Source organism: Pezoporus flaviventris, unplaced genomic scaffold (assembly GCF_033815535.1).
Source record: "Pezoporus flaviventris isolate CSIRO_AGI_PZ_B2104156 unplaced genomic scaffold, CSIRO_AGI_Pfla_v1 ptg000015l, whole genome shotgun sequence".
In the NCBI taxonomy this organism is placed as follows: domain Eukaryota; kingdom Metazoa; phylum Chordata; class Aves; order Psittaciformes; family Psittacidae; genus Pezoporus; species Pezoporus flaviventris.
In genome coordinates this window covers 17,152,364-17,296,542 of record NW_026892563.1, presented here as the reverse complement: position 1 = coordinate 17,296,542, position 144,179 = coordinate 17,152,364, and the positions used below count along the sequence as shown (strand labels likewise).

Genomic DNA, 144,179 nt, shown 5'->3' with positions numbered 1-144,179 from the left:
CATCAAAGGCTGCCTGCCTGCAAGACTGTTTCCAGTCTATCCAAAGGCTCTTGAGATGGCTGTCACAGAGCAGAGAATGTAAATAGTTTCTTCTGATTTAAGGGTATCTTGGAAAACAAAGATACACAGCACGAGTGATTATCCTTCTTCATTAATCTCTTTTTTTTTCCTGGGCTTCATCATATTTGTTGGTTTTGCTCTCCAATGCCTCAGCTTCTAACAGTGGCACTTTCCTAGTCCTGTGGCTCTTTGGACTTACTGTGACTCATAGTCCTCTGGCTTAAACTCAGGCTAATTTCCTGGCTTAGTGTTTCTTATTGATTTGAGGAGGCTTAGAGCTAGCCAACAGGAAATGTCAGACACTGACACTTAAGTGCTGTTTAAGTCATATAAATGAATATAGCCCTAACATGTATTTGTTTTCAGAAACAGTTTTCTTAGTTTGCATTTCCTACATAGAACATCATTCCCTTTTGTCTTCTTTCCTCTGTGCATGTCTCTCCATATCTCCTCTGCATAGTCACTGCAGAAGGAAACATCAAGGAACAAGTTCACAGAGGCTGGGTTTTGAGCAGTCTTGGTTACCTTTCCACTACCTACCCACCCAGCCTTCTCCCACCACTCAGGCATGGCACAAAATAGGCCCCACTCTGCCTGCTCAGTCAACAGAAGCTCAAACCTTGTGTCCTATCATTGTATCCCTGGCTTAGGCCTCTGTGACCCAACTGCATTTGTCCTGTCTACACCCTGGACTGCAGCATGCTATTAGGACAGAGGGCTTGAAAATAGGGACAAAAATGTGTTGAGCCAATCAGTGCAGGCTTCCTTCATGAGCTGGAGGAAAAGAAATGCTTTTTTCCCTTGAAGATGAGGCTTGGAAAAGCATTTAGAAGTAATTAGTCAATGAGACATCATGAAAATTCAGGTGATTTGCATTCCAGCTAGCTCGGAGCAGAGGGACATCTGTTATAGCTTCTTCATCAACATATGCATTTGCATCTTCCTCTCCTTTTTATGCAAAAATACTTTAATCATTTTATTCTAGTGGTGTATTTCAGGCACACAGGGAGAGTCCTTTGTTCCCCAGTAGGAACAAAGAGATTTGCTTTGACATCCTGCAGTGGTCAAGTGTACAAGAGCAAACCTGATAAAATAATAAGTACTTAAAACCCTATCAAGAAGATATTAGACTCATGCATGTTATTTCAAGTGCTCTTGAATAAGGTGCATGCTATTTGGTAACATCCTCCTATTAGCTTGTTTAGTCATATGTTAAAGGAATTGCTTGTCATCCTAAATTACCAGTTGAGTCAGAACCGTATGAGCCACAATATTTTTCTTCGGTGCAAAGGATTACAGCGTTTTATAGAAAACATGGGTTGTAATTACGCTTTGCAGCAGCAAAGGGGGAGGGAGGAAGAAAGAAGAGGACTCATCTCAGAGGATTTTTTATAAAATACCAAAGTTCATTTGATTTCAGATGAACTTGGTTCCTTATAGTGCCTAGGGGTTTCCAAACACATTAACTAGAGCTGGGTAGAAAAGTTTCACCAGCCCCCAACCTCCCACTTGGAGGCTGGGAAGAGTGAAGGTGTTTAGTGAGGCTTTCCCATACCGTTGCAGGAAAAGGATGCTTTCCCCTTGGTCTCTAGGAGGTGTGGCACCAAACACTTCCTCTTTCCTCATGCTTGTTTCCATGAAACCTTCATGGAGGCTTCATCCTTGTTTTACCCAAGAATACAATCCAGAAAAGAATGATAAATCCCTGTGACACAAACAATTTCCTTTTGATACTTCCTTATTGCTAAGATGGATGAAAAGCAGGTGATTCTGTACCTGGTCCCATGGACTCCACTGTGAATTAGGGTTGGCAGAAGACAGCCTACCAATGAAGAAGTGTTGCAATGCAGCTATGAATCTGCAGCTGTGTAAGCCATGACAGCAGAGACTGGTAAGGCTGACTTGCAGTGAGGCCTTACTGGGACTGGGACTATGCTCCCTTGAGCTTTGGTCTCATTCTTCTTCATGTGAATCCAGAACACAGCAATGAAGCCATCAGGTTTGTGCTGATTTTGACTATAGCATGCTGTTACTTCAATTAGTACACTGACAATTAGCATAGTGCAGTGTCGTGGGGTGAAGGTAAACAGTCATTGGGAAAATGGGGTGTGCATCATTTATTTCTTAAGAAAACCAAGCTACAGTGCAATTACTGCCTACCTGGTGGTAAAGAGGCACCGGGCCTGTTTCTTTCCTCATGCTGATTTCATACCACTTCATATTCATTGATATTTAGTCAACCAATTGCTGCTTCAAGCCAATGTGAAATTCTCTTCAGGCTCATGGTGTCAGAACAATAAAAACAAAGTCTCCCCCCTTTCCCCTTTCTTCTTTCCCCCGTGCATTTGAAGCAACTAATTTTCCATTCTCTGCTGCATCCAGAGTTGTGAAAAATGAGCAGATGTCTTTGCTGATGAATATGAAGTGAATATGATTATTTTTCTCTGCATATTTACATCTCAGCTCTAGAGAGTTACATGTGTGGATTTTTCTGAAGGTAGACGAGACTCCCTATTTTAGATATCTCTCTACCACTCCTCATCACAATGCTTGTTCTGTTGGTTTCCACACACAGGAATAAAAACTGCACAGATTTGCCTCACTGTATTGAAATGTTTTAGTGAAACTGTGAATCATAACTTTTTATGATCTTAGTTCTCTTAGAAGTACACAATAAACCCATACCCAGTAATGAGCAACACAGAGATTGCAAACTGGGATCCACTTTTGAAAGACCAAATTGTTCAATGAACTTGAAAAAACTGCTGTTAAGAAATACTTCTTTTCATTGCTCATAACTAAAGTTTTGAACTCAGATCCGTGAGAAATCATTGCATCTCAGTAAACACTGTCATGGATAAAAAAAATCTCCAATGATGAGTGCCATATTTTATCCTGTGAGACTGAGCTCTTCAAGCTTTAAAGCCTGAACCAACTACTAACTGTTAGGCTTCAAAAGGAACTCCCCTTTTAGGAAAATATATTTTACCTGTCACTGAAATGTTTCTTGCAGGCCATTGTTGCAAGCAAGGTACTCAGTGTAATGAAATACTGAGCTGATATCAGATGTTAATGCATATACGATAGGAAAGTCATATTAAATTCTTCAGACTTCTTTAGGCTGTGAATTCTGGTGCCAGTGATGGTCCAGCATATTCCCTGCTCAGGAGCCGATCTCCCATTGGCATCAAAGACAGGCTTGACCTACAGAATTGACTTTGCAGCCCAGGCTTTCTCAAAATTGAGGGCATTTGCATCTGAGGTATGGTCTTATGACTCCCATAAAAGAGAAATTTGTGCAGAAGGCTGGCTAAACTAGATCTGAGGCATGCTTTGGCCCATTTTTTTGATAAGGGAAATTAACTGTCCCTTCACAGCCCAAACATAGCACATATCAACCTAGTCATGGAATACTCCTAAAATGAAACATCTGCATTTAAATCTTTTATTAGTGCTATTGACATGTGGTCTGTTAGGTTTTTACACTCTTTGAAGGAAAGAGGTTGGCAGGGCTGGAGCAGGATAGCTCATTCAACGCTAATCAAAACACATCTGAAGCCTGACTGCAGGAAGAACCATTTAAGAAAGTGTACCAAGGCAGTAGTTCTCCCATCTCTTCACTCTGTTAAACGCCGCGTTCCATTTGTCTGGGGTCATGTTCTCTAGTCCTTTAACAATCAAATCACTCAGGAGGATACACCTATAGGAGGGGGTCCTCTCAATAGACCTCAGAGAAAAGTTATTCCTGTTGTTCATAATAAACCACTTCAAAGAAGACCAGGCACAAGAAGCTCATGGCCATTGGCTCTAGCAGCTTCAGGGCGACACTTAATGCTGACTATGTGGATTGCTGGTAGGGCTGGTGGCAGAGTTTCCATCTCCGTCTCCTTGCCATCTTTTGCCCCCACACGCCTCAGCTGTGTTTTATCCCTCGTCACAATTACACACTTTCCATGGGATGTAGTCAGAGACTCACACAACTCCTGAAAAGCCCCATTCTGCTGATGGGTGGGCAGATCACCTCTTAATAGAAGTTTGTACTGCCAGAGCACCCACCCTTGGCAGCTGCCAGTGTGAACAAGTGTCCATATCGGCCAACGCAGGTCGGCTTCCTCAGATGATTTTTCTCCTGTTATAAGACTCTCTGGAATACCTGTTTCCCCTAGAAAACCAGCGTTGAAGCCATTGAACTGCAGTGTCCTCAGAGATCTTAAATACTTCAGGCACTGCTGCTTTTGAGCAGCATCAGAACAGCTCCTGGGAAGTACATGCCGGAGGAGCGGATTTGCGAAGCGCTGCATGCCTCTATGCTGGTGTCTCAAGGCTAATGCAGGATGCTTGCAGAGGTCACAATGTGCCCGTTGTCCCGGTGCTATTCCACAGTGTAACAGCTAACCTGCAGCAGCATCACAGGGGCTTTCAGGTGGCTGATTTAAAGGTATCTTGGAAAACAAAGCCTAAGCTTTGAGACCAGTGGTAGAAATCATTTGCTCCTCCCTGGTAAGTGTGTGCCCTCGTGGAGGATGTGGCCTTGAAATCCCCCAGGCAGAGGTGGGGGATGAATCCCGGGTGTCTTATTATTGGGGAAGGAGGACTTCTGGACCCCCATACGCACCTCTCTGATGGGCAGGCCTAATCTCAGCAGCATTGTGAGGTGCTGCATGGTGCCTGGCACCTGCCAGCACAGCAACCTGTGCGAGGTCCACCCTGCTCAGCCTACCCAGCTCTAGGCCTTGGAGAGAGAAGAAATAAGTGATACCTCAGACGTTGCTTCGGGGTGCTTTAGGAGTAATTTGTTTCTGGAGTCCTCTTAGGTTCCCACTTTGTTCTCCCAATTCTCCATTTTGTGCTGGCCCTAGCTATGAACCTCTGAAGGACCTGCGTTGTGTCTGACACCATCACCCTGTCTAAGGGTGAGCAGCACCTTCAGAGAAATGGAGGAGATTATGAGGGTAAAAGAGAACTGGTCGTGTGGCATTGTGTGAACACACAGGCTGAAGTGAAGGTCAGAGCAGAGGGTGGACAGGTACCACCCTGCTGCCATGGCAAGTTGCACAGGGATACAGAAACATGTGGCACAGTCAGGGCTGCAGCCAGCCTGTGGAGATGGAACAGCCAGGGGAAGATGCTTACATGTGTGTGTGCAGGCACACTGAGAGCAGGAAGTGTCCATCTGGGGAAGGTTATGAAGCAGCAGAAAGTGAAGACTATTTTGACCCATCTGATTTCTTACCTGTCCCTCCTTCTGCGTGCAGATGCATATACAGAATTTTACTGCGGGACCAATCCTGTCAGTACAAGACTTGAATTGCTTACACTTAGCTGTACCTATGAGGCTGGGAGTGAAAGCTGGTAGCATTGTCAGTCTTCTAGATGGGGCTGAGCAACACAAATGTGTCAGTCTCTGTTGATGGCACGCATTTCCTTGCCCACCTCTGAAACTGAGATACCCGACAGCCCACATCATTGCCTCTGGAACAGGCTTCCTTCTTTCCAATGCAGTGTGAAACTGTGAATCAAAAAATGTCTGAAAATGAACATGGCCAGTGGGGTCTAGCTCAGCTGTCTGGATGCTCTCTCTCCTTGCTGAGGCAGATGAGTGATGGGGCACATTATGTTAGCAGCATCACATGGAGAACAGAAGTCTAAAATTTAATATAAGAAGAAGTGTTTATCCCCAGAAAGAAGCCTATGTGGTTTGTTAGCCAGATGCATAACGATGGCAGATTTGGACTGCACACATATGAGGAAAAATATGTAGTACATATTCACATGAGAATACAACATAAAATAATATTGACTCATCTGTATTGGGTGATACACTTTTCTCTTTTACTGTTAGTTTTTGTCCTTAATAGATGTATACCAGGAGAATAATCTGACATGAGTAGTCCTACTGGAGTTATTGGGTTATTAGTTCTGAAAAGCACATGTTTAGAGGCCTAATTAGGGCCTGAGGTCCCCCAGAATGTGGATTTACGGACCTCACTTTTCAAGAACTGGATGTAAAGTGTCAAAAGAACTACCTGTAAAGAACTCTTATTCCCTAATTCTTCTTGGTGCCTGTGACACCCACTGGAACCACAAATCATATTCCCTGTTACCTAAATTGAAGGTGTCATTTCCTTGTCTCCTCCCAAAGAGGATTTACTTAATTATGCATGAGTTGGAGCATGCCATCTTTGAGACAGACACAAAAAGGACACCTTGCTTTTGTTACTCTTGCTTTTTAGCTACCTTCTGAATGTGAATGGACACCAGTAAGAAGCAAGTCAGGGGAGCAGCTGTGGTAGCATCCTTCTGAATGTGAATAGATATATGAATGTGAATAGACATCTGAATGTGAATAGACATCAACAGGAAGCAAGTCAAGGAAGCAACTGTGGTAGCATCCAAGCAGTGTGCCCAGATATGAAAGTGGAGTAAGGCTTCCCCATCCTCTCCTCCCTCTTGTCCCTGAGACCTCCTGGCCATGGCTGGCTAAGGAGAGCTCTAACACTGTCTGTCCTGTTTCTCTGAGATCTAACCCTGTCACCAGCACCAGGCAACAGCTTTGTGCTGCTGTCAATGCAGGCTGATAGCCAGATCCTAGTGCCCAGTTTATTTGTGTGCTCTGAGACTACTTCATGAGGCAATCTGAAACACACCAGAAGTGGTCAAAAGCACAGTCCTCTTCTGAACTGGACCACACATGCAGGTACCACCGGGGCTGCTCGGGAAGATTAGGCTTGATGTTCCTCAGTTTGGACTCCCTATAGCAAACCATTGCTCTGTCACTCCAGGCTTTTGTGGTTTTGCAGCATCAGGGCAAATGCTGAGTGACAAAGCCTGCTGTGTAGGCTGAGTGCTTGTCTGTAATTTCATGTGCCAATGAAGGGACTTGGCAAGGGAGGTGCAAACCAGCTTTTCTACCTGTGAGGCCTTAGGCATGGGCAAGGTTTGTGTCACTGTGTTGTGGTTCTATCCCGGAAGGACGTGGTGATGCTCTTTTGTCAGGTGTCATCGCTGTGCCTGTGTCTTTGGCTGGCCCTGGCTTCTTCAGCCCCCATGAATTGGTTTAAGCCTAACTGGTTATGGAAATACCAATGATAATGCAGCTGATATTAGTGACATGGGAGGGATGGACTACTTTCATGTCTTTTTTGAAGTAACTATTTAAGAAGTGGGTTCTCATTTGTCTCATTCATATACTTATATGACATAAACCCACCTGTTAACCTGCTTTGAAAACCATTTTTCATGGTCCCAGCATCTCACCATCATTTAAAGAACTTGGCAGCAGACATAAAGCACTAGACCAAGACCCCAGAATACATATTTTATATCCTGTGCTACCTTTAGTCTGCTGAGGTACTTTTTGCCTGTTTTCCCTTCCACTCTGGGTCTACATGTCTACTCAGTGAGCACCTGGGGTGAGGGACTTTTCCTTCTTTTGCAGTTTTAAACTTCTGCCATTCCCTAGCAAGGCCAAACAGTGCAAAATCATTGGCACAGCCAGAGTGTATTTGGGATTTGGGAAAGGGCACTTGTGATTGCTCTTATCCTTCAGACACTGCACTGGAGTCTCCTGCTCTCGCCCTGCTGCCCTGCCATCAAGACCTGCCTCTGGCAGTAAGGCAGTGCCCTGAATGTTGGGAGTCTGGGCATCAGCACTCAGCAGGGTCAGCAGCCTCCTGCTCCCCCTGGGAAGGAGGTGGGAAGCCTGGCCCTTGCCTTATCCTCCATCACTGCCTGGGTACAAAAGTTGGGGCTGAACAGTGACACACACACACCTCTCCTCCCTCCAATGCACTTTTTTGATGCTTCACCAAATTCTATTGTGCCACTGAGCTAAATAACAGATTTACCAATTACCCACGAACAAAGTCCCTATTAATGTAGCAATTAGGCTACAAATTATCAGTTACATACCAATTACCCATTTCAGTAGTAATTATGTGATTAGGTTACGAGTCACCACATTCTATACACAAGCTAAAAATCAGCACAAACCCTTTATTTTAAAATGCCAAATAAAAAGATAATGAAATACAGAACATAATGAAATACACATAAACAGCAGGCATGATGTTAGGCAAACAGTGGAGGATTTTACTGCTGTATTATCTTGCATGCAGCAACTAAAATCAAGTTGCTAACTTTGAAATTCAACATTTTATTTTTACCCAAATAAAATGTTTTGTAAGTTAGGTTTTTTTTCTTTTTTTTTTTTTTGCCAAACCCAACACTTTATTCTACAGGGAATTTGGTTCTCTTCTAGTCTTATATGGAGTGAAAAAAATCAGGATTCTTTTTCTAACAAATACCATATCCAATTTAAATAATCCGTTTTCCCTCCTATTTGTCTGATGAAGTCCTGAACACTACCTAAAGTCAGTCCCATGTCAGGGTAGCATTACTGGTGTCAAATAATGAGGCTTTCAAAAAGTGTGTAATTTTAGCTCTTAGTGCCTTGTGGGGAACCAATAAGAGAAGCAGGTGCCAAAAATCAAAGGTGGCCTCAGGATGGAAACAGAAAAAAGATGAAAACTTCAGAAAATAAATGAAGCCCCTACCTAAAGTGAGAGCCCTAAACTCCTCAGAACAGAGCTAGAACAACTGCTGGTGGTTTCCCACAAGGACCAGCACGACACCTCGTGAGGAATGGTGAAATTTGTATTCCAGCATTAGGGACTATGCCAAGGTTGACCTTATCAGCCTTCCCGTTGATGGCATCACAGCCATAGGTTTCTTGGCACTGTTGCATGGTTGGAAAAGTTGATAAACTGGAGGACTGATAGACAGGAGAAACTGTCGCTACTGCTAGAAGCCATGATGAAGTCTCCTCTCGGTGCTGGCACCAGGCAGAAATAGATCCTTCTCCAAAATGGACAGGGATACTTGCTACCTTCTCAGAACACTTCCACATAGGTAGAAGGAACAAACCTAGAACTGCAAATATGTTTTTTGTGCTTTCAAAGCACCTCTCATTTTTCAGGTCTGAATAGCTGAGCTGCTGTAATTGGAGCATGGCTACTGAGTGCAGTCAAAAGCAGTGAGCATAAATAGCAGATCCTGGCTCAAACCGAGCAGTTGTTAAACCAGACGTGGTAATGAAGCCAAAGGCAATGGGGTCCAAAACTAACTCAACTGCTTAACTGGCTTCTGCTGGAGACAGTGTCGGCGGAATATGCACCTGTCCAAAAAAGGAGATGTCTGTGTTGGAAAGCCGAATCTCTGGAATTCAAAGAAGTGTGGAAAGCCAAGAGAGCGGTGTGGATTTCATCTTGGCTATCAGCTGGAATTATCAGCCTTGGAACATGTCTTACAAGATCAGGCTCTGGAAACTCCCTATAAGGAAATGGCCCACATGTAGTAAATCATTTCCAGGCAGTTGGCTTGGCCCAAACAGTGGCAAAACCCCATAATAATAACACTATATCGTGGCAGATGAAGACAGACACATTAAAAAGAAAAAAAGAGAGCGAAATCACAGTAGCAAAATGTGAAGCTACAGAGAGAGTAAAAACCTGCTTAAGAAATGTTAGGAAATAATGTTTCCTAGGGTACAAAATAGTTAAGATTTCTTTTCCTGTCAGTAGCAAAAAGCAAACACACAAAGCTACATCAAGGAGGCTGAGTGGAACCAGCAACACCCACCCCACGGACACACAATTTTATGGGATTTTTGCTTCTGTAACGAAATGCCCTAAAGTTCTTGGAGTACCTGCACCACCAGTCTCCAGTCATTTTGATTTGCAGACTCCAGACCTTTTTCCAATGAATGTGTGGACCAAAAATCAGAAGCTGAAGGTTGCTGCCAACATTTGCCTCTCCACAGCTGCCTGCCCTGGACCCCTGTATGTCAGGGCTCCACAGGACATGGACTGAACACCTCCAAGTGTGTGATGTGGTGGACAAACTCCCCCTTTCTTATGTCTTGCTGGCCTAAAGAAGACATCCTAAAACCATCATGGCACTCCTCTGCTTACTGTCTACCCCCTGAGGATGAAGCAAGGGCTGCAGACTCAGGGGAATCTCAGTATGAGTGGCTTAGCACTAAACACTGAAGGAATTTCTTGGGGGCTACTTGAGACAATGGTAGCACAACCCTGAGGGCTACAGCTGTGGTTTGTCAGCCCCAGTGCTGTCCATGTGGGCTTGGGGAGGGACTCTGGAGAAACATCAGGACGTCTTGGTCCTCCTCAGTGTCTTAGGGTTTATTTAGTATAGGGCAGGCATGCAGGGAGAGAGCTGCTGAGAAATGCATGACCACTGTCAAAAACCCTTTGCAGACAGAGCCTGCCAAGCAAGTAAACAAGTTCAAGTCTGACACATGCTTCCAAACCCTTGGAATAACCCTCCTTCCATAAAGATCAGACATGGGCCAGCTTGCCTCCACCTCCAGGTGCTTGCTGTGATGGTGAGGGTGCACCCCATGGCCAAACTGGCTGCTCTGACCCACCAGATAAATAAGTGAATGAGTAATAACAGCAAACAGACACACCAACAGTGCCCCAGCTGGAAATGTACTGGCCCTGCTCGAAGCAACAGCATGCAAAGGAAGGCCTTCCACTGTCCTGAGAGACAAGCCATAAAAACAGATGATAGAAACAGCCACGAAAGAGCTGGGCCATCAAGGACTTGATTTCCAGCTTCTTCTCCAACAGCCTGGGGCTCTAATAACACAGGTTGTACTTGGGTACCTTCGCAGCTGCACGTGGGAAGCTTGCGCAAGACCGGTTGGTGTTTGTCCTGGCACAGCTCCTCATTTTCTTGATTTCATGAACAAAAAATATCCATGTTTAGGCTCTGTACACACAACGGAAAGTTAATAAAAAGAAGACATTTTCATACATTTTTCAGGGCTGCATCTGTGCTTGGAAGCTCAGACCCAGGGTTGTTCTTGCCATCCTGCCTTTGCAGCTCCAGTAAGGCAGCACTGTTGATAATAATGAAAGTGTCTTTGCTGTCCTTTCCTGGAAGCTTCACCTGGCTTTTCTGAGGGTTAAACTTCCCAGAATAGAGATAGTCCATGTAGTTTTCAGGCTTGCTGGAAACAATATTGCTGAGCATCATGACAAAGAGAAGAAAGCCGAAAAACCCAATGATTATGAGGATATAGAATGAGGCCATTAACTCCTCTTGCATCTCCAAGGCTGGGTTGCTGAAATTATTGAACCGAAGAGTCTTCTTTTGTTCTACAAACATGTGGAGTAAATTTGGCATGACCGAACTGCTGTTCGTGTGGTTGCTGAAAGCCATCTTAAGCTTTCACTCTGGCTGCAAGAGCTAAGCAAAACAAAAGAACCAACTTAGCAGGTTAATGCACACCTGTACCTTCTACTCAGGTCCCGCACACCGTTTCCTCTCCTCTGCTGTGTAGCTATCTGCACTTGGCTATATCCTTTAGCTGCTTGTCTTGCATGCAGAGAGCCATGGTGAAAGTCAGTGGCAAGTTAGCACAAGAATTCAAAGAAACAGCTTTCTGCATGAAAGATGTATGTACATGCACAGGCACATACTACTCCCTGAGACTGTTTTGCTGGTGATGTACTGTCAAAATCAGGACATGGTAATAACACTGCCAATTCCAATGACTATCTCAGTGGAAATAAGATGAGTCGTTCTAAGGTACCGGTATAATTCAAACAGTAACACCACAAAGGTGAGAGAGAACAGTACTGCTGTTATAGCTCTGGCTCCTGAATGGAGCTAAATCATCCACAGTAAAACCTGCTGACTTGAAAAAGAGCTGTGGAAAGGAACTAAACGAATCCAAACCGATGCAAGTTTGTTATCTTGTTGAGAAGGAAACTTGAGAAATTATTTTCTGCCAAATTATGTTTCTTGAGGTTGTCTTTTTTTTTTAATGAGTTTTTTTTAAGTCATTTTTAGCACAAGAAGAGCTTCAATCATTGCCTCTAAGTAAACCATGAAATCTTTCCATTCTGAAAAATCCCAAGATAAAAATTTTTTGACTCCATCTCCCAATCCCACATCCAAAAAATAAACTTTTGGCAACAGCGATTTTCCAATTTTGATATAAATCTATGTATAACTTTTGGCTCTCTGAAACCCCTTTCTTTGGGAAGCATCTGATAATCTTAGAAAACCTTTGTGTAAATCTGGTCCTGCCCAGTTGTAAAAAGCAGCCAAGAGTTTCATTCCAAATCTGCAACTTCTGCTAATTTAAAGTCATTCACTTTCCTTGTTGCAGTTTTCCTTGCTTTTCAGCCAGCACTGATAAACCTGTGTAGCTCTGATGTTGCAAAGAGTCTGTATGAATTTGAGTCTGCACCCCATGTATTGCAGCAAGAGCCCTGGTGGTTTACAGGACCTGCAGATTTGACCACTCCCTTAAATCTCATAGAAGAGACCATTTAAAGAGCTAAATAAGAGTAACAGAATAAAAAGCTCTGAAAAATTTCTGATGGGGACTAGGGAAAGCTCCCTCAGGGCAGCTCTGCATGACAGTCACTCCAAAGATGTTCGGCAGGCAGCCTCCTTCCCTTTCTCATCCTGCTTGCAAGCACTGATGGCAAGAGATGTTATGTCTTCTCTCCTTGTGCCTCACACTGGGATGTTCACTACTCCTGACTCAGGGAAGTCAGGCATTTCCTCTCTGGTCCAGCTCAAATAAGCCCATCACCAGACCACTGAAGTGCTGATTGGGTGTCTGAAATTGCCTGAACATCCTGGATGATTAAGGTTGTCTATTCCTGGTTAGGTTTCCTCCTTCTTGCAACGATTACCTTTTAATGAATGTGTTTACTCTGCTGGCTGGGTTGTGACTGGTCTGCCTGGAATCTATTAATGGCCAAATAACCACGATGGGAGCTGTGTGAGTTAAGTGCAGAGCTTACATGGGACCCATTCACAGAGGTGTGCAGAGATTTACAACTGCAGAATGGGAGCTGGAGCTGTACCTGGGGGAATATAATGAATTGCAGGAACAGTGGGTGTGTGGGACCACACAGTTCAGGTAGAGTATGGCCTTTAGCTAACCAGGATGTTTTGGTTGATACAGAAAAATGGAAAAAGCAAGATTCCTTCCAGATTCTAAGCCAGATAGAAGTAAACTTGCGCTTACATCTTCTCTACTCTGCCCAAGGTCAATCTGACTACATCTACTTTGGCTGCAGGAGAAATCCATAATCACAGCACTTTGTAGAAGTGAAATTTGTCTTGGCGTTCCCATTTTCAGAGGGCACAATGTGAAAAAAAGTGATTTATACCTTGGCTGAAAACTAGGTGATAGTTTTATCCTGAGAAATATTAACTGAAAGTGAATTGACTTTCTGATAACAAGATTTTCTCTGTTGCTTCCCAAACCCACATTTCCCTTCTCTGCCTTCTCCAGCCTGTTCTGCTGAACTGGCTGCCCTGGGTTTTTTGGCTAATGCCATGATAAGCTACCCACATTGCAGAGGACCAAAGTTCAGAAATATACCAGAACTCTTCTTGATAGATGAATTTCCTAACTTTCTGCAATCCCGCTGCAAAAAACCCCAAACAACCCACCCTCTATACTTCCCTAAACTATCTTGTACTCATTTGCTATCCTGTAAAAGTGAGACTAAGCTTCAATCGCTCTTATCCGTGTATATTACTCCCAGTGCCTACCACTGCCTGCGTTTTGTTGAGGGACTTCTTCTACACTCATTATATTGCTTTATGGGTCACCTCAAGCTCTTCTGCAGAGCCCTGGAGACAGGACAGTGGCTAGATGGGCTGTCCCTCTAATGTTCAGGAAGATGATATCCAGTAGGGAGCTGCAGCTCCACGTTGCCATTTGGAATCTCTTGGCATGGGTTGCCCGACTCCTGCTGCCACTGGAGTGGGACTGGTCCTTTAGCTATGTGAACAAGTTGTTAAATTGAATACAAAAGTACAGTGTTTTGACATGCAGTTCCTCAGACACTGTGTTCTAAGGAATACAGGATTTTCTGCTCTGAAAGAGTGAAACTGGTTATATGTTGAGCTGGCATTCAAAATATCTGCCAGTGTGGGTATCGCTGAGCCATGTGCCACTTCACTGCATGAGCATCCTGTCCAGACAGAAAACATTTTTTGGGGGGGGGGAATATGCATTTATGCTTTTCTAACAGTTTTTCCCTCCCACACAAAATACAGCAGAAAACAAGCTCGGCAGGGGCCAATCTCCAGAAAACAATAATGAGAGGCTTGAGGCAAATGGCATAATGAGCCGAAAGGCCAGGGTATTGCCCATTAACTTAAACAGACGCCTAATTTTCCTTAGGCCAGGCACACAGGACATTGGGCATTTTTAACAGGCAGGTTGTGCAACACTATGGGAAGGCAGAACCTGAGTATGAACCTCAAAATGAGAAAGAAGTCTAGAGTAGCATTTGCCTTTAGCGGTAACTAGGGGAAGGATTAGCAACTGCAGTTGTACCACACCAGGCCCCTCTGAGAAAGAAAACAGGCTTCAGATGGTTTTGTACAAATAAGTCTGTATGTCATCTGTCTGTGTATATGTGCACATTCACACCCCGACACTCACCCAGACACAGACAGTGCTGGAAAGATACTGGGATGCCACATCAGTACTCCACCAGGCTTCAATGCATCTGTATTGCTGCTTTTTCCCCATCATCATATTGGATACACAGGTTAGAAATCAGCCTCTTTTTCCATGATGGGACTCATCCCCTTTCTACCAGCTCCTCTTTCCAGTGCTTTTCCACAACCTAAGGACTGTTTTTCCATTTTGACCATTTTCTCTGTATGTTCAAGAGCGTGTCTCACACACATCAATTAGAGATAGGCATCACCATCATCTGTCTCGTGAGTAGTCATAAACCCATGCACACAGATTTGTGTGCATAGACTTCTCCCCTCCCAACGCACACAAATACACACTAAAACAGAAAAAAACCCACAGAGCTAAATGTATAATGCCATATCTAGCTATTTATTTTTTTAAAGAAAGGACTGGTATCTTAAGTGTTAAACAGAGCTGATTTTCAGAGAACAGCAATTCAGGAAAAAAAGATCCACTAAATATATCCAAAATAAAGGAAAAATTGAAATGAAAATTTAAACCAGTACCTACTTATCACTATGATCAAGAAGTCGCAGACAACCCAGGCACCATAACAACAGCTATGAAAGGTTGTACCTATCAAACAGCTTACTTACATTCAGATCTGGCTCTGTCCTGGGAGCAGCACCTCTTTTAGCTGTCAGGCTTGCTCCCAGCTGACCAATGCTTTTAACTATTTAAGGAGCATAGGAGAGGAGTGGCCTCTGCTTCTCGCCTCTAGCAAGTAATCACAGGCACATTATGCATGAGGGAGTGTCAACAAAGCAATGTGGTAACAGGATACTATGGGTCTGTGAGGCTCCTACTACATGGGGGATCCAGGCAAATGGTCATCTATATTCCCTTACCATTCAGGGGATGAGGACTCAGTTGCCTCAATACTGGGCAAAACAAACCATAAAGGCTGCTCTGTGAGTGTACTTGCTGCTGGACAGAGCCCATGTAAGAGCAGATTGTGGGCCTGGGGTGATGTTTGGTTATTCACCACAGATCTGACATTCTGAAGTCAGTGACTCTCAGAAGTGGGAAAGAAAATAGCTGTATCCGTAGTGTCCTCCAGGTGTGTTTGGCTGATGCCACCTCATCCCACCAGAAGAAAGAGGCAGCGCAGTTGTGCTGCCTTGTTCAGTGCACACCTACGTCCCTGCTTGTCCTGCTTTACCCTTCTGGTGAAAGCATGGGGAAAGAAAGTAGCCAGGAATAGGAAAGAGGATGCTGGATGAAGCAACCTTGCTATCATTCATCTTGCATCCTCCTGCCTCAGCCTTATATCCTGTTCTGCCAGCTGGGCATGGGTGTTTTATTCCATTAATACACCCTCTCTCTGGCAAAATAGCATGAGTTACAGCCAAGTCCCCTTTCAAGATCAACACATAACACCATCCATGGCTTGCAACATCTCCAATTTAACTCAGACTTCGCCACTGGAGCCAAAGATGACTGCTGGCATGGTCTTACTTTGTGTAACCAGAACAAGTGAAGGCAGCTGAGTGATAAGGAGAGCTCAAGCTAAAGATAAACCAGCTGGTTTTCCTTCTGTGGAAAGCAGGAGGGAGGAAGACAGCTAAAAGTGAGGGTAAGTAGGGCCCCATGACAGCAGGGTATGTCTGCATCAGCTACTGCTATTAAACTGCAGTCAGACAGATTCATAAATCTTGCCGTGGGTCTCAGTTCAAACCACTCATTTTTTCATGTCTAATCTTTGCTGGATAACACACAGTGCTTTGAAAGCATCAGCAGATCATTGGGTGAGCTGCACCTTTGGCTAACAAATGCTGACGCAGAAAGACAATCAGAACCGGGGAGCTACTGGTTTGGAGGAAAGGAGACCCGGGGGCTCCCAGACAGCAAGGGTAGTAGGGCATAACCCTCAGTGTGGCCAACCTGCCAATCTGTTTTACAGCCAACCCCACCTCTTGGAGCAAAATATGGTGTGAACAGTATTACTGGTTTGAAGCCACCATCCCCCTGAGAGCCAAAACCCAGCAGAGAGCACAAAACACCAGCAGGCTGCTCTGTCTGGTCTGGCACTGGGCAGAGCTGGAGACCCAAGCTGGATGTGGATGGGCCCTCAGGACACAACAGAGCTGGGTGGAGATGCTGGCTAGGGCCCTTGAGCATCATAGCTTGGTTAGTGTGGCCCTACACTATGGCTCATTAGCCAGCTTCTCTGCAGGGCTTGTCAGATTAAACCCAGCGCTACACTGAGGTTCCTGTTTTATTTCCAGGAAGGTGGAAGAATCTTGGTCAGGGCGAGGGGAAGGTGAGAGGCACACCTTGTCTTCTTGCCCCATCAAGCGTGGCTCCTTTGCAGCTCCTGTCCCACACCTCTACCTAGCTGGAGCATGGAGATGGAAAACCCACCTGTTTCCATACCTCTTCCAAAGTTTGATGGTCTTTTTTCTTAAAATCAAAATCAAATGCGAATGTAAAAGCGTAAACACTGTTAACAAGCTCTGTGGTGAAGATGACTACCTGATCACCTGCACAACATGAGGATCTGTGTATGAGTGACACAGGCTCAAGCATACACCAAAGGTGGGATTTGTTTCACTGCCTGGGATTCTACTGAGAGCTTCCCTACTCAATGAGAAGAGTCAGATAGGCTGGAAGAGTGATGAATCCATCTCTCAGCACAACGTGCCCTCAAGAAGAGCTTGCTTTCTAATGACTGTGATTAGTGTCAGCCTCTAACCTGACGACAGTAAAAGTACTGTGAGATAGACTCCCCCCTCAGCCATACCAAGGCAAAGGATGCAAGATTCTTACTTGTCCTTCCTAAGCCAGGACAGCAAGATTCCCACATCACTCAGAGGAAGCATCCAGACACCATTCCCAATATCAAGAACAAAGGAGCTGGGGTAATGTAAGATGTCCAGGTGAGGGGAAGGGCAGAAATTAGGAGAGTGTGTCACAAGGCTGGACCCCACTGCAGTGTGGATGGAGAGAGGCATGCAGCCGCAACCATGTCGCTTGACCAGGAACAAGCACTCAGCACCTGCCTGATGGTGATAGTCTCCTTCCTCCACCCACAGCCCTGGAAGTCTGTGCTGGTGCCAGGGGTCACCTTTCCTTAAAAAGGAAGGAGGGAAGGAAGGAAGAGGTTTGGAGCATGAGTGTAACAGCTGGGCTGGAAGTAATTCTGACAATCTTTCAGTGAAGGCATATAGACCCCAGAATAAGCTGGGAATTTTCCATCAGCTTTACAGGAGGTAAGCCAGGGCACATGAGCTGAGGATCTGATTCTCTTGTGATTGAAGTTTCTTTGATATAAAAGATAACGTAATGAAAAAATACACACCAGCAACGCTATTTTGTACAAATGTTAGATGTTAGAGTATTGCCTACTCTATAGTGAGAATCACACACCCACCCCCCCCACCCCCCACCCCCCCAAGAAGAGGTTTAGGAGCTGGTGGAAATTGAGCTAATCTCCATGCTTCCCCTCTTCTAGGACCAAGGACACCTGGAAGCACATGCAGGATATGACCAAGATGGGCAGACATGTCTTTAAAATCTAGTGGGTTGAAATGAGCCAGGAACAGAAGATTCATCATGCTATTGAAGCACCTGGACAAGCCCAGATGAGCTTCAGACTAGAAGCATTTCCCCCGCACACTTTCCTCTGCAGTGTGCTAGCTTGTTTTCCATGCTCTCACCCCCATGGGATACAAAGTGGATCATGTCTTCAAGTGATATTTCCTGTTGAGCCAGGACAACCTGCCTGCCTCAGAGGAAGTGGGATGAAGGAATGTCTGGATCTAAAATGAGTGATGGAGCATTCCTCACATGGCCAAGTTCTTCAAACAGACCACGCTGGTCACTGAGGACAGTGGGTTACTGAGGACCTCAGCCCCATGTGGCTGTGACTTCCTCAAAATCAATCTAGGTCATGCCCTGACAGGCATTAACTCTAGGAATAAACCATCCTCAAGGCAGAAATGCTGAGGGGTGCCCCTCCCCCAGCAATTCTCCCAGGGTTGCTGTTGGCTAGAGGACCCCAAGGTGTCCCAGAGGCAAGCCTGGCTTGCCACGAGGCAAGGGCACAATGCCCATGGCATGGTGCTGCAGTGCTGATAGGAGACCTGTTCCATGGGGAATGGGGGAGCTAGCGCTGGAGGAGAAATATGTTGAGTTTGCAGAGAGCTGGCAAGAGCTGGGGAGCATTTGTTAGAGTACTGAGGTACTATATGTAGAAAACCCCCTCCTAGGACCCTGGTAGGGCAGGGTGATGATCTGCCATGTCCTTCTCCCAGCTTCCTCTCATTGATGGCTGAGTCATCCTGGCTTTCTAGAAGAGGCTGGGAAGGGGCACTCACTCGTGGTGGCTGCAGGTGAGCGCTGCAGGTGATGGCCGCAGTGCAAGGCAGTGCACATTTCCTCTCTCGCAGGTCAGACTGTGTGTGTCATGAGTCGCGTTGCCCAAGTTTCTGTGTCTGAGGACGAGCCAGAGCTTTCATTTTGCTGTTGCAATAACAGGCCTTGGGCTAGTCCTGGTTGTCTGGTGACCTCTTCCTCTCCCTCCATGCTTAAGTGTAGGTGTGAGAAAAAGCTCATCTGAATCCCTGAGTATTTATGCAAAGCACCATTGCAGCCTGATCTTACACTGGGGCTAAGGGGAAGCAGCATGGTCCTGGCATATCAGCGCATTTGCTCAGGAGTCTTTGCTATGTGCCCATGCAGTGCACCTCAGTCATGGGGCTCACTTCTTCTTAGCCTTTTTTTCCTACAGGACCTTTAGATATTCCCAATAATCCTCCTCAGCAATAGGGGTGAGCCCTGAATAACTACTTGGACACTGAATACATCAGATGAAAGAAGACAGCTTCTGCCTTCTGCAAGACATGCAGTGTGAGTGTGTGAATCAGCAAAAATGACGTTATTAGGTATTTTGTTATGAAGGATTCTGATGATAAAAGCATCAGGCAGTTAAGTTTAGGCTCTTTGTTTCTTTTTTCTAGCTTTATCAACATTTGTTGGCTGATCCTTACAGATGCCTTTAGCTTTCTCTGTATTCCAGTGTATCAGACCTCTACAGCTTTTGCTGCTTTCCCACCGTTCTCAGACTCTCCCTCTGCAGAAGTGCTGCTGTGACCCCACATCACCAGGAGGCAGCTGTAGCAGCCAGCGCTGCCGGGACCTGTCCTCTTGCAGCAGAGTGTGCACTTCAAAGGCATTGTCAAGCACTGCGAACTCCTCCGTGCTTCATCACTCAATTCATTTCACGTGCAGGCTCTACATGTATGTAACTGCTTCAGGAGTTGATTGTCTCAGAGTTTTGCTGCTTGTGACTCACCTACAGACAGTAAAACTCTGGATATTGCCCTTAAATTGTACCCATGAAGCAAAAAAGACCCACATTTGCTGTGGTCCAGTGTTCACATTTTTGGCTCCTATCCAAACACATGGTAATACGATTTGAGTAGTATCACCCCCAGGACAGCAATAGGAGGGATTGCCACTCCCATCCTGTGCTTCATATCCTGTTTCCACACCAGGCTACACATTAAGGAGCTGTTGCAGAGGACAACATCACGCTGGGACAACCTGAGCCATCCCGCGGCTGTGGCCTCTGGCTGCTGGTGACACCAGAGGGCAAGCTGTGCCTTCCCCACAGGAGGAGGTGAGCTGAAGCCGGAAAACCAAGTGCAGCGAACACTGAGTAGTGGCATAATCTGTGATGAATGCTGAAACTATCCTCAGAACTTCACAAGGGCCTTTTTTCCTCCCATGTTTCACTCCTGATTGCAGTCAGCCATCACAGTAGGTGGAAGAGGGTACAGAGAGGGCTAACAGCATTGGAAGAGAAGTCATGTTTGCTGCCCTGTGATTTAGCCTCTGGCAGAGATGCAGCTGTAGCTGGGTGGTTACCCCCCAGGGCATTATTTCTGGACAATCACTGCGATGAGCTTCTCAGATCCACCTTCAGCTTCTAAGACCATAGGCTGGGCAGCTGGGAACAGCTGTCTGGGATATGCCCATAAGGCCCCCAGAATGGAAGAAGGAGGTGTCACAGAGGAGGAGTATTTGTGTAGGGCCATGATCTAGGATACGGCCGCACATGATGGCAGGGAGGCAGGCAGTTTGACTGGTTGCCCCATGTTGTCCATTGTAATTGCCTGCTTCCTCTCCCCCCTCCCCTGAAGATTTCCAGATAAAATGTGTCAGCCTGAACCACCTGCGATGGGATTTAACCTCGTAGGTGCCGGCTTGACCCGCTCCTTGAATGGAAACTAATGTGGAATAAAGCCACAAGCACATCTGATAAACAAATCAACATCCCTTTTCTGCTTTTCTAAAATTTCACAGACTGCTTAATCCTCTTTGACTCCCCAAAAGGGCCAATGGCTCCTGTGGGTAAATAAAGAGGAGAACCTGGATGCAGGGTAGTGCACCACCTGTTTGTTTCCCACTGAAGGAAGCTTGGGAGGGAAAAGGAAAGTTATCTGGAGCTGGAGGAAGGAAGGAGAAGCTGGTGCCACCAGTGCGGCTGTCCTGGGTGTCTTAGTGGGAGAGCTGGGAAGCAGGTCTGGAGTTTTGACATGGCTCCTGGCCCCGTGGAGCAGCTTCTGGATGGATTCATTGCCATTTATCTTGCCCAACAGTTATCTCTGCTGTTATTGCAGTTATGCCTTGGCCTCCACATGCTGTTGCCACAGAATATCAAACACACACCATGGCAATGTGGTTTTGTTTGGCCAGGGTTTTTTGGAGTTTTGTTTTTTTTTTTACACTACCACAGAACCAGAGAATGGTTTGTGTTGGGAGGGACCTTAAGATTCATCCAGTTCCAACCCCCTGCCATGGGCAAGGACACCTTCCACTAGACCAGGTTGCTCCAAGCCCCAGCCAACCTGGCCTTGAACACTGCCAGGGATGAAGCATTCACATCTTACCTGGGCAACCTGTGCTGGTGTCTCCCCACCCTCAGTGAAAATTTTTTTCCTAATGCCTAACTGAAATCTGCCCTCTACCAACTTAAAGCCATTCCTGTCCTGTCACTACACGTCCTTGTAAAAAGCACCGCTCCAGATTTCTTGTAGGCCCCCTTTAGGGAAGGCTGCTATGAGGTTTCCCCAGAGCCTTCTGTTCTCCAAGCTGAACAAGACCCACCCCCTCAGCCTGTCTTCATAGGAGAGGTCCTCCAGCCCTCTGATCATCTTCTTGGCCTCCTCTGGACTTGCTTGATCACAGGGTGTTAGTTTACGTCATATAACACTGTTCTTCAGACCAGGCCAGATCATTTCCTTCACAGGGCACATGCTGGGATGTGGTGATACCCTATATTGTAAGGTAATGCCATTTTCTTTGATGCTGGTGAGTCTAAATCAGGGTGAGATCCTTTTCTGCTGCTGTCAATGGCAGCACTGCCATCAGCAGAGACATTACCATTGCCCGTACTCCTGCCCAAGCCTAGCCAGGGTGGTCTCCAGGGAGAAGAGCTGCCCCACGTAGCCAGGGTGGACACAGTCGTGCTCCCCTGGAGGGACATGGGAAATGAGAGAAAAACGGGTCAGAAATCTGGCCGAGGGTAGTGTGCCCTGGAGATACCTGGTGGTAGCTCCAAAGGGTCTGTCAATTTCTGTATTTTGGTGACTCATATGGGCAGAAATAAGGAGCAACATGCACATAAAGAAATCCAGCAGTGACTGTTTAATATGAACATGTTGGATTAAAGAATTTGTTGAACAAAGAAGACCATGTCTCTATCGCCTGTATTCCACAGTTAGTTAGCCAACACCACTGGGAATTTGGATTCGCATGAACCAGTATGTTTTTCTTCTGCTTACTTTTATTCAAATTGCATTTTATTCTGCTACAATGCCTCTCCCAAGGTCAGGCTTTGGATGAAAAGACTATTGGGCTGTTGCTGTTAAAGATGTCCCTCTTTTTTTGAGGGAAAGCCCAGCAGAGGGTTAATTCTAGGTATCAGTCCTGTCGCAGGCTGCCTGAGAGTAAATCTCTGTGGCTTCTTGGTTGGCAGAGAGTGCCTGACTGATGAGTGTGCTGGTTTGTCTGTTCCTGCACTGTAACTCTGGCGTATTCAGATGAAAACTAAATAAAAGTATGCGGAGGATTTGATAGTTTATTCCATGCCCTCTGCATGCAGCTATGGGCCAGAGCCACCCCTGAGTGCCTGGGAGCTGGGCTGCTGGGGGTGAAGCTGCTGAGGCACCTGCAGGGTGAGCTCAGCTCAATCAGCCTGGAGAAGGGATCTTGCCTGCAGGTGCAGAGGTGGCATGAGATTGTTGTTTGCACTCTTTTCCCGGATTTGTTTTGTGTTGTTAGGGAGAAAGCTGATATAAAGGCTTGAGAAAATATTGTCAGGGCAAAAAGTCCCATCAGATTGGAGGTCTCTAAGCCTGCTGTTGCCATGGGTCTGAGTAAAGACCACAGGCTTGAGTCATGTGTGAAGGACAGTGAACCAGAACAGCTGCTGAATCAACTGTTCCCCTGACAGGTTATCCTGCCACTCGAAGCTGGAGGTCACAAGGAAAAAGGAAATTGGAGCTCAGTCTTTGGGAACAATGGGCTAGATCCTCCACTGATATGGCCCCTTTCAGCTGGGGCCGAAGGGTTATGCTCCTTTCTGTCAAGCGAGGACCTGTGGACTGCTGGGGAGGGAGGTCTGAAGGCCAGAGGTTGTGGTTTGAGGGGAAAGCTGGAGAAGGGGGGGATACTGTATACTGCTGATGGGGCTGTATCAGGTAAGCATTACCTCCCCAACAGGTAAGTATGCTGTGCTGAACAGCAGCTGCCAGTCAATCCCTGATCCTCACGGTTAAATCAGAATGAATGCTCACATCTGGGCTAACAAGCTATGCTTGTATAAGCATACAAAAGCTACCACATCTGGAAACAAAATCAGAACTATTATATACTAAGAATCCATTTACCAGACATCAGTCAAAATCACAGTGTATTTCTGTGAAGGTAGGCTGTGGTCATGTGGCATACGTATTGTAAAACTGCTATCACACTCATCGAACCAATACTGAACTAACCATTTTTTAGAGCAAGTGCTCTCATGTTAAAGTATCCAATGTTATTTTGCTTGGCTTTTATTCTTGGAAGGTTGGTGGCCCCTAATCCAGTGTGTGAATTTTGTGGACTAAGCAGAGATATTATTTTGGCAAGCTTGCTTGCCCTCTGAAAACAATGTGCTGTAGCCCTACCAGAAGCTCTGGGCCTGGCTGGAGAAAGTATTGCATTGGAGTCTTTGGCCTTTCTTCTGCTAGATCAAATCAGACAGTCACAATGTTTACTAGTATCCATGCATCTTCCATCAATACTTACGTATATCTTCCCTTTTCTTTGATCTGAAGGACACTTGTGGGTGCGGTAGAAAGCTGGCTTTAGAAACAGCCCTCCTTGCAAGCCCTGCCCTAGAAGTACCAAGAATTCGATAGCTTTCCTGCATATTTTGGCATGGTATGGACTTTGCTTCTTGTCATTTGAAGGTGATTGACTGGGACCATTTCTCTGCTTGAACATATCCATGGCTGTGTGTGGACAGCTCTGGTGTCTGGGAGCAGCCTCCTGCCCACTGCACTGGTGGAATGCAGGGTGACCTTCCGCAGCCTCCTCTGCCCAGCAGTCACATTGGTGCTGGTCCCTTGAGCAATGTCTTGAGAAAGGCTTTGTGGAGGTTTCACATGCGTAGATGGTGGCTGCAGCTGGATGAGGAGATTAGGGAGTGAATCTGGCATAATGATAACAACGTGCAAAAATGAAACAGGATGCCATAGAAATATTGTATAAGATAATTCCAGTTCTTGGCTGTAAAGAATGTTCTGCTTGCTTCTGATTGCTCATATCTTCTATTTTTATCTGTTTCCTTCACTTGTCTTTCTTTGTGCATGTTTCCCAGTGTGGCAGGTCTGACCCAGCCAACTGCAAATAAAGATAACACTGATAACTATAAGGGGGGGGGTGGGGGGGGTGGAACTCACTTCACACTCATTGCATGCTTGGGCTGCTTTTTGCTAAAGTATTTTCCAGATGGACTACTTAATTCTAGAGGTTTCATAGAATCAACTAGTTTGGAAAAGACCTTTAAGATCATCAAGTCCAACCATTACCCCGGGACTGCCAAGACCACCACTAAAGCATATCACTGACCGCCTTATCTTGGCAGTTTTTGAACACTTGTATCTGCACCTATGTGGATTTTTGCTGGGCATGATGAAAAGCCAGCTGCTGCAGATGCACGTTCTCCATGAGACAGGAAATAAGAACCAGGGTCTGAAGTTCTACAGGTTGATGAGAGGGGAGGGAAGGTTTTGCAGTGAAGGCAAAGGATAAACTCTGTTTGGTCTTCCTACGAGAAGGCTATGTATCAGGCTACAGAGCTGCTACAGATCAGCACAGACTTGCTTTCCTGAGCTCTGTGCTGCCTGGATGTAAACCACTTCTCATCATTGCTTAGGGCATATTGGCCTCCATCTCAGCACTGCACCCGTGCTTTCTTACAGCTGGAGCTGGCATCTGGCCATCTTAAAGCTGAGCTGAGGCCACCCATACACTCTCCGTGTGAGCCCATGCAGATGTATCCTCTGGTAAGCATACTCACACTTCGGCAAATGACTGCGTGCTGTCAGAGAAGGGTATGCCGCATGCACCAGCTTTGCAGGCATGGCCCGAGTACATATGCTCTAAGTTTTCAGGGGGTGCAACAGTCACAGTGTTGCCCAGAGTCTGGGCAACCCAGACAGGTTTCTGGGGCAGGCAGGAAAGGGTAGAAGAGGGAGAGCTCATCCTCCTGTGAGTCCGTAGCTTCATAACATAGTGACAAACTGCCCTGGAGCTTCTTCCACCAAGGCACGAGGACTGACTTTCTCCTCCAAGAGGTACAACACAGCATCTTGCCCACATTTGTGCTGTACCACATACATTCATCAATATTTTATTCTTGTGGCTTTGTACCACACAACTTCCATGTTAGTCTGCAACTGCACAAAGCAGAACTTCTCAAAATATACACAGGAGAGAACCTGATATATTGGACTTTGATTTTGCTTGAGAACTTTTTGCTTTACCACCACATTGCTGTTAACAATGTAGGGCTTAAATTCAATATGCCAATTCTGTATAATTCTGGCATTTCTATGTAATGCAATTTCTATTACAAAAAAACATAGGTAGCCAGAGAGAAATACCTCGAGGTATGCTCATTAGGCCAACAGGCAGCAAGGCTATCGACTAGAGTAAGCCATAGCTGATGAAGCCAGGGACTTTAGCTATTGGGGCCTGGAGAAAAATAAACATCTGACAGCCTCCCTGGCTATTTTATGTCTCCTGAGCACAAGCTTTTGAAGTTTGGGCAAAGAAAGTATAACACTTGCGTAATGAGTTGAAGATTCTTCGGTCTCCCCAGCAAGCAGGAGCTCTGTGTGACAGTAATTACGTGATAGGTTTGCTGATGGCCTTTGGTCTATGGCAAAGATGATGAGCAAATCAAACATTTTTAGGCTCTCCTTGGCCAGTGAATGGTCTTTCTCCTATTACATGAAGTCAGAGATGGGTCCCATGTCAGCCGTCCTGCCTGAGTCAGTGGTAATGAGAGAGGAAGTGGGAGCTGGGTTTACAAGCCCTGTAGGATGCTTGGCAATGCAGGCTGCAACTTGGCTCACACTTTACATCTCCAAAACTCTTTGTACATAATCCAGAGCTATATAGAAAGGGATTTCAGAGCCTTTTTCTAGGAGTACGTGCAGAAAAACCTGGCTGACCCAAACCACTAAGATCTCTTGATATACTCCTGCCTCTCCTGTGATCGGAGTGGTTCTCTCTAGCCTTAAAAACAATCTGCATCAACAAACCATCCCATGAGGGCTAACTGCCCAACTGATGGCTTGTGCAGAGCTCCTGGGAATCAGGTAAGCAAAAGACCTTCCTCCCTTGCTGGGGAGAATACTACCCTACAGCTATTTCTCCCCTTTGCCAGGCTCATTTCTGGCAGGCGGTGCAACAAAACCCAGGCTTGCCTGGTGCTGCAGGGGCTGCAGTGGAAAACTGCCCAAAGGCTGCAGCCAGGATCACTGCACCGAACGCCAGAGACAAGCTTGCCCAGGGTATTGCAAACCCTCGAGGTGAGGAATCTCTTCTTGACATTTTGATATTTCTCCAGGTCTGGGTGTAGCAGGAAATATCCCAGCACCCAGGCCCGGCTCTGGTTAATAGGGTGTAGAAAGGGGACAGATGGGTGGGTGCGCATCAGGTCGTGTCAGCGCTCTTTCTGTGAGGTTGTGAAACAGGTTAGGAGAAAAGTAAATCTGAGGCCACAAGCTTGGTTTGCAATTCACATTTTATTGTTTGTACAGGTGAAGAAAATAGGGAAAAAAGAACTACAGGGTAACGTGAAAGCCTGTGGTGGGAGTTCCCAGCTGCCACTGAAGGGTGGTTTGTAGCCTGGTGGCTCAGGAAAGTGTTATGAGAAAGGCATGACGGTCCCCCTCTTTTTTAAAATACATAACATTGCAGAGCTGAAAAAAAATGTTGAAGCCAGCTAATGCTGCCAATCACCCTTGTCACAAATGACTGCACTGGAGCTAATAAAATAAAGTGACCAGCAAGTGCCTAGACCCAAAACAGCTGAAAACACCTGGGATGGAGGGGGAGCTGCAGGAGGGAGACCTTTTGACAAGCTTTATGTTCAAAGTTTTATTGTGTTTTAAAGCCATTTTTGATGCAAGTTTAAGCATTGTCAGCGATGCTGCATGGGCCTGCCTATGGAGAACTATAAAGCAAGAGCATTTGAACTCTCACAAGTGAAGGGAAATTAAGTAATAAACAGACTGCATGGTGAGATCCCAAAAGAGCAGTTGCCCAAGCTGAGAAGGCAACATTTTTCCAAAGCTTGGCTTTAGTTTATATTCCCTTAGAGGAAAAACTGACTCGGATAATTAAGCTGGTGGTGATTTTCCAAGCTGTTCAAGATACTGAAAATGTGTATCTTATCCTCAGCTTAATGGGAGGCACCACCTAAATACCTTTCTTAAAAAATACCCTGCAGTTTTAATTGTCCGAAGTATTTTGGGAACACAATTATGGCTGGGATATTACTCTAGTGAAAGTGCAGTGCTAAAGAAGTACCTATGCATGGAAAAGGGATATGCTGTGACTGGTATCACTTGCCCATCCAAATACTTGGCCAGCTGTCTACCCTTGCATTGCCTTTGAAGTGGCTGCTCTGCACAACTTTCTTTCAAGCCTTTCCCACTTCTCTTTCCTCTCCAGTACCTAAAAATGGGATGTGTATCTGCAGAGCAGAAATAAAAAGCCCCTTCTGCCCAGGCCATTGCTTTGATTCCAAATGCGAAAACAGGCATAAAATTGGCAGGGTTGTTATTTTGAGTAACACGACGTCCAGGGGAGCCGTATTTCTCTCTTTCAACAGAGACAGATGAGAGCTGCTGCTGCAGAAGCTGAGTTCAGCTGCCACCATGCCTCCATGGCTCAGCAGACGCGGCCTGCCAAAGGAGGGAGTAAGGAGGCCAAGGGCAAGAAAACCTTGCTGGCACGATCTCCAGTTGGATACTGCAATAGATAAAGAGCTATAGCGAGGGAGGCTGCTCCTGGGAGCTGGAGGAGCTGCTCATGGTCTTTAAGACAAGCACAGGCATAGGCTGTGTCAGTGATTAAATATCAAACACTTTGCGGAGCTGCTTTTCACAGAGCGGAAATTCACTTTCCAACCCAGGGCTAGCACTTAGGTCTCGTGCAATAATTACAGGTGACTGAAACTCTCAGAACATTACACACTTGCACGGCGTAGACCCTATGGGCTGCTGAATCTTTGTACAAAGGTAAATATTGCTGCCAGGATCAACCCCCATCCATGAGGAAGAAAACCAAAAGTAGCTGGCAAGACCAATCTGGGGTACCTATTGGGAATTAGGGGCAGGGACTAAAAAGTATCCCTCCAAAGCCAGCATTTTTCCACAGAAATGGTTTTCAGAAAAAAAAGTGATTTTTTTTCTAAAATTTTATCTCAAAGGGTTGCACAATTCCAAAAGAAACAGGTAATCCACAGCACTGTACAATTTACAGAGTCATTATTCTATGCTGGACAAAAATGCAAATCAAATATTTTAGCTACTTCAGGTCTTACTTGAAAAGTGTTGCTTAAACGAAACTTGGCAGTTAAGGCCTCTAGCTTGCATTTGATCCAATTTGGTTTTAATTACATGGACTACTGCAAGCGCTCACACTGGCAACCCCAGGATTTGCTTTTTTCATTAGGTGAATCTGATGAGTCCATGATACTCCCTATGTGTGTGTCCCATCCTCAACCTTACGTTGATTGCAATAAGGTTCTGGCGGCTGGGCACTTCTGCAGCACCAGGGCCATCACAGATGCACCAGCTTCACCATCGGTCCATGGTTATTCAACCTGACTGAGGCCAGTGCCTGTGGCTCTGCAGGTGGGCAAGCAGCGAGCCTTGTTTGTGGCAGATATCGTTCGGAATGTCCCTGTGCAGAGTACAATCTTTTCTCCCATTTTCCTAGGAAGACTTTGCCTCAGGAATCTGCGTGCTTGGCTGCTCCACGGCCAGCTGGTTTTCAAAGACACAGCACAGCTTGTAATTTTCTATGAGCTTGGCTTGAAAATACTCCCTGTCCTTCTTGTGCCAAATGTCTGTGGCAATGTAGGTGTTGTAGGGGTCACGGGAGTTCTCCAGCCTCCTGGCACGGATGTTGGTCAGCATGACTCCCACTGTGAAGAAGCCAAAGAGGCCAATTATCAGCAGCACATAGATGATTTCCAGGTTGTTGCTGGCACTTACGGCCTGGGAAGGTGCAGAGCTATTTGTCTGCTCCAGGTAGTCTTGAAGCAGCTTGGAGAGAAGTGAATTCAGGGCTGTGTCATTAGACAGCACCAACATCTTGTTTTTCTGTCCTTCACGCTTCTTTCTTCCTTAATGGTTAGTTTAGCTAGAAAAGAATAAAATTAAGGGATGTGCCATCAGATGAAGACATGATTCCGTCTGTCTCCCTTTACGGGCTCCCCTCCTCAGCAAGAAAGCTACCTCAGGGCCTGTGCAGGGACAGGGTGGCTGGACTGGAATGGAGGGACCCCTTCACCTCCTTTGTCCAAGCCCGGCTAGCTGTGCTGAGTCCATTCCCTATAAACACTTGCCTCACAAGCTCCTCGGTCCTCATAGTTGGTCTGTGGTGGTGCCCAGCTGCCCTGGCTGTTGGCCACTCACCCAGATACCTCCCATGCTGCTATTTGAAGCCTGTGACTTTCATCCTGAGCCCCCACAGGCATGAGGAGTGTCTCACTCCCACTCTACAGCAACTGCTCTGGCTTTGAAGTTTGTGATCATGGCTTCCTTCAGTCCTCTCTCCTCTGCTTTTAGCTTAAGGATTGAATTTGGAAACAAAACTTCACTGAATGGAAATCACTCAGTACCTGCAGCAAGCTCCTCCTGTCCACCCCTGTTGAGGAGTCCTGCTTTTCTTCTGCAGCTCTCATAATGATCTATACCATGCAAAACTGAGCAATCAAACCTCTGACAGAAATGTATCCCACACTGATTTAATGCAAACTCCCAGCTGGCATTTGCCGAGGTTGTGGAAACAGAGGGAGTCTACAGTTAATTGCATACCCAGCAATGGAAAGAAAAAGCACATCCCTTCATCCTCTCTCTTACAGGCTAGCAGTTCTTCCCCAGGGACTTCATTGTTTCCCCCCTCCAAACTAAATTGCTATGCAACCAGTGTCTCATTGTCTGGTTAGGAGGACTCCCATCAGCATCACTGCAGGTCAGGAGCAAGGCAGAAGATGGTAACACCAAGAAGCACCTGGACACCCAAAGCCACTGCACTCTGCATTTACAGTCTCACACAACAAGCTGAAGAATCCTTTTCCCCTTTCCAATGTCAGCTGTAAACCAGTTAAGAGTGATCCTATCAGCACTAAAGTCCCAGATCCTCAACAGCAAGGCAACATGACTGACAATATCTCACTACAATGCCTAATTTAAATGTCTCTATAAAATTGAGACAACAGTATCCCTCTGGTTGTGCCCCTAGCACAGCTGAATGAGGTACTGTTATTCAAGGTGACTTCCATAACAGCAATCTTGTAGTCACATAAGATGGCTGTCAGTGCTTTCTACAGTTTTAAATCTGTGAGAGCAGGCCAACATATTAGCAAAACTTCTCTAGCATACTTACCTTTTGTTCTTTTGGTTTTTTTTTTGAGAGGTACTGTATTACAATCATTTATAATACATCAAGAATGAAATGCACCCTTGCGCAGAAAGCCATCAAAAGGCCTAGGCAGCAATTACATCCCACTGTGACAGCGACATTAATGATGTATAGATGTTGTGCTGGACCTCTGCATGGGAGACAGTTTAGCTGTGCACATAGCCTGCAGCTGCCGGTAATGACACTGCAGTAGATGAGATGTATCTGGAGGCTTCTTCAAGTTGTCTGTGCCTCGCTGTGGCATAAATGCTGTAAAAGCAGATGCTGAGACAGAGGAAGCAATGAGAGGACACTGATCTTCTGACCTGCCACCCCTCATATGAAGAATAGTTATTTACCCGGTGTGTTCTGGGCTAGTGGGTGCTGTTGGCAGCCAGGTGAAATACACAATGAATGCAGACACGAGTATGATCAAACACACTTCACAGTGTTTAATTAAGAAATTAATTGCTAATGGAACTGTATGTGGTGGTTTCAGTGTGAACCCTTTGCTAGACTTCTCTGCTGTGCAGTCATGGATCTGGGGACAGGTCTCACTGAAAGCCAAATGCTCAGCCCAGGATGACGAATTCTGTGGACAAAGCCCTGTTCTTTCCATTATACAACCCCGGGGCACATGAGTGGCACCAGCCCACACCAGATGACAACAGGGTGCTTCCCCTGGTGAGTGGGTGACCACTGGGAGCCAGGTCAGGCTCATGGGGGTGCAGACTCACCCTGCTCCAAGCAAGCAGTTCCTGCGATGCAGTGCCTCGCAAGCAGGAAGAATAAGCAAACGGACAGTATGCTTTGGTGTATCGGCTTTAAATAGAGCAGAGCCTGGGGGTGGCAGAGTGAGACAAAAATCAACGTTAGAAAACAATATTCTGCTCCAATTTATTTGTTCAGTTGCATGAGTCAAAGCTACAGGAAATAACATCTTGGCAGTATGGGCTTAATAGTTAAAATCTATTCACATTTCACAGCTGTTTTCAGATCCTTTAGAAAGGAAAGGAAGAGAAAAAGAAGTTTAAACCTTTATCTGAGATTACTCCTCCAAAGCATGTAGAGTGTGTCAACACTGTAAACTGTTAAAACTGCTAACAAGTCATGGCAATAATAACTTTAAGATAAAACAAAGAGGAATTTCGCTGGATCTCTCAACTTCTTCTGGAAGGACAGGGGAATCACTTCTCATAATAATTTTCAGTAGCACTGAAGACACTTCAGATGCTGATGAAATGATATTTTGAGGCTGGATATCCTCAACTACCTCTCTATATTCTTTTGGGAGGTTTCCGAGGATTGCAAGGTACTGCCTACTTATGGATTCCTGAGCTAGAACCCAGCAGGGAGCTGAATGGCCCCATCTCCATAGCCACATCAGTCAGCAATAACATGAGAGGTTAAGGGAGGGAAGGGGCATTCTCCTGCTCCCCAGGAAGTCTCCCCTGAAATCTCAGCAGCCTAACTGCCTCACCCACCATTGCAGAAGCCCTGTGCAACTCCACTGAAATCCGTACTGGGACCAGTTTAGAGCCACCTGTGTCATTGGTTTGCTCCATGGCAGATGGTCACATCTCACTGTCCCCAAAGCTCTCTGTTTTGACCATAACCAGGGTGGCTTTCTGCTTCCCACTATTCCCCCCAGCTGACTGCTTATGAACTGCAAATCATGGTCAATGCCCTCATGAGACTCCCCTGAGGAGCTCTGAGTAAAATCGTACCCAGCCCAAAATTAGCATCCTAGTTTACCCAGGCTTCATCCTGGTAAACCAGGACCTCACCTGGGGTGGTGGCTCCCATCCCACAGCAGGCTTCGGTGCATGCCCGGAGGATCACTTGGGAGGAGCAAGCGCTGAGCAGTGAATTACTTGTTAGAAATGACCTGGGGCAAAACTGAACAGTTCAGCAACTTTTGCACTGGCCAGTGACTCGGAGGGAATTCCCTAAGGTTGGCAGCAACGTGGGACACATCCTGCTCTTGCATGCATTGCTGCCTCTCCATCCATTACAGCAAATACAGGTGACAGACCTCCAAAGCAAAAGTAATGGACTCAGTGCAGACTGCTTTCCAACACACAGGTTTCCCAGCAGTGCAGGTGTATTGATGGCATAGCCCAAACTCATCTTCCATCAGGTGTCAACAACGACCTGAGTAACTGCCTGTGGTCCATGGTGCCAGGCAGCACCACTGGAGATGGCCCTTGCTCACTGAGCCTTGTCCCTTTCCTCACTGTCATCTGCTGCTTGCCCTTTCATTCTCATGCCATGGATTTCTTGTTGGAGGTGGAGAGGGACCTCCTCTGAGTGATATCTTCATGGAGAGCATGTGATTAGCAGTCAAGATGCCACAGGCAGGTTTCTGGAGTTGGGAATTGAGTCTAGATCTGTCTCTAGGAAACAGATCTACACCATAAATGTCTCTGTGTGGTCAGATGGGTACAGCCCAAAGGCCCCTGAGTAGATGAAAATGGGTCCTAGTCTGCTTATTTCCAAGCACACCAGAGTCTGTTCACACTGCTCAACTGGCGCAGCACCAACTCTGAGAGCCACCTCCTGAAGGAAAAATTGAGGCATCCCTGGCAAAGGGCATCTGTCAAGACTGCATTTTGACAGGTAAGAAGGGGAATTAGGAAAGAAATCTTCAAGCCACTAAGGTCCCTTGGTTTAAAAAGGCTGTGTGTAACGAAGAGCTGTGACATACAAGCTCAAGGAAGACCCGGTTACTGCTAGAGCTATGGGACTGGAGGATGGAGATGCATGGGCAAGCATGGATAGGCTTCATGCACCTGGTGTCTACCTGCAATCTCAGAAACCATCACTGAGGCCATGTCTCTCCAGTACACCCATGCTATGAGAGATCTAATACTAATCTCTTGAACACCCAAACGTTCACAGCTATGGAGTGCTAGAGCTGCCAAATGCAAGTCCATGAGGCTGCCTGCATGATGCAGAGTCTGACCCCAGCTGGGTCTGAAGGGAGGTGAAGCTAAGGTCCTGGAGAGCATGCTGTGGCTGTCTGGGTGCTGAGGCAGTCATGCCCACTGCTGCTGGGGAGGTAGGACTGTGACAGGGATACCATTACAGAGCTGTAAATTGACATTTGAGTTCAAATAGAGCAATTTGCAGCTGCAGCGCATCTGGCATTTAATATAACTTCCGTCTATATTACAAATGTCAGAACTGACTTAGACCTGGCTGATTCCCAACAAAGGCAAAGCAGAATAGGCATCTCTGATAAAAAGCAGGCTGATGGCATCTCTGTGAGCTTGGGTGCTGCTGCCAGTGGAGTGCACCCAAACCAGCTGGAACTGCTGGCTCCATCACGGTCCTTACTGCCCCTGTCTGAATTGACCTCCTTTCCAGCAAACGAGCTTCAGTGAAGCACATGCTGTGAGATGCTGCTGGGTCCTGGTCGACCACTGGGGCAGGCAATTTAAAAGGAAAAGAGACAATTTTCTGTCATGTAATGTACCTAGTTAATGTGATATTCGGCTTTGGAGCTCAGAGGGAATTTTGTCCTCAAGCATTAGGTGGGCAAACTGATTCGCTTTGGCTGGATGTACTTTTCTTCCCTACTGAGGTTAAAATGTAGTATTTATGATGTAAGCAGAGGTGGATGTTAAATGACAGATGTTCATCTCCTAAGCAATTTTCTCAGCTCTCACAAATCAAAGGACCTGCATTCTAATTTATACTGAGTAAACACCTCCAGCAATCTCTCCCTCATATTACTGCCAAAAGCATCAGTAACCAAGCACCAGAAACCAAGGGAGTCTAGAGGAATACATACATACCTTTAGAAAATACAGTACTCCAGCAGCTTCTCATGAGCTGTTAACACACAAAACCACGGTGCACTACGCTAGTAACGAAAGATAGCACAGCACGTCACCTACCTCCCTGCATTTTCTGCCAACACCACACTTCACCACCATAAAGCAGTGGATCTGCTGACCTCTCTGGCTCATTTCCCTGGCTGTTCGTTACAGAGATGAGCAGGATCAGACAACTTTCTGGAGGCCAGAGCATTGCACAAGACAGACCCATTTCCTCCCTCCAGCTCCTGGAAATTTTGCACCAGTGCAGCATCCAGGATGCTGTGATCCTACCACAGATGGGCCAACACTGCAGCCCAGAAGCAAGCAGGGCTGTATGGATAGGTCTGCAGTTATACACAAGACATGCACACCTTCTGCAGTCCCTACCTTTCTCTAGCAGATCTGTATCCTCTTCCAACCAGTCCTAGGGCCACCCATCCCTACCCACCCGAGCAACGCTTCAGGTCCTCGTTTCATTTTAAAAAGCAGCACTCATGCCGTAGCATACACTTGTTTCTTCCCAAAAGCACCATTATATCTGACCACAAGGCAGAAACTTAGCCCTCTTACACATACTGTATATGCATCATTTTGAAGCAGAAACCCCAGCAACCTTCCTCAAACAATATACAACCAAGTCTATCCTCCCAGACAAATGCAGATGCCTTGGGCTTGCACAAGAACAGGCAAACTGGCACGGCTGTAGCAGCAAACAAAACCTGTCAGACAGAGCCCTGGCTCCCTCTTCTCCATCAGTTCAGCTCTGCTGCTCCGCAGCTCCGTGGCTCTTGCAGCCTCCCAGTTCTCCACCACCACCCGCTCTCACCACCAGCCCCTCCTGAGTGTCGGTACAGACCTGGCAACGAAGCACGGCCGGGTGCAGGGCTCCAGCCCCTCCAGGGGAATGAGAATAAGGAGGATGTGAGCCCTGGAAAGCCCGCGGGTGTGACAGCCTGGGTGTGAGCGGGCTCCTGCAGGGGCAGCAGCCTGGGTGTCAGTGTCCCCTGTCCCAGGATCAGAGCAGAAGGTGAGAGGCAAACAGGGAAACACGCGGGCTCACCCGGCTGGGGGAGGGCAGGAGCCCGTGGCGTGGGTGCTGTCAGACGGCCTCCCGCTGCAGGTGCCGGCTCCACATGGGAGGTTCTGGGGGGGTACCAGGGCAGCTCCCATGCTGCAGCCCATGGGTGCCGGCAGGGCAGTGCAATGGGAGCAGAAAGAGGATGCTGGGGTGTTGGGACATCCCAAGTATTGCTGCCCTTGGCACCACACAAGCTGCTCATGCACGCTGACACTCACCTCCCCACTCCACTGCACAGGGCACAGACACACCATGCCTCAGGTCTAGACAAGGGACTAAATCTGTGGATAGGCGCACAGGGAGGTGTTTTTAGAAACAGCAAAATCCCCTAGGATTAGGAGCTATGGCAGTGTAAGGTGAGGTCCATCTTCTGGTGATATTACAGCCTTTGGGGTGTGAGAAGGAAGGGGGGAACCATTTCCAGGGCTGCCCCTCAAAACCAACACAAACAGCTCACTGCATGGGGGACTGGCTACCTCCTGTCCATCACCTAAAAAGAACAACAAACAAACAAAGAAGACCTATTTTCCATTTGAGAAGAAAGTGTCTGTTAGTCAAAGCGAGGGTTCATTGCTGCTCACCTGGAACCTACAATGAATTTATTGTCTTTGCAAGGCAGCTGCATGTAAGCTCATTGAGATGATACTGCTGATGTGGGATAACATGCTCTCAGCATCCCTGGGGTTCTGGAAAATCCATATTTGGTGTGTCCTGTGGTCCCTGGAAGTTCCCTGCCCTGAGACCTGCAACAGCCCACAGCAAATGAGGACTAGGATGGCCCCTCCTCGGCTGATGCTCCTCAGCTTTACCATGTGCTGTTGCTAGGGTGGGTGCTAGAGACGAGAATTTAGACGGTGATTGAGGTATGGAAATGAATGGATGAAAACAACGTCTTCATATTTTCTTGCAACATCACCCAAAGCATTCTGAGACAAGAAAAACAAGGTTTCCCTGGGGAAGGTGGGAGCATGTGACGGGGAGGAGCAGCTGGTGAGTGATGAGTCCCCTGCCACTTCCCAGGGCAGGTGAAGGGTGGGTGTCATCCCACCATCCCAAATGCAGCAGGGAGGTAACCAACACAATAAGGAGTGAGATAGGTGCCTGGCACGGAGTGAACCCCTTCTTCAGGGGCACAATACATCAACCCCACAGCAACACCACTGTGCCTCTGGGGTTTGCTTTATTCTTATATCGCAAAAAATTGATATTCAGTCACATTGCTAAAACCAGGAAGAGATCTGTGAACAGGATCCCACTAGCTAACATCCTGTGATGGGGAAAGAAATGTGAATACAGTGACTAACCCCTGCTTTCCCTCACACCACAGCCACTGAGCATCACTGAGCCATGGGGTACCCCCAGCAAAATTTCTCCAGCTGATGCAGCTGCTCCATAGGGCTGGGCAAACCAAAGCAAGGATTATTTCTTGGAGCTCTCAGGGCCTGTGTGGGATCTTGCCTCCCCCGCCATCACACCAGCATGGTTCCATTGCAGCTCAGAGGAGGATTATGTCTTCATTAAGTGAGAGCAGACTCATTTTGTTTAGAAGCACCTGTGTAACTCTCATTTGACTTTGGTGGGACCCGAGAAAGTGTCTGACAGGGAGAAGATTATTTTCCTACAGCAATGGCAGTATACAAAGGCTAGCTTCAGTGCTACAAAACCAAGAAGTTTCTTTGCCCTCCCAGATCTGTCAGTAGCTGAAGGTTTCATTTTCTTTAGTGCAATGACGACATGTGGAGTGATGGGATCCCTCAGAAAGCAAATACAGGCTTTCTCTGGAAGGTGATAAAGGACATTTTGCAAGCACAGAGGTCTGCAGACCTCTTGATACCATATTTCTGTGGAGGTCTTCTGGCTTTGAATTGGTTTTACTGTTGTTTTGTGGAAAGAAATACTTCATGGAAGTAGGTATGGGGCATAAAGAATACAGTTTTGGTGAATCATGCTTTTTCTTAGAAAGGTTACTGCTGTGGCCCTTCCACATAAACAGATGAAGTCCAACATGTTTCTGCCCAGATCACTATCGCTGGCACTTTCCCATACATATCACGTTAGTCTCTCAAAATGAGGGGAAATCACATGAAAGATATGACAGCTCGCTCTTGCAGAGTTTTGCTGGGCTCCCATGCATGAAGTGAAATGGCTGGTCAGGGCAGCCCAGGGGAGGCAGAAAATCTCACAAGGTGCCCTTGGTCTCCTTTGGTCCCACAGTGACATTGAGCTCAGCTCAGCTCATGGCTGCAGCTGCCCGCTCGCCTCTGCTTCCTTATGGAGGAACAAAGGGGACAGGAGGATGGCTGGGGCTTCAAACATCTCCAGTGCTGGAAAACAGCACTGTCTCCCATCCTGAGAACGTCTCCCCATCAAACAGCTCTATAGCTAAAGTCTCGGCTGGCCCCTTTGGGATGTGACCTCTAATTCATCCCAAAGGCTACAGAAGTGACTTTGGATTGGGGGCTATCCAAGTCATCTTACAAAGGACTTTCAGGAAAACCACAGCACTGACTTTCAGCAAATGAGGTTTGAGTCTCATAGCCAAAAATGAAAGCCATTGGAATGCACATCATGTTTAGCAAACCCAGCCAGGAGGGTGATAATAATTCACTTGCTGATATCCCAGCGCTAATGCAAGCACATCTGGTTCTTAAAAGCCAGGGCGTGGACCACCTGCTCCCCTGTGTTTGCACAACCTCTGCTATTAAAATACCACAAAATAAAGGTTCACTTGGCTGCAGCAGCAGGGGCAATGCTACAGGTCAGAGATGCAGCTGGCACAAGTCTGCGAGGCTGCAGCAGAATCAACAGAGCTGTGTGAGTTTACACCAGCTGGGGAAACTGGCCTGCGATTTGCAGCCCATCTTTGAAATACAATTTAGAGTGAAAAACCTCCACAATGTTAAATTATAACTGCATTGACACCTGCAGCATTTTTTGAGAGACAGTGCATAGAGATGCTTCCCACCCCCATAACAAGGTTAAAAGCAATTCTGTCACTGAAGAGTAATTCATAGATGGCGGCAGATGCACGAAAGGCTGGAGTGCTATATTTTATAATGGTGATGATTCAGATGAGTCATCCCCAATCAGCAAGCACTCACTCCGTTAATGACCAGACTGGGGAAATTTGGTTTAGTGGTGACTGATGCTGCAGTTCATTCTTCTGACTGTTCACCAGGTGTTGTGGGAAGGCAACAACATTAGCTACACATTCACATCCACCCCGGACTCCATCTCCTGTGAGCAAGCCGCGGTTGTCAGCTCCCACAGTACCATTGGCCTGGACACAAACCTCCAGGATTTAGGCAGGTGAGGAAGGTGAGACTCTGGGTTGTTTGCATCACCTGGCCCACTCCAGTGCTCTGTGCAGCAGATCTCCCTGGGAAGCCACTGAGCAAGGTAAGGTAGCTCCAGGTAGCCAGGCAGAACTCACTTGGATCACCACTTTGGCTGAATGCACTAGAAGGCTTCATTCTCCTCCACTGCTACAGAGGATGAGCATCGTGGAGGTCTGCACAGTTTGTGCACAGCCAGAAGGAGCAATCAGCTCAAAAGCCTCTGCACACTTTTCCACCAGGTTGTCTAAGGAGGATTATGTACTTGTCTGTTACAAAGGTTTACGCAAAGGTGGAGCTACACGCACCTTTTAAAAGAAAGGATTATCTTGAGCAAAGTACAGCTAAAATAGCACCTCAGACACATTTTGAAGCATGCTGTCTGAACAGCTCACTTAACTCAAGTGGAATTACAAAAGCTATATGCTCATAAAAATAAAACACTATGAGAAAAGAGTTACAAGAACAGTGCAGTGGAAAAGAATCACAGAGCCCTCCATACTTTGATGCTGGGGTCATGCTAACACTTACTGGTGAATGGAAAATACTGGAAACTTTCTCCTCCTTTGCAGTACACAGAAGTTGAAATCTGCGTCAGATTCCATTAGGAAATCCAGATGGCATTTTTCCAGAGCACACACAGAGGTACAGGTTTCAGGATGTACCAAGTATGGAATGAGAGCCTATGACTGAGCAGGATTCATTGTCACTTTTTCCACCCAACCACATAAGGAACAAGAGAGCAAAAGAAAACCTCCAAACCCCAAACCTAACCCACCAAAAACTATTCCGTGCTTAGATACAAGTTTCTATCTGCAATTCACTGTGCAGACTCTGCTGCTGCTGCAGAGGTAAGCCAGAGATCGTCAGATGTCAAGCAATGCCCATCACGTCTGAAGCTCAGCACCCAAAAGGATGCAGCACATCTGTGCTGCAGGAGAGTGGTCAGTGGTTTGTGCCCCCTTTCTCTACAGCACGGCAGCACCCGTCGTTGAGCAACGGGTTTCCAGATGATGCACCCCTTCACTAATCCATCCCTATGAAGTGCCCAACTCCCCACCTCCCTCACCTTGGAGGAGGGAAGAGAAATGTGGGCCTGACAAACCACAATCCAGACTCAATCAGACTCAAAGGTTATACTCACAAAGCACATCCAATCAAACATGATCCCCAGTCTTGTGAAGAGCCCACAGCTCTTAAATGATAGCCTTCCCCAAAAAAATTCCAATGCCCCAAAACCTGCATGGGCAGCATAGGGTTCGTACTGACAGTGACCCACGAAGAGCTGTGGCATCAGGCAGGAAGGGCTTTTGGAAGCCACCACAGCATCACTACATTGTTGGAGATTTATTCATCCTCTCAATATCTAGAGTATTGGAAAATGACTAACAAGTTTGCATTGTTCTCCTTTGGCAGTATGTTGATTAAGCAAAAATAATACTGAATCTCTGGCTTTTCCTCCACCGAATAGAACAACCTCAGAGAGCATTTTATATCCACACTTTTACCAGCAGATCTCCCAATACACAAGAAGTAGCGATGTTTTATGCTCAGAAGCTTATTTTGCTGGCAGCGTTGCCAGAAGAAAGACAGCTCAAAGATCCTCTAATGGTGCAGGAAGAGAGAGCTGTCCAAACGTCCTCTCTATTCTTCCAGGCATTTGCACTAAATTGCTAGGTAAGGTTGGAAAAGAAGGGTCCTCCATGCACCAGGAGGGACGCTCTCAAAAACGCACCCGTTCAGGTGGATACACAGCTCATGGGGGAAGGGAAGCCTTGTATCCTGAAAAGCAAAAGAGAAAAATACATTTCCATAAATTTAGCTAAAATAATGAAACCCATGTGCTCACTCTGTCACCCATGCAACCCACAGCTTCCTGTGCTTGCGCATCACATAAGGTCCAACCTTGCCTGTGTTATCAGGGAAGTTATACAGAGGCAGCACTAGTCCTGGTGTTTCTTCTCTTTTCTTAAGCAGCTGTGCGTTTTACAGTGCAAGGCACAGATAAGCTTCTCTCTAGCAGCAGCCACGTGCATTTTCCTGCTGTGCTGGTTTTCCCCTTGAGCAAACACCAGATATGAGCAGAATGAGCAAATTGCCACCCTTCAGAAACCTCTGAGATCCTTTGACCTACAGCAGAGCAAGAAGGCCAGGACTGCCCCCAGGACGCAGGACGCGCTTTCTCTGGACATGCAGCTATGCCCATGCTGACCTCACTGGAGCACTGGCATGAATTTGCACTGTCCTTACCCCAGTTTTGCATGGATTTAGACATGTTGACATGAGTAAATTTTCTCCCAGTTCAGTGTAAGGTAAGTCAGAATTCACACATCATCTTGAGAGCACAAGTCAGAGCTTTTGCAGTTGGTCCCAAAATACCTTCTCCTGCCACAGCAGAGGCCGATCAGTACAGTACTGATGAGGCACTGAAGCAGGTCTCTTCATTACCCAACCACAGCATCAAAACCTGGCTGCTGTCATCCCAACAAGGGTCTACACAACAGAAATACATAGCCCCTTCTCTCCAGCATCTCTCCTGCTCTCCTCTGTCTTGAGTGAGTGCTGGGCACAGCCCAACCCTCTGGCCATCCTGGCACCCCATGTGCCATCAGTACCTCTCACACCCTGGGTTCCTTGTCCCTGCAGTTTGGAAGTGGTGAGCAAACAAACTGCCTACTGCTCAATCCTTCTGTGAGTCAAGGAGGAAAGGCTCTCTGCATCTGTAAACTAAACCAGACATGAAAGGCAAGCATGAGCCACATCACTTCAATAGAAGTGATCCCACGGGGCCCTGAATATTAGATACCTGCTCAGGATATATAACAACTTCTTTGTAGCTTTATAGGCTGAAGGGCAAGATCATCCCTTGGTAAGTACATAAGGCTAGTACACATAGGTTATCTTTCTTCTCTGATCACAACCAAGCAGAAGGAAATTGAATCCTGCAGCTTAGGAACAGAAGGTACAGAAAAGCCAGCCTAAGAGTGTTTTTACTGCACCTGGAGCCAGGGTTTTCTGTGAGGTTCCTCTTTGCTTTAACACACATGTTTCACAGGAGAAAAAGCAAAAGGGCTGACTCAGAAGATGTGAATATCACATAGGGCACTCAGCATCTGAAACACCTTGAAGCAAAGGTAGAAGCTGTGATGCATTTATTCCAGGAAACGTTGACTAGCTTCTACATGCAAAGAGCCATAGCTGCTTGATTCCATTTAACCCAATATCTTGAGTGGCCAGAGCATCTGTTTAGGACGAACTGGTATGAAATCAGTGCCAAGGTAGGCAGCCTTTGGCACAGCCTCTCCATACCAGCAGCTGCAGCCACAGGCACCACTTGCACGTCACCAGTTGTTAGACAATTCCCTATGCCCTGCTGAAATTACAGACAACAGTGACTTACGTGAATTAAGAACATTAAAACAGTTGAGGCATTTTCCTAACTAAAACTACACACAGACAAAACCAGAGGTAGCACCGAATAAGCATAACTCCATATGGAAATTTCTGCTTTGCTGTGGCACTGAGCCTGCTCATTCAGAATCACACACAGTACCTCTGGACTCCGCAGGGACTGGAAAGGAGAAGACCTTGACCACAGATTTTTCTACTACTATTGCAGCTGGTGCTGAGTTCAAACCCATCCCACAGAGCATGTCACCCCATGTCTGTCCCTGCCGCACCTGAGGACCATCTGCTGCTGTGATAACATGGCTGCTGCCCAGTTTGTTCTCTGATTTGGAGGAGAAACACGAGCTGCAGAGGCTTGAGCAGCAAGTGTCTGCTCAACTGGTGGACAAGAAACCCCACTTTTACCAAACATCATTAATTCTCTTCCCTTTCAAATAAAATCAGATCTTGTTTAATACCTACCTGGAGTTAGCGCCCCAAGTCCCTTGCAGACTGTGGTGCATTGGGGTTAGGAGCTCGCTGTGCTGGCCTGGGGAAAACAGCCTGCCTGCACACATGAGGCTTAACCAGACTTTCCGTGGGCTGAGGTTATGCAAATTCATTTAATCAGCATTTAAATCCTTACCTCAGATCAGGGCCTGCACCATGGAGGTGAGGAGGAGAGCCTCGAAACAAAGCTTAACACACAGGGTCTACTACTGGGCTGCTCCATTCTTCCAGGTGGGTCCTCCTCTTCTTTACCTGTATTAGCATCATGTGTTAATTGTAACTTCCTCTCAGTAGACATCTTGTGTCTCACTTACCTAGGAAACCTCTCACAGAGTTTAGGTGTGATGTGTTTAGAGGCAGTGATGGTGATACTTGATTGATTTTGAAGTTACATCTGTCTTCAGTGGGTTTAAAGAACGACAGAGACAGAGCCTCCCAGAAGTGCCAGAGGCTGTAGCTCCGCCTAATGACATTACTATAAGCAAACCTCAAACACATGCTGGATGTTAATTGTGGTAGATGGGCTGTCACCACTCCAGTCAAACTTTTATTGTCAGTCATCTGGAGACATGAGCCCAAGGCTACTGAAAAAGGCAAAACTGGAGAACTTACCAGCTAATGGCTCAAGTGGTTAGTAGTCAAAAGCAGCGACGGGGAGAGTAATATCGAAGTATAGCCCAAGAGTTTCATACCAGTCTGCTGAGATTAATGCCTGTATGCTTCACGATACCTTTATTGCCAGCCTTAAAATGCAGCCCCTCAGCATATTGTCCTCTTTTTCTGTGCAGACACAAACGAAAGAAAGGGAGGCAGGTTTATCAGTCATGCAAGTTCAGCAGAGAGCTCGGGAGAAGGAACCAGCTCTCTGAAGTTCAGGAGACTGGCTGACAGTTGTGGTTGTGAAAGGCAAACCTACACAATCCAGTGGCTTTCTGAGAGGCACAAAACCTTTTCATTTTATACCATTGGCTCGCCAGAAACCCAGAATGTTCTTGTACTGCCACCTCTGAAGAGGGGAATTGATGGACAATAAAAACTCTGTTCTGCTGTCACCGTCTATAAGATTTACACCTGTAAGAAATTCTGGTAAACCAAAGTCAAACAGGTGTGTGCAGGAAGGGACCTCGCACCTCCACAGTGCCCACCGGCAGTGCATGGATGCCATGGGTCAGTGGGTAAGGAGCACTTCACACTGCGCTTGCTCACCAGGGCTGCTGCTCACTCAGGTCCATCACTCTGCGCTCCTCCTCTTCGCCTGGGTTTGTATATGCATGTTTATACACACAGGCTCTAAATATGCACACATGGACATTTTCTCCACACACCAAGTATTTTCGTTACTTTAGGCATTTTATTTCCTCCTAGGCAAACAAGTCTTCCCAGTTTTATGAATTCCCTCTCACTCAGAACAATAAGCTAAACACAGAGTGAAACTGTCCCTCCTTAAACCAGGCTGCCATGCATTCCTCCTGCTTTAAATAAGGCACTACTGCTAAACTCATAGTTTCCATTCTTTCTTGGTCAACAAGCAAGGCTGAAGCCCACACTGGTTCTCAGTCAGAGCTGAAAAGCAACCTCTGTTGCTCCTACTTTGCTTGTTGCTTGTAGTAAGCCACGCTCTAGTGCAGTCCAGGGGTAGCACCACCACAAGCAAATGGTGAAGTGACCTTAATCACAATGTTTGTAGAAGGATTTTACTTCATTACTGACATGTTTCAACAAACTACTCTTTTTTGCTTTTAAAAATTCCTGGCTGCAAAACTCATAGGTTTTGAAAAAGTTGTCATGGAGTCCTGGTAGACAGCAAGCTCAATATGAGTGAACAGTGTGCAGCTGCAGCAAAGAAGGCCAACAGGATGCTGAGTCCCATGGTAAAGATGAGGAGTAATGGGCACAAGTTACTCCTGGGGAGATTCCGACTGGACACAACAGGAGAATTTTTCACAGTCAGAACAATCACCCATTGGAATAATCTCCCCAGGGAGTTGGTGGATTCCCCAGTGTTGGACACCTCTAAGATTCAGCTTAAGGTCAGGGTGCTGGGACATCTAATCTAGGTCATGCTTGCCTAGAAAGGTCAAACCAGATGATCCTTGAGGTCTCTTCCAAGCTGCTGTTCTATGATTCTGTTTCTCTATGGCTCAGAATCACCAGCACTGTCAATACCTCTGAACTCTGTTAGCTTCCTGCCAAGCCAATACCAGGCAGCATCGTGCTCAGCTCTCAAAGCCCTTTGCAGGTACATCCCAACAACAGCAAAGTCCAGGGAGTCGTTGCTGACTCCTGTCCGTCATCCAAGCCCGAATCCTCTGTCACATGCAAATGAAGATGCTCGGGTGTGAGATACCAAATGCTCCATCTTGCTAAGGTGAGATCCACCATGTGCCAGGCAACAGGTCCGTTTTATTTAGGGAACTGTATATAGTTATAACAAACGTTTTCCCCAAGCTATGGCATTACTCGACCATGCCATTCATAATGTAATGACTAATAGATTTTCTAATTTTAAGCTTACTTTGTTTGTTCCACACTAGGAAATGGAAAATGTGAATTCCTGTTGTTCAACTCTCTTCCCAGATATAGTACATTATTCCTTTTGTTTGGAAAGTTTCGTTTCCAAACACTATCCATTACTCAAATGGTATTAATGCAACAAATTTACTATCCAAATACTTTCCAGTAGATCTCACCGAGAGGATATTTTTTCTGCTGTTACGAGCAGCTACACTCATGACAAAAAGCTCCACTTGGTGTCACATTTTAACCCAACTGCTTTAAAAAATATAAGTGGGATTCTTGCCTGTTCAGGAGTTTTAACCTCCAGTGGTACCTGCAAGCACCACAGGAATGCTCCAAGACAGTGAGGATCACTGGAAACAACTCAAATGTTTTAGTACCTTAGTCTAGGGTATTTCTTGTGAACCAAAAGCATTTAGTTTGAGCATTACAGAGTATCATAGGCTGAGTCTCTATCTGGCTATCCCTGTCCTACAATACCCCAAGAGCAGCTCAACTTCTCTGCGAGGTTTTCCTCCATGCTGGGAAAATAACAAGTGATTTGAGGTTCCTTCCCCCCGTGAGTGTTTGGGAAGCACCATGCACACCCTGATGAACAAGGCAGAGCAGGCTGCCTTCAAGTCATGGGGCACCTGTGGCCACTCTGCTTCTAGTTCTGGCCTCAGGCAGCTTTCACCAGCTCAGCCACCACAGTCCCTCTCAAAAAGCTTAGTACCATCCTCACTGCATTGCCTGTGAATAGCCCTTGCCCCTCCTGGACTAGCAGCAGGTCTTACCCAGTGACGCAGAGAAGGAGAAATCAGGTATTTGCTGTGAATTGCCCCTCACCTTTCTGCCCTTACTCATGCTCCCACGCTGCAGCATCAGGAACAATGAGGGGCTTGCTATGACAACGGCTGGGAGGTGGAGGAATACTTGAGTCTTTCACATAGGTGCTGCTGTTTGTAAGTCTCCTCCACTCAGGTCTGTGCTAGCAAAGGTAATCCTTAATATCTTTAGCATTTCTTATCCTTCGCATAATGTAATAAGGCTTCTGATGGCAAATTCATTAAACACGTTGACAGCTATGATTTAACTGTTGGAGATGAGATGACCTCTTGAAAAAAGTCAAGAGAAAAGCGTACCTTAAAGTCAAGCTTTCTAGGACAAAGCAGTAGCATGAAAACACGATTTTTCCTTACTCTATCACACCTGATTTCATCTAGTCACTACATCTCAAGTTCAAAATTAACCACTTGTGTTTCCACATAAGACAAAAATGTCCCTATTGTTTGTTTCCCTTTGAATCTCATCCAAAAAGTCACATGCATAATTACATCAATAGGTGTTCATGATCTGAATGCTGCTGCATCACACCAGTGAACAAACCAGGACACCAAAATTGCTTAAAAAAAAAAGAACAAACCAAAAACCAAAACTTCAAACTCAAGACATCCCAGTTCCTCCAATAAAAATAATAGATAGCACATAGAAAAATAACCAAGGTATTGACCCTTTCCTTTTTAACTAAGGCTGCAACATCCAGAACGCAGTTGGGATCTGTGTCCCCTTTGGCTGGGCCAACACTCAGCCAACAAAATCAGTAATGCTCCCCATCACCTGACACCCCACAAGATGGTCTGCTCAAGCACATGAGTCCCACACCAAAACAGAGGTCACAGCAAGGCAAAAGTACTTGTCAAGTGAGGAAACACAGCATGACTGAACTTTCTGGACAGAGACAATCCCTTTGCTCTCTGTACAAAAGAAACCCTGGGCAGGACAGCAGGCACCGAAGCACCTCCAAAATGACAAGGGCCGTTTGCACCACACTGACACAGATCCAGCAGTCTGCAAAATACAAAACATTGATATCCCCTCACCCAAAACCAACCTGAGCTGTGCACTTGTGCCACCTGCTCCAAGTTACACCTCCCTCAGCAAGCACCCCGCACCAACCATCACCCATGCGTCAGGTCATGAGGCAGCTCACAGGCTGACACCCTGACACCATTCTTTATAGAGCACAAGGTCTGCGCTTGTCAGGCCAACCCTCCAGTGCCACCCAGATGTATCAAACCAAAGCTATTCTTTCTGTCAAGGTGGGTCAGAATTTACTTACCTGCCCCAGCAGCAGTCAGCTAACAAAGCGAGCTGCATTCAGAGCGAGGTCAGTGCAAATAATTGCGGGTTTTTTCAGCTATAAAGGGGAAAGAATGTTTCCCCTCCCTCTCCCTGCCAATTCCACCCAGAGCAAACCAAACACAAAAGCTTTCTGTTCTGTCTTCGAAGTAAAAATCCCCTGGCATTTCAGTTTGATTGATAATGTGCAGTTAACTGAGGTCAAAACCATGGAAATATGTTGATTTGACAAGGACTCCAAGCATGCGTCTATCACCATTTCTGTGATCGCACATGTACAGGAACATCTCTTCTGCTCCATTTTCTGTAACAACTAATTATAAAGAGAAGAAAAAAAGAAACAAAGATATGGGGTAATTCCCATCAAGATGCTCTCAGGACACTCCTTCACCTGCAGTCAGGTCATCGAAGCTGAAGGTAAGAAGGAGGGGCCAAGTCCTGACCATTTGAAGTGCTAAGAAACAAAGAAAATGGATTTCCCCTGGCTGGAAAAGGTCTTCGGATGAAATTAGCCAAATATCTTTTTAATTCAACCTTTAATAGTCACAGAATTGTGTTTCACCAGTGGGAAGGGCAGGGAGTAGCACTTTACAGCTCCAAATCCGCAAGTTACAATTAAAAGGCTTTCAAGCAGTTAAGTTCAGCTTCCACAGCCAGAAAAACTTTAGTCAGCAGCTGTGAGTGTGGCTTCTAGTTGTAAGAGCTTAATGCCTGCTGGGTTAAAAGTGCTGGCTTGGGACTCCGAACATGCTAGGGGACTGACAAAGTGTACAGACTCTGCCTCCCATCTTCCCAAGGTGAAAGTTACGTGCTTTCTTAAGAGCTAATGGAAAAGGGAAATCTGATAGCAGCTGCTTGTGTTGAGGATCCATCTGCTGCACCACATAGAGCTCTGACACCCATTTTTAAGATGCACAACACGGATGTGTGATTTGTTGGTAAAGGAAATGATCACAACAGGCTGAACACTCACACACTTGCAGGTTTGGACTTTGTCCAAACAAAAATTTGGCCTAAGCTGGAGCCAGCTCATTGTTGACACCAAGAGAACTCGTGCAGACATGATTCAACAGCACATGAGCTCAGGTGTTTATTGCATTTGGTTTTCTGATGTGTTTACAGGCCTCCGGTAATACCCTGGGAATGTCACTGCCATGCTGGACAGATTGGGACACAGAGCTTGAGAAGAATTCGGACCTCTGTGAACAGACCTTGTGCATGCACCAGAAAGTCATCCTACATTTTCTGCCAAGTGTTTTAAAAGCACTTTAAGATCTTCATCAGTGCAAAATGCCGTTTCTACCTCTAACAGATATTTTTAAACCAATAGTTCCACAAGCAGCAGGGTGAATGGAATTTGCTTTCATATGCATTACCTGGTCTACAGTGGATGTTTTTGGTACCAGAAAATGGTACAAGCGTCCCACGAAGGCAAGACACTTGTGTGCATTTCCCTCCCTCATTTTGCTTCCCAGCTCCACATCAACATTCTGATCTCATTATTCGTGTGCCCTCATCAGAGCCATTAGCAGCTGCCTCTCCCGCATCTGACTATTTATCATCTTCTCATGGAAGCCCCATGTACCTGTCCTGATAACAAGATTACCCGCAGTATGAGCTCTACACATGGTTTCTGTCTGAAGCTCTCTTTATGGGGTTTGTTTGTGGAGTTGGTGCAGTATTTGCTGTGCCATCTGGCAGTGTGTAATCAAGTGGAGCACAGGGAAATTGAGACATTTGGAAGCAAAATAGAGAGCATCTGCAGATAGCAAGCAGCCTTATAGCCAGCCAAGCTGTGGTGTCATCAGCAAAAGTCTGTCATTTACAGGACCAGGCTCAGTGATTTTGCAGTGTCAGCTGAGGAAGCACTTGTTTGTATGACAACTGGGGATGTGCTGCTGTTCAGGTTGACTAACAGTAGCAAAATGGCAGCTTTCTCACTTCCCACTCATCCCAGGAAACAGGTGACAGCTCTGCTAGCATGTCCTTGGGCTATAACAAGTTACTCTGTAGGTAACAGAGCAAATGCATCTCTTCAGTGTGTTTCCTCTTCTGCCAGCAGACAGCATCTCTTTAGATGCACAAACAATTCTGTGTGACTCGGCTGGCCAAATGAAGGCACGCGTCTACTGCTGAGGAGAGGAACAGCGCTGGCATCGGCTGCCAGCACTGTCCCTCTTACCACTCACCACTGTCTCCACAGCCCAGCCTGCAGAAGTGACAGCTTCTCAGAAGTTAGATCCATTTGCACCTGCCCTGGAGTATAGGAATTGATTTCCAGTAGGACTTCATTTTCAAAGTGTTCTCTTAAATAGCTCTGAGAGCTTTCTCCACATGAAGGAGCTCTGAGCCAAGCCATAGACTGGGGGTGTTTACATTGACAACTCCCTTGTGCTCAGGAACTTACTCTTTATGGCCTCCTCAGTGTTCTCTCTCACATGCCTGAGTGTCTCATCTTCTCCTCACACTGTAGTTGGAAGTTGCTTGAGACAGAGACCTTCTGAAGCCTGGTACTTGCAAAGCACAAACATCACAATGAGCTCTGGCGAACAACAATTAATCATAGTTTTTAACCTGAGCAGTTCTTCCCTCCTCCTCAGCCCACACATCTGCCACAGCCCTCAGCAACCCTGGTATCTGATGAGCAACAGATCACTAAACCAGCACAGCAACACCTTGCCTCCATATTGATGTTCTCTGACATGGAAACTGGGCTATGCATAAAGCGAACTGAAAACCACATCTGACAATGCGTCTGATGTGTAAGGGAGGCAAGGGCTGAGAGATCAAGTGCTGAGCGTATTACCCAGATGCATTTTGGAAACCTATGGTAATGGAAGGGAGTTACAGGACACGTGGATGAGTTAATTCATTGCCATGCTCTATGGAAGGGAAGATTATTTACTACTACTCCCCAGCACCACACTCCCCCAGAATGGTGCTAGTTCCTTCCCTGGATGGTTCCACATGCTGACAAAGCATGGAAAGTTCTTGCTAAATGTCTCTCCCACACAACACAATTTGGCAGAGAGATTAGCAGCATGTTACTGCACCTTCTTATCATGTACTGCACCTTCTTTATAATCTCATCTAAAGATTTTGACTGCTAAACCACCCTCCTTAATCAGCAGTGACCCATTAGAACTGCTACTCAGTGAGTACATGCTGCAACAGCATACCTTGCTCAGCAAGCTTTTTGACCTACCTACAGCAGCTATATTATAGCAGCACTAGCCTATAATTAAGATTGTGTCAAAGTTTCCATTCTGTAATGCTGCCCTGAAAGGAGAGAGTATCCAGAGGTAAGGGTACCTAGAGAACTCATGGTTACTCATCAAATTGCCTGTGGGGCTTTTGTTTAGTTTTTATTTGCTTGTTTTTCTTTAAAAATATGTTTTCAATAATATTAATAGTTTAGTACATCTGAGATTTCAACCTCTACAGCCAGCCACGACTCACCCAAATGAATTCAAGACCTTACTGGTAGGTACAACTGTCACTTCTTGCAGATATCCTGCAGTATAAACTGCATTCTTTTCATGAGCCTGAAGCTTTTCATCCTCCCTTTTAAGAGATCTAAGGCAGCAGAAATCTTCACTCATACTACTAAGTCTTCCAGCATAATTAGGTTATCTTTTCCCTGCTTATTGCAAGCACAATGCATCTAAGTGGACTTCTTTGTGGTACAGCAACACTGGTCCTTCAGAAGATGAGCTCAGCTATATAGCACAGAACATGCATGTATGAGTACCTGCTATCAGACCGAATCATGTATTCTCCATAAAACCTAAAAAAAAAAAACCAACAAAACCCTCTCAGAAAATGCCTAAGTAAGTCTTTAGCTTTAAAAGTAAGGAATTATTTTCACTCCTAATTTTAAAAATAATACCATGGTTGTTCTTGGCTGAACCTCAAAGCAGCAACACTGTGATCTATAAGGCCATTAGACCTGTCCCCTTGGTTCAAGTGGCAAAGGAAGGTTAGTGAAATACAGATGAGGAACTGGCACATAAGGAAGTAGAGGCTTACCCTCTGTGAACCTCAAAAATTAGAAGGTGAGGGAGTTGAGGGGTATCTGGTGTTGCGCGAGCAACGTAGTGACACAGAGTATGTGTTTTGGGAAAGAAAGATGAAGTGCCAGGGGCACAGGTCCAGATGCTGGATCAGAGCTATTACTACAAAGAGGGTCAGTGTGATGGTCCCTAGAGCAGTGGTATTGTCAGTGAGTATGCAGAACATGGAGGACTGCTGCATCCACCATAAGGAGGCATGTGTGACGGCACTGAGGAGTGGTGGGAGAGGAAATCTGAGCAGAGCTTGCTCTGATGGCTATGTCAAACTCTCCCTGTTTTGGTTCTTCCCCACTTGCAGACTCCTCATCGCCACCTCAGAAATCTCTTTTGCCTCTCCTTTTCCTAAGGAATGCCTGCAGACCTGGCATAAACCAAGGAGCCAGGGCTGACATCTGGCTGCCTCACGCTCCAAGCTGCCAGGTAACCCTATCATGACCAAGAACAACTGCAGCAGCTGCTGACCATCCTGGTTAGGACACAGGCAGAAGTAAGAGTGTGACAGATACCAGTGCATGACCTGAGGTGCTTGACATTCAGTCAACTGCTGAGTAGCTGAGAGAAGGGAAATGGTGGCAGAGTCCCAAGTGTGGTTTGGCAAGGCATCTTCTCAACCAGGGAGCACAGACTGGGGAAAGGACAAGTCCATGGGTCCTGATGAGATCCATCCGCGGGTCCTGAAGGAGCTGGCAAATGAAGTTGCGAAGCCGCTGGCCATCATATTTAAGAAATCATGGCAGTCAGGGGAAGTTCCCGATGACTGGAAAACGGGAAATATAACCCTCATTTTCAAGAAGGGGAAAATGGATGACCTGGGGAATTACAGACCCGTCAGTCTCACCTCTGTGCCTGGCAAAATCTTGGAGCAGATTCTCCTGGAAGGCATGCTAAGGCACATGAAAATCAACAAGGTGGTTGGTGACAGCCAGCATGGCTTCACTAAGGGGAAATCCTGCCTGACCAATTTGGTGGCCTTCTATGATGGGGCTACAGAACTGATGGACAGGGGTAGAGCAGTTGATGTCATCTACCTGGACTTGTGCAAAGCGTTCGACACTGTCCCACACGACATCCTTGTCTCTAAATTGGAGAGACATCAATTTGCTGGGTGGACCACTCGGTGGATAAAGAACTGGCTGGATGGCTGCACACAAAGAGTTGTCAATGGCTCAGTGTCCAGCTGGAGACCAGTAACGAGTTGTGCCCCTCAGGGATCGGTGTTGGGACCGGTCTTGTTCAACATCTTTGTCGCTGACATGGACAGTGGGATTGAGTGCGCCCTCAGCAAGTTTGCCGATGACACCAAGCTGTGTGGTTCGGTTGATACGCTGGAGGGAAGGAATGCCATCCAGAGGGACCTTGACACGCTTGTGAGGTGGGCTGATGCCAACCTCATGAAGTTTAACCATGCCAAGTGCAAGTTCCTACACCTGGGTCAGAGCAATCCCAGGCACAGCTACAGGTTGGGCAGAGAAGAGATTCAGAGCAGCCCTGCAGAGAAGGACTTGGGGGTGTTGGTGGATGAGAAAATGAACATGAGCTGGCTTCAGTGTGCGCTTGCAGCCCAGAAAGCCAGCCGTATCCTGGGCTGCATCAAAAGAAGCGAGACCAGCAGGTCGAAGGAGGTGATTCTGCCCCTCTACTCTGCTCTTGTGAGACCTCACCTGGAGTATTGTGTGCAGTTCTGGTGTCCTCAACATAAAAAGGACATGGAACTGTTGGAACAAGTCCAGAGAAGGGCCACGAGGATGATCAGGGGACTGGAGCACCTCCCATACAAAGATAGGCTGAGAAAGTTGGGGCTGTTCAGCCTGGAGAAGAGAAGGCTGCGTGGAGACCTCATAGCAGCCTTCCAGTATCTGAAGGGGGCCTATAGGGATGCTGGAGAGGGACTCTTCATTACAGACTGTCGTGACAGGACAAGGGGTAACGGGTTAAAACTTAAACAGGGGAAGTTTAGGTTGGATATAAGAAGGAAATTCTTTCCTGTTAGGGTGGTGAGGCACTGGAATGGGTTACCCAGGGAGATTGTGAATGCTCCATCCCTGGCAGTGTTCAAGGACAGGTTGGATGAGGCCTTGGGTGAGATGGTTTAGTGTGAGGTGTCCCTGCCCACAGCAGGGGGGTTGGAACTAGATGATCATGAGGTCCTTTCCAACCCTAACGATTCTATGATTCTATTCTATGATTCTATGATTCTATGACAGTGGCTGTGCTCATTCCTTTCCCCACACACCTGCCTTGCAGTCCTTGAAGCCACTTGGATCTAGTCATGGATCAGGTCACAGATCATACAACCACCTTAAATGCCACAGCAAACCATCATGATGCTAGTGACAGCTGATGTATGTTCATGCTTCCTCCCAGTCTCCTAAGTCCAAATCCATTCACCTGCTCCTATGATTTCTCTCTGTCCTCTCTCTGCCTCTTACCACCTTCTCCATCACAGCACGCTCCCCCTCTTTCCTGAGTGACTGCCACTTGCTTTTCCTTAAAATCTCACCGTACTGAATTTCATGAAAAAACCCACATCCAGAGCAGTGGTCTTCGGCATAAAAAAACCCTTCTTGAAAGCCTTCCCCATCTCTCTGGATGAAATCCTGTGCATGGCTGATGAAATACAAACCCAGTCCTTTCAGTCTTTAGAATAACTCCAGTATATCTAAGGACTGTATGTTAAGATAGCTCAGGCAGCTACCTTGGTTCAGGCAGACATCTTATGCAGACTGGAAAAGCAATCACAGGCAAGACTTTTTTCTGCTGCAGCTTCCCTCCATCCTCCCCCCTTTACAAGAAGTAAAAGTCCTTGTAGGCACCCTTCATACAAACTAGCCCATTTGCCGTCAGACAGAATACTGCATGTTATGACATGCAATAGTTTTGACCTTGAGTGCTGGAACAAGGAAGATAACTGCAATTTCCTCTCACAAGGGCTGTATTAGCAAGTGTATTCTCTTTGCATACTCTCCCTCCTTTGAATGAGTTACGGCACATACACAAAGCATCTAAAATATACATTGAGAAATAATCACCTGGCTGACCAGAAATTTCCTTGCAGCCTTTAGAGGTCACCAGCTGTCTGTTCTGCAGTTCTCAAGAGATCAGAAACAGCATTTTCAGAATCATTAGAACAGCACATAAGAGGGACATTGAGAAGATACCAACACTGAAAGTTCTGCTGGTTTCTCGGGAAATTAACGCACACAAAACCTCCACACATTTGCTCTTGTGAAGTGCCAGCTGACTGCTGGTTTGTTTGCCCTTACTGTGCAGGGTATCAACCAAGGCAGGGGTGAATCCCCCTGCCCTACTACAGAGAAGCACCTTGGCACCTGAACCTTTTCAGTCACTGCCGAGTACAAATGCCTCAGCACCTTACTGCTTCAAGCCATGCCATGACAGGTCAGAGGGATAAAACTTCATTTCACAAAGGGGCAAAATCTTAAGAGTGGAAAACAAGAGGCGTAAAAAGCTGTGCAACTGCTTTTTGTGTCAGGTCATATATTTCCCCAACTCAAGTAACACCAGGAAATCGATCATTACTTTACTTACCATAACAAAGGCTCAAACCAACACAGTTGAGCTCCAACCCTGGAAAAGGCCCAGAAAGGTACTTTATGTAGCTCATCCTCTTTGTATTAGCCTGACAGTAACTCACATTAAGAAATGCTTTTGGGTGAAGTGGTCCAAGTCAAATACACCCTGTGAATTAGCATCAGTTTATATAGTGGGTTACAAAGAGCAGGGCATCTGAACTTCATTTTTTGTTTGCAACCAGCCAGTTTTCACTGCGTGTGTCCAATGTGCCCCTTTAAAGCAAAAGGTTTTAACAAGAGAAGTTGAGAAAAACACTTTGAAGTTTTTCTCATAATACTTTAAATATGTCTAATGGCTATGTAATGTAAGTAATTTTTAACCTAACCAAGCTAGGACAAGGCAACCAGTAGAGCAAGTGATAAGGTGAAACAAATATAACTACATCCCAGATAGCTTCTAACTTCTGGCGTAAAATCATACCCCACTTTTAACAGGTAGCTTCATTGCTGGTTATGTTTCCTTTGAGCTAGTGCACTTAATTATAAGTTGAATTTACACTAGTTTGAAGAGATATGATATAAAGACATCTGCAAAATTACAAGCATTAGCCATCACTGCAAGCCTGCAATGAATGCCGGCCTTTTGTAACTTGTTCTTCCTGTTATGTGAGCATCACAGTGATGACTTTTCAGTGATGGAAAACTTATCTCCATTGAACCGCTACACCCCAGCATGCTTTATCACTTGGATTAGCCCCGTGTTACAAGTACGCATGCTTACTTGCATACAGGGATACTCACAATGATACTTAAGTATTGGAAGCAATCTGGCCATGAAATATTGGATACATGTTATGAAGTACCAAACTACACACGTTATGAAGTACCAAAGGTACAAACACAAACAGAAGTCTTCAAATCCTGTACTCTGCCCTTGCGGCCTTCTAACAAGTTGAGATGTGAAACTAGCTGCTAGCTATCTTCCAGTATTTAACCTGCCCTGAAAAGTAAGACTTCTTTGTAGGCTGATTCAAACACTTTGCATATGTGAACTTTTCCTCATGAGTAATACCAACGAAACTAAGCAAAGCAGTGTGCCACACTGCAACTTACTGCTAAAATAGCTCATGATTACCTTTAAGAAGTATTTTGCTACAAGATTTCCTATAGACCACAGATACGTCTCAAATCACCTATATTCAAATGGATTAAGGAATACCATGCTTTCATAATCTAATAGTGAAATTACTTCTTTTCCACATCTGCTATTGTGATGGGACCCTTAGCTGTAGGTTGAGATCGAGATTTCAGGTTTGTTCAGTAGTATGCAATGACATTGCTTGATATTTAGCTCCACCTATGGGCACCTCTACGCACCTCTTTCAATTCATTTAAATTTACTTAATGCTTTAGGGCTCTCATCACGCAGGTCTCCCCTACTTGCCCACAAAGAAAACAAAGCAGCTTCACATTTCTGTTGAGAACTGCATTCAAATTAGGATGTAAGTTGCTACTCAAATCAAACAGCACACAAACTGGTTAATGGAAAGGAGAGCAATGAGAGAAAAAAGAGGAAAAAAACCTCCAGAAAATGGCATCTTGAAACACACAAACAGATTCAAGATCTCTCTTTAGAGATCAATACAAGATCAATTCCTTAGTTTCCAAAGCATTGCTATTGATTGACTCTTTTAAACCAGGTTCTTGTATACTAAGCAGTAAGCTTTGATTTTTTATCCTTTTTGAAGTCAGAATTCTAATAGCTTCCTCAGGCAAAAGCTGACTTACAAGCTACAATCCAACTCAAGACCTCTGGTTTTCAGAACTTCTTTGGACCTTCTAGACACCCTGACAGGAACTATCAGCTCGCTGAGAACCATATGTAATTTCATTTGTACACTGAATCACAAAATAAAAGCATAGAAATCTGTAAACCTTAAAAGCTAAGTTCCTCTGAAAGTTACCCAAAGACTTGTAACGCTGTAACAAGAAATGGCCACTTACCACGAGCTTCTATTGATCTCTTGAATACTACAGATACACATCATTAGAAAGACAGACTATTATTTAACTTCCTGGACGAGAGGTAGACTGTGAGGAAACAACACCAAGATGACTTGACCAAAATCTGTTTGAAAGCCTGGCAGGTTTTGAAAGACTCATTTGAAAGCTTTAGAAGAATTAACCAGAAAAGATCTTGAGAACCAGGGGATGTAAGTGTATGACATACGGGAGAGGAAGAAGTAATCGCTGGATTTTGGCAGACACCACAGTATAAACTTCTAACCACTGAAATACACAGCAGCAGAGAACTCAAAGAGTTCCAGAACATGTCTAGATCTCACAGTGCCCCTAGGCACCCCAAAAAGCACAACGTACTCCTACAGAAGTAATTTGAGTCAATGGTAATGTCTACCTGAATGACACATAAAAGACCTCTTTAGCTTTTCCTCTTTAGCACTTTTATAGGCTTGGTATCAGAGTAACTCCAAATATTAAGACACAACACTCAGTGGTAAAAAGACTCATAGACATATTTTCTACCTCTTCCTCCAGATTTCTGCAACAAGCCCTTTTTGGAAAACCTTTAACAAGGCTCCAGGTATGAAACCGAATAAAATGGATTTGGAAACAAGAGAGTTGTGAACAAAACACTGGTTAACCCTGAAATCCTGAGAGGCTCCAGGTATGAAACCGAATAAAATGGATTTAGAAGCAAGAGAGTTGTGAACAAAACACTGGTTAACCCTGAAATCCTGAGTATCAAATACAAGTCTTGCAAGGAGTCTATCCTAGCAAGCAAGCAAGCATAGCAAGTTGAAAAGTAATTAATAGGTGATAAACGCTAAACAAATAGATACACGTCAAACTCCTGCTAATACTCTTGGGCTCTTTGCACATATATCCTTGGAGAAGCTTATCCTCACAGGACTTAAGAAATGGTAGACAGGCAGGACAGACACCATCAAAATTTCCAGAGATTTGGACAATGGTAGATAGCAGCCAGCATCACATTTACGAATCTGACAGAAGTACTGAAGGTATCACCACACACACAGAAAATCAGATATAATTTCATTAGGATCAATAAAGGACACGACAACTTGAGCATTAGGGGAATGTAGGAAAAGTTCTTAGTTACATTTAAGAGGTTTCATTCAAGTGGGACGCGGTAGTAATGAAACTGCCAACAAAACGAATTCCTGGCACAACTTCAACGGCAAGAAAACATGCACACACTCGAAGTGTAGGCAGGTCCGCATAAATAAAGTTAAAAGTAAAATTTAAGGAGATAAAGGACCTGCTTGATAGATGGTACGTGATGAACTCCAATGGGTAGGAAGAACAAAAAGTCAAGTAGAAGAAAGATTTCAAGACAGGACAAAGATACAGACACCCCCCCCCCCCCCCCCAATCCCACCCCAACAAATTCACACTCTACAAAAAGTATCGAGAGGACAAAGTGGAAGCTATAAACACATGACCACTCTAAATATGAAAGTCATTACTGACAGATTCCAAATCTAGCAGCAAGAGCAGCACCAGACTGAAGACTACTAAGAGTTCCTGTCAGTGTCCTCCGTGTGCTGTGCTGCCAGCATACAAGACCTTTGCAAAGCCTGTACCAAAATTCTGGAGCCACAGACACTGAGCTGTGCCTACCTTGGATAAAAGGAAAAAGTAATTTTCAGAAAGGAAATTCCTGTAAACCTTAGAGGCTCTGAGTCTCTGGGAAATATGGAAAAGCATCTTGTGGAAGAAGGGCAGGAGTAAGAGCAGGAAGGAACACTAGGAAAAACTGGAGCTTCCTGAGCTGGTCTTTGAGAGGCAGAATGTCCAAAACAGAACAAGTGACACGATTGACAGAAGTGACAAAGTGCCCCCTTCCTCCCTGTTCAACCTTTCAGACTTAAACTCCCATATTCTTTTCATACCTCAGATGGAGTTTACTACAGTAAAAAAACAACTGCCAGTTACTGAAAACGAAACAAACAACCCCAAAACAGGCAAGGTAAGTGATACGGAGTTCAAGTGTGATAGTCACTACTTCACCAATGGAAATTTTGTCACTGAAGATAAATTCAGTCCTGCCAGATCCATCCTGTCACCTACTAATCAATTGAGTCACCTTTGCGATCTTGCTTTATTCGCTGTAATGTACAGCACCTTGATGGATGTCTTATCTTTGTTATTACTGGTTGTTTTGTTTTCTTCCTTTCAGACATGCAAGCGTGAATTATTAGAAGTATTAAGCAGTATAATTTTCTGAGAAATGTTTCTAAAGTGTGTTGGTTAAGCTAAAACCAAAGATGACTGAAGCAGTGTGACAACTGAACTTCAGACCTAGTAAGGGAATTTCTGAACTTAAAAGTCTATGCCTAAAGGTTGTCATTTTGTATGCTTGGAACTGGGAGAAGGTTCAAGACATAAGAGAACAAGCAAGTGAGCTTTAGAGAAAAAAATCACAATTTCAAGTTAAAGAGCTTGTCTTCCCCAAGACGTTTTCTCTAGTGCGACAAAGCAAAACTTGTCTAGGCAGGTGATTATGCCTAAGGCAAAATCCATGCTGTAACTGTTAAAATGGTATGAGAGAAGAGTTGCTGGAGTTCATTCCTTCCCCACCCTTGACAAGTCTGGACTACACAAGAAGATCAACTAATACACTTGTCTGGTATTTCAAATATCAAAGTTACACCACTTGTTGCTGCTCTGAAAAACAAAATCCTCATCTTTAAAGAAACAAACTTCAGTCTTACGTGTTGTTGAATTCAAGGTCCTTAATGTAGCAATGCATGCTCAAATGCATAAGCCAACACCAGGAATTTATGTCACCAAGCTGTCAGCAGGTCTTGCAAAATAACAAATGCTAGTGTTCCCTTACTAGATTTATGGAGACGGTGCAGGCTTATGCAGAGGGCAAATGATAAAACATGGGCAATACTTCCAAAAAATAAAATAAATGAGGTTATCTATGTGAAGCAGGATGGCTCTGTTGGAATTGCTATTCCAGATTCTATCCTTTGTTAGGACCAAGTTATTTCTGTTACTCTACACAAGAAATCCCCTGGATGGCCTGCTATCGATGAGCAGCAGCACTCTGCAATTTCAGATCACTTCTGTGTGTATAGAATGACTTCTTACAAACATCAACACTTTCCAGTTGTAAGTAAAGAAGAAACGATTTCTGTCCATATCAGGAGAGAAACCTCCAATGTATTTTTGCATAACGTGTTTCGTAACACAAAGACAGTAACTAGATAAAGCCATTTGAATGCTGGTATATCTTCATATTTCAAGAACTTTAAAAATAGAATTATTGATGCTGCAGAAGAAAACTGGCAAGGATATTATGAATGCACAGGGATTACTATAGAATAGTGAGATGTTGATACCTTTATTAGGAAGCATGTCAATTTCAGGCACAGAAGAATCAGTTGTTCGTGGGAATATTCTGCACTGTATTTTATATCAATAAAAATATAGGAGACTCTCATAGTTTTCTTGAGATCATGCAAGACAAGCAGAGTGCTAGAAAGCTTTTTGCTAAATAAACTCTTTTGGTTGGCAAGGATATGACTTGGGACAATATTCTCACCTTTTTATTAAGTGAGAAGTGTTTGGAAGTTTAAAGTCCAGATTCTGGTGCAAAATCTTCAACTAGTTTCATGCATAAATACCACAACATTTACAAGAAGACAACAAAATATTTTAATTTAAATATGCTCAATACTATAGAACTGTATAAAATACCAACTAAGCATTCATTTGAACGTTAGAAAAAAAAACAAAATAAACCCAAGAAACAACAGGAAAAGCAAGCAGCACGCTGTAGTAATAACAGAAGGTGGCACAGCCCAGAATATACGACCAGAAATGCAGGCAAGTTACTGCTTCACAACTGTTGTTTGCAACTACCATCAGAATGGGAAACACACTGTAACCATCCCAAGACTTCCATGGTTTCTAGTGTCCACCTTGTTATGCAGATGCCAGTGTACTAAAAATGACAACCATATTAGTATTTAACATCATGTTCTTTTTGATTGAAAGGTAGCACTGATTTCTTCGGATTGCTAGGAAACAACCGCAACTACCCGGATTTCTAATGCAAAACAAATGCTTTAATTGGTAATCATAGAAAGATGGAAAAAGGACAGAACAGGAGTTATTCCAACAATTTTAAATTAAATGAAGTGACACACTAAGTCCAGCAGTAATTTGAAAAACATAGAAGAAATCTTGGAAAGGTTTAAAGGCAGTTGTAGCAAACCTACAAAGTTTCTCTCCTTTTTATTTATTTTGCATGTTAACAAGCAGTACATGTATCAAGCTGATTGTTACACCTTAGTAACACAAAATAATGTTATGCACCCCCATGTCCATAAAACATGGCTTCAGCAATACATGGCATTAGCTCTTCTTAACACTGTTAACACGGAGAGAATGCTACTTGAGTTAGGTCCAAGTACCAGTTTTTGTTTCAGGTCACAGGGCACACCACTCAAACCAAGATCATACTGCAGGTATTACTGAAGTTCAATATATTCCTGCTCTCTGTAGTTGCAGGGTATCAATCTCTGTTTTGCTTAGTATTATAAAAGGCCTTCAGTAACATTGCACCACAGCTTGGAATGGTTTCATTACCTGTTTTTTAAAAAATACATTATTTATTTAAAAACCAAGGTGTGAACCTGGGCATTTCAGTCAATGTTTGCTTCAAATGGCACAGAATGGATGTCCCAGCTACAAAACACTTCCTCAGACCAACTCTGGCAAAAGCAAACAGAGAATCATTCTTTCATGTCTAAAAACATGTCGAGAGGCTTCACACATCTCCTTTCTAAAACTGTAAGTTACGTATTTCCCCAGATTTCAGTTAGTTACTATCTCTTAAAAAAAAAAGAAAAAGAAAAAGAATCCTGAAATCTATTTCAAAGTGAGGATCTCCATTTAAAAAAACAAGTAGTAAAATACACTTTTGTCTTCTTTCTTCCTCTGAACTTGTATGCCATGGGCTTCTGTCGTTTAACACTAACATATAAAAAGCCCTAAAGCTTCTCCAACAGATACCCATTACTTAAGAATGCAAGATTACTTGGCATTAAACATTTCTAAATACCAGCTTATTTTGGAAGCAAAGCTAAGAAAGATTTTATTTATGGACATAGAAAGCCAGTAGAAAAAGGTACAAGTGTGTAGCTTGTAGAACAGTTCACATCGGGAATGAACGAGGAAAAGGCACTCCATCTCTCTTTGCTGTTCTACACACTGTGTGCAATTTTTCAATTACTGTTAAACCTTTGCTCACAAGAATGCAGATTCACATACTGAGTAGAGTTCACATCTCTCCAACATCATGGTTTTCACTGAAAAATTACATTGCTGTGAATATGCAACATTAGCTTTATTTATACATTTAAAAGTACTTTTTTTCCAAATGAGAAAGTCAAAGCTACCAAACTAGACGTTATTGAAGATATAAATTATTTGAACTTAAATAATTTAAAATTAACTTGTTTAAACAACTTTCCTATTGCACTTTTTCCATTGCGTTGCCAGATAAAACCCTACATAGGCATTTAAAAGGTTAAAATTTTAAAAGCACAAGTTACATAGCACCAAAATAAGGTGCTGAAGAAATCTTATGCCTGCTGGAAAATAAGTGCCAATAAAAACAAATATAAATATATATGTATATACACATCTAGTAGTAAGTCCAGGATGCTGAGATAATAAATACTTCAAATAATTCCCCAGATTTCCAGAAACATGTGAGAAACTATAGAAAATGCAAAGTTACTTTAGAAGACCAAGAATACACATGCACAAAATCTATTTTAAGAAAAAGGTTTAGAGTTCCCATACTTTAATCTTTAAAACCAGCTCTGTTATCGCTATGTACTCCACACAATGACTAGCCTATTAGTTTGATGATTTTTGTGAGTCAGAACAAAGAAAGCTTCCCCCAGCTGCTTTATAATGGAAGAGCTTATAGCACCCCCCCAAAAAAATAAACCTAGTTTGTCCTGTTATGTCTCAAAATGTCTTCTTCTGCCTATCTTTTGTTCCCAGCAATCTGGGAATACCCTCATGGCATCCATCAACTTGCAGCATCAAGAGTAAGGATGAAACTTCCTATATTTTTTCTGAGCAAACTTATATTGGAATTTCTCCTATTATAACTGCTGCTGTTGCCACCAAACCTGTGACCTGCTGTTTCCACAGTAAATTTTCCCCTTGCATATGTCTACTTGCAACCTTGGAAAAACAACAGCAGTTCAACTGAAATGGGTAGGAGTATAATCTGGCCGTCTCGTCTGAATAATTTTTGGTTTGGGTTTCTTTGTTTCTTCTTCCGTATCGTTTTCCTGGTCACTCTCACATACGTGGACGACAACACTAGGAGTAGTGTCAGTTGCAGCATGTAGCTCATACTTTTCTCCTGAAAGTTAAAATATTAGCAAAACTTGTTAAAAAGCATCCATTCTGTAGAGAAGTATGAAAGAAATTGAGAAGAGGAATACATAAAAATGCATAAGTAATACCCTTGACAACAATCTGATGCCACAAGGCATTAGATGGTGCAGGCAAGTGCATTGCCAATAGTCACATTTACCACTCCAAAATATTTTGGTTCTGTTTTCAAATCAACATAGCTCAGCTGCTTGCTTAAAAGCAAGTTCATGTATATTACCCTAGGTATTCAAGAAAGCATTCTACATGAGCAGTTGTAAGTCTCCTTGGTGGGTTTTTGTAATTTTAAAGCTTGCAAGATTATCTATCCACTGTACCACATTCAGGAAGACTTGGTTTTCCTGAATGACAGCAAAACCACAGGATCTTCCTTCCCCCAAAAAACTTTCAGTTTAAGAAAGCTGGATACAGCTCTTCCCACTTCACACAGAGGTGCTCTAACACTGTTCTGGCATTCTGTGGAGGAGCAGAGCTAGTTAGCAGGCTTCATGCACATCTAATGTCAAACACTCATATAATACAACCAGTGTGTAGAAGTGCTATGATACAAATTTTATTGAACACTGATCTGCAATCTAGTTTTTCAGTAATAAAAGAATTGCTTTTATGTCTAATCTTACATTATGTCAGGGAAAGGGCAAACTATTTCCTTTCACCACTTCCCTGATCAGCTCCCCTGAATTTTTTTCCTTGTCACTTTATACTCACAACCTCTCAGTGGAAAGAACAGTCTCCATTAAGACCACTACAGTGATATGCACATCAGCTGTTCAGAAGAGCTAACACCTGTGGCAAGCAGCACACTCTAGTGTGTCAAGGCTCTGAAGTGGTCTCTGCTGTTTCCCTCAGAATTTCATGAAGAGGAACTGGTGCAACAAGTAGCTCCATAGAGGAAAAAGCTCTCGCCTCCAGTTCTTCAGAAACACACAAGCCATTGTGCTAGAGTAACCTCACTTGCTCCTTGGTACCAAGTCATTAACTCCATATTCCAACATCACGATCAAGAGGCAAGCTTTACAGAGCTCAACATTCACAATATACATGAAAAATCTCATAGGAAAAAGGATCACAGATCTGTCAATGAGCTTACTGCAGGGCATGTCAATAACAGAGCTTTCAGGGGGAAAAGGACCAACTTTTACTGCTTAATAAGCCCTTAAGTATTTAAGATCTCCTGGCATCTTTTTGGTATCGCTAAAACTTAAAAGGAAACTTTTAATTACTATGTGTGTATGAAACTACCGTTTACTCATACTTCTTTTCTGACATCTCAAGTTTACATGGTTGAGAGTAATTAACTCAAAAAGTTCTAGAAATTTAGACAGTTTAAAAGGTGGTTTACTCAAACAAAATTCTAGTATTTCTACTCCTCCTTACCTGGTCCTAACTTGGAGATAGCATACAAAAGGTCATAGTTAATGACTGGAGTAGCATCTTCCACTTGCTTCCAGCCAACAGGTGGAGAGGCAGGAGGTGAAATCAAAAACTGTTTGTCAGGATTCGGTGGTGCCAAATGTGAGCTTCCAATGTGCAAAGTCTGGAAAAAGCAATAAAAGCCAATGCTGTTTCACTATTATCAATGAATCCATCATTCATGAGCAGTTTTAAGGTTTGGATAGATGTGATGCTGTAACAGGCACTCAAGGTGGCAGCACGTAACTATATTATTGAAGAGAGCTATATGAAAGACTCAGTATACAAAATACAGACAAGCCACCACATTCATTAACTCTGATGAAACATGCAATGAATTATGCACATCCACATCTTATCACGGATTTCTACAAGAATTTCACCAGAAATTATCTGCCCTTAAAATACTGAAGTAGGAGGAAGCTGGATATGGGCTTTAAGGCCTAATGACAAATGGTGTTGAAACTCATTACCACAAGTGAGAGTGGTGAGAATTCTAGAAGGTATATAAATAAACTGGCTCCTTCAGGACTGTCCCTAGGGACATCTGAAACAGACACACATAGATTAATTTTCCCATTTAATTTGCGGAGGAAAATACACAGCAGCTACCAAAAAAAACCCAGATTACCAGAACCTGAGTTTCACCTCTTTAGCAGCAGAGCTAGCCAGCTATACAGCTGCACTGATAGTGATCTCCAAGTGCACACATGTGCTAAACAAACGATTTGCAGCAGTGAGAGCAGGATCACCAGGTAGTCCTGAACCTGCAGCTCTCTGGATTCCCTCAGATACTGCTTGAGCAAGCATGTGTGTAAGGGTGTACTGCTGGCAGAGCTACTTTCCCCACCCCATGAACTCCTTTAACTGTGCTGATTACTGTCATCTACTCCCTTTCCCCCAGATTATCAAAACAATACAGAGGGAGACATAAATGCGAAGTATGCAACACCTCCAAATACTTGTAGCTTTGGAATAACCTGTGATTCTCTAATCAAACTGAAAAAAATTAAGTGTTCATTAGCATGACTGAAGACTTGTCGAAACTTATCAGGGTTAAGTTATGCTTTAGTACTTTGTAAGGATAATCACAAGACTCACCTGAGCAAAATACAGTTTTATTTCCTTTCCAAGGAACTCTGTCTTGTGCAACTGGATTCTAGCATCTGCTGCAGATAAAGGGTTACTGAAATTTATTCGTACTCTTTTGAAGCTCTTAAAATACTGAAAGGTGATATCTCTGTCGAATGTTCTAAACAGTGATTCAAATTTGGCCTGAAAAGAAAGGACCAGAGAAGAAAGTTAACAGGCAAAACACTACAATTTCTTTAAAGAAATATAGAAATAAACTGCAGTTACTACTAGCAGCATACTACTACTCTTGAATATTGATCTATTTATAACAGCTTAGATTTAGTTTTCTTCTCTCTTTTTATAACAAATTTGTTTAACCTAGCACTTCTTGTCTATATAGCAGCTTATTTCTTCTTTACTGAAAATGGATTATTATTAGTGTTGGACATGATACTCTGAGTTAGTGACACAAAGAAATAACAGTATTGGTAACAAATTGAAAAGAAATGCTTGCCTTATAAAATTAATATACAAAAAAAAGTCTGTCAGGCACATCTTTGTCTGAGAATGCAATTTTCAAGGAAACCAACATGACAGTTTTAATAGAAGAAAATGTAAAAACCAAAAAACCACCAACAAAACAAAACATATTTGCAACGTAAATGTTATTTTTCTGCAGTGTCTCAGCATGCATAATAAAGTTCAGGAACATCTCCTGTTTTAATAGCTGCTACTTTAAGAAAATTAACATACTCTTAACTGCACTCTGGTTTTACAGCCTCTTCTATTTTTGGAACTGAATTCCAAAAAAGCTCTCACTATCTTTCCTAAAAAAATCTTCAGGACGAACCATACAGCTTCTAAAGTACCTTTGGCACATTCCTTGTTTTGACTGTATGGTAAGAGCAGGAACTGGACCAAAACCTTATACATTCATAGATCTGCAGCTGTCACTTTGCTGTCCTATCTTTGTGAGAGACTGAAACACCTTTGCCATCAGCTGGCTATTTTCATTTTAAGCTTTAGGTTTGTGCTCCTAGGGCATCTATGCAAACCTGGCTATTTTTCATATCATTTACATGAAGAGTGCTTCCAGTCTTACTTTATGATGCCACACAAAAAGATGAGAAAGCAGCAGGAGGTTCTGAAGCTGCCATGCTTTTGCAAAGTGTTTCACGCTCACCCTGAGAACACAGTAACCAGTCACAAGCCTTTTTTCAGTGATGGCAATAGATCAGACATTCAGATTTCAGGTATTTTTTTCTCTTCATAAAAGCTTACTAGAAGATCAACACAAAGCCAAAATAAACAAGTAAGTAAAATCACACTGCCTCTTTTTTTACTGTTACGCTTTGAATTAGTAGGGAAAAGCAACAAACACTACATAAGAAGGCAGCGATTACTTCAAAATTTCATTTTCCTTCCTGAAAAGTTCTGTTTCACAGACTCTCCACAGCCGTGTACAGAACCACTACGTATCAAAGATAAAGTATCAGAGCTGTCCTGCTTCTTGCTGAGCTGCACTTAAGCTTCTTCAAAACGAGCTCTGAAACAAGGCGAGGACCCTCTACACACAAAGCCTGTATCTGTTAGCCTCCTATACTCTGAGAGCGCTGGATGCAACCACGAAAAGTAAGTAAAACCCACACTAAGTTACATTTTAAAGTTCCCATTCAACACAAATTGAGAGAGTACCTGCAAGATTTGTGCAATATATATATATATATTTTTAAACGTGTGATTCTAGAGGTCATAAGTGTCGTGCTAGCAATACAACAGTAAACAAAATGTTATTTTCATCCCTAAGGTATCCTAGCAGTCAAAAATTCCCTGTATCAGGACTGGATTACTTACATTATGTTAATTCTAATCAGTTAAATATAAACCTGAGAGGACTTCTTATAGTTTTAACATTATGCTCTTAGCTACAGTGCCAGCCAAAAAAAACAACACCATGGAAAGTATAAAGTGTGCTATAAATTATGTGAAACTTACCACCAAAATCATACTTTAAACATCTGCTGAAAGCACATACACAAGTGAAGAGTGCTCTATACAGACAGTCAAAGAAGTCTGGAGGTAAACTTCTGATCATTTTCAAACCCACGCAATTTAAGTGACAGTAATTTCCAGAGTTCGTAATTCATGTCAGAGCATACTGTTGCAGACTTCTAAGACTCAAGACCCTTACATCAAACTGAAATTTTCTCACAAGTCATAAAGGTATCAAGGTATTTTAGAGAATTTGAAACAGCAGCTACATACTTCAGTAGTTCACAGGAATAAACCACAAAAGATAGAACATACCCTTGTTTCTGCTTGATTGAAGACATCGCTATCTGCCACGCACGCAATCAGAGAACTAAAACTGTAGTTAAAATTTCTGAAATGCATTTTATGCTTCACTAAAGCAATGCTTGCTGCTCCGCAAGAAGCCGAGGACTTAAGGAAGCCGTTGGTCCTGCAGGCAGCGTTTATAAGGGAAACAAGTCCAGCCCCTCAACGAAAAAAAAACAAAAGGAAAGCAAAAGAAAGGTTTCAGAGCATCCTGTATGTGACAGCGAATTCCTGAACAAAGTCCTGCATGCTTTGAGGCAGTCGGGAACAAAATGTAAGCTGCGACTGGAAAGAGGTGACGTCAGCACATTAGTCAGCTTCCCTATGCTAATTACCAGTGCTCGGGAGGATGGAAAAAACAGCTGAGGTTTGCACAGCAGCTGCTTTCTCGAGCCTCTTGCAGCATAGTTTCCACTGGTAGTAATTCCATTCAGCACTCAGACAACATGCTCTTCACTGGAATGGGACAACCCATCTTAAGATGGAAAATGTTGCTGCTAAAGGACCAAAGTCTAGAGTAATAGGCTGTAATTAGCCAGGAGGAAAATTGCAAGACTTCGGAATGGAAAACAAATCCCTCAGGTCAAGAGCTTTTGGTAATTTTGTGGAAAAATACACAGACTGATATTTAGAGATTAGGAGGAATCGATTTGGGAAAATACTTTTTCCCCCCATTACAGTGAGAAGTCTTTTTGAAGCTTTCTTCAAAGCAACTATACGGACTAATTACCATTCTCACTTTATTAAAAACCTCATTTCGAGCTTCATAAACTGCTGAGACTTTTTGTTTGGGGATTTTTTTTACTTTTCTTTAACCAGGACATCACAAGAAATCTGGTGGCAGTGTTTTAAGAGACACCCTGAACTACTGACAGTAGCGATGAGGCATTAAACCTACATTTCTGGCATTTTGTGGTTTATCCATATCCCAGCTTCAGAACATTTCCCACAAAGCAGCATAGAACAGGCTTTTGTGGGGGGAGTTTTGGGGTTTGTGGTTTTTTTTTTTTGCCTTAAAAAGAAATAAAAAAAAAATAGTCAAGAACTGTTTAAAAACTCGGTAATATCTGAAGTAATTCACTAAGTTTAAACTGAAGCTCTTACAAGCTATTTGGAACTCTCCTTTTCAGCTTCAAATCAAAGTTTATAATAAAGTCAAAAATCCTAAGTGCAATTTAGTTCATGTTACTGTACGGGGCTCTGACAGAACCATATTTTTATGAAATACTTGCAGACAGTCATAATTTTAAAACCTTATTTCATAAATATTTAATCATGGGCAACTACTCACATGAATAGCCTCTTTTATTTCCAGTGGTTCTACTTACTTGCTCTAAGTTAAAGATGCTTATTGTGCCACAGTCTAAAATTCTCCATTTACCAGCCAAACTCTCTGCTATTGTAAAGTTACCTTGGTGTGAAAGAGTACTCAGACCAACTTCCTAGCACCTTTTCTTAGAAGCCCTTGAAAATAAGCTCAGCACAAGAGAAGGTGCTTGGAAGAACAACTCAACAATTGGTATAGATGCTGTCATGGAGATTAAAATCAACTCTGAAAGACAGCAACAGGTAACAACCCTCCACAGTTCTCCAGGACCACCTAACATACTGGGTACCTGAGGGACAGAAAAGATAGGGAGAAACAGCAGCTCCCTTCTTCCCCCTGACCTCCCAGGAAGATGGGATGCAGTGGCTATCCAGCTCCTCAGCACTACCAAGATCTGGACTGGGCGCACATACAGTGAGAACACTTCCAAGCCCATGACCTGTACCCAGAAACACAGATACCTGATGACTCATAAACAGCCATCATGCCAAGCAGGGAACCTGAACTCACACAGAAAATCATGCCGAGTATGTCTTGAATCCCTTGCCCTGGAATTAGGTCGTCAAGTGTCTTAAAGACTTCGGAAGTGGAAGCACCAAGTATGACTCTGTAGACCAGTGGTGAGGATGCTCATCTGGAAAATATGGCCATGAATCACCTGAGCACAAAAGGAAAACAGGCTTTCCACATCCTAGGTGAATGCTATAGTTTCTGATAAGAAAGTAAAGAAGGTCCCCCCCTTCAACCTGCTACTGAGTCAGTCATTTAGCATACTCTGAGGCTACCAAGCTGCCTGCATCACCTCTGTGGGTGACAGGCAGCAAGAATATTTGAGCCTCACAAGGCCTACACAGGAGGCAGTCACAAGCTTCTGAAGCCTTTGGCAACCTAGCTGCAGACCTTTATATAGCTAAGTGTGTCAAAGCTTCCTAGGAGTCCAGTGGCTGTAAAAGTCTTCAAAAGCCCCGTTTTGGACTTCACAGCTTAGAGTAGGATAGGTAGATGTCATGTACTTGCATTCCTTTGTAACTATAGACTGAGACTTTTATGCCCAGATCCCATGAAGAGTTAAGATATTAAAAATACCTCTGATTGCTATCCTCAAGGCCACCTACACATTACTGGGACCTAAAGAAAATTAGTTTACAAGTCTTTCAGATATAACCGTCATCTAAACCGGGACTGTAGCCTGCTGTACTGCTGTAAACAAACCATCTCTTTTTGAGAACATCTAACATGTCACAAAATGGTTTTTCACAGTCCTCTCTGGATGTAAAATAAACATTGAGTCTTCTACTGATACATACTAGGTCTTCCCTTTGCCCAACTAAAAGGACAAAGAAAATAAAGCAGTCCTAATCTGTTCTATTTTACCCTTAATATTTTTGCTAAGGTTGCATTACCAGTCTCTCTTAAAGAAACAACTTGAGAAAAAAAAAAAAAGATGGAAAAAGATGGTTGCACACTACTCCATTCACAACACAGAATAAATTGAGAATTAGTATTCTGTGGGAGGAGAAATCCCTTTGAACTGGTATAATATCCTTAGTGCTATTCTTGATTAGAACAAAATTGCAGTCCACAATGTTTCAATTAGTAGATTTAAGGCAGCAGCACTGTGTTGCGAGCCCCCAGATGTACCCTGGAAACGAAGAGTCAAAGTTACAAGGCCACCATTACAAAATCCTGTCAGTGTTGCAGTGTTTCTCCTGAGGTGTTCAGGTGCTGCAACATTTGCTAACCACATGCTAAGAGTCTGGAACAAGAACATGACAAGACTATCAGAACTCCTGGATATGATGTTCTGATACAAAAATCAGAGTACAGTTTCTTCCTCATCTTCAAAGCATTTGCTACTTTTTGTCGTCTCTTTGAGACTCCCTAGTGACCTACAGAAAGAGAACGAGGGCAAGATTACCTGCTTTAAGATACATGCTATCATCTAGATACCAAATAAACTTCTGATACCAAATAATACAAAGGTCATCAGTGCAATGGGATGCTGCTGTACTTCAGGCAACAAGACTCAGAGAAACCAACCTGGGCAAGAATAGTGTGACGTGACGACACAGTCAGCCCTGCTTTCTCAGGTTTCACCTTTGCCTTGAAAGGTACACAGATGCCAGGGCTTAAGTTTTAAAAGTTGAGTACTAAAACCTGCAGACAAGATACTCAGTGCAGACCTAAAGTACTCCCTAACATCATTAGCACCTGACAGATCCTCCACTAGTAGCACTTCCCAGGCAGAGAAATTCAACAGTGACCATTTTTTAATTACTTCTGGAGGTGAAAGGAGAAACTAGGATTCAAATGAGCATACAGAACAGCGGGAACACAAGACGACTGAATGCCATAAACAGTTCTATAATTTAATCTCCACATGCAGTAAAATAGGTAAGGCATAGCAGAGGAGGAAGTGAGACCACAGAAGTTGGAAAAAGGTAAGTCACAAAAATGACTGTTCATTGCCTATCACTACGTTAGCAAAGCTAACAATCAGAGGAAGAAAATTAACATCAAAATAAATGTGTTGGTAATTCTGTAAGCTAATAAAATGATCACCTGTGAGCTATAAATCAGAACAATGTAGTCCATTCTTTTCTCTCATCCCTGGCAGACTTTTAGAATTGCCCTTGGAGGGTGCTCTTCACATAATCCCTGTGTTCCCTCTATATATACTTGCTGATCTTTTGCTATCAACATATAGTTTCTATTCCTGTCTTCATGTTAATTATCTTGCCTTAGTCCTTACTTATGACAGGGATAAACATCTTGAAGATCTTGAAGTTATCCAGAATGAATAATCATACTGGTTTCATTTTCCTAGCAGCTGGGAGAGGGAGGGGCAGACAGGGGATGGGCTTCCAGAACCATCCATGCATGTCTAGGGTCAGTAAGCTCTGCTCTGTGCCAGCATGCACCTGAGTTCAGACAACCTTCTAACCTGTGCTGCTCTGTCAGCACATAGTATATGTCTGCATGGGACAGGCACGCTGAAAGAGAATGGGAAAAACTAACAAACATTCCTTTATAGAACATAACACTTACCTAGAGCATGGATTCAGCATGCTTTCAGGTAAACAAAAAATTCCCAGAACTCAGGGCCACTGGAAAGGCAAGTAAGTTTAACACATGAAGGGCTAATGAGCAAGTCCTTGACTGCGTATTTTTCTTTACTGCCTCTTAAGTGTGCTCTGCAAACACTGCCATCAAGGAATAGTAACATTCTCCATCATGAAAAAAATCTTCTTTTCCCTGCCCTTGCATTCAAGAAGTGGGTTATTATTATGTGGATGTTTGTGTTCTGGGGTTTGTTTTGTTTTGAAACTTACTTGGTGAGCAAGAGGAGTCACATCAGTGCTGGCTGGCTCAATCAAAGAGCTAGGAGTGAGTGCAGTGAGTTAAGACACTTGCCTTAAAATGTCTGTACAATTCTTAGGATCATTTTACTAGCCAAAAATGAATCAGCTTCCTGGGACATGATTTCTTTTTGTAGGTCTGACAGGATTTGTTATGAAGTAAAATTATCTGGCTGACTAATCATACTTGAGTATACTTTTTTCTCAAAAAAATCCTTCCAATAGCCTGAGCACAGGGAGACTGGCAACCTTAAGATCTAATTCAGAACACTGGAATAGATATACACCTACTCATGCAGTAACATAGCCCTTAACTGAGCCATACAAATTTCTCCCATGCCATGCAAACCCAGATCAGAAACACTGGGAGAAGAAGGGAGTCAGAATCTTCACACAACTGAAAACGTTAATGAACAGTTTCTTCTCTTTTGTGGTTAGGAAAACTAATTTTCCTAACTAAAGGAAACTAAGTTTTCCTAAGGTTGCATACTCGATTTTATATTCTATGCATTGATCAGATCATCAGAAAGACATTACAAGCAAAACGAGTGCATACACCAAGTTAGTACATCACCAGAGAAATAATCTGTAATAAACCACCTTTTTAACAAGCAAAAAAAAAGAATCTTTAATGTTACAAAGTAACTGCATGGATAGTATCTGCAAATGTATTTACAATAAAGAAATCACACAGAGCACAGCAATATAAACACACAAACTGGTTTTCCAAATAACACAGAGCTACGTGCAGGGTATTAAATCAAGGTAACACCCACACAATGACAAAATGGAAAAATGGGCATGAAGCATGGAGTTAAGACTGTCATCATCAGCTCCTCTCATTAACTTTGTTTATATCAGAGAACAGCAAACACATGACCACTTATGCTTACAAGTATTTTAGTCACTGAATTTCCAGTCATAAAAATAGAGAAAAAAATTTGTGCAGTTTTAACAAAATTTAAGCATCTGATTCCATATAACAGCCTACACAGAAGAAATCCCTACCTGTCTGTACTACATCAAGCTAGATCAAGTACTTGTATATAGAAACCATTTGGAAAAATTATCCAGCGGCTATAAAACTGAACTTCTGGACAGTACTTTCATCTCTAAAAAGGAACTTTCCAAAATATGTAAAAGCAAGCAAAAATGCTATGAAGATTCTGAACCTTTACTAAGATGGTACACATGCTTAAGATGCAAGACCCAAACACCTTTATATACGTAAAATTATATAAGGAGAAATGCCAATCAAACAATTTTTTTTCAAAAAGCTATCTATTTTTCCTGTGTTTCTGTTTAAATTTATTAACTCATTTGTTTTAATTACAAAATTATCTACAGGTAATATATTCACAGTAGAAAGAACATACCATGAAACACCACACCTTTTTGCAGTGATTGCGTAAGAGGACTGAAAAAGGAGAAAGTACTTGCAAATAAACATTTCTCCCACCCGCACCACAGAGAGATAATTTGGTTTCAAATAATCAAAACAACCTACAAGAAGATGCTTTTTTAAAGTGTACGAAAATACCTGAAAAAGACTGTCCAGCAATATTACAGTTCAATCCATTACACGTTGGGGGTGGAGAGGGCTGCAAGACAAAAAAGTAAACCTACAGAATAAAAAGCCAAAGCCAAAGCCAAAGACCAAGATGATAAACTTTAACTGAAACAAATGTAAACAAGATCGCTCCCGTGGCCGGACATAGTTGCAGTGTTGATTATTTATTTCTACTTAAGGCGGAAAAGGGAAAGAAAAGGCGATGAGGACAATAGTACAGTCTATAACTCGTAGCGGAAGTGGTGTGCATGCCACATTAGAAAAGGCTAACTAAGGAAAGGGAAGGGCAGGAAATCCTTAAACAACTCTTCTAACTTAAACTTGTTGAAGGCTTCTATAAATATAGATATCTATATAAATCCTTCCCTCAGAGTGGAGATTTAAAAAGGGGAAAGAGGAAAATTCTCAAAAGATCATCTATATTTATTATGAGCTAAAAAAGAACAAGGGCTTTTAAACCAAAATGTGTTAATAGGCCATTTTTGCCTGCTTTAAAATAAAGCATCTGTAAACTATTTACAGCAAAATTGAAGGAAGTTGTTTGTTAAAAAAATGTTCCCACCCTCCAAAATACAGATAGTATCCCAAAAGCACTGTGTACTTAAGGAAATGTGTGTATTCTTCCTATCACTATAGCTAGGAAAAATTATCAGGAGTCTGACCTTTTCAAGGTTATCTGAATACCAGTGTGGGGAAAAAAAAAAATCCAGACAGTAATTAACAGGTAGATTTGCAAGATGAAGCCATTTAAGAAAGGAAGAAGGGATATGCTACACACCTTAGCTATTAAAACAGCCTTGAGATTATTTCTTGAGTGAGGAGGCACCTTCTGAAGATGAAGAACACTTTGGTTTTGTAAAGAGAAACAGCTGTAAAGTTATTTATAAGTTGGATTCAGTGGAGGGAAAGGTCCAGGGGATAGGGCACATGCTGACAGTGAGATCCATGCATTCCTTCAGCACGTCACACATTTCTGACACACACACAGCTGGAGTGCTGCACTCCAATGCTGCCTCTGCACATTGCCCACGCATTAGGGTGAGCTAAAGGGCACTGAGGAATATTGGTGCTGGACCTGTACACTGATATCTAAAATATGCCATGTTTGAAGGCTGAACAGAAATGGGCCTTTAATGTTAACCTAGATATATTTAAATGTTGACAGTGATGTAAATAGAACTATCTTCAGCAGCTGAAACGACTAGCAATGAGGAATAAAAGTTTTTGGAAGACTATCGCCTTGTGACAGCTTATAAGAAAGATGTAGCAAAAGACACAGAAATGAAAGTTCCCCAGACCTTTCTGATGCTAAGAGGGAAAGAGACCCCAGGAAGTGATCCAGCAGTGTGTCACAATCCAGTCCCACAACTGAGAGCATTTTATTCAAGCCCTATTGAGCTGAAGCCAGCGTGGTCAAAGCTCGCCAATACCAGATGTTTCAGCATCAAGCACACACTTCCAAAACTCCCTTTTTTCCACCCTGGAGCCAGAAGCAGCATCCACAACATAAATGAAAAATGCTAACAGAACACTGAACCTAAACTTGGTTTATGATTTAAAAAAAACCAAACCAGTAAGTTATGATCTGTTCTGATCTATACACATGTAACTACAGTGATGAAGACACGGTACGTTTTACAAAACAGGATATTTTAAAAACTAAATTTTGAGATGACTGGGCAAGGTTATGATCCAGATTCACATACTGAAAACTCCATCTTCTAAAACCTTATATATATAATACGTTATACTAAAACCTTCATGTCAGCATCCTAGTCTTAAATATTGCTTGGGGGGAAAAAATATTTGTTTGGCTTTCTGGCTTTATGACACACACACTGATCATCACAGCAGGATTAAAAGGCAGGTGTCGTTTTTGGTTCAATGTACTTCCAGATCCATTGGAAGTATTCTAACAAAAACCAAAAAAGTCAAGTTATTTTTATCTCACTTTGTACATTCTAGATAATGAGGAATATCATGCTAAAAGGTCAGTACAGAGGAGAAACAGTAGAAGGAACAAATCTGTGTCAGCTTATCTTTATTCCCTACTCAACATCTAATCAAGAGTTACCATTATAAAACATGAATCAGTGCATAGTAAAGCCTCAGATAAACAAATTTAAGAAACCTAATGACTTTTTCTTTAAGCAACCAAGGGTTTGCCTTCAGATTTGTTCTGACATAGCAACATATTGTTTTAGTGGTTTCCAGATGCATGACCAAGGTTCTCTGATGGGTATTTCAGATCAACTGGTTAGACAAATAGTTCCAAAGTCCTTTAATGCAAAAAAAAAAAAAACAAACCACATAAATAAGTCTGAAGCCAGCTGTCACTTCTCCTGATGATATTGGAGGCTCCTAGGAGCATGCCATCAACCTGTGTTTTGGTGCCATGCTGCTCTTAGTAGCAACCTGTGAGACACCATTAACTCTACTCCTCCATTCCACAGACTGCACTGCAGTATGACAAGTCTGTAATGTTAAGCGAAAATTGCGAAACAAGTAAGAGACATCTGATGGTGGAAATCAAAACCCAGTCATTCTTATCTAACTGTACTCAAACAGAACCAGAGCTTCTGAGCTGCAATGAATCTTCCACAACCATATTTGGGCAATCAGATCAGCTCCCCATGACAAGTTAAAACAGCTGTAAGCAGGGAAGAATATAATAATATTCACTTCTCAGCTCCACCTGTATTCTCCTATTGGAAGGTCTTGAAATTCTGCCATTTGGAGTTTCTCCAGAACAGATGCACACTCCTCAAGGCTAAAGACAGTAAAAAAAAAAAAGCAATTTCAGCAATCACTGCAATAAACACTTTATTTACACCCCCAGCATAACAGCAACATACCTTTACTCAAACCAGTAAGTAGCCTTGGTGGTCCCTCCTCCCAGAGGCTGTTTCTTTGGTAGAATTCTGGGAATCTGTGTGTATTCTTAAACCCAAAGTCACAGCACACAGGTGTCATTCTGTGGACTACTCCCCCTCACAGAGGGAGTACAGCTGATCCAAAACCTTCAAGAGCTATTATTACTATGATGACATTTGCTGAAGCAGCATACTGGCTTGCCTACAGTTTAATTACTTTACAACAACTTTGGAACATTTTCCACTGAATAAAAGAAATTGTGGAGAATGGTTTAGAACAGTCAGTCTTTCTTCACAGGATCTCCAAAACCCATGAGACAATTTTGTTCACCGTTTAATCAATAATTCTTGTAAGTTCCAATCTTATTTCTTCTCCCTTCAATTAAAAATTTTACCTATTAAAGACATGTGAATAGCAAACCATGCTTGCTCCAATGAATGCCAGTTAACCTAGTAATTTTCTTAATCTTAATTCAACAGCTTTTCACATGACAAAAGAAACAAAACAATACTTTCAGAAGGTTACCTGCACCTACTGCTGCTATTTCAAAAGGAGAACAAAGAAGAAATCCTACTCAAATTAGTTCTTAATACAATTTAAAACATTTATTTGAAGTCTTAAGCTATGGCCTACACCCTGAAGCTATATGCCCTTTCAGCAGAAAGCCACAATGCCAAGGGATCCAGAGTTTTGACCACAGAAGTGTGCATTACCTGTGGATGTCAGCGAGGCCTCTATGAAGCCAAGTCTGACTTCAGTGATTTCTCTGGATACAGAAACTATCCACTCCACAATTACTCCACTGAGGGATTACAAAAAGATTCAAGTAACCCACTGATGATTTTTTTTTAAGCACAGATTCCAAAAGCACTGCCAAGAAGGAAAGTAGCTGTTTCGCTGAATAGACTCTTACAAGATTTATTTTTTTAAACAGGACCTTAAAATATAGGAACTGTAGTCATGCTTGCATTATGTAGCCCACATATGTTCAGACAGAATATAAAGAGCTGTGCTCTGTCACAGAAGGGCTATTTACAGTTTCAATGCGTGATAGTTTTCCAGCCAGCCATCTGAAAAATAAATACCTACAGTGTGCTTATTCCTTCCTTGGAAAAATCCATGATTTACACTTCCATTTCCAAGCATTAAACACAAAATTCCTGTTCACTGACTGGTAACATAAAAGTGGTAATTTGGAAATTCCACTACAGAATATTTGAGTAATCAACTAGACTCATTTAGAAAATTTTCATATGGCAAGTATATTCCAAAATTTAAAGTCTTTTTTCAACATGCTTCCATTCCTGCAAGGAATTTACTCAAGTGATCCATAGTAAATGGATTACAATTTTGCCCTCATTTGAATATTCTGGAAGGAAATAAATGTTTTTATACCATGTATTTATTGGTAACTATTTTTCTACTCATATTAAAAACATAATTCCACTTGGAAAAATTAATAGAGTGCTTTTGCTCCCAAAAGTTTGCAAAATTGCAGTGACTAAATAGAATAGTGGACTCATGGAGGCGCGGGATAGAGTGTCTTAAGACTTTATATGCTGAGAGCATTTTAGGAGAGAGAAACAAATTCTTTTTATAGTTAGAGATAACCAACTTCTGTTTAATGACGTTGGTTTCATTAAGAAAAATATTTTCATTAACAGGCAAAAACCAGAACAAGTAAATAAGAACTGAACAGCATTTGGTCAGTTGTATGGACTGATTATACAAACAGAGGCTAATAAAATATGCTAACACTTGTGCAAATTAGCATCTTAAACAGATCATGAATAAATCTGCTGAAAGAATTGAGCCCTCTACAGAAAAATCTCCAAGAAACCTCGCTACTTTGTTCAAGAAGTGACATTTTGGAAAAAAGGTGTTCAATTGAACTGAATAACTGTGATGCTTAGTTATCACCAATTCATGTAATGCCACCCAGAAGCCAGATCAGTGCTGGAATTCCTTCCTGCTCCTTTATACCTCAAAGCCTTCCTATACTTGGGAGCTATAAAACATTCAGTCCAGAGTAACTGGTGTCTCTCTGGAAAATACAAGAACAGAGCAAACAATATTTATGACTGCTGTATACCTAGGAAGTACATTAGAAAGCTCATAAAGTTTGTTCTCACCTGGAAAGCAGGAAACAGTCATTAGCTAACAGCATCTTAAAAGGTTAGGAATTTCTGAGGAGCACTCTATGTTCACTCAGAGGATTACTAAGAGCCTATAACCCTATATTCAGACATCATTCAGGGATAATCTCGTCAGGACATTACTTAATCCTTTAAAGAATGATCTGGAAAAAAGGCATTGTGTTTTACTTTGAAAGAGCCCCTTCATGCAAGTATAAATCCACAGAAGAAAAATGTCTCTTAAAGTGATACAGGGAGTTTTCTGTCATCAGACAGCAGGCAAGGAATGGACTGTATTGAGCCTCTAAAGTTTTAATAAAGTATGATACCAGGACAAAGGGTTAAGGGACAGAATTTGTGATAAGTGTTGCATGAAAATACCAGGGACTGGGCAGAGCAGGAAGACCAAGGAGGCAGCATGCAGAACTCTGCTGTCAGCTATTTTGCTTGGCAGAAGCCAGCTAGGCAACTTATGTGGGCTTCCACACAAGCTAGAACAAGTATCAGCAGATATCACAAGATGTAAAGAAGAGCAAATTCAAAACCTTGTAGAAGGTGATGACCAAGGACACAAATGCAAAGTAAGACAGACATTTGTTCCACCATCTGTGAAATATACTTCGTGTACAAAGGAATTTCCAAGCTTTAGGGGCTTGCTTATACTTCATGCTATAATAAAATTTTAAAAATTAAAATCATTGACGTTATCTTAAGGAAAAAAATATTTTGGTTTTCCATGTTAAGCTCAATGGTATCTTGTATGGCTACAAATTAATATTTTTAAGCTTTTTCTTGTAATCAAATTTCTTCAGGTGTATTTAACTGAAAATGAGGCACCCATCCACTTTCCAAAGAAATTCAAAGTTAAAGTTGCCTAAGTGCCATTCATTTACGTTATCCTCTTTCAGAAATAACCCATTAAGTTATCAAGACACAGTTCAGTGCAGCTGAACACAAAGTGAATGAAGCAGCTTTCACTTACTAAAGAATAAAATATTTCATATATCCCATTAGACCTAACTGGTCTAATCAAGAATATGCACAAGCCATTGTCTACACAGAACACTACCCCCACCCCCAAAAGAACCCCCCACAGCCAATTCCCCTCTCCTCTCCCTCCCCCCAAAAAGAAAACACCACCAAAGCCACAAAGAAAAAAAACAAAATCACCAAACAAAACCACAAAATACAAACCAATCTCCTAAACAGCCCCCAAAAGAACTTGAATGCAATCATCTTTGGTGGAACCAGCTCTCGTCAAGGAAGCGGAAGCAGCAAAAAGCGAGACTTTTCAGTCATTCAATACTCACAGCTTCTTATCTATGAAAGGATGTCAGTAAGTCCAAGCAACTCCCTTCCAAACACCAAGAGCTCCCCTAAGCTTTTGGATCAACAGCCCATGTTACAAAAAAAACTAGTGCAGGATTTGCTTCAAAGATGACTGAAAACTGTAATCCCTCACCCTATGCACTTTCTTTCTGGCATTTCTAGTATTCCCTTTTAATCTTATAACACTGTAATTGTATCACAGAATCATAGAATAGTTAGGGTTGGAAAGGACCTTAAGATCATCTAGCTCCAACCCCCTTGCCATGGGCAGAGATGCCTTCCACTAGACCGGGTTGCTCAAAGCCCCATCCAATCTGGCCTTGAACATTACCAGGGATGGGGCAGTCACAGCTTCTCTGGGCAACCTGTGCCACTGCCTCACCACCCTCACAGGGAAGAGTTTCTCCCCAATATCTAATCTCAATCTACCCTTTTCCAGTTTAAGCCATTCCCGCCATTCCCCTTGCCCTGTCACTACATGCCCCTCTAAAAAGTCCTTCTCCAGCTTTCTTGTAGACCCCCTTTAGGTATTGGAAGGCTGTTATAAGGTCTCTCTGGAGCCTTCTCTTCTAATTAACACTGTTCAGATCCCACCTGCCAGTGCAAAAAGCATGGAAGCTCACACACTTAAATGAGTTTGCATGGGTGAAACACAGACTGTAGACTTGGCTGGTAAGTATGCTGATAACCTGAAAAAAACATATTCTTTATGACCCAATAAAGAAATATTTGGTCAATTTACCATACATGAGGATACCATTTTCCATCAGTTCTCTGAAAAACAGTAATCAGTATTGCAGTGTATGTACATTACCAAGTCCGTAACTTCTGCAGTATCAATGTAGAAGCCTTCATTTCTATAGTTAAGTAATTTCAACTGTGCAAGTTTCAACTTTGTTTAGTTGCTACTCTGAAAGTAAAAGCCTGGCAGTCAAAGGAGAGAAGGCAAGTAATAGTTTCAGAAGACAGAGTGAAAACAGCCCCCCTTTTTAAACTATGACAGCAGGAAAACACAGGTAGAAGAGGCAAGTTCAGGATTAAATTCCCTGTGCATCTTCAAGACATGGTTTCCCCTCAAATACTCACAACCCGTCTGATATTAAATTTCGTATTTATTTCAAAATAAGCATTTTTAGAAAGCTATGAGAAAGTCAAACAGCAGCAACTGTAACTGCTTACTTTTCTAACTACACCTTTTTTATTTATGCCACATGATTTGTATAAAATCGTGGAAAGCTGCACTATTTCCCGATAGCAGAAGGCAAAGGGTGGTCACTCAAACATTTCTTTGACTAATTCATTCCACTGGGTTTTCCATAAGTGATTCATGGCTGTTCTCAACTTTCCTGGAAAACATTTCACAAAGTCTGCACAGTATGTAAAGCAGTATATTCACACTGTCTAGTTTCTAATTGTGAATCTTTTGAGACTCTCTAAAAGCAAACAGCATATTTTAGTGACTTCAATCTATCAATTATGATTTTGTTAAATCAAGCACTCCTATACCCTGAATAACTGCCATCATGGCAAACATGCAATTGCTTGTTTTCCTAAACAAGTTACTCAAGGCTTATGCACAGTTCTACTTTGACATGTAACTAGACTTAGTACATCCTTTAATAGCCAGTTTTATCCTCTCTTGTCCATCCTGATCCTGACATCTCTATTTTATGTCTTGATTCTGTTTCCAGTTAAAGTTAATACCATAACATTGCCACTTTCCTAAATGAAAGAAGGATCAAATCCTTATCTGTAAGCTCCTCTTAGAAGGGATTTGTTACTGTTCAGATGCTGCTGCCAAACCAGTAATACAACAAAAAAACCCAAACTATCAATAAACACAAAGTTACCTGTTTAATACAACTTAAGGTAAGACTATGAGGACGGCATACAACAACTTAACTTTATGACAACCTCAAAAGCCACAGGCTGTCAGACCTCAGTGAAAATACAAACAGTTCCTCCTCAAAGAGCACAGCTGCCAGCAGATCCGATATCCTTTTTAACAACCCATGAAGGGCTACTCTGTTTAAATAGCAAGACACTTATCCTCTACCAGTGAGCATGTGGGAAAACAAACAGTTAAATATATACATTTGAATGCCATATCTACAGACACTCAAACAGATCTGGGGTTTGCCAATCAATTCTTCTTAGCTCTTTATAGAAATGTGGTAATTATAAATACTGACCTGATTCAAAATTTAGGTGGAAATGATGTTCCACAGTGAGAAATTTACTTGGCCTCTTAAGAGGAGCATCTCTGAGGAAACCTTATTTCTTGGAGGATTCAGCAGAGAAGTCTTGACAAACTGGTATGAGGGTAGGTTGAGGGTGGAGAGTGGGGAGGGTGTTGGGGGATGTAATTTGATTTTGTTAAAAAAATTTGAAAATAAATCTAAATGCTTATTTTCAATGCTTATTAAAAAAAAAAAAAGAAAAAACCTAAACATACGAGTACTTTTCACTCTATTTTCTACCTATCCATAGGATATATAGGATCTCCACCATTAGGTGCACTAGGAAACAGGTTTTGGGAGGAACGGGGAGACTGTAAGCAAATTTAGCAAGAGCCTCTCTGAATACTTGCATCTTTTATTAAAAGTTTATTCATTTCTTGGAAGTCTCAACACTACAAACAGCTTGTTTAGATAGAGGGACTGAACTAATTACAAGTTCCCTGAAACTACTTGCTTGACTGGTTGCTAAAAATCCCTTGTGGTGTCAGTTCAACATAGCGCACATCAGTGAGGCCGACTTCAGTACTTGATCAAAGTTCTGGTTACCCTCTATCTGATCAAGCCTGAGTCAGGAGGGTACTACTTAAACAAATGAGTCTTCAAAGTAGTTCCCAGGACCCTCATCTCCTCCCATTTTCATTAAAAAATTTCAGGGAACTTAATTTTGTTTAATCTGTTTGTATGCAGATAAGCTCTGGGTATTGCAAAACTACTTGTAACGTCATGTTATTCGTATCTGTGTTGCTGCCTCTGTGTAATTTGAAGGGTAACAGGTTGATCTCTCTCACTAGTCTTCCCTGCTTAAAAGGGCAATTGATTACACAATTCCTCCCTTCCCAGACAGTCTGACAAAGCACTATTCACAGTTCTCATGCCTTGAATGAGACTTACAAATCTCACTTTGAGGAGAGCTTTGCAGCCCTTACTTCAGACAAGTTCTGCTGGACTGCCATTAAGTCCCCATTTGAAATGACTTAAAGGGTTTACACTCTATGCTCTATTTATTTTTATAAATTTTATAAACATAAGTTACAACATCTGTAAGTAGAACAGTGCTATCAAAATAGCTTTTCAGTTTTATAAAATTCTTACTGTTTCCCAGTGAAGGTTAAAGAACAAAGAAACTTCAGTGTGGTGTGAAACATGAATGCAATTTCTCAGGTTTCCCTAGTGCTTTCAAATCTCCTGTTTACTTGTTCTTGCAGTCCCCCAAACCCTGTTTTGGAAAATACAACCATGAAGTCTTTTCTCCAGCTAAGGAAGAACGGCAGACAGCTTCCCTAAGGGCACTCCCCTAAGCTATTCTTAGTGTTTGCTATTAATGCCACTCTCCAAGGTATTTCTGAGGAACCTCATTAAGTCACTACAACAATAACGTCCTAGTCAAAGGAAAGTTTACTATTGTACGCTTAGCCTTTAAGTAAATACAGGAATAAAGACATCTTTCCCATGTGAACAGTTAAGGCTTATCATTTTTCCAGATGAATAGGGTTTTGATTAAACTACTTCTGTAAAAAGCTTGGAGATAAAGTGTTTCATTTTACAAGTTTGACTGAGGAAAACACACTAAGGGCTCAGATGTTCTTCGTAAAAACAGGTTTTCCACGATTAACAGATACGCTTTTAAGAGTCAGTTTCATACACACTGTATTTTTAACCACCACAGACTAGTCACTTCTTCTCAAAGCCACTTGATTCTGACAGCCTCTAAGGAAAGCACTACCTTGGTTGTTTCTAAAGCCAACTCAGGAAACTTTAGCTGACGTTTCAAACCTGCCAAGCAGAGCAAAAAGAGCTTACAACAAGCATTTCCAGTTCTACATTACGCAACCTAAATGTTATAACAAGTTTTTTTTTTTTCAGATTTAAATGCAAAAGAATTACAGAGTCTTCAAAAAAGATAATATACGATGCAAAGTACTAACCAGAGCAGTCAGCAAAAAAAGGCGATATTTAAAGCAAGCCGGGGGAGGGAGGTGGGAAAGGAGGGGAAGAGAGATTAAACAATAATGTGCAAATATATGAACAGATTAAGTGTGTCGGAAAAAAAAAGGGGGGTGAGGGGAAGGAAGGAATATTTTACCAGCAGTTCCCTTTGGAAATCATCATCTTATGCATTTACAACAGAAGGTACATTGTCACCTACCAGGAAGTCAGCTGCCTTTTTTGAGGCTCAGAAACTACCAGTTACATTAAAGATAAATCAGCTTTCAATAACAAATCTTTCCAGGGTATGTTATTCCTTATAGGGGACAGGAAAAAAACCCAATCAAACCACCTCACACTGCTAAACCAAGGCACAATTCTCTTTTAAATTGCTCAACTGCACAGTTTGCTCTGTAATTAAACACAACTGCAGGATGTACCAGTAATTCCTCCTCAGATAGGGATGATGCTCCAATATCCTATAAAATAAATACAATTAGATCTGTTCAGTATTAAACTTTGGTGTCCAACATCCAGTCTATTAAAAAAAGATTGTTCACTTCAAGATTTAAGGTGAACTTGTCGGGTCGACACATGAAGACTTTTCATTCAGTCAGTCCTTGGTTTTAGATTTATAGATCCAAACACTATTTCCCCCAAAACCCTCATGGTCTGTCACACAGCTAACTTCTTGGTCTTCCTAGCCTTTACTCCTATTAGATATGTCCAACTGTTCAGAAAGAGTGTGGCTGAACCAACTAAACCAACGCCACCACTCAGCATAACTGTTCCCAGCGCTGTGCCAATTCCTCAGTGTCACAAACAGCAAGTTCTCCTGCCAGAGAGCTGCCTTGGTGTGCAGGGGCCTGAAAGGGACCTTGGCTCCTCTGCTGTCATTGCTTCAGCTTTTGGCCTCCAGTACTGCAAACTGCTGGTAGCTTATATGTAAGTGGCTGTATTGCATTGTAGTTCTGAAGCACTGAAGTGCTGCAGCTGGCTTTTGTTCTCCAGTTATTTGGCATTCACAGGATCCTCTACCTCATACTTACTTTTTAAGGATAAGATGATGAGGCAACTGCCCTCCTAATATTATGGTTAAACTATAGGTCCCCTATAGTCTAGGGAAGGGAGACACAGAAGCAAAGACAGCACAGATGCACAGATTTAAGTAACTTCTACTTTCAAACTTATGATCAACCACTAAAAGTTTTGTGATCAAAAATTAATTCTTATCATTCCACCCAGTTCTCCTATCATCTAGAATTTCTTAAATTTATCTTTATATTGGAATTTGCTTTTTAAAGCATCACATGCCTTATGTTTCATTACACACAATGGCATTTAGAAGACCAGATCTACTACAAATAACTTTTATAGCTTATTAACTGTAGGAAACAGTCCTCAAAAAACAGACACCAGTGTCATCATCCATTTCCCAGACCAAAGGACTCTCTAAATAGCACCAGTTCAGGTCCCAGCTATGTCATATACAACTCTTCTTCATCACTCCTGTACTGCAAATTACAATAGGACTTGACTGTTCAGTTTTTCTATTTACTTCCTGCACTGACTTCTTCTACAGAAATCTACCATGAGACAGTCACTAAAACGTTCTTAATTTAACAGAAGTCTGCTATTAAATAAAAAGCTAGTTCATAACATCTTCAGAGATGAAATATTCAACATCACTGTAGTGTTCTGTAACACCTGAACATGTGTGCATTATGGAGGGGAAAAATGGACTCACAGCAGTGTGCAAGAATTAATCAGCTGCACATAATTTTACGCTGGTTAACTCACTTTGACTAGCAAGCATTTTGTATGTCTGTTTCAAACACACCTACAGGACTACATCATCTGTGGGGTCAGAGGTTTATTATAGTAGGCAATATAGGAGGGTATTATTATTTTCAGCTAGGAAATTAAGATCTGCTGTCATGTGCAGTATCTGGAAGGCAGCTCTTCACAGGTTCCCAAGAAAGCAGCTGGCAATTTCAAATTTGTTTCCAGGTCTCAGAACTGTTATCAGCTTTAAGAGTATGCTTGGCATTTTCAGACAAGAAGGAATAAACATATGAGACAAAGAGGTAACACTCTCTCACAAATCCACTTCATTCACACCAGGATGTGCTGATAGTTTGTCAACACCGGACAAGCTCATGCATACATATAACCTAATGCCAAGAACGCTGCAAAATCTGATGGCAATTCTAGGGTGCGTTTCTTAGATACTGTGCTATTAGAAGCAACTTTCAGCCCGCAGCAGTTATCCAGCTGCAGCCTTATTATCTACTTGGCCCACTTTAGAGCCTTCAAAAGTCCTGGAGTCCTTGCCTTGGTGATAAGGGCACTAGAGTGCAGGGCAGCTGCTCGGAAAGAATGGCTTCTTCCAAGACTGCAATGTCAGTGTTGCCAGGATGCTTCCACAGTAGCCCAGCTCATCAACACTTCCATCATCGCACAACAGGAGTAACCACCTCCTCTCCTTCCAGTTTTGCTGCTTGTTTTCTAAAAGCAAAATGGGAGCGTGGGGCATTATATGTGCCAAATTTTACCCAAGATACCCAGTTTATCCTTTAAATGGCAAAGACGATTTAACAGGTAAAACTAAATCTAGATTTACACTGGCTTTTACCCCCCTTAAAAAAAAATAACTCATAAATAAAACCCAACCAACCAAGCCTGCCTCCCCCCCCCACCCCCCCCCCCCCCCCCGACATCACCAAGTAAAACCCCAAACCTTGCAACATGAATGCGTAATTTGATTTTTTTTTATTTGGATGTTTAGCCATCATTTCCCAAAATTAAAGTAGGAGTTGCCCCCGACTCATTTCTTTGAATTGTTATGGTGCTTTTTTTAGCTGACAGGTACATGAACTGTCATATTGAGTGACAATGAGTGACAATATAGTCATAATCCTGATGAAATTTAATGAAAAACACTTCTGCAATTAACTATCTATTATCATTTAAAAAAATAAAACTGTATCATGCAAAACTGCTACTTGAGGGAGTGCAAAATTAGAAGAAAGATCAGGACTAAACAGTATGAAAACAGCATGTGTTTGGCACCTTTTTAAATGACTACTTCCTTATAGCGTGGCAACAGTATTTAACTTCAGTATAAAAGTATTATCATAGGCAAGTAAGAGTTAGTGTTCCTCTTCTGACAACTCTTCAGATGTTCTCTATGACTAAGGGAAATGTCAAGGAAAAAAAGTTACACTCTAACACCCGAATCTTTAGAAAACCACAGTACTTGTTCAGAAGCAGGCTGGTATTTTTGTGAACTTTAAAGAATTAAATTTTCCACTGGAGTCAGAGGAGGAAGAATGGAAGATAGCTTCAAAATATTTTTAAAGAATGTTCTGTGTGGGTAGCAGAAGAACAACATCATTGCAATTAGATATGGTACTTCTAAGAACATACCAAGCACACCTAAATTTCACACAGAGAAATTTCAAAAGCATTTAAAAATATATACTAATAGGGATCATAAAAGGAGCCACAGAAAAGACAGGATTTTCCCTAAGTCACTGCAATTTTGATAAGATTACTGTCTAATACACTGTAATTTTCTCAGGCATGTTAAGTTAGCAATGTACTGGATACTGTGATAAATTATATAACCCATATATGCAAGCATACTACAATATAATCAAATACAGCTTTTCTAACAGTCAAACACCCTGTCTGCAAAGTTCATGAAACTTCCTACATGACTAACCCTTTCATTGCAGCAACCACGCAACAGCAACACAAGGGCTGAATGACTTCGACTGCCAGTGGCAGTATCTTGGCATTTAAAAAACCATCTGACCTAATCAGAGATGCCTCAAGGCAATTTTGCTGTTGAAACACTACTGGTAATAAAAACCACAGGCATTTAAAGCTTTTGAGGTACTTCACAGCAAAGCTTTCAGGATGCATTTAATTTCTTTGTTTATATGCCAAGAACACATCTGTTCTGACTGAAGACGAAAAAGGACCAGTATTAGAAAAGAACTCCCGAAACCATTATAACTTCCTGAATACCAAAAGCAACTTTTTTGTTGTTGTTGTTTATGAACTTACACTTCAATTAAAATTGCTGAAAACCAATGTGGTTCTGCATTTCCTTCTATCTCCTGCTTTCCGCCCCCCCCCCGGAAATTGTTGGGTTTCACTTTTTTCAGCAGGGAAGATGAAAGCTTCATCCTTGCCGTCTAACACTGATAAGAGCAGAATTTTATTTTGGCAACTTACTAAAGAAGAAACAAGAGACATAACAGCATCTCAAGTAGTTAATTAAGAACAATCTCTCCTGAAATTGTCTCCTGTGAAGAATTACTGCATTTAATCTGCTATGGACAAGGTTATTAGAATTGTATTTAAAGTTTGTTTGCCATATACCAAAGAAAAACAAACAGAAAAAACCCAAACAACTTTTAAAATGTGTTCAGAGTTATTATACACTTCTCAATCACCTTCTCCCTTCACTCCTTTCTCAAGAGAAAAATACCTGACTCCTGATGTGAAGACTTTATTCATGCCTAATAGGTGGGCTCTTTTCAGTGTCCTTAAATTACATGCTGCAATGAGGCGTGAACATGGGCCAGCAGCGTTTTTAATAGAAGTCACAATGATTTAACCTAGTCTCTGATCCGATTATTCTTTTCGTTATACAACCCCAGGCAAGAGTTATTCATACTTTCCACTGCCTGCAACAGCAGCTGTTTCACTATCACCCTGGAGCCCCAGGAAAATTCAAGCCCTTAATCACTGTTTCCATTAGGCAACCAACCTTTGCTATCAGCTTGATACGGTATGGCCAAAGTGCCAAGTAGTCTAACTACAGGAAATTGATTAAAAATATCCACCCTGTAAAAAAGTGTCCACATACCTCAGAAGCTCGACAAATACCACTGATTCCCTCTCACTTACACAAGCCATTCACATGAGCTTTCGCCAGAATATTTCACAAATACGTATGTTCTGCTTGACACAAAAAAACTCATTATTTAGTATCACAACCTGCAAGAAATACACATTTTAGTTATTATCTTTTCTTCTTTTGCCCATATTTAATTTCAGTCTCCTCCCTTAACTGGGCAAGACAGTCTGCAACATGCAAACATACAATTTCTAGACAAAAATCAGGACTAGAAGTAGCCTCAGCTTTCTACAGTACCAGATGCATTAGTACTGCAGCTTACTTGCAAAGCTACCAGCTCTGAATAATTATCAAAATTCTACAAAGAAATAACAGAGCTGGGAGTTGTTCTTAACACATTTTATAACATATGTTATCTATGGGTTTTGTGTTACACCCTCCCTTTCTTATATTTTCATTAGAAGCCCACAGATATGTTTTATTTACCTGCATTATGAACGACTTCTTCACTTACATAAACTAGAGTTAAAAAAAAACAACAAACCAAACACCAACAACCAAACCCAATTTGTTATTAAAATACAGCCTGGGTCTTCTGGCAATTCACCAGCTCAGTTACCCTGTCTCCTTATCGCTAGAGAGAGAGGAAACAGTACGTCTAGGAAAAAGAGAAACAATTATCCATGCCCTTCAGCCAATTTTTATTTGAAAAGCATCCTGATTTTTAAGAGGTCTTTTCATCCAGACAGTCCTTCGTTTTTAAAATAGGCCTAAAACTTCATAGAAGTTTCCAGAATGGTATTTCGTCAAGGAAAGAAAAGAAAGTATGATTTTGTTTTACTCACCTATACAGCATCTAAAAGTCAAAGTCTTTTTTTTTCTTTTAAACATACCAAGATTTTTATTGTTTGTTTTTTTTTTTTAAGTGTGATACAGACACACACATATATATATCAATTCATTTATCAAACAATCCTCATCTCTCCGTGATCTTCACTCAAAGTCATCATGCATTTCAGCAAACTTAGAGCTAAAAGATAGGACAGACACTTATTACAGCATTAAGCTTTTACAGCAGTTTCTATGCATGCCTCAAGAAAGCAGCTTCTTAATAGGGGAACTACAACGTAGCTTCCAGGAGAGAAGTGCCAAAAGCACCTTGTCCTTCTCCATGCCAACTGTCTGCCAAATGACTCAAGTTTATACCATCAGAAACATCCTTCAGCCAGGCTGAATAAAGATAGGAAAAGCTAATTGCAATACTTTCAACTCCTACTTTACTCTCACAATCAGGCAGTTTGGTCACACTTACTACTCCCAAGACCACTGCTGCATCAAAGAGATAAACTGTCTCATAGTTTACAGTGTTTGCAGTGTATGTGTTACATTTTCATCATACTTTCTGTACTTCAGGAACAAGTAACTAAAATCCAACTCATTAGGTTTGCCATTGATTCTCAGCTCAATAGCCAAGACTGCATCTTCCTTCCAGGAAACCAGCCAGCATCAAAATCACTCCAAAAAAAAGAAAACCTCAAAAAGGAAAAACAATCAAATTCCAACTGTTAACTTGAACTGCCTGAAAAATCTGTGAAGAGCAAAGTTTATCTTGGACAATGAAGTTACATTTCTGTAAATGAAATCCACTGCATACTCTATGAGAATTGACAGATCTGCTTTTATGAGTGGGACCAGTAATAAATAATGACTCGCATACTTAACAAAAACCAAGAAAGCCATTCTAGCTTTCTCTGGATGCTTGGAGGAAGAAGCAAATGGTATAAAGCCAGGTAACTATTGACTACGTAGGCTACTCTTCTCCCATCTAAACCTGGCAACAGCACTTCACAAACTGAGGATTGTGCTTCACCGATACTACTCCTTTTTTTTAATATATGGCTCATGGAACTCCCAAGCATTCTAGGACAATGACTTCCACAGTTTAATTATGCATTAAATGCATAAAAAATGATTTTTAAAATTTTATTTTAGACCTCAGACCCAACTTCAGATTCACTGATGACAGAGGATATTTCAGCTTCACTAATGCATTTCCAGCACATTTTATGAGACAAATAAGAATACAAACATGCTGCACAAGGGCTCACTCCCACACCTCCCCTCTCTAATGGAAATGACAATTCTGTAGACTACAAATTTTGGTAGAACTTGATGGAGACCAAGTTTCATTGGGCACTGGGTTTTGTTGGCTTGTTTTTGGTTTGTTTTTGGGGGTGTTGTTTTGGTTTTTTTTTTCTTTTTTTCTTTTGAGGGGAAGAGACCTTTCCTTTTTTCTTTTTTTAAGGAAAAAAAAACAATGAAACAAAAAGAACCCTGAAAATCCTTCATAAATACCAGACAGTATTCATGCAGTAATTCATGCAGCAATTCATATGCATGAATGATCTCTTCACTCTTAAAAATACAGTTTCCCTTGAAGGTAGGAGCAGGTTCTGGCTATCTGAATGGAAAAAACTGTAAGCAATTATAAAGTCATTCCTAGCTGGTTTTAGGTCAGAGGTGTCTAGAAACCTCTCCTCACAAAGTTAAGTCCTTATATCACTGACAAGAGTCTCAGTTGGGTCCACCCCTCAGATACTTCTATAAGCAGCTGTATCAAGTCTTGAGAAAAAAAAAAAAAAGAAAGCCAAACAAACAACAGAAAAACCCAACACTCCCCCCCCCGCCAAAAAAAAAGAAGAAAAAAAAAAACATACAACAAAAAAATCCACCCACAGAACACAAAAAAATCCCCAAACATACAAAGAAAACCCACCCATAGTCTCATGTTGTGGTTGTGGGACTTCTGTTTCACCAAGCTGAAGTCTCAGTGAATACTGGGGCTTCTGAATTATTTCACATTTTTTTATAAATTAGTACACAGAAAATATTAGCTAGCATCACCCACTGTTCCTTCACATTGTTTTACCTGCTACTTTGGTGTCAAAACAGCAGTTAGATTATTTATCAGAAGATATAGCAACAGTAGCAACAAAAGCTTAATTTCCCTCACTAACTTGAGAAACATCTCCATGAAAAATCTGAAGTGCAGAACCATGCTTTGGACCTGGTCATACTTGGAACAAGAGGAAAAAATCCAAACCAACTCCAGTTAAGAGTACCCAGCATACCAGCTGTGGAAGGTGGTGCACCTTTGTTAGAATACTATTAAAAAAACAAAACAAAACAAAACCAAATTGGGTACTTGATACCCAAACCAAAACCACACAACAAAACCACACATCCAGATCTCCAGTATATTTTCACACATATAGGCACAAAACTGAAACCATTTCTATTTAATTTACCATACATGAACTTTGTGTTACCACTTTTAAATTACTTTCCTCGTTCTACATTTTCAATTCTTTTGACATTGTTATGACACTGAAAAGCATACTGCTTATTAATGACCAATATTACTTAGAAATACAAGTTTATAAACATGGCTTACCAAAATTACTTACTCAACTGTACACGTTTTAATAATAAGCTGCTGCAGAATTAAGCTTTCTGTATGATTGCTGGTGAAAAGACTGTCTTAATCATTTTATTACTGATTATGTTACCAATAGGTGTTTGGAATAAGTTCTAAGGCAGTATCACATCTAAGAATCTGTAGTTATTTTCATGTATTTCTTTTTACACAAGTGTGTATATGCCAGTATTCCTAGAGAACAAAGCTAAATTTATTCCTAAAAAAAATTAAAAAAAATAAATAAATTAGATAGCAAAGATCATAAGGAAATGCACTCCATAGCATTCTAATGTACACAATACTTGTTAGTGTGACCAGAGCACAGTGATTTAAACTAGACAAAGTTCTTCCAAGTTTCCATTTGATTCTCCAGGAAGATTAAAGCTCTTAATCTTGTTGTAGCACATATCTTGCCTATGATCTTTTTTCATTACTTTGAGCTAATGATTTGAGCATTGGATCACATGGAAATATTTTTATTAATATCTCAAACATCTATGCTATGACAATTTTACAGTATGTTTTTTATTTGTAAGTGTTTTTAAGCAGCCCAGCAACCATCTTGTGGAGCATTACAGAAATTGCTTCTAAACAATCATAAATTCAACTTTACTCTTACTTTCATGCCATTTGCATGACTTAGCATGTTATATAAATATTCTATACTTCCATTTTATTTCTACTAATAAAGGTATTTGCAATAAAATAGAATGATCATAGAATAGAATGTTCATAGAACAGAATGATCAGCACACTGTAAGCACTTAGATAGTATTTGATTTTTGACACAGAAATAAATATATTGTTATTTTCACCTGACCTAGGAGACCTACAGAGAGTTAAACTGTGAAATAGTACACTCAAAGCTGCACCATGAGGATTTTCTGTTAGCACCTTTTTTTATCAAGGCCTCAATTGGTTATGATGCACTCTGAAATGCATTGAGCACAACAAAGAGCTACAGAAATTAAATTAATTCTCTCTCCCCTTGTGAAATCAGCCTTTCTACTACAGTTTAATGGTATTATCCATACTTCCACAAGAAGAATAATTAAGATGTGGACAATAGTGTAAGGAAGCCATTTAAATCACTATTCAATGCTTCAAAGTCCAAGCATAGGAAAAGAAGCAGTCAAGCACTGCTTGATCAAAAACTTCTATACTATACAGTCTCTTTAGATCCTTCGCTAGCTTAAAATAGAGTATTCAGCTCTAAACTTATTCAAATACCTTTGTGATTTGAATTTTGTTGAAGTATTTACTTGAAATTTATTCAAATCACCTCTCAGCATCCCACACAAGACCTGGAAAGGAGCAACCAGAAAACCTACTCTGGGTTCACGGGCCAAAAGCAGCTATTCAAGCAAGAAGACTGAAGACACCACCCTTAAACTAAACAGACACACTGAGATTGAATAGAACTTTAATACTTGATAATATGTAGAACGGTATTCATATTTATTTCCATTTTCTTATTAAGGCATAGGATAGAAAGAATGGACAAAAAAGCCCCAGAGGACAGCACAGTCACTAAGCAAACTACAAGCACCTCTTCACTTTGAGTGTATAAAGTGTGTAGCTTCTGTCTTCAAAGTGAGGAACTCTCTCTGCGTATTTCACCTCTCCATGACTACTGCTAAGGTTTCCATACAGAATGTAGATACAGTATCAAGTGTTAGAACGCCTCATATGAGTCATAAAATATGCCATCTTTTTAGACAAAAAAGATTTTTTTTTTTTTTTTTTAAATCTAAAAAAAGGCAGGTGAAGCATAGCATCCCAGTGACTCTCAAGAGTTGTGTTTGTCCTCAGATGCAGAGATACGAACATGCTCTGCTTGTGCGCTTGGCAAACTGGATGCATCCCAGGAGCCATAAAATTGCATTAGCGTGGTATTATGGTCTACTGTAACATCAAAGATTATTATGCCAGAGATAGCATTATATTTATATGGCTTCCAGGCTTAAAATCACCCAGAAATCTGCCTTAACCTGTTAATACCTGCAGAATAAATCTGCATCATCTGAAAGTACAGGAGCTAAATAATTCCAGAAATTTTATTAATAAAATGTTCATAATACAAGTTTTCTCCATTTTTTTAAAATGATCCTTAATCCTTTTACTGTTCAGTGTAAAAACAGGTTATTGGGATATGATTTTGAACAACAATCTTAACCCTGGGCTTTTCTGGAAAGCAATAGGATATAAAGAACTATGAACGTTGTCACCAAAAAAAAAAAAAAAATTATTTGAGATAAACACTGGAAGAGAAATCATGAAAATCTTCAAAATCTAAGCAGAATAGTATAGATGCCACTAAGTAATTTTCACATTCCCCATTAGGAACTTTTTGACAGAAACAGAGCTGTGGTCACAAAAATACAAACACATAAAAATATTTTTTTGACATTTACTTGAATGATTTATTTTTTTTTAACGTGATCTAAGAGGATTAACAAGGCATGGGACTGAGACAGGAAGAGATTATCAGAAAGCCCATGTATTGCTTTGTAAAGAAAGTTTTGCAAATATTCCTGAGAAATTTGACAAGCTTCCGGTAAAGCAGAAGAAATCTCTAAGGATCTGAAAAATCCAAAATACATTCAGCACCTCATTATTAGTCCAATAGGCTCTAAGTCAATTAAAAATTGCTAAAAGCATGGGTCATTTAACAACAGCTTCATTTTCAGATCAGTTCACAACAAGTTTTTCTGTACTAAACCTATGTAAAATTCTACTCTTCCTTTACCTTTAAAGCTATGATAATCACTAACAAGATTCAATACACCTGCCATTACAGCTTTTCTCTTGGTTATACTACTGGAGAGATTTCTGACCTTATTTAGACCCTATCTTCAAATACAATTGTAATCTTCCTTTTTTTGTTAATAAATAATCGCACTCTGTTTCACAGCCAGTTCTACTTTTGCTTGCCATTGGAGGTTACCTCAGGACACAGACTACTGTAGGAGACTGGCTCACTCCTACTGCTGGTGCACTTAAAAGCAGTCAAGATATTTAAAAATCCGTCTTTCAGCGAAGTTTTCCCTAACAGACTCCAGCAAGAAACTATTACTGTGATATAACAGCCTGTTTTCAGGAGTTATCTATGAATGTAAGGTTTTGTTAATTAGGGGAAAACTCTGCCACATTCATTAGTTTGCAGTAACCTGCAAGGTTTAAAACATCTGCTAAAGTAATTTAAGGAACTCAACCCATTCTAGGGAAAACTATTTCAACAAAAATCCTTCAGCTCATTCTTTTCTCAGCAGTCTAAAGTTGAATTCTTTCTAGATACTCTTCATCTTCCTCTTTTTACTCTACACAAATTACATGAGTGATACTTGTCTACAATTAAGCTGAAATGGAAACCTGAGAGTCAGAATAGACCTAGGTAACCTACTTAGCAAGAGACTACCAGGGCATAAATGAAGTTATTTAGCCCCCCCCGTGGCTGTACTCAGAACTTTAAAGTCATCAGTGAAGTATGCCACATCCCTTCAGGATTACAAAACAAAAGCAAGTGTATTACCTACTGGACTTGCCACTTGACAGTACATGGTCTATAAAAAAACCCGAGTGTCCTCTAATGACATAAAAAGGCTCTTAAAAAACGAACACCAGTTGAGGAGGTTTGAAATATGCAAAAGCATAATTGCTGGCTCTGATAATTAGCTACTGACACTTTTTCCTTTTTTTTTAAATGAGTTCACAGGCATTTATTTACAATAGATCAAACTCATCTGTATGAGGAAACACTGCTTTTCTGTAAGATTTAAAATCTCTTAAGCACAGAGTTGACATTAAAACTATCAAAAAGCTGGGGGTTAGAGGCAGAGGACATTTCAGGAAATCAGAACAGTATTTTTCCAAGGTAATTAGCCAACCTAGGGATCAGATAAAGGGTTTTCATTTAAGATAACTTCTTTTATACCAGTGAAAACAAAAAGGGATGTGGAATCTATCTGTATTCTTCCAACTGTGCTTCAGAAAAACTTGAGAGTAAGTACTCGGGTGTTCTCTGGAAGATTTTGTAACTGACATTGAAAAACTAGCCAGGTATTTAAGCAAGTCACATTCTGATGAGAATAAAACAGAGAACAAACTGTAACTTGCTGGAACTATTACCTTACTTGGCAGATGATCTACTTTTAAAAGACTGATCGCAAATCTGAAAATTTGTCAACTGTGACATCAACAGCTCAAAAGAAAAAAAAAAGGAAGAGCAATAACATCATAACATCCAATCAGCATCTCAAGTGCCAATCACTGAAATCACTGTTTGGGAAGGAGGAGGGCAAACCAGAAACTGCTGCTGTCAGCCATCATCTAGCTGTCCTATCTCACCTTTGATTGGATCAACCCTCCTCAAATAGGGCAATCCAGGATTACTAAGGGGCTTACTGAAGGAAAAAAAAAAAAACAACCAACAAACATTAACTATATAGACAAGGTATTTTAAGAGTATTACATACACTGGAAAAAGTAAGAAGTTCACAAAACAGAAGAAAACACACTGCACATATCAGAATTCACAGAATATTTATAAAACACTATGTCTGGTTATCTTTTATTTTACAATACCTTTACTTGTTCCTTTATTATCACAAAGTTCCACACAATCATTTGCTTACACTGGTAAGGGCAAGTTTGATTTTTCTGTATACGTTCCAGCCTTAGTGCCTCATACTACCTTTTCTCTCTTTGCAACTGCCTGATATTTAGCCAACAGAACACATTAAACATATCCATCCATGAATTTGCCGTTTTCTTCCACAGCAGTCACACATTTCCAAAGAGTTAGCTTTTGACATCTTCATAACCATATTAACTGAAGCTAAATTATATTTTTCAGCGGTTGCGATTCAGTTAGCAAAAACTTGGGCTATATTTTCAATCTATTAAAAGTCTATGTATACCTACCACATCTATAAAACACCAAGTCCAAGCACCTCAATATTTCTGGGTATTTTTTTTATAAAACTTAAGAAAAACTTTTCTTCCCTCATGGATATAAGTATTTATTCAATTTCAAGATAATTCTTCCATTCTTTGCCTTAGGAATTTAAATTTTAAAAGCCCCAGCTATGCTGCAGTAACAGTGCATGCTTTCATCCATGGTTAAGATAACACAGTTTATGCCGAGATGATTAACCTCGAATTAATTTGCTACTATTTTAAGTAATCTGCATTTTTCCCTGCGGCAGCTCCTGGCAAGGAAAATAAAGAATTAGTTAAAAAAAATTTTTATTCTGGTGTTAAGGATATATAAGACTTTGAACAAAATTAAATGTCTGGAGAGATTCTTTGGCATCGAAACAAAGACAGAAATGGTTCAGCTACCTCTGGGTCTTGCATGGGGTTATGCATCTACCTTTGTCATCCACCTAACTACTGTTTTAAAACATGTACTTCATGGTCACAAAAACTTATTTGAGAAAATATTATTAGTACACGCAACTGATGACACCACACAGAAGTGATTATATGCGCTTTCCTAAGCACACCTGGAGAGAACTTGGATGAAAATACATAGGGTAAATCCCAAGAAAGGTGCCATTCCCACCACACCTCCAGGTGCTCGAAGCAATATGAAGTGTATTGCCACTGAAAGTTACATAACCTTAGAAAGTAACTGGAACACAACATAGCTGCATCTCCTATTTTCAGCTCATTTTTAATGCATTATAACTGTTAGCAGGGTTGAGCTGTTGGACTACTACTACAACTCAAGTTGTTTCTCACACAGAGACAGTCTATTACTTCAATAGGATTTTAATACAGTACAATTACCGACTAATTTTTCAAGCCCTTTTCATTTAATTTCAATCTGTTTAAAAACCAAGTATCTCCATCAGCACCCAAGTCACTAGAAAATAAGAGCTTGATAGCAAAACTAACTATAAAAAAAAAAGGGGGGGGGGGGAAATCAGCTTCATTCATTCTTTAATTCTTGCTAGGGCTTGGAAAAATGAAAGAAGGATGAAAATAGAAAAGTGATTTGATGATTCTTCCTCAAGAAGGCCACAGACAACAGGAGAAGCAATTCTGAAATATTTATATCTACTTCTAAAACCTAGAGCTGTGGCTTACTTCAGGCAGTTTACGGTACTCCTATGACAGCTGCTGTTACCATTCTCTCCTCTAGAATGACGGTTCGTAATTTTGATTGCCTTTTAAACATAGTGGTCCTCAAGGCAGGCAAACGCTAGAGACCTGTGTGTGCTACCCAACAACTCCCTCTGCCTGTAGGCCGGCGGCTTCTGCGTCTACTTGGACCCCTGCGACCAACTACCTGCCTGCCAGCCTCCCGTGTCTCCAAACGCTGCCTTATGCCTCGTAGCTCAAACGCCTTCGGATGCATCAATAAACCACACGTCCTCGCTGACCCATAAACGCAAGGCTCTCAACTGTGGTCGCAGGCAGGGGTTATTTCCCTCCTCGTCTATGCCCCTCTCTACTCTGACCTACGGGTTCAGGTCAGTGGATCCGCCGGACTAAGCCTCTGGATCAGACCCGAGGACAGAGACCCGGGAGAAGACTTTATACGGGATGCCGGTGGAGGGGCCGGCCGGCCGGGCTAGAACCGCAGCGCCTCCACACACTCGCTCCGCGTCCGGAGTGAGGGCGGAGACGCAGAGACACAGCCTCGCTTCCCCACACACACTTCCTGACGGAGAGGGTGGCCACGGCGACTAAGGTGCCCGCCGAGACCGGGCGGAGGCGGCCCTCCTTCTGCCTCTCACCCTCCTTCCCGCCGCCGGTCCACAGCGCCCGCCACAGGCCGCCGCTGCCCGCACAAGTAGCGGCCCGGGCGAAGAGAAGCTGGCCGAGCCGAGCCGAGCCGAGCCGAGCCGCATCGCGCGGCGGCTGATGCTAGCCAGCAGAGGGAGCCGGCCCGCCCCGCTCGCGGTCCCCGGCGTAGGGCGGGCCTGCCCGCCGCGCTCACCCGGCACGGTCCATCCTGGAAGACGCGCGGATCCAGGTTGCAGGCGATGGTGGCGGTGGGCAGGTCCTGCAGCGCCACCTCCTCCATCTCGCCGTCAATGAAGATCCAGTCCGCCTGGGCCTCGGGGGGGGGCCGCAGCAGCAGCGCCGCCGCCGTCTCCTCGTCGTCCTCCTCCTCTTCCTCCCCGGCTTCCCCGGCCGACGGCAGCGCCGGCTGGAGCAGAGCCGGCGGCGGCTCCTCCTGCCCCACCGGGCCCCTCCCGCCGCTGCCGCCGCTCTCCATGGCCGGGGGCGAGCGGAGCCCCCGCGGGGCGGAGTCTGGCGGCCGCCGGCACCACCAACGCCTCGCAGCGACGGCTTGCGTCCCGCTGCCTCGCCGCGCCTTGGAGCGCGCACAAAACTTACAGCCCCCGCCCGCGCCCCTGCCGTTTCACTTAACCCCCGCGCCCGTTCAACCGGCGCCTTCGTGACACACACACGCCCCACGCCCCCCCCCGGGCGCAGAGTGCACGGCTCCTTGTGAGCCAATAGGAAGCTGCTGCCGCCGCAGCAACAGGTGGCCTGTCCCAGCTAGACGCTGCTTCCGCCATCTTGAGTGAGGGTAGCGGTCAACTTGCCCGTACCTGAGGGAGCTGAGCCTGGGCGCAAGCCTGCGAACGCGGCCGCGCGGCCTGGGTCAGTGGCAGCCACCCAGGGGCACGGTGACTGTCCAGGGCCTGCTGCAGCCACACAGCTATGTTTTGCATCACGGCTGGAGCACAGAACAACACGTCTTGATAAGGAATATTTTGCAATAAGCAGATGAATAAAAAAAAAACTTACTCAAACACTTGTAAATCAGTCAAATGCCACCATTATGTACACCTTGGTTCTCTTACCTGCCTTAAAGAAAGGACAAACAGCCCTTCATGTTCTGCAAGCAGCTGGCTGAACAGACAACAAAGGGAAGCTTAGAAGAAGGAAAATACAGCGGTAACAGTGGACAGCGGCATCTCCTCTTGCTGGCAGTTGATGCAGCTGATCTTCACCCTTTCTTTGGATTTTTTTCAGAAGTATCCTGTTGCTGGCCAAGACCAAAAGTGTTGTGACTTAAGACTTGTAAAAGATTCCACGTAATGCCATGTCTGTGTCCTTTCCTCCTTACTTTGGGCATGAAGGAGATGTTTTCTGTAACCTTTCAGTAAGGCCATGAAGGACAAATGCACTTTTTCTGGCTATACTCAAGGAGCTGCTTGTGTCAGGCATTCCGACACAGAAAAATAGTGTACCTAATGAGCTTAGCTGGTTAGTCTGACCTAACTAACCTAGACGCTTTCCTTACATACTAATACATAGCATCACTTTCTGTGAGAAGGCCCAAAAGTGAGCTTGAGAGGTCGTAGGTTTTTGTAACATCCACACATCTACCTCAGACATCCTATACTAGTACAAGGATAATACAGAGTAGTAGAAGGCAGTAAGGAATGAGAGGATGCTGGGCAGTAGTAGTTGGCAAAGCACTAACCATCCTTTCTTATGTACCACTGCAGGGCTACATAAGAATGAATGAGGTCTGAAAAGTGGAAGGAACCATCAGTTTGATACCAGAAACATAGGTACTAGCAAAATGTACTTGAGTTGCTATGAAGAACTGGTAGCAAAATACAGGAGTTCCTTCTTATGAGAAAGTCTGAGGTGCTAATACTATTCTCATTTCCAGTTACAAGAAACTTCCCAGAGACATGAATGAGGGGACAGTTGGCATTTATATTATAGCTGAGAGTCCCAGGGCTTACTTAGAAAGCAACATTTCATCACAGAGTGATCTTGTCATCAGGTGCCATCTATCCAGATACTGAAAAAATTCTTCCATTTCATAATGTCTGGTATTCTCGGTGTCCATTTTTTAACTGTCATGTTTGTAGATAACACATGTTAGTGTGTACTTGGAAAACATTACTGTGTCAAATACAAGGTTGCATTTTGCAAACATTCTATAGACATACTGATGCAGGCTATGGTAGGTCATTTGTTCTGACACAGAAAATATTTTCAATAGTGTTTGAAGTAAAATACTCTTACAGATATTTTCTTCCAAAATACAGGAACATGAAAAACTGAGCCAGGTGTAAAACTAATTTTTAACAGGTTTTAATGCTGTAACACCTATTGGTTTTTGCACTGTGCAAAGTTTACAGCAGAGGCAGCAGCCTCACTCCTTGACATACAATTGTTACCCTGTCTTCACTTAAGCACTGCTGACCTTTTTTTTCCAACAGATCAAAGACTTTGAACCGATGGATTACTGGTTTTAGTCAATTTTAATGAGATCTTGCAGGGTACAACAAGAAGAAAAATACCATGTGAACAGATAGTAGTTTGCCTTCTCCCTCCTGTTAGAAGTTTCTTCAGCCTCTCTAATCATTTAAGCCTTTTCAGAGAGATAAGCTGTCATCTTAGGTACAGGATATTTTCATGATCAGTTGTGCTAAGTGACATTAAGACAGTATGTTCTCACACCAGCTTTCACAAAAAATCAGACAAGTGCTACCTTCAAAGAAAAGTCACATATATAAGCAAGCTGCAACTTTCTACAGCTAAATTCAATCGTAGACTTCAGAAGAAAAATTAAACCTTAATCTCACTCATCTCAGGTTTTAATGACTGATTCAGCCTTTCTTTTTTGTTACCTAGGAAGGTAATGTAAGGTAAACTTTTGACTGGAGAAGTTGGTAAAATAAGACAAAAATAGATCTTCACCCTGATGTTCAACTCTGTAGACAGAGTGTATCTTTTAATGTAAGTGACAATGATTAACGATAATGATTTATTTACACGCAGGGGAGAAAGATTCCTCGGGTAAATAGCTTAAGGCACACTAGGCAGCGCCACTCAACTGTTTCAAACACACACTACCATCTAGTGGTAGAAAGAAAAGCACGAAGGATCTCGAGAGGGCTACTTTTATTCCATTTGCAACAAAGATCCTCACTTCTCAAGTCAAAAGTAGCTAACCACAATGGAGAACAAACAAAAATTCAACCACCACAAATCGATCCTGTACAGGACTTAACTATAACTAATGGAAAACGTTTGGAGAATGACTGAACATGCATCCCTATGAGCAACTTTACATCCTAAACACTCATTTCCACTGCCTTATTTAATATTCCTCAGAATAGATTTTCATTGTACATAAGTAGATATAATTAGCAGTTTAAACACAGGGCATTGGTATCAGTGACAGTACTTCAGAAGACCTGGAGGGTTTTTTCCTTCATAGAAGCCTATTTACAAAACAGTACTGCAATCATTCATTGGCTATAGACTTTAACAAAGGATATGCATATCTAAAATGCATATATTAACATTGAAGATTAATTCTGGCTATCAATAGCCTAGTTTTCATTAAAGTAAATTTTCTTTCATTACTTCCATATCCTGCATGTACAAAAGCATGTGTGCTCAGTTGCTTCCTTACATTAACACTGAAATATTTGTACTATCAGTTATTTGCATATATATGCAATAGAAAATATTGATGTCTTAAACTTTAACCAAACAACCATCTAAATTTACAATTAAAAAATGTCCAACGTCCAACACATTCACAGACATCCAAGCTCAAAGCAACCCAACCATCCTATTGAATCTAAAAGATGGTCAAAGAAATAACTTCATCTATACTCATGCTATCCCCATGGTCAAGCAGTGTATGATACAGTATTTTAGATAGTTATTTCTCTTGGTAGATCATACAAACTTCATAAAAGCCTGACTCGTTCAACAGCACTGACTTGTGGGGATCTTCATTAACAAGGTTTGAAGCTGGAGTTCTCAAAATCCCATGCAGAAGTGCATACCCGAAGTGTACCAGTAACTTCTTAATCTAGTTCTTTTGTTGGAGGGGAAATGCCCATCCCTGATGCCTTCCCAGAGCCAGAAGGACCTTTCCACGCCGTACTGGCTCCTTCACAGGCTGCCCAAAGAGCTTTGCCTCCTACATTTCCTGCAGCCATCCGGAATGCCTTGTTTTCTAGGAAGTTCTGCTGAAAATCCTACTCTGTAAAGACTTCAGTTTACCTCTTTCAGGTGCATATTACCTGCCAAGGAGCCCCTCTGGGTTAATTTCTCACAGATAGATATGTTCTCCTTCAAGCATCCTCACATAGACAGAGTTCTGACTCTCTTTAAAGCAAGCCAGTCATCTTAAAGTGAATATATAAAGTACACAAAATCTCACTACATTTACTTTAAACTCAGTCTGAGCAAAGCACATGCCTCAAAATAAAATAAACATAAAGGAAAACCCCAGCCTTATTTAACTGTTTGTTCTGATGTTAAATGTTTTCTTTATATTATCTTTCTAGCCATTAAAGTTATGGTTTATTTCTAGCTTAAATTTGTCTGGTTCTCACTGATAGCCATTTGTTCTTGTTATGTTTTTCTCAATTGTAATAAAAAGTCTCCCAGTGTTTGATCCTTTACAGTGGAGTCCCTCCTCACTATTCTTTTTGCTCAGCTAAGCAAATCCAGTCCTGCAAGTGTTTTTCCATTTAGAGCTGCTGAAAGTGATTTCATGTCTGGTCCATACTTCTCCCCATCATGTTCCCTTTCCTTCTCTTGACTTAATCCAGACATACCAAGGAATTCTTTTTTCTGAGTATCATTATCCTTGCTCTCCGAGGGTCCAGATGCCATCCATTGTTGTTTGCTAAGCTCCTGCAGTACCTCTGCAGCACCATGGTTCTTCCCTGCCTTTCCTCCTGCTTGCTTACCTCAGCCTCTGTCCACCACAGCGACCACAGTAACCAGGTGTCCTGAGTGCACTTACTCCAGCTTGATAGCCTTCCTCAAGCTTTACCAATGCAAACATACATCTTAAAACACCCTTACCACAGGTTTAATTTTTGTGTTTGCTTAGAAAAAAATGTGTACAGATCACTTTTATATACGTTTTTTGGTCTTTGTAGACAACAACATTCAAGGAATTGCTGCAGCCTGTATTGTATCAAGTATCTACATTAGCTATTTCCAGCTATATTGACTGGAAATATCCCATGACTGGCTCTCATAGCAAAATGTCTTCAACAGCACAACCTAAAGGGTTATTTTAGATAGCAGTTTGGGGCACTGCATTTGACAGTAGAATAAACCATCCTTTTTTTTAACTTCTTGAACTTGTGCAGACTGATCCTCTTTCTCAAAACCACAGTAGTAAGAATGCGAAATCAGAGTGATAGCCCCTCTGTTCCATACTGTGTAGTTGTGCTTTTGTTGAAGGGCCTAGCACCCACAGGAGAGGTAGGATTAGCTGGAGTGTTTTTCAGAAGCACTCCTAATATTTGGAAGAGTAGAAGCAGAGAAGAAACATACAAATAAAATGCTGTTAAACAAAATAAATACAGTGAAGTTGTTTTCTTTATTTTGGTATTGGTAAGAGGCTAAGAAACAAGTCCTCAGTTGTTTGGGAATTTTTTTAACAAGCTAAGGAGTAGGTAATGTACACAAAGCTCATATGACTGATTCAGATCAGTTGCTCTGTTAAATGCCTATCAGCACAATCTCTTCTCTTTTGTACCTATCTTTCCCTTCTTCCAAGGTTCACTATGCTCCTTCCTTGACACTGTTCTCAGTTAGATGGCAATGCATCTTATATTTCCATTGTGCCTGGTAGGGCTGGACTCCCAAGGTCACTGCCACCTTTGGATGGCACCTCAGATCTCATGATATGCTTTTCATTGTAATATGGCAGCAGGTTACTGTGTACCTGTTACAGATTTTTAAACTACGTTCTGATAGGTCAGCTCCTAAAATAGAGAAGCATTAAAACATAGTAGAGGTAAAAGAGCCATTTATTTCAGGAGCAATCAGTAATAAGCCTGGTTACTTATTTACTGTAAAGCTCATTTATAAGTGCTGCAGAACAAATGGGTTTTGTCAGTAAGCACTTCTGAAAAGGAACAATATATATGATACAATTTCAATAAAAAGTGTGTCAAAGCTGTTCACAGAAATAGTAGGGTTGGGTTCCTAATCCTGGGAAAAAAATAGAAAAATAAAATAGAAAAATAAATCAAAGAGGAAGATAAAACCAAGAAAAAAGATCAAGGAAAAGAAAAAGGAAAAGAGAGAAAAAGAAAAAGTAAGAAAAGGAAAAAGAAGAAGGGGAAAAAGAAGAACAGAAAAAAGAGAAAGAGAAAGAGAGAGATTGTGGTATAACTTGCACGTAAATAAAGTGAAATGAACATTAGTGAAAAATGGATCTGGGAGGCAGGTAATGTTTGCCTTTTTGTACATTTTCCTACCCTTTATCATCACTTCTAGAGCATTATGCACCAAAACCTGCTTCATTAAATACCTCCTCAAAAAAAAAAAAAAAAAAAAAAAGAAAAAAGTCAGCTGCATAGATGCTGTGGGAATCTCACATTTGAACTAAGCAAAAGGAAAGCAGGGCTGAAGAGAGACCTCTGGAGATCACCTGTTGCAGCCTCTCACTACAAGGCTGTAAAAACATTGATTTCTTTATTGGTGATATAAAAAAAGGTATTTTCAAGGCTTTTATTAAATTTTATAAGAATATTTTAGAAAATTCTGCTGAATTGAAAGCTATGCATTAATTAACAGATAACTACGTGTAGATGTGGTCTGTTTTTTTTAATGAATTGAGTCATTCAACAGTAAGTGTAACAGCCAAATTGCAAATACTGCAACATCAGTAATAAAAGGCAAATGATCATTATACTTCTTGATTGCACATGTGACTTCTATATCAGCTAGGTATTAACTCTAATAATTTTATGACTATTTTGAAATATTTTAATATTTATTTTCAAAATCTGTGATTATTTTTAAAGTTCTAATAATTGAAAAACCAGCTCTGAATTTTGCAAAGAAGAGTTGTATTAAGAGCCAAGTTCAGGTGCAAATGGTACAGAATGGGATTTTTACATGGCAGGGTGGGGAGAGGAAGCTGTTAAGAGCTGTGGAAGGTAAACTGAGGTTTAAAAAAGAAACAAGGATATGAAAGAGATCAAAAGAGCTGTGATTAGGGATTATATTTTAAGAAATTATTTCAAGATGCATCAGGCACAGTAAAATAGGAAACTAAGATAAATGTCAGTTTGATGTAATAGGAATCAAAATAATAGAGGAGTTCAAGAAAATCTAGACATTTTATTGAAAGCGAAGAAAATCTCTTGGACTTTAGGAAAAGCTTTGAGTGGTTTTTAGGTTCCACAGTAAAATGCTGTGATGGATCTAACTAGGATTACATATACAATTTTGTAAACCAGGTCGATGTAAGAAAAGCAGCATTTGTAACATAGAAAACATTAAATGCTGCATATAATTTATCCATTTAATTGTGAGTATAAATCTCTCCTGGGCACTTTGCAAAGCAAGTAAAGGTGTGGTTTTTTTCTCCAAAAGAGCTTTTAATTTAAGGACTAGCTTTCAGATGTGTTGAGCAGATGAAATTCAGCTGAAGTTGGAGAATTTAGGGTTTTTTTTTAAACTTACACCCCAAATTCAGTGTCACAGCATGTGTCAGAAAATAGAGGGAGGAATTATGAGGATGACAATAATGAAATCACAGTTACTTAATAAGACCCAGATCCTGGTAAAGACTCTTAGCTTTAAACATATCGGTAATCCTATTGAATCATGTGCAAATCAAATGGTCCTTTAAATAGTGTTGTGTGTACACCCTTTCCTAAGCAATGGTGCATGAGGTAGGGGATGGAAATGGTGGAAAGGCATTTGAAGTGATGGAGAGGATGGGGTTCAGTGAAATAATTTGACGGGGATTTCCCAAGTGGAATAAAAAGCCTGGGCAGACCCCAGAGTTGTCCAAAATGATAGCAGGTCCAGAGTTCAAGCCAGACATATGGCTAACAACCAATTGAGTGCCATGCTGGCCTTTTTTAGCTAGCAAGCAAGATAATACAAGGCTCCAGGACAGTCATCATACTTTCTAGGACCTTGATGCTTCTGGGGCACTTCTAAAGTTAATTCCAAACCACTATTTTATTGAATTAGAGATGATAGTTGACAATAAAAAAAACTACATATAACGTCTGTTTGTTATCTTTCCTGCCGCAGATGGAGGACATAATTGCTTCATTAAAATAGTATTACTAGCAAAAATAAAAGTGAAATACAAGAATAGGAAAGTCAAAGATTCTTTTGGAAAATGAGAGAATGAACAGATTTTAAGTACCTAAAATAGTTAGCAGTACCTTTTCTTTATTTTTTTTTTCCCTGAAAGCTTTATTATTGATATTCTTCTATTTTTCCAACATACTTCAGTATGTTTTATTCAGAATTTAAGTACAGGCTGCTTTGGTGCCTGTGGCTTTGTGAGGCGCCAGGAATTCAGGGAACTGAGTAACAAACTGCAGGAAGAGAGGGACTGGTAGTATCTGGCAAGAAGATGCATCTGCTCTCTCTGCTTTTTCAACCTTGGTTACAGGTGGCTTGGCTTTCTGCGCTTCCTAGGCCACCACCAGGTTTTTCCCCACCTTGCGTGTGTACATCCCTAGGTTCTTCCCAAGCAGACTGCCTCTAAGCAGCTGGGAAGGGAGCCAATTGCCCCTAATCAGCTTAGTGCTGGGAAGCTCAGAACACTAAATACAGATGGCATCACACACCCACTGCAACAAGCAGCATGCTGCTGTGATTTTCAACAAGGCATCTCTCCCTTTTAATTTGTTTGGCTAGACTAAACACCCTTTTGACCATGAAGCAACAGAATGCCACAGCGATTTCTTGACACAAGTTTGAGAAACCAGAGACTAACATAGCAAACGTACATGTAGTTTGGAAGCACTAAAAATTATAGTTCTCCAATACTATATTTTTCACTTGTAATTTTGTCTTTTCCATAGTTGAAACAACATTTTAAATAGAAGAATACAGAACTGGCTTACATACAAATGTTAATATAGTTTTGGGCTAGGCAGTTGTATTCTGATAGGGAATAATGTTTTATACCACAAGTAATTTGTGGAAATTCCAGTTAAACCACCAGCTGCAATAACAATAATGCAGAAAAAAGTAATCAGGCTTTGGCCCATGTTTTGCTGGCTGTCCATTTTCAAGTTTCAGTCTGTAAGGGAATCACCTGGGATAGAATTCTTCTCATATGAGTTTAGATGTGTTTAGCACAGACATCACCCCTCTGAGCCAATCACCCTCAGGTCTTTGTACAGTCAGTGTAGAGAAATAGGCACTTTTCTGTCAAGGACCATCTGGTCTGCTTTAGACATCTACCTTGGGATGAGAAGAATCATTTCATTTACTCGGCTCACTAGATCTCTCTCTTTGGCCTCAGGGTTTGCAGACATGAAGTTTGTACCTGTCTATGTTTACTCTGATGAATCCCTCCCTCCATCCCATGGTGGGGAACTCAGTTAAATACCCCCTGATTTCTGGAAGCTCTGCTCACCCCTATTTCGCTCTGGCTTCAATGCGAAATAGTAGTTAGTCAGCATCTGGCAGAAACAAGCAGAATTCAAATGGTGTGCAGGCAGCTTTTGGCCTGGGAATATGTAGCTTCACTTCTGAAATGCAGCAAACTCTAGAAGAGCAGATGCATATGCTTGATGAAATAGCACAACTTCAATAAGAGCAGGCACCAAGGAACAGGCAGAGCAAGCTTCTGTGGGAGTCAGTGGCCTGCACAGGGAGGCAAAAAAAAAGCCTTGCTGAGTCCGTAACTCCAGTTTTTTTAGGGCAAAGCATTATATATTTGGCATATGTGTGTTTGGCACAGCACAGGACTGTGAACTGGATTCTCAGAGGCATGAACAAATACCCTAGTCTGCTCCCTTTGCAGTGAGACTGACCTGTCCCAGGAGTTAGGCAGGCTGGTGGAGAGGGCTTCGCTGAGACCCTTGTAATTCCATAGGCATTTTTTCCTTACCTCAGGCTGCAAAAACTACAACGTTTCTCTGCAACTCCCTGTAAACCAGGAAAGGAAAAGAAGGTACAATAATCCAAGCAAGTACAGCCTAATTGAGATATTCCCCCAGGGATATAACTTGTTCACTAACAGACTGTAAAGGGATCTTCATGTTGTCCACTAATGTCTAACATCTGTGATATTTAATTACCTGCACTCATCTTTTAAATTAAGAAGTTTTGCCGTAATCCTTCCTGAAGCCGAACTGAGAAAATAGTATTTATTAGCTAAGGACCTATTTTAGAAACAGATGGGGTGTAAAGAGCTTGAAGGTAGTGTATGGGAGGAGTGTGAACCTGGAGAGATTAATTGTTAAGTAAGTGAGATAGAGGGGGAGAGTGCTGAATGCAGTGAGCACAAAACAACAGATATCCAAAGCTCTGGGATTTCACTGAGACAGATCCAGTTTTAATGGTGCATTTTCAAAACTGCCTTTGTGAAACCACAATACTGAAGGGTGAGCAATGTCAAGCTGACTGGTCAGCTCTCCTCTGAACTGCGCCTACACCACCCTTTACCTTGTCCTTGCCTCTCAGACTTCCTACTTTGTCTTGCTTGCACGGGGACCAGCAAACTGACCTGATAGATCAGTGACATTAACCCAGTGCTTGCACGTGTCACTGCTAGGTGTCAACTCCAGCAGAATTCAAAAATGTCTGTTCCTATTCTTGAGGAAAAACACAGCAAGATCTGTTACAAACTAGCAATCATTACTGCAGAAAAATGGTAATTGTATCAAGCACTATACCTTAAACTTTTCTCTGTCCTACAAAGATAACAACACCTTGTCTGTCAAGGTGTTGTTGACAGCTGCTGATCCTTTTCTGGTCCTCCTTTGTCAGACTTCCATGAGTATTTAAAGAGCTAATCTTTTGCTACACTTGAACATTGCCCAGTGTTAACTATGAGGCAGTGTTTATCACTGAAAGGTTTTTTGCAGGCCTTGAAATCCTCACCTTGTTTCCTACTATGAGCTACAGAGCAGGAAATAGACAAAGAAAAATAGGATACTGATGTTAATGAATAAGCTCTGCAATTAGAACCCTTCAGCAAGGGTTAGGACAAGTAAACGAATATTTTCTATGTATAAATAAGGTGACTGAGATGTGTCATTCTACTAATATCAGAACCCATAAAAGACAAGTGAAATAATTGCCTTACAATGGGTCCAGCTGCAATACCTCCATTGCCAGATGCTAAGCCTCCATTCCTAAATCTTCAAGACGCATCTCTTTTGAACACAACTGCTCCTGTTCTTTTGTCTCACTGGCAGTGCACCCCTGGGCAAGCATAAGTTCGATGAAAACTAGCTTCAGGATTGTTTATTGTATTATTGTCTATTTATTTTTCTCAGAACAGGTATTGATGGAATGATTTATTTTATAGTATTTCCCATCTCCTGTTGGCTGTGTGTTCTCCCTTCCCACCCATTCCAAACCCGTGTGTTCAGTCTGTCTCTGCTCCTTCCACTCTCAGACATAAAAATGTGGGTTTACATACATATACATAAAACTGTTTAACTGCATGTTTTTTAAATATGATACCTAACTCCTCTCAGCTAACTTTGCATCCACTGTTGTCTCTGCACCTAGAAAACTATTTTCCATTCCAATAGCTTAAGTAATGCTTTCTCGTAAATCACTTCTGAGAAGAGTGGGACTAGAGCTGGCTGTATCTCCCAGAAAATGTCTTCTTTCTTACAAGCAAATCTACCGCAGCTTATCCTCACACCAGAACCTGCTGATTGTCCTTATTTCTGTAAAGGGCCTCCAGAAGCCAGAGAAATTACCAGAAGTGTGATGTGTGGAACAGAAGGCCTGTGGGATAAACCTGAAGCTGCCTTACCCAAGCTAGAAGTTAGCGCTTCTTTCACACCAGCTACCCTCTCTGCACAGAACATGCTATTTCTCATCACATTTAAATGCAAACTCACAGAGGCACATAGTGAACTCACTTGGTCACATATGAAGAAAAGCTACTTAAAAGTATGCAAATCTAGGTGTTTTGTTTTTTTTTTTTTGCACAGAGTTTGGAAGTTTCCTCTTACAACTTTTGCAAGCCGATCAGGATATTTTTCTTTCTTCACAATGTTTGGTGCAGCCTGAAGAGGCCTGGGAATACGCTTCAGATACTGAGTACCTGCAGAGATGAGGTATTGGTTCATCTGTATTTTTAAGAAACCCTTGCAAAACTGTCGGGGCTCTGCCAGTTTCAGTGCATCAGCAGCAGCAGGGGGATTAGTGGTTCCCTTTGTAAACCTGGGTTTGAGGAATGGCAACCACGCCTTGTTCTGATGGCCAGCAAGCCCTCAGCCCCTGGGTAGCTGTCTGTCCCACCTGCCAGCACCACAAGGCTTTTGGCTGGGGAGAGCAGCAGGGCGTCTGGGGGGCTGCAAGTGACGTTGTGCCTGTGGCTGTGAAAAGCAGCGAAGGGGAAAAGCAAGGGCAGAAATAGAGTTGGGGGGGCTTTTGGGGGGTGGGGGAGGCGAAGCACAGGACGGCAGCAGGTGCTTAGCAGGCATGTCCAGACCCGGTGGGGCTGCTAGGAAGGGACAGGTTTTGGGGCACTCTTTGAAAAGGCTCCAGTCCCGCCGAGCACCTGCAAGCAGCCGGCAGGTAGGCAAGAGATGGCCTAGAGGAGAGAAGGCTGGCGGCGCTTGGTGCCACCGAGGTCGCGGTCACGGTTAGGCTCTCGCCCCTCTTCCCGAGCCAGCTATAGCCGAAATCAGTGGAGAGGAGCTTTGCCGCGGCGAAGTGTGGGGCGGGGGGCGAGGGACGTGCTGGCCTTGTCCTGTGCGGGAAAGGCGCTGCAGGGGGAGGAGCGCACGCACCTGTGGCTGCTCCCCTCCTCCCCCTCCCCACTCGCAGCGGGCCCGGGGCTGGCCCTGCGCAAGCGCCGCCGTCCCCCACGTCGGTGCCCGGTGCTGATCCGCGGCTTCCCTTTCGTTCCCGTTTGTTCCGGCAGCCGGACGCGCCCGTGTTGCTGCTCTTTCGGGCAGCGGCCGGTGGAGAGGCCGGCATGGCGGAGAGCCCGGGACGGCCCGGCTCCCTGCCGCCGGAGGGAAGCGGTGTCCCTCGGGAAGGAGGCGATGAGGAAGCGGCCGCCGGGGAGCCGCAGCCAGGGGTGTCCACAGAGGAGACGGCGGAGTCCCCGGACGGGTCCCTCCACTGCGAGGCGCCGCGGCTGAGCGGGGTGGCGATGGCTAGGCAGGAGGCCGCCGAGGCGGAGGTGGCCCCGGGCGGCAGCGCCGGGACGGGGAGCGGATTCCCCGACGGGGCGGCGGAGAGGTCAGGCCGGCCGGGTGCGGAGCAGCGGCCTCCGGCGGGGGCTGAGCAGCGAGTTCCCGATGGGGAAAGCCTGGGGGGCGAGGGTCTGCCGGGAGGGGAGCCGGTGGAGGAGGCCGCGGAGGTAGACGTCTCCACGGCGGCAAGGGTGGAACTCGAGGGCGCGGCTGTGTCCCCGGTGAACACTGAGCCTGAGGAGGCAGCCCCGGAAGGTACGGAGCCCGAGGGGACAGCCGCAGCAGGGACAGAGCCCGAAGAGGCAGCCTCGGCGGGAACGGAGCCCGAGGACGCGGCCACGGCCCCGGCGGGGACGGAGCCCGGGGAGGTTGAGGCAGCCCCGGCGGGGCCAGACCTCGAGGAGGAGATGGGGACAGTCCCGGTAAGGACAGACCCTGAAGAGGCAGTGAGAGAAGAAGCCCCGTCGGGGACAGACTTCGAGGATACGATGGCAAAAGACCCGGCGGAGACAAACCCCGAAGAGGCGGCGGGGCCAGACCCTGAGGAGGCAGTGAGAGAAGAAGCCCCGTCGGGGACAGACTTTGAGGAGACTATGGCAAAAGACCCGGCGGAGACAAACCCCGAAGAGGCGGCGGGGCCAGACTCCGAGAAGGAGGTGAGGGAGGAAGCTCCGGCGGGGACAGACCCCGAGAAGCCTGCGGGGATAGATCCGGCGGGGACAAATCCCGAAGAGGCGGTGCGGGAGGCAGCCCCCGCTGGGACAGACCCGGAGGAGCCTGCAGGGACAGCACCGGCTGGGAAAGACCTCGAAGATGCCGTGCAGGAGGCAGCCCTGATGGCAGCCGAGGAGGCGGTGGCTCCGGCGGGGAGCGAGGTGGCTCCCAGTAGCGGTGAGGAAGCAGAGGTGGCGTTGCCGGCCGGAGGAGAGGCCGACGGCGGGCGCCGGTCGTCGGTCGGCCCTGCCCGCGAGGACGGAGTGGAGACAGCGGTGGCGGAGCAGGGAGCCGGTGCCCCGGCGGTGGCGGAAGAGGCGAGCGAGGCCGCAGGGGCCGGGGGAGCGGCGGAGCAGCGCAGCGGGTCCCCGGGCCCTGAGGGCCGCGAGTGGGACGCGGCAGGTCGGAGCCTTAACGGCCGGGCGGAGGACGAGAACGAGAGAGGTTCGCCTGCCGCCCTGGAGGAGGAAGAGGAGGATGAGGAGAAACAGGAACACGACATCTCTCTCTTCGTCAAGGTAAGGTGCTGGTGCGGAAACCTGGGTGCGCGACCTTCCCCTCCTCCAGGAGCCCTGGACAGCTCCTGTGATGGGTAGCATTTAAATCTGGCAGGCAGAAGTCCAGCCTAGCAAAGATGACTTGATTATTAACGCCTGTAATAAACTTACTACTGGCTCCTCGTTCCTCCAGCAGGCAGGATGGTATAGGGCTCCCAGCATGGTGACTGAAGGTCAGTCCCTACTCCTCCCCTCACCTCTGGGAGCTGGTGGGGCTGCTCAAGCACAGATATGACGGTCTCCCCCAGTTTCCCCTGATGGGCCCTGTGCTAGTCTACTTGAGGATTCTCTAGGTTGAAATGGAAAGGGTATGCAGGGATCTCAGTTTTTTGTGGACTCGGGGATGCTGCTTGTGCCCTCCTTACCGTGGGGCTGGGACCGAGAGCAGAGGTAGGAATGTACCCAGCAGCATCCGTTTGCTAGCTGGGACTTGTGACATGAGTTCTCAAGGGATTTTAAGATCCACAGAATGCAGTGAGAAGGGGTTGAGGTAGAATAAACTGGAAAATACTATTTAAAATGTGATACTGGGATTTTCCAACATGAACTGTGGTTGACAGCCATGCTGTCTGCAATTTTCTTCAAGCAGTAGTAGTTCGAATGAATTATGATAAACATACTCCTTCTCCACGAGTATCTGGGTTTACCTTTGCAAGGTTAGGCTACCTTTGCAAGGTAAGGTTACCTTTGCAAGGTTAGGTTACCTTTGCAAGGACCAGTTTGTAACTTGCTAAATTCTTGTTGTATGCTCTTACGTTCATCAGGGAATGCTGGAGAGTGGCAGAGGCCAAAGTCAGAAGGACTATGTGTGCATTATTGCACTTGGGTGCATGCTTCATGGAATAGTAGTGTGGTCAAAAGTAGAGCTGTTGTGACTTTGTAGTCCCCAAATACTAGGATTAAGCACAGTTTTTGAAAATATCTGTGAATTAATAAAGACCAAAGAAGGAGTATTTTTTTATGATTGACTTAGCATTAGTCACTTAAGAATGCCTAGAAAATAATATAGCTGCTTTTCTAATGATTTCAGGGGAGAAATGTTACAAAGCTTGAATATTTTACCTCACCTGCAGCTAGATTTTTTTTTTTTTTTTTTCAGCTGAGGCTGGTTTAGTTGAGATTGGATTAGTTTTTTAGGGGTTGGCACAAATTTCTCCAGTTTAATGGAGGAAAAAAGTACCTGCAAGACAGCATCTCCCTACCCACCAAAATGTTCCAGGCCACCATCCTGGGAATGAGAAGCACTTCTGTTTCCTGCTGTCAGAAAAGTTCATGTACATACTGTTCTTGCTGTCATGTTGAGACACACTCGCTATCTTTCCACTCTTCTCTTGGCAGCAAGAAAGGAGTATAAAAAGAGGGAGATTGTTATGTATGTTAAAGTAGGTTTTAACATACGTAATGGTGTGCTTAAATAGCTGCTGATACATTTTGATGGGGAAAAAGGGGAGAGTGGATTCCAGCATGGGAAACCATGAACTCTGGGATTATTGAATGTTTGTATCTGATCACAGCATGTGGTCCACAGACATGGTGCTCCTTTCTGAGCCATTGCTAAAACTAAAGGGTTAAGGAAGTGAGAAGGTGATCCAAACTGGATGCAAACATTTGTTTTCAGCCTTTAATGCTTTCCTTCCCATGTGTGTTTCTAATGGACATCGTCACCCCTCTTATGCTTCATAATATCACTACTCTATGTCTGCCTATTAGGTCTTACATGCTTTTGAGATTTTGACACCCACCTCTACTTTGCAGGTGCTGCTGACTTCTTCCACCCTTCTGCTACCTTTCTCACAAGCACCTTCTGTGCTTCCTCTGTGCAGTTGGGGGTTTCCTTATGAATATGCTATCCATCAGCTCCCTGACCTTCTTCAAACATCTGTTTAAAAGTAGCATTCTACAGCACTGCTAGAAGCAGGGAAGTGATTAGGCTGTTTAAAATACTGAGACTGTTGTGTGTCCTGTTTCTGATTTCTTTGCCATGCCTATTGCTGTTCATTTCACCTGCCTATTGATTTTTGGCTTATTCATAAATGGTCAAGATGGGGGGGGGGGGGGGGATGGGACTGTCAGCCTGTTGTCTCTGCCTGCATGCACAGTGCTAGAAATAGGAGGGCTGTGCCATGATTTGATAGCATAATACAAATACAGAAGAATTTTAAGAGTAAGTCCCATGATTAGAGAAAACTCATAAGAAAATAATACAGTAATAGTGATTGAATGATCATCATGGTTTCCCTGCTAGGGAGCATTACACTAGATTTGGCTAACACTGAAGTACTTGGTAATAATGTTCTAAGAATAACAAACAGAAGCATGACCATCAGAAAGAAATTTTTAAGAAGTAACTGTATGACGAGTAGTGTTTCTTGTTTTAATTATTGTTGATCAAGCTTGTTCTTTTTAGAGGGTTAGTAGCATCTATCGTAGATAATGTCCTTCTGGACCAGCAGCTCAATGCCAGGCAGGCTACACTAGGGTATCTCAAAGACAGCAGACAACTGTGTTTGGGTGACTGAATTTAATGAAGCTGAGCTACATAAGACTTTCTGGTTGTAAGGACAAAGCCGTATCAGAATTGCTTTGAGATTTTCACTTAGGTGCTTACCTGGTTTCCATTTTACCATGAAACAGTATCTATCATATATTTCCTTTAGATAGCAACATTGTGTGTTGCTGGTGTTTCAAAGGTAAATGTTTGCAAAGTATATCATCCAGATACACTTTCCAGTCAGTCTTTGGTAATACAACCAAGCATATGTGGGACCTTGGGTAGGACACCCCGTGGATGTTGAAGCTTGCTAGCTGGTCTTCTAAGGTCAATGGTATAGGTATGCTTTTCTTTTTCCTTATGTGGTAAAAGACCTTTATTTGCCAGGAAACTTCTGTAAATGTCATATTTATCATAACATTTGAATGAAATGGAGTTCTCACTAAAATTAGTCAGTTAATTTTAAGCAATTGAAACCTTTATGTAGGACTTAAGAGTTTATTTCTAAATGAAATAAACCCCCACAAACCTAAACCTGAAAACAACAAAAAAAAAAACCAAACAGAACCCCCCAAAACAGTCAATCATAAAACTCCCACGCTCCTCAAAAAAAAAACACAAACAACCAAAAACCTCCAGGGTTATCTACTGATGAATTTCAAATTTTCTTACAGATAGGAAATATAAACACCAGAGTCAGAACTGCGTAATTCATTATTCCAGAGATTTCTAGGGATAGTGATTTATCTGTAGTTGCTGAACACAAACAGTCAGCCAAACAACCAAGCTTGAGCACAAGGCCTTCTCTGAAAATCTTCTTCTGAGATTTTGCTCATCTTCCAAAACATTACTTGCTTAGTTTCTGGGTTAAAGAGTATACAGTAGAAGTTGACCATGAACCTCAGGGAATAGATTTTATTCAATGAAAAGTAATAGACTTTCATAACATATTCCATTTCATGACATTCTTGGTCTCTAAATCAAAGTAATTTATTTTGATTCAAAGAGTTATTTAATTCCTGCCAGGGGCCAAGGTTACTTTACTGAAACAGAATTTCCTTGCACCATTCCTGAGATGTGCTTGACTGATTTCACATACTTAGAGCTGTGCTGAATTATCAAAAGTGCTAATAAATGAGAAAGCAAAAGCCTTGTTGCGAGTAGAGACAGGAGATAGGACGGGAATAACAAGTGCTTGCATCTGTGCCTCCAAACACTGCAGCTAACGTATCCAACTTAAATGGCAATGGGTGTTTTATACTAGAGCACAAAACAGAATCTCCTTTTCTGTGATGCAATGGATCTGTGGTTTATATATATTTAAGGTATAAACTGAACTTCTGGGCTCTGAGTGCTGTAGGTAAAAAGTCCATGGGCAGCAGGAGCTCAGATCCTTGGAAAAAAGCCTGTAATGCCCATTCAGTGGACTCTGCTGTGCATGATGCTTAATGTAAACATCTACAGTAAGTATTTGTGCTTAAAATCTTAACTTTTGCTCACTGATGCAATCAGTCTGTAAATCAGTTAGGTGAGTATGGTTTATAAGGAGAACAGCTGATGTAGAATCATAGAATAGTCAGTCATAGAATAGTTCCAACCCCACTGCCATGGGCAGGGGTACCTCGCACTAAAGCAAGGCTCTGTCCAGCCTGGCCTTGAACGCTGCCAGGGATGGAATCCTGTATTAAAATGCAAGTATACACATGCTTATTGTCCTATTTTAGTGCAGGTTCACCATGGGAGCCCCATGTTTAGATGACTTTGGGAAAGTGGAAAGTAAAGATTTCTATGTGCGGAGTCGCGCTAGCTCCGTGTTTACAGATTAAAAGAGTTTTGGGGAAAAGTTTAGTTATTGAATATTTATCCAAGCAAAGGGAGCTCTACAGAGCTTGCCAAAGGTGAGCACATTAGCTTAGTGTGATGCCACTGAATACAGTTTGCCATGAAATGAGCAGGGGACCATTTGATATGGTTTGGGCAGTGGTAGAAAACAGCCAGCCTCTCTTTGCCTGCATTCCAACCACTGCTGCCGCATTTCACTTTCTGTCAAAACCACACTGCGTTTTCCTTGAGGAACACACCTACTCCTTTCTCCTCCCCCTCTGTTTTTATACTTCTCAAGTTCCGTTTTGTGTACCTTCTTCAAGCATGACATTTCTGCCGGTAAAATTCTGTCACTTTTTAAAATACATTGTTTCCCTCCACCACTTTCAATTATTTTGTTTTACAGTTGGCTAAGAGACCTGTGTGCTTTTATAACTGAGTAGTCATGAAAGTTAACCTAGAACAAGGGAAAAGTCATTCAGGAGAAAGCCCCATCCCTGGAGCGTAGCAGGAGCACGGTGTAGGCTAGATGTGCTGAAACCAGAATCAAACCAAATCTGCTCAGGACTGAGCCTTATGAGGCTGCCCAGCGAAACCAGCATGGCCCTTCTTTTCTGGCTCCTGGTTAATGAGCTATTTGTATGGTGATTTTGATTCTTTGACTACTTACAGCTGTACAAGAAGTACCAAATCAGCAGAGGTGTGTTTGTTCAAAGACATTTTGTGGGTCTGTTCCCAAGACTGTAGCACAAAGCAGGAAGCTGGCTTCTTTCCCGTGGGTATTTGCCCTTTCTCAGCCCTTTTGATTTTCTATTCAGAAATGGAATATGGCAATTTTGGGTTCCGTAATGCAGCTTAAGAGGAACTGGCATTACGAATTCCTTTCATAACTCTTTAGGTTATTGTGTGTGCTGGGTGCACCTGCAGCAGTTTTTCTGGGAGCTGAGTACTCTTCCAGCAGTCTTCAATTAAACTGTGCTTGGTAGACTTTGGTGTGAAAGCAATACCAACCTTTTTCTGGAAAAGCTATGCAGGTTTCTTGAATGTGCAGTCTTTTTCATTTGTACTTCTCATGCTTGCTTTCTGGCCATTCACGTTGCCACCTTTCTAAGGCTTAGACTGCTACAGAGAAACAAGGATCCTTGGAACTGCTGACACAGAGCAGTTTTGAAAGCTACAGCAAAAACAGTTTTGCTGCTTTGCTCCCGGAGGGGTTCTTAGCAGAGCAGTGGTGCGCTCTGTTTATGCCAGTGTCAGTTCTGACAACTGACAGGCCAAGTCCTGTTTCAGAAAGACACAAAGCAACAGATAGACGTAAGTGATGAGAAATGCAAAGTTGCATGTAATGTGCTCTGTGTGTGTGTAATCTAGTCATGCTTCTTGGAGTCATCTTTTTGTCCATGCTTTGGAAGTCCTAAAATTGCATGTGCCATAGGACTGTACAAGCCTTAAGCATCTATTTATTGTGTGACTGCAGATCTCTGCACTTTGCAGGCTTGTTTTAGTCAAAAGAAGTTCTGAAATAAAGTAAATTTCTTCAAAGCTCCATTCCTAGACCTTTTCCCATCTTTCCTTACTCTGAGCTCACTGCTTCAGTAAAGCACCTCACCATGTGTTTTGCTTTAAGCACAAGCTTAAAGTCACGTGCTATTTTAAGCTGTTCGCTAAACAGCGGAGAGACTGTCCTGATTCAGCCGTAGGGCACAGCTTGCATTTCTTGCTGGCTGAATCCAGCAGCAGCTTCTGCCGAGATCAGCCTGCTGCCCAAAATTCAACCATACTGCCTCCACTCCTTGAGGTTTGTCTTTGTTAAAAGGCCGGTCTTACCTGTGCTCATCAGAGACCGGGGCAAGGATGGAAGTTTTCCTTGTCTGCTTTCTGTCTTAGGTCCCTGTTTGTCTGAAGTGAACCTTCATTTCATAAATCTGGTTGGAGAGCTGCAGCCTTCTTCAGAAACATTGATGATTGCTGCATGATTATCGTGCAGTTGTGCCTGGGAATTTTCATGCTGTCTGTTTAATTTGAGGCTTGATTCCTGTTTGTGTATAGATGGATAACAAACCAATCTACAGGACTTATGGCATTCATGAATATGAAGCATAAGTGTGTGGTGAATGATTTTCTGGGATGAATATGAAGCATAAGTGTGTGGTGAATGATTTTCTGGGCAAGTGGAGGAAAGGGATTTAGCCAATTAGTTAAAAATTACAACTATACTAAAATTAAACTATTAGAAAATTCAGGTGAAATTTTACAAATGGTCTTCATTAAATAAAAATTAAGAGCTTTTTTGGGGGAAATATTACCTGTCAATGTTAGGCCTATATTCATTCATAAGGGGTTTAGGCATAGCTGCCAAAATGCAGGAGACAGCAATAGCTGCCCTGTACTTAGGACGTCGGATGTGGGTGACTGAGATTGTGATGTTACCTGGATCATAAGTGGAAGATCAGTGTGTGTCCCTCTGTCATGCCAGAGCCATAGACACATAGACTTATCCCTGCTCTCTCTCTGACACCATCAACGTACAATAATTGCTTGCAAAGTGAGACAGCATTAGAAAGATAAAATGCAAGGAGCCAGGAATATCCAGTGATCATACTGTTAGGCAATATATGGCCTATTTGCTATTATTTCCCATTGTAGCAGTATATAGGTTTTCAATGGCATTCAGCAGCCTCTGGTTTCTGTGGATTTTGCAATTGCTTATGGAATAAGAGATGTGTTACTGCGGTCTCGTATGGATTCATGCAAATTATATTTGTGACTGTTTTTTAGAAGTTAGTTTAAATATTGTGAAGCAGGAGTGACAATGGAAATTATTAATATGACCACACTTTTTCAGGATGCTGACCTCTGGTGAAGCCGCTTTGAATTGTCAGCGGACGTGTACTTTTAAGCAAGAGACAGATCTCTCATCTTTAGAGGTAGGAAAGGGAGTAAGGTAGTGAAAGGAAATATTATACATATTGCATGAAAGGGGAGGTGAAGGATGGAGAATGACTCCAGCGCCATCACTGACTCTATTCTCTATGTCTCCCCTAAAAAAGTCCTGTTGCTTCTTTTAAAAAGTAAGAAATTGCATGTTCCTTGAACTCTGCCCGAGGAGTGTAAGTAAATGCCATGTGAAGGTTAAATGATTATTTTCATGCTCGGATAATAAAATGGCACACTGTGATAAAGACTTGTATGCATTTCCATTTGCAATGTCTGATTATTTACTGATAAAAGCCTGAACAAGTTGAGTGACTCCGTTCCAGTTCCTTTCAATAATACGTGCCTTGTTAGCGCTGAAGTGTTTTAATTCCTTCATAAAAATATTTAGCTTCTCAAAGCAAACAGCGGTAACTTGTACAGCCTGCCACCAACCCCATTGCTGGAGGCTTTCCCTGGGAAGAGGGTGCCTGTCACAGCCTCCTGCCTGCAAGGAGCCTGGGGCTGGCACACCGGCTGGCTGCCTGGTGTGCCATGTGCAGAGAGGTGGTTATGGTGAAACCTCACAGGCAGGCAGAGATGCCAGCGTGGCATCTCTGGTCTTGTCTGTTTCCTCTTCATATGCCGAAATTTTAGCACATATGTGAATATTCAAAATCGACTGGAAATATAATTATTAGTTGTTAAGAGTGAACTACATACAGCAGGACTGGAGTTGCAGATTTGTGCCCTTTTCCAAGTTATTCAAATGGGGTAGTTATAAAGAAGTTAAACGTTTACTCAGATTTCAGAAAAATGCTAATTTGTGTCTTGGAGAATCATTGACATTTACCTGATAGTTATTTTTGAAATTATTTTTAAAAGCTGTTACATAACCTGAGTAGTTTTCTTTCCGTAATGGTGGCAGATGAAACTTGAAATGGGATCCAAATATACCATGAAGACCTAAAGATTTTGAGGCCTATGCTGTCTGCAGAAGCAAACACGCTACCAACCTCTCAGCAAGTCCATCAGCCTCCTTTTTGCCAGGAGCACAGCAGGGGCCAGGGGCTCCCCAGGGGCAGGGACCACAAACAGTCTTTATTTTGAGGAATATCAGTGTTATAGCTGATTGGTTTGCAGCATGGTTCATGTAGTCTGTATTTATTTAAAACCTGTATTTTAATTAGCAATACCGTGTATCCCATATTTTCCCAAAGCCTGTGAATAGAAATGAGGTGGTGGGGAGAGCCAGATGAAGAATACCCCCGAGTTAGAATTTGCACCAGGAAGGGAAGGAATAGAGTTTCAGCTACCCTCTCTGTCAAGCTAATGGGGTTTGGCTGGTACTTATGTCCAGTTTTCAACTGCTCTTTCAGGACACATCTTTGCCAGTTCCCTCTGGAGCTGGCAGGTTTTTTATATGATATTTTACCTGGTTATTTGAATTATGTGCTATGTGGACCAAAATATCACAAATTGTTGGAGGGTAATCTTTCACTTTCACCTCTTGATTTAAACATTAGACTTTGGAATGCCATTGGCAAGTTATTTTCTCAGGCCTTCAGTGACCAACTCCCTGAAGCTACATTAAATAGTTTATTTATTTGGGTATTTCTTATTTATTTGTTTACAACACAAATCACAGATATATAGTTTTTGCATTTAGATTGAAACAGCATGTCTGTGTCTCACAGGTTAAGTATTATATGATGAAGTATAAAACAGGATGTGTCATTGAAATGCCAGTTAATCTTTTTTTCCCAGACCTATGTGTTCAAAAATATAATGCTCTTTTGTTGAAGTAATTCCCTGTAAGACTTTAAAAAGGATATAAGAATTTTGTCTCCATGTAGAATGTTCAGCTGGTATCTTGCCATGTTATTAAATACGGATTAGAAATAGCACTGAGGTATTTAAGCATAATTCTTGTAACAGGATAAATAGCTAATAGCATTTGGTTTGCTGCTTGTGTGCTTGTGACCTGGTAATGTTCCCATTAAAACAAACACAGACAGCCCAAGCTCTGTAGGCAGAATTCCCAGCAGAAGAAAATTTGGTTTTGAACTATTTGATATAAGATTAAAGCAGTGGTCTCTAACTGAGTGGTGCTTCCCAGCTCAGATTTTCACCTGTGTTCAGTTAAAAGGCTCTTGGTATCCTTAGAATACTTGCAGGTTTTTGAAGATAATCTTGAATCATAAGGAATGGATAGGAACTGGGGGGGTGTGTGTGTGTGTGTGTGTGTGTGTGTGATCTTTTTGAATACTGTGTATTTTTATTTACTAGCCAGGATATTTCTGTTGTGGTTAAAGTGGATGATGGTATTCCCTCCCCTCAATTGCAGGGGGAGAGGAGCTTGGGCACCTGTGCAGCCATTCCCCTTTGCCTCTCCTTAAAACCTTCCCTTTTGAATACACCGCTTGATTAGTTTTTTGATTTATTTTTTTTTTCTCTAATAAGCAATGGAGATTTTTGTCACGTCTCACGTTAAAATAAACTGGCTTCTGTATTGGAGGAGTGGCAATGATTCTTTACATTGCTTTGAGATGTCTCGGTCACTGTGTGTAATACACATAATTCATTATCATTGTGTAATAAATAAGTAAACAAGTGGTGGTGACTGCAAGTAATGCTATTTTGAGTGAGACACAAAACAAGTATAGTTCATGCAATATGCCAATTACTTGTATAGAAGAATGATATCCATAAATTGGGCAAGACTAATTTATACCCTACTATATTATAGCTGATTTTTTTCCAGTGGTTGCTATACACACATTCATTTTCCTGCTTATTTTTTACATTTAATTTTTCTTGCCTTGCCTCTGTTCTCCTGGCCGTGCACAGTTCCTGGAAGCTTGCTCTTCGCTGTCATCTAAGTAAGTCTTATAAAATAAGAGATAAGTAATAACTCATTGATAATAATGGTGGGATAAAGTAGTATTTGTTGAAATAATTTTCCAAGTTGTTTTAGGGAAAAAGTAAACTGTCACAAAGGGCTGCTGTATTCATGTATTGTTGCTGGGGGATAGACATCTAAAAAAACCATAGAAAGGATGTTTACTTTGCCTTAAGCGTTTAATATCTGGCAACGGAAAGACTGTGCATGACTGCTGCACTAAAACCAGAGATGGAAACCTGGCAAAATGCTGAATTTTGCCCAGCTTTCTACCAGGGCTTGCTGGCCTCCTCCCTCAGTTGCCAGCTGAATGAGACACAGAATGGGAAGCACCACAGGCCACTGCCCAGGTGGGCACCCCTGATTGGCAGGAGCATGAGACAAAGATTTCCCCATCAAAGCCGAAGCAGCATCAGGAGAACCTCTTTCTGATGCCCTCTCAAATGCTGGTGTTGCAACAGGAGCATCCAGTTTCCCCTTTCCACAGCGGGAGAGGATCTGCTTGTGCAAGGAGCCTCCTTCAGACAGCTCTGCTTGGCCAGGACTTATCACTGAAACAATTTATGAATTATTTAAGCAAATGATTGTTGAGCTCACAAAGCAGTGGATTCCTGGTTGCTGATTGCTTTTGCGTGATTGCCACATATTTACTGTTCTGTGGATGGCAGGTAGCTATATGCAAGCATCTTCTATGTTTAATTAGTTGCCTTCCCATCATGAGAGGCACCAGTCGTTTTGCTCTAAAACCAGGCTCAGCACTGTGCCAGGTTATGCTAAATACTGTAGCTACCAGAGTGGCTTTATGTGTAGACCTAGTACAGGCAGCTGAAAGATATCTGAGAAAATAAACCTGTAATTTGCATTTTTCCTTTGTGATTTCTTTTGGTTTTAGCCATTTTTTTAAGTACCTCTATTGACTGCCTTTAGTTGCCCTGTAGAGAGCCACAGCTGTAGATGAGAATACCTGTGGCCACGTGAAGGGCCCGGCCTAAGGCCAGCAACAGCAGTGTGCGTAACATCACAGAATTGGTTTGCTTTACCTTTCTGTAAGACTGCATACATACATAAGTTTAATCTTCAATCTCTTTAGTGCAAATAAGAGTGAATATTAGTAAAACCTGCATGGCCAGCAGGTTGAGGGAGGTGATTTCTCCCTATCTACTCTGCTCTCTTGAGACCCCACCTGCAGTACTGCATTCAGCTCTGGGGCACCCAACACAAGAGGAACATGGACCTGCTCGAGCTAGTCCAGAGGAGGCCACAAAGATGCTGAGAGGGCTGGAGCACCTCTGCTATGTAGACAGGCTGAGAGAGTTGGGGTTGTTCAGCCTGGAGAAGTCTCCAGGGAGACCTTAGAGCAGCTTCCAGTGCCTAAAGGGGCCTACAAGAAATCTGGAGAGGGACTTTTTACAAGGGTGTGTAGTCACAAGACAAGGGGGAATGGGTTTAAGCTGAAAGAGGGTAGATTTAGATTAGATATTATGAAGAAATTCTTCCCTGTGAGGGGGTGAGGCACTGGCACAGGTTGCCCAGAGAAGCTGTGGCTGCCCCATCTCTGGCAGTGCTCAAGGCCAGACTGGACGTGGCTTTGAGCAACCTGGTCTTGTGGAAGGTGTCCGTGCCCATGGCAGGGGGTTGGAACTGGATGAGCTTTAAGGTCTCTTCCAACACAAACCATTCTGTGATTCTGTGAACCACAGCCTCTACAAATGTATTACAAGATATTGCACATCTTAATTTTCACCCACAGTCTCTTGTGTTTTGTTCACTTTACAGTATTATCATTTAATGATTCCTTTATTTATAATTTTTGTCAGAACTGTAAGGGCAGGGTGCAGGCAGACCTACTGTTCAGCAGAAGTACTGGGTAGACTGCTATTGAAATCAAAATTAAACAGGTTTCATCTACGTAACAGGAGTGAGTTTGAGCCTTTTGTTTCTCATTATTTATAAAGTAACTGGACAAAGGTAAAAAGTTTATTGCTACAAAGTTCCTTCTTAATGAAGGAAAATTTCCTCCTATGCATCAAAAGCATTTAATTGCTTACTAAGTAATCAAGTTAATTTCAGCAATAATTACCCAGCAGACCGTAAGTACATAATGCAGCTAAAGTTAGAATAAAGGAGGCTTTTTCTGCTCTGAAATGGCTGCTGGCATGTAGGGGAGAGAGAGACCTGAAACCAGAGGAAATTACAGCTTCAGAATTCTTTACCTTTCTGTCATCTAAAGAAGACTGGACTTGCCAGATGTATATAACCCTTTTAAGCTGTGACCACTGCTCACTACATAAAAACAGGGTTGAGGGAAATATCCCATAAAGAAACTCCAACGCACTGTTAATCCCTCAGCGTGAACTGAGGACCAAGACCATTTGAAGAACCATTTCTAGCAAAGTGTCGTACTGAACATTTGAATTATGAAATCTAATAAAACAAAATAATCATAAGTCAATGCAAGCACTGCATGAAAGAAAGTATAGTGTAATTTCAGAAGCCTAGCAGAGTGAGAAAAGCCTTAATAATGAAACTGTTAGAAGATGTTATGAAATGCGAATGAGTGGCCAGGCCAGGAGACATAAATTGCCTAAGCTTCAAATGTTAAAATATGAGGTAACAAGAGTTTCATTGTTTCTCCAGGTGGGGACTTAGCCTGAACTCATTGTCAATTCCAGAAGAACCCTAAATTGCATAAATTATCATCCTGTTTGTAGGCAGACTCAGCCTTTACCTTATAATTGTGGTCACGCAAAAAACAGCTTAATGGCGTTCTGTGGTCAGTTGAAGATGTGGAGGTGAAAAGTTAATTCCTTTTACTGCCTTGCACCTGCACGTGTTTCCTTTCATTCTCTTTCTCTTGACATCTCTTTTTGGCCTAGCTTTGTCTAATCTCCATCGTGTTTTGTAAAAAGACTTCCAAAAATCCTTTGGCATTCCCACTAATGGTCTACATATAAGTTTTCTGGTTTTTTTGTTTTTAAGTTAGGAGCAGTCTTTCAGTTAATATTTTCACTGTACTTATACATATTTGTACAGTACTTAATTTTTAGTGCCTAGATGCTTCTATAATGGTCTACATTTCCCTGTATTCATGAGTTAAAAAAGGAAAGCAGGGCTAAGAAATCCTTCTGTCTGAGGATCCCAGCCACACCTTTTCCATAGTTTTGTATTTGCATCAGTTTGGCAGCTGCTTGGTGTCCTGGAGCTCCACAAGCTGACAGCATTTTAAAACAGGACTCCTAAGATCTCATCTTTGTAGCCTGTTTTGTGGTTGGCTATTAACATCTGATGAGTACAGACAACTGCTGATGGGTTTCAGCACCCAGAGCAGCCTCCTGATGTCTGGTCCATGAACTCAGTGACTTAGACCTGTCTGAAAGTTACCACTTTTTATCACCAGCCATTTTGCCACTATCTTAAACTCAGGGTTATCAGTTTGTGGCGTATTCACTCTGTTCAAAAAGCACTGGAAGTGCTCCTGCTGTTCCTTCTGGGTCACAGGCTCCATCTGCAGGTCTGGTTGTTATCATTAGATAGCTCCCCAGCATGTCTCTGGCTGAAACTTGTCCTTATGTTTTGCTGAAATGCCAGACAGGACCTCCAAGGTTCCCTCCTGGACCACTGTGCATTTCCATTTTTTGTGAGGTGGAGGAAGAGAACAGGAAAGCTGGCATACCCAGTGATCTGAAACACTTCCAGCTACCCTGGTGCTCTAGAAGACATGTGCTTCTTGGTTAATCCCATTCTGTTCTGTGCAGTGGGACTCTGCACTGCTGCCTGTCCATGTGGCACACGGCATCCATTGACCTGGATGGAGAGGGTTCGTGTTTCTGTAACAAAACCAGGCTCTCCCCACCAGTATAGTAGCAGGTAATGGTCAAGCCTAGCGCACACTAATTGAGTTGCTGGTTCTCCCCCAGGTTTCCTTCCTGCAGTTGTGCCTGCAGCTGTCTTCAGGTTTTGTGCATCTTGCTAATCTGGGCACCTACCCTTTTTTAATACGTCCTCTTCCCAAAGCACCTCAATTTGCAGATTGGATTACTGAGGTGTAAAGTCAGCTAGTGCTCTACTTTGTCATTTCCCCTCCACTACTTAGTGCACAGGACTTATGATGAGTCTGCTTTATTCTAAAGCCAAAATCAAATCCACTTGAGCGGATAACTAGCTGCACTTCGTGCTGTCATTCAAGAGGATATTTAGCAGATACAAAACTTAAAGAATCTGTCCATCCATTTGCAGTTGGTGAGCTAACATGCTTGTTTAAAAGTTACAGGCACACCTAAATGCATTGGCTGATTGTGACTTCAATGAGAGGTGGGAGAAAGGGGAGAAAGTGGAAGACATCCAGAGACCAGAGACCCCAGGGTCCATTTTTCAGCTGACCATCCAGATTAGAAATTTTGCATGCTCTGTAAGATCTATTGCAATGTATTGGCATGTTTTAGCTTGGAAGAGTGGTCATGGGGATCCTTTCACCCTGGCACTGAATGACCTCACTACTGAGGCTATCTCATGAAACACCCAAACACGTGCTTGAGGAGGGGTGTACAGAGTGAGAACTGCGATACAGCCGAAGGCTGCAGCTGTGATAGTCTTTGCAGCCCTAACTTGGTTCTTATGTAGGGGGTGATGGGTAAAGGGGATCATTCCTGCTGAAGTGGGAAAGGGCCATGCTTCCTACAGAGTTCAACATGGACACTCTTCTGAGGGAAGACTTAGCTACTCAATTACTAGAAGCTGTTTGCATTGGAAAGAGAGTGCTCAGGGTTTGTCCCCATTTGCATTTGAGTCAGCAGGGGCAGACTTCCAGCTTTAGCAGGAAAAAGGGGTCTTACGAGTGACATCATAGGAGAGGGTGATGGAAGTCAAACCACCTCTTCTCTCTTTAGAGAAAACATTTTAGTATACTTGCTCCTTCCTTCCCCTGCATGCTTTTGTGTCTTAGCACCTTAAAAAGAGAAAGAATCTATTTTCAGCAGGATGCTTGTGGTTATGTTTACTGTTGCCTCCTTAACCTGAAAACTTAATTAGGGTTTAGGACAAAAAGTGTGCTATGAACTTGCATGTTAAAAGTTGTAATCCTTTAAGTATGTTTGGTGTTCTCTAAACCCTGTAATACTGTTCAAGATAAAAGATAGATGTTATTAGTATTTCTAAATATAAAACAAGATATATTTGTTTTAAAAACAAAAATCCTTATGGCACACTTTCAATATCAAGGTGCTTATTTTGCTCTTAAAAGAGAAAAGGAAGGGGAAATGGGAAATTATTTTACCTGAAGGAGCATCCAACTGCTGTTTAACACAGGTTTCTCATTGAACTTCTCTACTGCGGATGTCACACACAGCAAGAGTCTACCCTGGGGAGTACAAAAATTACAGTTTATGAGCAGGAATCACAACTACCAGCCACATTTGCATATGACTATTCCTTCTGTTTGGCTGAGAAATTAAACAGCAGCTGGAAACATCTGTTTTAAGTGTTGGGTATTATCGGATAGGCAGAGCTACATGACTGTTCAAAAGTATTGGAATAATAAGTCGCAAAAGTTTTCTTTGTCCATTAAAATGTATTTTAAATTGCAGATGCCGTATCTAAGAACTTAGCCTGGAAGCACAATTTCAGCATCTTAACTATTCTTATAACTGCCATTAGCGAAAAGCAAGGGTTCTTGCTGCAGAGGTGGCTCTGAGCTGAACTTCTCATGATGAGATATACTAATGTCTGAGGCTGCTGCTGCTCATCGCTTCAGGAGCACAAATCAAGATTTCCATTTCAAGCCCAGTAGGTGGCATCAAACGAATTCTCTAAAATCTAGTGTTTAGGTGTTCGTGTCCTAGCTGTAGCCACAAAATAAACACAGTGCCTAGAGAAAAATCCAGGTAATCTGTCTCACCCTCACAAAAAAGCTTTGTTTTGAATGTGATCTAACCCAAATGACATGCCTGTGGTGCTCCTGTGCCTAGCACAGAATATCGTATCTTATTAAGTGCATTAGAGTTGCCGTCAGTGAAGCAAAATGACTTGTAGTAACTATATTTTTATCGCATTCATAACAAGTAATATTGCCAATTTTAGGGTTTTTTGTCAGTGTTGTGATACGGTGGGAATCTGCATGAATACTGTAGCAGGCATCAAGAACGTAAAATGCACTTTGTATCCTCAAGCAGCAGGTGCTGTTATGTTTTAATTAAAATGATATATCTGTCACAGCACACTCACAGAACATGGTTATGGCTGGAAAACTGTGATTTTCTGTCTTTCTGCCTGGGATCTTAAAAAAGGTGTTCTTAAGAAAATGGTTTGGGCACTTCGTGGTAAACCAGAGGGCAGTGGGGTTTCTTCTCAGGGATGAGGAGGAGAAGGGAGGCACTGGGAGCTCCCCTCTCCTGTTTCCTTGGCTATTGTATGGTCAAGTTCAATGGCTGGTCCCAGTGATGCAGAAGGGCAGGAAGCAGAGCTGTTTACAAAGGGGGTCTTTCTTGCATTGCTGCTGCATGTGCAGAGCCAGTGGTAGCTACTCAGAGCAGTTACTGCTGTCAGGCTGACATTGCAGGGCTTAGTTTATGGCAAGAGTTGGGGCTAGGAATGCGGTGGGTTCAGTTAATCCATGCCAGTGCTGAACAAATGAGTCTCTAGAAGGAATTAGAGCAAAATAACTATCGGTCTTGAAAGCTGCACCCAGCCTTAAAGTTGCTTCCCACAGGAGGCCCAAGCTTGCAAACTCCTTGTAGTTTTTCAGGCAGTAGTTTCCAGGTAGTTGCTGTGGTTCTATTCTTTGACAGAAGATGAAATGCGCTGTGAAAAAGGAGGGGGGAGTTGTTGGTGTGGTATAAGAAGGAAGAGCACGCACAAACTGCCTCATAGCTGAGGATCGAATAAGAAAACTTAGAGGCAAGTCCCAGTTCAGCCTGAAACAGTCTAGCTCAGCAGAACAGGCAGGGGCAGATCCATGGTACTGGTCACAGCTGGATGGGTTGTTTCCCAGTAGCAGCAGTTCTGCTCCACTTGCAGGGTAAACCTGCTTCTTAGCCAGCATAAATATGGAAAAGAAGGTAACTTAGCTCCCTTGTGTTGAAGGAAGAAAATGGAATTGCAGTTCAGCTTTTGGGAAAAAGAAAAAGATATGATCCTTGTTCTTTTTATTGTAGCTTCAAAGGGATTATATAATTATATGAAAACAAATAAAAAAGTCTGCTTTGCTCCTTCTGAACTGTTTCTTCCATGCTTAACCTTCAAAAGGAAAGAAAAAGTCCAGGAAAAACAAATTCGACTCATCACGATTTTAAAGGCACAGAATGTTTGAGGTCAATAGAAGAACCTTCAGAAACCTGGCTCCTGAGATGTTTGAACAGAAACAGTTACAAAACAAATTCTTACAACAGCTCTAGGGGCAGAGCACCTCCAGCTCAGGGAGAGCCCTAACTACTGGCTTAAGAATGACATACAGTGTGTGACTCCTGAGAGAATTCACTATAATTATCCTCTTGCTGTGGATGAGGACATGGAGGCAAGTGACCTCTTCAAGGCAACCTAGAAAAGCAGAGCTGCTGCTCCAGAAACTGAATATAGTTCTTTTAGGACCCTGTTTGATATCTTTGCCTAAGGTCTTGCTGCCTAGTGAAATTAGCCTAAGGCACGGTGGTTCTCCTACTCTTAGGAGCTTAAGCAGTGGTGGGAAGAAGGGTGTGGACAGCTTCTCCTTTTCCCAGCATCTTTGAGGAAGACCTGGAACAACAACAGAAAAATAGACTGAAGAGCATGGAACAGTGAAAAATAAATGAAAACAGGGAGCGCATGCTAATAATCCTGTTAAGTAATGGCACATCGTTACAGAGAGCTGTCAGAAGTCGATACTGTCACAATTGCTGCCTAGGGCTCTGATGGCTCTGAATTAAAGCTTCTGTGCACGGCCTGACATTTTTCTCCTCTGCAGCAAGGGCTGTCTTAATTGTTTGATTAATGAACTCATTAAATCCCAGTATTATTAGAAAAAGCACATTGACCTCCTGACCAATCACAATTAAAACATAAATGCCAATTGCTCAAGATGCTGGTTTGCCATCTATTGAAGCAGCAGAAGAGCATAAAAAAACAGCTTTGTGTTTTGGGGACTTGGCCCACTTCACCCACAAGATCTGAATGTTAAGAGAATGTCACAACAATTGCAGGTGGAGGCCATCATGCAGTATTACCTACAATTACAGCAGCATTTGCCTGGTTATTACGATTATAACCAGTCTGGAAACACAATCCTCCATTGAATCAACAACAAAGGACTCCAGCTGACTTGACCGCAGTTAAGATTTCACCCTCCATCATCACTAAGCACAGTGGTGAGGAAGTGTAATTAAATTCTGCGTGTGTACCAGGCACAGCTCAAAGTTACACATCCCTGAGAGGTGGTGTGGAGAAAAATGCAGGGAGTTTTGCTCCCAGGCTGCAACGCCCCTCGTTGCGCTATCTTCCTGAGGGTATTAAATATGGATCTTCTCTGATTCTCTTACTGCTGCATTGTGTCCTGCTAGGTAAGATATCGACACACAGTCTTACTTCTGTAAAAAGGGCACCCTTGCTTTGTTGGAAAGTACATTATCATACAATGATGGTATATTTCAGGTATTGTTGTCTTGCTCATTACACAGCTATAAAGCTATTTCAGTGTCCCAGCTCATGATTTTTGAGTGGCTGGTGTCATCATGGCAGACCCTCTCTTAGGAAACTTGAACAAACACTTTTGGCATGTGTCACTGATGCTTTTATGTCCAGTAGGAGTTGTAGCCCCCCAGATTAGGTGAGCTGAGTTAGGAGAACAGAGTTGTCTCCTGTAAGCCAAAATGCAAGCTGAGGTATCTGAAGGCATTTAGCTAGCTGTATTCATTCTGTGTTCCACAGTAGGCCAAAATATCCCCATTCTGGGCTTTCAGCAAAGGTTATAGGAAACTGTAGCATCTTTGAGGTGCCAGGTCAAACTGTGTCAAAGTCTGAATCAGATTTGGTGTTCAGGGTCTTGTAGTCATTCAGACTGCTGGTCACTGTTACAGTAGGGAAAGGTTTAATCACTGCCTGTGCTGTTGTGTGGGCTACTGTAATCTGCCTTCAGTTCTGCAGAACTGAAAGAAACCTGGAAGTGTCCACCACTAGCCCTGGTGTGGCAAACCTGGAGATTTGTCATCCCTTCACCTCACACCCAGAGCTCAAGCCCCTGGGGACTAAATGGCTTTCAGCTTCCTAAAGCCTGATGCAGTTCACCAGCTTCTCAGTTGTCTCTACTTGAATGGCTGCTGCCTCCTTTACCGTAGGACCTCAGCAGCTGAGTCTGACTGAAGAACTCCCAAAGCTATGACTGTTCTTCTCAGTTCAGGCACAGCAACCCTACAGCACAGAGCCCCATCTAAGACATTGGGGTGTACTACACTGCCTGGATAGTGTGGGCTTTTAGAATGGATTTAAATCAATAAAGTTCATCAGTGATTGCACAAGGAAACTGATCAGATTTTCTTCTTAGCCTGTGAGAAGGATCATGGCCACATCAGAAATGGGGAAACATCCTAATCTCTGTGAATTTATTTTCTGCTGTAAAAGCCAAGTGCTTTCCATAACCACTGGAGACAACAAAGCTGGGCAAACACTGCATCACTTCACTAGAGACTGTAATGCCTGCTTTGCACAGGACACAGCTAAGAGAGCAATATGCTATTGGTGCTCCTTGTAAGCAGCATGGGAAAGGAGGCAGCACAGGATGTGAAGGTCAGATGCCTTTTGGCTTTCGTCAGTGTGTTTAACACCATCAGAACTAGCCCATAGAAGTCATCAAAAAGTACCAAATAAACAGTTGATCACCTCAGTCATTGCAGTTGGCAGAGCATTGCTGTAATGTTAATGCTTAATCCCTTGTTTTATTCAAGTCCTCGTTTTTTTTATTGCTAGGTTATAGCTAGGTTGCTAGCAGGCTAAAGCCATGAAGGTAAAAGGCTGAGAGATTTGCTGTTTGCTGTTTTATCCAGTGCAAAATAGAAAGTAGTGCTGCAGCAAATTTTCCTCCCAGGTAGGCATGGACGTAAAAAAGTTTGCACTTAGAAACAAGACAGGAGTTTGCTTCTATAACATTTCCAGGACTGACAGTCCCTCAGCTTCCTGGTTGCCTATATGTCCTTCCAGCTACAGACAAACTGGAACTTGGTGCCTGCTTCATGCCTGTGTTTCTCATGGTAAGACACCTGCCCTGACCTGGATCCCTGGCTCTACCTATGGACATTTCCCCAGAAGAGCAGGCTGGGGCTGCTCTGAAGTGTACCGTCACCAAGCTGGTGGGAGACAAAATGAAGCAAAACCCATGTTTCCTTAACTCCTACAGTAAAAGAGGGAGCCAGATGTGCCTGCCTGACTCCTCTAGACATGGCACAGGCAAAACAATGTCCCCTGCCTGCTGCTTCTCCCCTCTGCAGCTTGGTGCAGGGTGCAGATGCCCATTACTAGCATGAAAAGGGGCACAGTGATAACCATCACCCCCCTTTTTCCTTGGGGGAGTAGGTAAAGCCTGACATGAGAGGCAGGGTGAGACAAAATGGTGGTGTTAAGTATTTAGCTCTATTTTAAGCACATGCTAGCAGCATTTCTAGTCTTATTTTTATGAGATGCACAGTAGTTTTCTGTCTTCTTGTTGCTGTAAGCTGTACAGCACTGCAAAGCAGTGCTCTGAGTAGGAAGAAAAATACAATAGTAGCTTTGACCAGCTTTCATTTTTGCCACCTACGAAACAAGAGTTTTCTAACACAGCAGTCCAGCTGTTTTCACATTTCTAAAAGTCTTCATCCCCTGGCAGTATTTATGACAATAAGCTATTACGGTTTTCACTAACAAGAAAGCCGGTGGCTGTGGCAATACCAAAGGCAGAAAGCAACAGAGAGTTATCAGAGGAAAATCCTTCAGGTTGATAGGGAGAATAAGAAGGTTTATCAAGCTGCAGGAGCATCCTTTCTCATGCATCCCTCAAGCTCCATGGCAGAAACTTGCCTGCTCCAGACCAGGTGCTCATTTCCAGACATAGAGCTCTTTGTGAAGGTGAGCACTGTAAAGCAATCCAATGGCAATGTTTGTTTATGGAGAGCTTTTTACTGTAGTTGAGATTCATTTGATAGCGTTGAGGAAGGTGAAACAGCAAGCAGAACTGGTTTCATTAATGTGTGTTGTTTGGTTATAAGGTCTGCAAAACTTAATGGACTAACCTATTAACTGAGTAAATGATACACCTGGTTTTTTACTTCTGTGCACTTACTTTTAATCTAAGTTTTGAAACTGTGCTTTAGGAGAATAATATGAAGGGCTTAAAAATTAGACCTCTGATCTCTTCCAGCAATGCTGTGTGAAGCCTAACTCAACCAATAGCAACTATGCAAGACTGCCTTATTTTAACAAAGTCTCTTAACAAAGTGCAATATAAAGTCCATGAGAGCAACACTTCTGTGGCCACACGTATAGTGAGTTATACCTTTAGTGTTTTATACTGACACCCAATGATATGTTTAGCCAAAAAGAAAGAGGGGCACACAGAAAAAGAGGTTACATGGCTTGGGTATGGCCACACTTCACACTTAAAGTGAGACCCCTGGGACTATAACAAGGAGGGATTACACAGGGGGACATGGAACTTGTGCTTCATTAGTTCTCAGTTCAGCAAAGCACAGACGGGTGGGTTCAGCACTCAACTTTCCTTCTCTCTGGGGCTCCCATAGTTGTTTACTTTGAAATTCTTAATTGTTTGATTTATTCTGTTCATTCCCTCAAGTGCTTTGGCCATTACATCTCAATTTATGTTGGTAAGTCTCTGTTTGTTTCCTGTGATCATTAAATGACTCAACTGGTTTTAATCACGCAGTGACTTAGGTAGATTTATGTTCACATAGACAAATGAGGTGGAGATTATTTCCTTTGGAAGGACTGCTGTAATTTCAATTTTGTTTTCTAACTTACAGCAATATTCATTATGCATTTTAATGAAAAACTACAGCTCCAAGATGACAGGATCCTTCGTCACATCTCTGTGCATGTCTGGAGAAGGATATACAGAAACTTTGCATGAAAATATGTCTTGGTAGAGACGGGTAACATGCTATATGTACTCGTAGCAGACCTGGGTTTTCTGCTTTCCTTCTGCATCTGCTATCAAAATTTGCTATTATCACAGATGTATGTGCCTTTTCTTTTTAATTACAGGCTGGCAGTGATGGGGAAAGCATCGGAAATTGCCCCTTCTCTCAGCGTCTCTTTATGATTCTGTGGCTAAAAGGTGTCATATTCAATGTTACAACTGTGGATTTGAAAAGGTGAGGTTGTAACCAGAGTTCTCTTTTCAGAACAGCTCTTCCAAAATGGTGATTTTAAAGGCTGACTTTCTTTTGATAGATTTGAAACGGCACCGTGGCATGGCATTGTGTCAAGTCTGGATGCCTGATTCTTCTTTAGGGTTCACTAGTATAAGGTGGACTAACTCCTTTGAAGCAGTTGAGGTTTTAACCTGTTTTGCAGCAGGCCTCTAACATGACGCAGAAGTTTTGGGGTATGTTTTAGGCATTTCAGAGCACATTCAGATACAGGCTAATGGATTCTCACACCACTGGTGTGAAGCAGCTGGGCTAAGGTTTATTTTGTGAGAAGGATGTAGAGCAGCCTGTTGTTTTAAGGTGAAACTGTTGCAATTAAGTGTAGAAATTGCAAATGTGGTTCCTGCATTGATTAACCCCTTCTCTTTCCTCCCATTAGAAAGCCTGCTGACCTGCAGAACCTTGCCCCAGGAACAAACCCTCCCTTCATGACTTTTGATGGTGAAGTGAAAACTGATGTCAACAAGATTGAAGAGTTCTTGGAAGAAAAGCTGTCTCCACCCCGGTACTGTATTCCTGGCTGCTTCTCTTGCTTTCAGCCCCTCATGGTCCTCAATGGGGGTTCAGTGACCAAACCATTTGGTTTTGCTGGGTCAAGCCTTCATTCATTATGCGTTAGAACTGCATGTGCGGACTTGTCCTTCCGCACCCCAGCAGCTCTTTCCACCTTGCCCCAAACCCTGCTGTCCCACCATCAGCAGCATCCTGTCCCATCGCTCTACCATGTACCTGATGGGGGAAGCTGTCTCCTCATGATCCCTTCTCAAGCATCCAATCCTGACTTAAACCAGGCAAGCGGCTGCTCTTTCCCTTTCCTCTCTGCCCCTAGCAGCAATAGCTACTGGGCTGGCTGCTCTCAGCTTGCTGACACCTGAGCTGTCCAGGCAAGGAGGCTGGGAGGAGCAGCAGCTAGTGTGAGTAGGGATTTTCCCTCTGCTTTTCCTAGGAGAGCCACTGTTCTGTTTGGGCAGTGTTTGCAGTAATAACAGTTGTTTCCCATCTCCCTCAGGTAAAGGTGGTCATCCACATGGCTTAGGTATGTTTAAAATCATTTCCAAATGATTTTCAGTTCAGGATGGTTCCCTTTGAGAGTCCTGTGTATATTGTGACACTGCAGTGTAAGAATAATCTATGTCAATTAATGGAGATGAAAATAAAGGCTAGTCATATAACTTTTCTTGTTCAACTCCCCAGGTATCCCAAGCTTGCACCAAACCACCCTGAGTCTAACTCTGCAGGAAACGATGTGTTTGCAAAATTCTCTGCATTCATAAAGAACCCAAGAAAAGATGCTAATGAAAGTGAGTGCTGCAGTCTGTTAGTCAGACCTAGTAGTTACTGGGAGAAATCAGAGCTGTACAGTTCTAGTACACTTGCTGTCATCGCTCCCAGCCTCGCTGCCCTGCCTGTGGGCAGGCACTTGCTCCATGACTCCCAAGGTGAGAAGTCAGTGTGAAGGCAGAGCCACTCTGCCAGGTCACTCTGCAAAAGCATGCTCCACAGAGGTGTTTGAGGAGCCATTTCTGGTAGCACAGCCCCATTCTGTTTTTTCTCAGAACCCCATTTAGCTACTTAGGGCTCTTATCCCAGCATTAAGTTTTAAGCTTAGGATAAGGGAATTGCAGGAGTTGGCATGGCCAGATGTCTGTGAGCTGGGCTGGTGCCAGGAGACAGGATGCAGGAGTTGCCTTTCTGTTTGGTGTCAGAGAGATCTTGGTACAGGCTTGAATAACCTTTTTATTGTCTTAACCTAGATTTGGAAAAATCTTTGCTTAAAGCCCTGAGGAAGCTGGACAACTATTTAAATAGCCCCTTGCCTGATGAAATTGATGCTTACAGCACTGAGGAGATCACTGTTTCCAGTCGGAAATTCCTGGATGGAGATGATCTCACCTTAGCAGATTGCAACCTCCTACCAAAGCTCCATATAATCAAGGTTTGCATTTGCTTTTTAGCTTCCTAAAGAGAAGAGTGGCCCAGAAGCTCAAGTCCTTTTCTAAAATGCAGAGGAATCCTTTTATCTGTTCTGAGGCCACACAGTGGTTGTGTTGAGACACTGTATGCTAGTGCACAAGGCCATTTCATTACAGCACAGTGAGGCAGATCCTCAATTTGTTGACTCGGGTGCTAGAATATCTGGTTTCATATCTGGGCTATGAGTGCACTCACTAAGCCTCTCGTAAGTATGAAATGAGTGCTGTAGAGAAGTGTTTTCATTTCCATTTCATAGGCAAAATGATTATGAGCATGGACCAATAAGGTTAAATTATTTTGTCCATGCCAATTCAAGAAGCCAACAAAAACTGAAATTCAGTCCTGTCTCTCCTACTTTTAATCCAAAACTCTTGCTTGGCTGAATATCACCGCTAGTATCAATAACATTAGCAAGGTAACAATCACCCATTGCCTTCCAGCCAAGGCTCTCAGCTTCCTCTTGCAGGGCTGTGGAACATCTACACTTACCTAACAGTCCTAGTGACCAAGATGTCTGTCACTGGGCTACTCTGAAGCCAACCAAGCTCTGGCAGAGAAATGGCTGCACTGGAAATTCATTGGCTTTCAAACAAACTAGGTCCCTTTAGAAAGTGTCCTTTTTGACTACAGGCACAGCAAAGCTCAGAGGTAGCAGGGTCAGCAGGGCCAATATGGGGCGACTCACCTTATGCCAGGTGAATGCCTGAAGGATGATGGAGGATGAACAATACACCATCCTTTGCTGGCCAACGGGGAGGGGTTAGGTATCAGCCAATAGTTGTTTCCGCTAGCCATTTGAAATTTAGTATTTCAGTTCAAGTTTCTTCTTTCACTGAAAGTATCCAAGTGTGGGGCAGTTTGTTACTATAAGATGATCTGTTAATTCTGGTTTATGCTAGCTCCTTTTCTGTTTTAAGCTGTGTCTCTTCCAGGTGTGGTCTACTGGTCCACATAGATCTGCATAGCTCTAGCTGAGTATTTATACCAAATAAACCCTGTAAGTGAGTTAGCTTGTTAGCTAGCTTTCTTCATTTCTTTACCTTTGTGTTGCATATAACAACAGACTTGCACATTGAAAATTAAAACTATGCACAAAGAGGAGATTTTGGTTTTTTTTTCAGATCATGTATGTAATTATATTTTTCTTTTTTCTTTTAATAAAAGGTTGTTGCAAAAAAATATAGAAATTTTGATTTTCCACCTGAAATGACAGGGATTTCAAGATACTTGAACAATGCATACGCAAGAGATGAATTTACAAACACTTGTCCTGCTGATCAAGAAATCGAGTATGCGTACTTGGATGTTGCAAAGAGAATGAAGTAAACAGAAGATGCCTCTGTTCTTTATTGCTTCCGAGATTCAGATGGGCAGCAGCCAAGATGGAAGTATGCATTCTGCAGCGTAATTTTAAGTTCTGCTATTGGCCAATCCTTCTTTTATAATGATTGTATAGCTTTATTTGCTCATTCTTAAGTTATGTATGTGTATGTTTATGTGTCTGTACAGATGTCTGCACACATGAATATCTGTTGTGCATTCCAAGTTAAAGGCATAAGTCAATATTCAAGCATCTGTTGGGGTTAGGGGAACAGTGTAGGTTACACAATTATAGCAATATTACAAACTAGTGACTTATGGTAAATTGCTGAATTTTGAGAAGAAATAGCCCTGTTTCTAACACACATTTAACCTCTTGTTATCGCTGCCTCTGATCTCTGTTTCACAGTTGTTGCCAAACTTCACAGTTACCGGGAGGGTTTCTGTTTGCTTCTCTGCAAGCCTCAGAGGGCCCCAAGCCAGCCGCTGGTGCCCATGCAGCACCTGGCTTAACCCAGGAGAGAGGGCAGCCTGTAGGTGGGACTACACCTCATGTCCCAGAAGCCCTCTCCTCTGTGCTGGAGACCTGCAGGGCAGGTCAAGGAAGTAGAACTCCTTTTTACATTGTGTGAGTCTTCTTTGGTATAATAATTAAATAAATTAATCCATCTTGCCTTCTCCTCTCTCAGGGCCGCAAAACCCATCGAACTTCCCTCCTGGTGCTCCCAAAGAGAGAAATGCAGAGTGCCACTGGCTGATGGACTGTCTGATAATAGATATTTGATGAGGGAAGGGGGAGAAACACAGTTTTCACTGTAGACATAAGAAAGGGGTGACCATCTGTCCTCTGCTACTGATGTAGAATTTCTTTGTCATCCTTCCGTGGCTTTCATCTGGTTTTGGAAAGCAAAGAGGAGGAGAGGGTCTAAGAAAGAAACAGTCCTCCTATACTTCCTTTTCCTGGTTGAGCTCTAACGTATTGGCTTTCCCAAGGCTGCTGTTAGGATTTCATTGCTGAGAGCTTTACAGCTGATTAGACAACATAGACCTACCTCATGCAGTAGGCGGGGGATGGATTAGATGGACCCCTCCAGACTTGCCTGTGTCTGTTAAATCAGTCAGTACTCGGGAGCACCCTCTAGCCTGGCACTGAGGAGCACGCGATGTATGGACATAAGAGATGTATGGGCTGGGATAAGTGATGTTCACAGCTGCTTTTTGCTGAGCAGGTCCTCAGCAAGCACACAGGAGCAGAGTGTGCAGTGCTTTAGTCATAGGGTCACGTGGAAGTTTTCTTCTGATGGATTTTGCCTGTGTACAAAATAGATGTAAAAATGGCTAAAAATAGCTTTACAGCACCTACATCCACAAAAATACTCTTTTAGGTCAGTCACTTATCCTTTCCCATGTCAAACATACGCTTGCTTTCTAACAAAGCTTTACTTAATGGTAATAGTCGGTGTTAGATGCACTGTGCCTGCACTGTCTTCCTCTTACACACTGCACAGCTCTAATGCAGATGTGCTAACATCACAAGTATTTGTAAGCAGTGCCGAATATGTGGCTTTAGTTTAGCTTGCCTTTAGAGAAAACAGGCACAATAACTTTCCCCTCCCACCCTCCACTGTGAACTCTCATATTGGGGTTGATAGCTGAGCAATCACTCATCACCTATTACTAACACTTACTTTGTATTTTCAAATACATACATATATATATAAATATAAAAAATGAAACCTGTATACTCTTTTCGTATGCCTTACAAATTTAAATAGAAAATACACAAATTCATAAGTAATTTGAACAGTGTTCTGTCTTTATTTTCTTGGTAACTTCCTCATAAGCTGCATTGAAACAGTGGCCTAGATTTTAAGAAACACAGGGCAAAATTTAACCCAGCTTTCATTTGTTTTGGGGGAATCATGTATGTTACAGACCTGCAGTGAGATCTTGGGAGCAATACATACTGACTGTGCCTACTACTGGTGAATAAGAAACCAAAGGGCTAGAATAAAATCCTTGACGGCTGAACTGCCTAGCACAAACTGTCCCACATCCATGCTGGTTTAGGGCTGTCCACATTTGTAACTGCTTGGTCATGGAGAGATCCACTTGAGATGATCCAAAACCACCAGGGACTGTCCACGCTGGTTGGCAGCTCTTGAGTAATCCAAATGCAAAATGCATGAGGGGGCTCCTGGCTTCTCCCTAAATAGAGGTATCTCTGTTTATCCTCAATAAATAACCCCAAGCCTGGGCTATTCTGTGGCCCTAAGAGCACATAGCAATGTGTGGGTCACATCCCTACTACTCTTTTCTACCTCCTGGAAACAGGGTGGCCATGTTGGTTGTGTGGACCAGTACCTATGGCCAAATCATGTTTGGACATCAGTGAGAACAATGCTCTTGGCACAGGTCAGAGTATTTGTAACAGAAGTCTTGAGGTTAGTGAAGATGAATAAAAATGTGCATGTGAAAGCACTGGAAGAAACAGAATAGTGTTGAATAAAAAAATAGAGTCATTGCTACAGGGCATTGTAGAAGTAAATTCATTCAAAGGACTTGGTAGCAAGAAGGCAAAGAGCAAACAAGCCTCAAGCTAAGGTAAAGAGATGAGGAGGAACAGGAGAAGTGGCATAAAACATGCTGATAAGGAAAACAGAACAATAGGAAGCAGGAAGTTTGCCTTTGACTTAAAGATCCTGACAGATCCCTAAAGGGTACAAAAGGCACATCCAGAAAACAGCTGGTTGTCACCAGCAAAGAACCCAAGAGCTGTGCCAGGGCTCAACAGCAGGTGGCACTGGCCTGCCACCTCACGCACAGAGGGGAAGGGTGTCTGGGGGCAGGTGACCCATGGGACGCTGACAGTGAGCAGTACCTGCCATTCAGAAAAAAACATCACCCTTTGATTCCACAAGGTCCCACTCTAGTTTCCTTTCCCTGGAGCCACGGTAGCAACCATCCCATGGCCTCACCCTCCCTGCTTTCCATACCCATCACAGCACCCATGTCTGTGTGGGGGTCAGCTGTAACTCAGGAGCTGATGTGCTGCTGTAACTCAGGAGCTGTTCAGCTCATTACCATTTATTTTTCACTGACTGGAAAGGGCAAGAGCAATATCTGCCTGAAACACCCTGGGCTGCTTTGTGGTATGCCCATGTTTTTTGTTTATAGACATAATGAAACTTCTTTTTAGCTCCAGATCATTCATTTAACCTCCCTTGACCTGTCTTCTTTACTAAGGCTTCACCAGAATCACCTGCACTTACAGTACTGTCAGGTGAAGGGGAAAAAGCCTCAGACACTCGGCAAACAGAGGTGTTGGGTGTTTGGTTTGTTTTTTTTTTTTTTAAGAATAGAATCATAGAATAGT

At 42.8% G+C, this 144,179-nt stretch overlaps 4 protein-coding genes and 1 long non-coding RNA gene across 7 annotated transcripts; 1 reads left to right on the top strand and 4 right to left on the bottom strand.

Moving 5' to 3' along the window:
• Positions 1–3,491: 3,491 nt before the first annotated feature.
• Positions 3,492–4,926, bottom strand: CUNH21orf140 (chromosome unknown C21orf140 homolog). The gene is given in 2 exon segments (XM_061453121.1): positions 3,492–3,845; positions 3,848–4,926. Coding segments are annotated over 2 exon segments (720 nt in total). The 5' UTR covers positions 4,362–4,926; the 3' UTR covers positions 3,492–3,639.
• A 22,042-nt stretch (positions 4,927–26,968) lies between these two features.
• On the bottom strand, positions 26,969–43,212 carry KCNE1 (potassium voltage-gated channel subfamily E regulatory subunit 1). Of its 2 annotated transcripts, none has more exons than XM_061453119.1 (2): positions 43,079–43,212; positions 26,969–29,545 (listed from the first exon to the last, which is right to left on the bottom strand). In XM_061453119.1, the coding sequence occupies exon 2, from the start codon at positions 29,494–29,496 to the stop codon at positions 29,116–29,118; it is 381 nt and encodes a 126-aa protein (XP_061309103.1). In that variant the 5' UTR covers positions 29,497–29,545; positions 43,079–43,212; the 3' UTR covers positions 26,969–29,115. The 2 variants fall into 2 exon arrangements, with proteins under 2 accessions (XP_061309103.1, XP_061309104.1); XM_061453120.1 differs by lacking the exon at positions 43,079–43,212 and adding an exon at positions 35,489–35,814.
• Positions 43,213–60,871: 17,659 nt separating this feature from the next.
• Positions 60,872–100,943, bottom strand: RCAN1 (regulator of calcineurin 1). Of its 2 annotated transcripts, none has more exons than XM_061453605.1 (4): positions 100,546–100,943; positions 66,176–66,349; positions 65,039–65,198; positions 60,872–63,629 (listed from the first exon to the last, which is right to left on the bottom strand). In XM_061453605.1, exons 1-4 carry the CDS (start codon positions 100,825–100,827, stop codon positions 63,466–63,468), a joined length of 780 nt encoding a protein of 259 aa, XP_061309589.1. In that variant the 5' UTR covers positions 100,828–100,943; the 3' UTR covers positions 60,872–63,465. The 2 variants fall into 2 exon arrangements, with proteins under 2 accessions (XP_061309589.1, XP_061309590.1); XM_061453606.1 differs by lacking the exon at positions 100,546–100,943 and adding an exon at positions 68,456–68,721.
• On the bottom strand, positions 97,282–100,160 carry LOC133269393 (uncharacterized). Its single transcript, XR_009743440.1, has 2 exons — positions 97,867–100,160; positions 97,282–97,605 (listed from the first exon to the last, which is right to left on the bottom strand). It is a non-coding gene; the product is annotated as an uncharacterized LOC133269393 (long non-coding RNA).
• A 12,485-nt stretch (positions 100,944–113,428) lies between the features above and the next one.
• On the top strand, positions 113,429–142,601 carry CLIC6 (chloride intracellular channel 6). Its single transcript, XM_061453604.1, has 6 exons — positions 113,429–114,960; positions 137,343–137,452; positions 137,889–138,014; positions 138,704–138,810; positions 139,264–139,445; positions 140,648–142,601. Exons 1-6 carry the CDS (start codon positions 113,506–113,508, stop codon positions 140,807–140,809), a joined length of 2,142 nt encoding a protein of 713 aa, XP_061309588.1. The 5' UTR covers positions 113,429–113,505; the 3' UTR covers positions 140,810–142,601.
• Positions 142,602–144,179: the final 1,578 nt, after the last annotated feature.

Excerpts from the sequence above, each read along its gene's own strand:
- RCAN1 (XM_061453605.1), bottom strand. The coding sequence starts at position 100,827 with ATGGAGAGCGGCGGCAGCGGCGGGAGGGGCCCGGTGGGGCAGGAGGAG. Across the intron at positions 65,199-66,175 it reads TAAAACTGTATTTTGCTCAG|ACTTTGCACATTGGAAGCTC; the intron begins GTGAGTCTTGTG and ends TGCTTTTTCCAG. Across the intron at positions 63,630-65,038 it reads TATCTCCAAGTTAGGACCAG|GAGAAAAGTATGAGCTACAT; the intron begins GTAAGGAGGAGT and ends TTTAACTTTCAG.
- CLIC6 (XM_061453604.1), top strand. The coding sequence starts at position 113,506 with ATGGCGGAGAGCCCGGGACGGCCCGGCTCCCTGCCGCCGGAGGGAAGC. Across the intron at positions 138,015-138,703 it reads GAAAAGCTGTCTCCACCCCG|GTATCCCAAGCTTGCACCAA; the intron begins GTACTGTATTCC and ends TCAACTCCCCAG. Across the intron at positions 139,446-140,647 it reads CAAAGCTCCATATAATCAAG|GTTGTTGCAAAAAAATATAG; the intron begins GTTTGCATTTGC and ends TTTTAATAAAAG.
- KCNE1 (XM_061453119.1), bottom strand. The coding sequence starts at position 29,496 with ATGTTGGTGCTGTCTAATGACACAGCCCTGAATTCACTTCTCTCCAAG.